This window comes from Trichomycterus rosablanca, chromosome 23 (assembly GCF_030014385.1).
Source record: "Trichomycterus rosablanca isolate fTriRos1 chromosome 23, fTriRos1.hap1, whole genome shotgun sequence".
Lineage (NCBI taxonomy): Eukaryota > Metazoa > Chordata > Actinopteri > Siluriformes > Trichomycteridae > Trichomycterus > Trichomycterus rosablanca.
In genome coordinates, this window is record NC_086010.1 from 527,011 (window position 1) to 648,906 (window position 121,896).

Below are 121,896 nucleotides of genomic sequence, written 5' to 3' on the forward strand. Positions count from 1 at the left end.
ATGATTGCGGCCAGACTGGCGAGATGAGAGGAACGCTGCGTTTCGTGATGGAGTCTCGTCTGGTCCCATCTCATCACCGCCACCTTTAATGGTTGGAAAGACGCCGTATTGAACCATAAGAGATTCTTTAAAATTGGAACGCTGTCTCTCCGGTTACTGCTATATCCCAAAAACATTTTTACAGAGTGCGTAACACTGGGTACCTCCCAATACTATTTATTTACCCATCAAATCCAGTACAAACATCACAAGGTGTTCTGTTTTATGTAGTAGGAAGACTGCAACCTTAATTACGTAATAACTAACTGACAGCTAATCAACTTGCAGCAGCATCTCTGAATAATATAAGCAAAATATAATCCTGGGTACCGATACCACATTCCCAGTTATCGCTGTACTATACAATGTGTTACAGTCATCTGTAGGACATCTAATATTCAGCTACAATATTATAATTGATCAGGAACCTATCAGTGTGTTTAAGTATTGTTACAGTGGTGTAAATAAATAAATACATCTATAAACAGAACACATTACATACAGAAGATGCATTCAGCACCCAGATTCTATCTTTTTGGGAAGCTCTCTATATCAGGGAATACAATTCAGAACTGCTTTTGTTGTTGAACTGATGCTGGAGGAGAAATCAGGCTCAGTAAAGATCTGCTCCTTTCATTTTCTGTTCATTCATTCATTCATTTATTGGTTTAGTTTTAGATGAACCAGACGGCACTTTCACACAGTCCGACACCCTGAATCTGATTTAGTAATAAATCTGACAGGAAGAGATGTAAAGTGGATAAAGTGCTGCTCAGGATCATATCACTTTGTATTAATATTGATTTTACTTTTATCTGGAACATCAAGCACTTGTGGTGCAGAAATAACCATTAAAATGATATACACTGTATGAACACAAGTGTTGGGACACCCCTTCTAACTTTAAAATTCATGTGTTTCAGCCAGAACAGTTGGTACCAATGCTATAAAGGAAATTATTTGCTTTCAACTTGGCAGCAACAGTTTAGGAAAGGTCCTTTTCTGTTCCAGCATTGACTAATTGGGCACAAATTCCCATACACAGACACACTTACTTCAAAGCCTTGTGAGAAGCTTCTCAGAAGAGGGATTGTTGTTCTAGCTAAAAAGACCACACACTTTAGATAGATAGATTAGATAGATAGATAGATAGATAGATAGATAGATAGATAGATAGATAGATAGATAGATAGATAGATAGATAGATAGATAGATTAGATGGATGGATGGATGGATGGATGGATGGATGGATGGATGGATGGATGGATGGATGGATGGATGGATGGATGGATGGATGGATAGATGGATGGATGGATGGATGGATGGATATATGGATGGATGGATGGATGGATGGATGGATGGATGGATTAGATGGATGGATGGATGGATGGATGGATGGATGGATGGATGGATAGATAGATTAGATGGATAGATGGATGGATAGATGGATGGATGGATGGATGGATTAGATGGATGGATGGATGGATGGATGGATAGATGGATGGATAGATGGATAGATGGATAGATGGATAGATGGATGGATGGATGGATGGATGGATGGATGGATGGATTAGATGGATGGATGGATGGATGGATGGATAGATGGATGGATAGATGGATAGATGGATAGATGGATAGATAGATGGATGGATGGATGGATGGATGGATGGATTAGATGGATGGATGGATGGATGGATAGATGGATGGATAGATGGATAGATGGATAGATGGATAGATAGATGGATGGATGGATGGATGGATGGATGGATGGATTAGATGGATGGATGGATGGATGGATAGATGGATGGATAGATGGATAGATGGATAGATGGATAGATAGATGGATGGATGGATGGATGGATGGATGGATGGATGGATACTTTATTGATCCCGAAGGAAATTAGAGAACATTTGTGTGTTTTTGAAATGGGACATCCAACAAGCTCACAGTCAGGTGTCCAAATACTTCTGGCAGTAGAGTGTATGTGCAAGACTGGATTCATGTGAGCCGCTTTCCTCTCTATATCACAGTTGTGTGTATGATAACTGATGTTTTCCTCTTTCTGTGTATTACGCTGTTTTTTTACCGCCGTGAGAATGCGTGAGCTCAGCAGCTTTGTAAAGTGAAAATTGGAAAGTGAAATATACAGGCCGAGAGTGGCGAGGTTCACGTAATAAACCTCTACATTCGGTGTTTTTTTCCCCTCCTCCAACACCGTTCATCTGGGTGCAGGCGGCCCGGCCTTGTAGTTCGAGACTCATTTATCATCACACAAGCGTAGGGTGGACGTGCAGTTTCAGCCGTGTTTTATCTACAACACTGTAGCTATAGGATCTATAATCTCGTTTGGTGAAAGGAAGTATAGGTAACAGTAACGCACACACACTGCCGAATGTAAACAATTCACAGTCAGCGCCACCGCCCACCTTCCTAAACTTAGGAACTAGTTGTGCCAACTTCAGCAACTGCAACTGAATGCTTTTAAGAACCTGAGGATCAGCCTGGACGCCTTTTGGTCTGTTTGTTTTTTTTAAATTCAGCCACATTTCAGCATGACCTTCCTGTTGTTTAAGGTTCTGCCTCAGCGTCTCAGTGGTGTTTCAGTCAGAACATGAATCATTTTCGGCATTTAGCGGATGCTTTTACCCAAAGCAGTTTACAGTATACAGTCTGAGCATCTAAGGGTTAAAGTTCTTGCTCAAGGGCCCAACAGTGGCAACCTGGCAGTGCTTACTAGTCCAGTACCTTAATCGCTATGACTAACTGCCCTGGATCAAGCAACTCCGAAACCTTACTTTAGTTTCTTCTGAGCCGTTCACAGTAGAAATGATGTTTTTGCTTTTCAGCGATAATCTCTTACATAATCCAGTTACGTTTAAGCTGCAAATCAAGGACCGATGGCCGACGTTCTTTAAGATTTTTTGGTAGAGAGCAGAATTTATGCATGTTTTCATGTGAGAAGTTCCTGATGCAGCAAAGCATCCAGACACTATTGCACTACCACACTGATCAACTGTTGCTTTGTTGTTCTTGTTGTGCAGTGCCGTGTCAGATAGAATGGGGCTCGTATTTTAAAAAGTTCCAGTTTAGACTCTACTTTCAAGTCCATGCAGCATTATGTGTTAAAACTCTTTAATAAATACGACCCCCGCCCCCCTCCCCCCTCCAGTCATTTTCTACTAAGAATGCTAACTTACGGTTCTTTTTGTCTTATAATGAATTGTTTGACGATCAGATCAAATTGGGTGAGACACATATGAGAAAATGGACTAAATACGACAGGGGCAAACACTTTTTCTTGGCACTGTTGGTTAATTTGTAGATTTGTCAGTAGTTAAATATTTAGTTAGCCTGGGATCTGTCACAAATCAGGCGGTGTGTTAGCACCAGCACTATGCTGTGCATCACGGCCTCGTTCCCGCTGTTGTAGATTCATGAATTCATAACTCGCTACGACGTGTGGATACGATCAGCGAGCGTAACAAAACACATCCAGCACGGGACCGTCGTTTCTCTTCTGCAGACAAACATTTCCTGCAAACGTTGTTCCTCATTTAAAGCACAGGAGCGTGAATTATTGATGCAACAAGCCAGAACGTCTCCCGAGTTCAATCAGACACGCTAGCTCGCACAGCGGAGCAGATTCGTCTCCGAGAGAAACGGCTTCATCCTGAGGTACCGAAACCCAAAGTGATACGAGCTCCGCCAAAGCTGCTCGTCTCGTCCACGCTAATTATTAATGTGCAAATGTTCTCGACTTTTAACTCCTGATGCTAAAACAATAAAGTCCAAATACTGTAGAGGTCAAAAGTTTAAGGTGCACGTCATAATGGTCTTGGAATCTCTGGTCCATCTCGAGATATAAAGCCAGACTGGTGTGTAATGCTGAGAGGAAATTTGTCTGCATGGCCACATTTAATCTACAAACCACCAAAACACATCACCTGAAATCCTGACAAAACTTTGTTGCTCATCAGATAAGCAAAGAAAAACTTGAGGATTAGATTCTTTCTGGCATTGTGAAAGCTTGTTTGACCGTGGACAGTTTCGCCCATCGTCGAGCGGCTTCCAATGTATGGAAGACCTGTTTTCTTCCCCCTACATACAGTATATGAATAAAGGTTTGACTTCACCTGCACGTGTTTTATTTTATCAGGGTTTTAAAGTGCACTATTTTGCACACATTGATGTCTTTTTTATTTAGATTTTTTATGTGAATAGTCGTACTTATGAGAAAACAGATTTTGATCTGTGCAGCCGACTGCAGATTTTACTTTTGGTCATTTTTACTCAGGGCAGTGGTAACTAGACAGTTGAGGTACTGGAGTAGTAATGAAAAGGTTGCCAGTTCAAGCCCCACCACTGACAAATTGCCACTCTTAAGGCAGCGTGGCAGTGGCCCCTAACCCTTAATTACTCCATCTGTGTTCAGTTATAACTCTAAGTTGATTTGTATAAAAGCCTCTGCGTGATAAACTCTGAGTCTGAATACAGCAGAGGGGAATTGTAATTGAGTTTGGGTGGGACTGATGGCAACCTCAGTCTCTGCGAGGGGGAATTAACCCCACTGGATGCTTCATTAGGGGGTCTGCTAATAGACTTGGAACATGATTCGATTCACAAAACCCCATCTCTCCCTCAGGACGACATTCAGGAATTGATTTGTTTCTCTCACTATCTGGAATATTTCTCAGTGACCTTTTCCCTACATCAATTCTTGCTTTAGCTGTACGCTTAAAGAGATTCTGACCAATTTGCACGTTTAGTGTATTATTGTAACCGGATTTGCATGAATTATTGCACTCACTGATTCATACAGAGACTAAAAAGTGCATTTTATTTATTTTCCTGTGGCCACAAGATCTAACATCATGTCGCTTTTCTTCTAATTGATTCACCATCTTTTCAGTACCATGATGGAGTTATGATCCAGTCCGTTAGATCCTCTTGCCCTCAAAGATGTGGTGGGTGGTAATGCCAGCGTAACTCAGTGGCTCTGTAACGCTTCACATGTTCATTCTGAACACATCAGTATTCATGATGATCACTTATGAACCTTTTAACTACTTCAACTGAGCCGGAACCTGCATTCAGTTCTGAGCTGATTAGATCATTCAAAATATTACAGAGCATAAAAAACTCAGGGGTTCACAATGGATGATCACTAATGGGTTCCTACTTTCCACCACAGCATTGAAAAAGAATGTCTGAGGTAATTTAGCCCGTTTTTATTAGTTTAAGACGCTATTTAGCTCTTCCTTCATAAATAAATAAACAACATTAAAATGTACGATCAAAAATAGAATGTAAAATAATTTGCGAATAATTTAAATCAAGCATGGTGTCCACAACAATCATGAAAATAACAAGAAGATCCTGGTGCCCACAGATTCCCAGACTGCTGAAAATAAAGTTGAATGCAGTCAAGTTCAAGTGGTGATCAGTTTAAAAATGTGAACAATGAATTTAATTCTTAAGTTTATATTGAATAAAAATACTCCGTGTGACAGCTGAAGCTAGCCCACCATCATGGAGACGTGAGCTGGAGTTTCGTTGGTGCGGCCTGGTCAGGCTCAGTAAAAACTTGGAAGCGTGAAGTCCATAAATCTAGATCATAAATGTGAAATGTGTGTGGAGATGATCTGAGAGCAACAGTCCCTCTACAGTACTATTTTGGCACAATGTTGACAGTACGAGTGTGTGCTTCTGATCCCTGAAGAGCACTCTGTAGTAGTGCTGAGCGCAGGGTTGCCAGATAAAACCAGCGGATCTGATTGGGTGGATTCGTGTTTGTTTCTCTGATCGGTTCTCTGGTGTAACTCAAACAGAATGTTAAAATACACGACTTTTGTTTCTTCTCATTTTCCTTTGTGCAGAATGTTAATTCAGATCTATGATAAAATATCCCATTAGGAACCTTCATGTAGAACTAAGATTAAAATGTATTTTTTTGAGTTATAGTGAACAATATCTCAGCGGTGGTTGGTAAACGGCAAAGAAAGCAAAGTATACGTGTTTAATGTAAACAAATTCTTTCTCTGGGAATGTAGCTTCACAAGTGACTCGGTCCTATCAGAAGAAACAGCTGACTTCAGTGTGAATCCTGATTTTCCCTCTATTGTAATACTTTCCTTGTTTCCCTCATTATTAATACAATTCCATTATATAACACCTTTATCTTATATAATAATAATAATATTTAAAATGATAAGACGCAAGTAATCCTGATCATATAACAGGTCTGAATGTAAAGTGAAACGAGCTTCAAAATCAACTACATAATAAGACGTTTGCTATGAGAACTATGTCTATTCTTAACCCTGGGTAATTAAGGTATGGGGTGGCACGGTGGTGGGTAGCACTGTCGCCTCACAGCAAGAAGGTCCTGGGTTTGATCCCCAGGTGCGGAGGTGTAATCCTTTCTGTGTGGAGTTTGCATGTTCCCTAACCCTAACCCTAACCCACAGTCCAAAGACGTGTAAGTGAGGTGAATTGGAGACACTACATTATCCATGACTGTGTTTGATATAAACTTGTGAACTGATTAATATTGTGTAACGAGTAACGACTGTTCCTGTCATGAATGGAACCAAAGTGTAAAACATGACGTTATAATCCTAATAAACAAACAAACGATACACGTATGGTGAAAAAACTGTGCTGATATAACCTATGGGATTTTAGAATCTACATGTGGTTGGACGTTTGTTGAACAGACGTTATGCGGCGGGTACCTGTCATACACACCTACATGTGGTCATGGAATAACCACCAATTATCAGTCATTCGATTAATCAGATGTTCTCTATTGAGTCTTTGTTGTTGTGGTGGAATGTATGGAACCAATCTGGCAACCGTTTAAGTAGGCATGCGTGTGTGTGTGTGTGTGTGTGTGTGTGTGTGTGTGGCTCCTCCTCCTACTGGTGCTGCTGCTGCTGCTGCTTCTGTTCAGATCTGCTCTGAGCTGCGGGGGGTTCACATCAGCAGATCAGGTGTGTGAGCATCCCAGATCCTCCTCATGTGGGAACGTGTCAGGATACACGGCGCTTCAGAGAGCAGCATGCACTGAGAGAGAGACACCCAGAGAGACAGACACACAGAGAGAGAGAGAGAGAGACTGTCAGATGAAGTGGGACATTTACTCAGAGGAGGACGAGTAATCCAGTGGATTACTGCACCTGATCGAGTGAGTTACACCTGTACTGCATGCTTTCACACTAACACACTAACACAATACCAGTGACATAATGCAGTAACAGTGCTACTATAACAACTACATAACAGTTTATAATGTGATCGTGTGCTGTTACTAATGTAATACTGAGAACATGTGCATACACACATGTACCTAAACATTAGGACCACTCACTCAGCTCGGACTCCACACACACGGACTCCACAGGATCTCTGAAGGACTCCACAGCTCCCACAGTGCGTCCTGGTTCCGTTCCCTCCATGGGCAAATGATGCAGACGTGCCGGCCGCCACCAGTGGAACTTCTTCCGTTGCTTTGATGTCCGGTTCCAAAGCCTGCGTGTCCATTTCAACAATGGACAGGAGTTAGTACGGGCGCTTTGACCCTTTGGATGCACTGTGTGTTGTGCCACATCCACCTCATCAGATCTGCCGCCTTCAACACATGAACTAAGAGGAACCACCAGATCAACATCTAATAGATCCCTCACCCTCACACGCACCATCAGATCCACGTCTAATAGATTCCTCATGGCTTTTTTTATATAGGACAGGTAGATCATAGTAGTCCGGGTGTCACTGTCTACAGTCAAGCAAGCTTCCAAGCATCTGCAAGGGATGTCTAGAAACTAGAAACAAGACTAGCACATGACCACATGCACGAAGAAGGAGCTGGAGCAGGAGCTGCTTTGTGGTACGGCAGCCCCTAAACCCACTGCAGTGTGAAGCTCACTTGACTGTGGACAGATTTAACAGTCAGTAGAAGGTGAGACGTCATTATGATACCTGATGCCGCTTGGAAGTGGATTCCTGACCACAGTTAGTGTTAGAACACAGCAGCCCAGATGTTTACTGCTCTGCAGTCGTGTGGTCACGGGGTATTTTACTCCTATATATTATTAAGCTTGTTATAACAGCTTATTTATTTAATGTTTCCATAGCAACCGCTTATTTACAGGAACTTGCAGAGAACACGCCACCCCACTAAATGAAGACATGTGGTTGTTTAACCACGCTTACTGTGGATCATTTTTTTAAAATAGATCTCTTATGTGTGCAGGTATTGTAAAATAATCCACTCAGAGGTGATAAACAGCCCCTTATTTAGTACATACACATACCGTATTTATTACAGTGCTGTGGGAAGGTAATCGCTCCCATCTGATTGCTTCTGGTTTTGCAGAGTCATCACACTGCAGTTCAGATCATTAAACAAATCATCATTAAACACAAACAGAGTATGAGATAAAAGGAGAACACAACATGCTCCCGTTTTTGGGGTCACCACAGTCTGCGTACCTGATTTGGCATGATGCAACCTTCTATATTGTATCAGGGTTCGAGAGCGCAATGACAGGGAACCTTGCAGTGTCATGTTCCTGCTGCTGGAAAGCATCTCCATAGCATGATGCTGCCACCACCATGTTTTACAGTAGGGACATTATTAACCAGGTGATGAGGATTTTTCTGCATATCGTCCGAGTCCTTCATATGCCGCTTAGCACACTCTTGTGTGTGTGTGTGTGTGTGTGTGTGTGAGAGAAACATCCTCCTCACTCGGCCAGGCTCGTATCTCCTCTCACGTCTTATAAATAACCGGTGTTTCCCTCAGGCTGAGCACCTCTGACCTCCTCCAGTCGCACATGCGCCGAACTTAACGCGCTCTGAATTCATTCCGATTTAATGAGGAACACGATGGAAACCGATGAGCAGCACGATCACATCAATCCACACGTCACTCATTCAGGTTAGAGCTGATAGAGTGACAGTGTGGATAAATGAACGAGGTTTCTCAGACCAGGCCTCCTTCTTCCATCGCTCCGTGGTCCAGTTCCGATGCTCACGTGCCCATTGTTGGCGCTTTCGGTGGTGGACGGGGGTCAGCATGGGCACCCTGACTGGTCTGCGGCTATGCAACTCCATACGCAACAAACCTTTCTATCAGAACCAGCATGAACTTCTTCAGCAGTTTGAGCTACAGGAGCTCGTCTGTTGGATGGGCCAGCCTTCGCTCCCTACGTGCATCAGTGAGCCTTGGCCGCCCGTTACCCTGTCGCCGGTTTACCACTGTTCCTTCCCTGGAGCACTTTTAATAGATACTGAGCACTGCAGACCGGGACACACCCCACAAGAGCTGCAGTTTTGGAGATGCTCTGACCCGGTCGTCTAGCCATCACAATTTGGCCCTTGTCAAATAATCAGTGTTATTCACGTCACCTGTCAGGGGTCATAATGTTTTGCCTGGTTGGTTACTTTAGTCTGTATCATGTATTCATCAATTAGGCCAAAAATATACAGACAGCAAATTACGTGATCTATCAGGTGGAGTAGAAGGTTCTGCCATTTAACTTTGCCCCGTGTCCTCTTAAGTTTGTCATTAGGGATTTGATTGAGGACAGCTGCTGATTTCTCTGTGCCCATATAAGTCAGGCTATTTTGACCTGAATGACGGTGATAAACTTGCTCGTTCCAGCAGCTCTTTAATTCCTCTCTAAAATCTCATTCCCAACCTCAGCCCGAATACGAGAGGGTTTTTATGAGGTCCTGAGGTTTTCATCCACCAGGTTCCACCTCTGATGCAGGAGAAGATCATCTAGATGTCTGTATTAGGGATGTTATTGGTATTTTGGTCAAAGAGGAAAATAGAGAGAGAAAAAAAAACCCTATTAGGTCTCTGTTTTTATTACCGGCGCTGGTGTGGTGAGACGAACAGAGCGGAATGATTTAGGTGTAAATTGTATTGCCGGCCGGCCAAAGGCGACAGGAAGGAAAACCATTTTCACACGTCTATATAGATGTGTGTGTGTGTGTGTGTGTGTGTGTGTGTGTGTGTGTTTTAATGAACCTTTTAACACCTAAATCATATAGATGTGCGCTGGAGACACGGGGGCTGGAGGGTGTGGAGCAAAATGGATTTTTAGCAGCACCACACTTGACCTCAGGAGAAACACGTCGACCCCCTGTAGACTGTAGGATCATTTCTACACTTAATCTGAATAATCGTGTTCGAACCCAGGATCAATTTTGGGCTTGTGTGGGCAGGAGGGGGGTGGGAGGGGTTCATTCCCACAGGATTGTGTCTATAGAACCTGATCCTTTCAAACCCACCTTTAATAGCGCACACTAAATGGTCAAAAGTATTAAGACGCCCCTTTCTAATCATTAAATTCATGTGTTTCAGCCACAACAATTACTAACAGGTGTAATAAATCAATGCTTCCAACTGTGCAGCAACATTCCAGCATGAGCGAACTCTATAAAGACGTGAAGAAAAGCTGCACAGAGCCCTGACCTCAGCCCCACTCAACAGCTCTGCGATGAACCGGAACATCAACTGATGTCGTACAAATGCTGCATCTTTTGACCGAATGGGCACAAATTCCCACACACAGACACACTTCAAGTCTCGTAAGAAGCCTGAATAGATCACATAACGGTCACTCTGTTGTTGGAATGGGACGTCACGGTCAGGTGTCCAAATACTTTTGGCCGTACAGATTAACTGAAGAGCCGCGGCGCCTCAAAATGATTTATAGTGCTACATAATATTATAAAAAATGAGGCACAGTTCCACCGTGTAGATCGTTTGCTTCCTCGTGCTGTCATTTGAGCTAATTAAGATCCCGAGTCACGCAGAAATCCCACAATGAGCTGAATGAGGGATGGAGGACACCACCCCGGGCTGTAATTAACGCCGGCGCTGGGACAAAAGTCCCCCAGAGACGCCGCACCATTTCTCAAGGGAAACAGAAACTTGTGAAAAGCTTGAACGAGGCCGAGACCAGTGCCAAATGAAGAGAGGAATTAACACCGTCTCTAACAACCAATTAGCAACGCTCGCTTTTTCTGCTGTGTGAAGTGTGCTTCGGTTTGTGGGTTACATTTCCCCGGTGGTTCACTGGTATAAAGCTAAAAAAATTCCACATAATATTTACATTTTAATTTACAGCATTTAGCAGCATTTTAATCCAGACTGACTTCCAGAAGCTTCTTTGTACGTTTCAAGATTCAAGAGAACTTCTGAAGATTAATGAACTTTGAAAACAGAAGGAGAGTAAGTTGTTTGGACTACCAAGAGAAGTTCATTCCTCCCGCTGAGTGCTAGTACAGATACAGATTTGATGCTTGTTTTCCTTGAGTTCTGAGAGGTAGGTGGATCAGAGCCAGGCAGGCTTGTGGCTTGGAGAATTTGAGCTACAGAACAGGGTTTGAGAAGTGCTTTCAGGTGGAAACTGCTCTAGTTTTAGTTTTGTGTGCAATTTAAATGAAAGATGATAGGATATACTATAAGCTCAAAAGTATTTGGACACATGATCAATATGTCACAATTTTAATTATTGGTTGTGATAGTAATTTGTCCATATACAGTAGTGTATCTTAGATTTTTATGCATTATGAATATTGTAAGAATTTGAGCTTATATCTAAGTTTTTAATTAGAATATTATTAACGAGCATAGCCCAGAATCAAGTGGATGGTTAGGGGTGTTGTTAAGGGGGTTGTTAACATTGGAGGGGGTTCCTAACCCGTTGATATAGGTTGTGTGGTTAGCTATTATTGAAATGAGCACCTCTGTTGTAACACAGAGGTCAGAGGAGAAGAACAAGCTACCAAAAGTTTATGGACACCTTGATATGATGATAAGATTTAATTTGCTTAAGAATGATGCTTTGATGCAGTGATGAATGATCACGCATCATAATTACTCTCTGTCTTCTCAACAATAACAAAAAGAGTTGGATGGCTCAAGGATTGCAGAGGAATGTGGGGAATTAGGTATGACTAGATTGGGAAAAACGGAATAGAAAACGCAGAAGTACAAGTAAAAAGTTGAATAGAGTGTCAATCAGAAAGAGATTCAGTCATTTAAATAAAGAGGGAGCTAATGAACTATTAACTCTGATAAATAAACCTGCTAAATCCAGCACTTTCACTTCTACTCGTCAATCTGATAAATCAAATTGGATGGAAATGCATCCATTACTGATGTAAACAGCATGTTTTTTTCTGCTGTTATTACCACTCTACTTCTACAAGCTTTTATAAAAGCTTTTTATGCTTTTATGGTTGCGTCCCAATCCATGTCATATTGTCCTTCATACATGACAGATTACAACACAGCCATTATGTTTTGAAGTATTTAATGGATATTTTGAGACACGATGTTGCTCTGATGTGGGAGTTAAAATCATTTTTACATCTAATTATCATTTTCTGACGGATGCCAAGAACGCCCATGTGAACGCAGCGTTACTTACTCGCTCCTCTGCTGTTCTGGATGAACTGGGCACTGATGTGACGCTCAGGCCTTTCAGAGACTCGAATCACAAGAGCGTTTGTGCTGATGGTCATAGGCAAAGTTCAACAGGAGACTCAGAACCCCCAGAACGTTTTGTAATGTTACACATCCACAATTCTTCACCTGGTGTGATATGAATGCAGTGTGATGAATGAAGTGCTGTAATATTTCAGTCATTGTACTACAGCAGGACTGGATTTGGGTTCGAGTGTTATGGGAATGTTGTTTGTGATTTGAAGCATCGTTAATGGTTTTCCTCCTCTGGTTTGTGCTGAAATCACTGGTGTGTTTGATGCTGTAGACGGCGTGAGCGTCCCGTGGTTCAGTAATCACAATAAAGCAGCTCCAGGAGATTTAATGATGTGATCCTGACAAAATCTGTCATTCAGAAATAGACTTTTCTCTGGCACATTTATTTTTCTGCTGCATTCTGTAATCATAAATGGAAACTGTGGCGTGCGGAACTCATGAGTTCTTATGAGCGTCCACACCAACACAATCGGCCGTGTTTGAGGGAGGGAAGGTCGGACCATGTCTCTTCCCGCCATCGCTGCGATATGCGATTTCAGGGACTGGTCCAGGCTCCTATGCAAATGTGTGTTTATGTGTGTGTGTTTATGTGTGTGTGTTGGGGGGGGGGGGGGGGGCGACACATGGAGCTTAGTGTGGCTCTCTGTATGCGATACGGCTCTGTAACGCTGGCAGGTGATAAGACGTGGCTGCAGATCGGACGTGTGTTGGAGGGGGCGTGTATTGATCTGACTCTCCTTGATCAGATCAGAGGAACTGGATATAACTAAATAGGTAGATAAAAGAGGGAGTGGATTCAGCAATTTAAGACTCATACGGCTATTTAAATAATATCCATTAGCACAGTTTTACTCCCGATTTTAGTCATTACCAGTTCCCTATTGCAGGTGCTCGGGTGGTGCTGTATTTTAATACGCCAGCCCACTTTCACACGCTGAAAACGCTGCTATCTGCAGGCCGGGCGTCTACACAGACATGATTGGCTATGTCCGAGGAGTGGGTGGGGGGACGACCAAAGCCCTGCGATGGTCTGGATATTCTCATTTTATTTGTTGGAGAGTAAAAAACGCTCTCAAGTGCTTTTTATGATCTTCCTTTTTCTTTCTCACACTTCCATTCTCTCTCTCTCTCTCTCTCTCTCTCTGTTCCTTTGTCCTCTCTGAAAGAGAAATACGATGGATAATGGAACAGACTCTTGAACACCCACCACTACCATAACCCCCTCACTCTCTCTCCTTATGCTGAAACAATGCTATCCCATAATTCACCTCACCAAAGGTCATCGTACCCGGCGGTCACACTGCTGCTTTATTTACACTTCTGGCACTTTAATGTGAGAAAATGATAGAAAGTGAAGAGCTGGACGGATACAGAGGGAGAACACAGGGATGGGATCCAGCATGGATGGAGAGGGTGTGTGTGTGTGTGTGTGTGTGTGTGCGCCTGCCTCGTGGTGATTTGGGACCAGTTGGTGACATTTTACACATTAAAATTTGCTGGTACACAATGACATCACTAGAAAGGGAAGGACGCGGACGCTGCACCGCTCACCACGTCAATATTCCACTCAAAGGTTATGACCAAGGTCCTGCCTGCCTAAGTCACGGCTGTAAAAATGGTGTCACGGACCATGTAATGAGCCGAAATTAAAAATGTAAGCGTTGTGTTTAGTGATTGAACGTTTTTCATTGGCGTGGCTTCATCAGACGGATCCAGGCGTGTGTGCAGAGTGCCTAGAATTTTAATTAGAATTGTATTTATTTACATTCTCAGCATTTAGCGGACGCTTTTATCTAACGCAGCTTACAGTACTGTGACAGTAGACAGTCTGAGCCATTGAGGGTTAAGGGCCTTGTTCAAGGGCCCAGCAGCAGCAACCTGGCAGTGGTGGGGCTTGAACCAGTGACCTTATGATTACTAGTCCAGTACATTAACCACTAGGCTACAGCTGCAGGAACCAGTCTTGAGTTATCAAGGTTAATGATTTTGAATTATTCTCAACACTCTTCTGCTCCGTTGATGTTTCCTTTCATACTGAGATCATGATGCTCCCACCAGCATACTTCGCACACGCGATCCGTCCTTCTCCAACCATGTGCGCTTGAATTATCATCAAATATTCAATCTCTGTTTCATCTGAACGTTCTTCCTCTTGGTCTGAACGCAGGGGTGCGGATTTTTGGCGTCTCCGTGTTTTCCGTGTGACTGAACTGGATTGTAGATTTTTATATATTACACCTTCATGCTTCCAGCTGAGTCAGTGTTACTCCTCTACTCACAGTGCACTGAACACACACACACACACACACACACACACACACAAAGGACAGACCTCTCAAGTGTGTGTGTTTTGTTTATTCTCCTCCATCTGTTTCTCTCCTACACAGATCAGTCATCCTTCCATCTTTCCTCCTGCTATCTATCCTTCTGTCTCTATATCCAGATGAGCTGGATTATGATGCTAATTCAGGCTGATATTTGTGCTGTGAGGACGCACTCAACTCAAAATTACGTTCAGTTTACGATACTGAGATTACAAGTCGATTGTTTCATTATTTTTGTGGGTTTTTTTGTTTTCACGTAAATGGATATATCAAAAGGAGATAAACGACAGACAACAACGAGATCTGCGAGGGCCGTATGTATATTTTTGACCCTGCAGATTGTCAAATTTTTTGGAAAACCCACAATAAACATGTAAACAAAGTGATATTTTAAAACGGTTTAGTCCCAGAATAAGAACAGCTGTAGAAATCACAACAATCTCAACGATTATTCGCTAGATTTTAATACCATTATCTAGAGCTCTGATCTATGACAGAGGGAGCCTAGGGAACAAGTGGTGGAGCTTTGGATTATCAATTAAAAGGTTGACAGTTTGAATCCCAGCTCTGCCATGCAGCCACTGTTGGTCCCTTGAGCGAGGCCCTTAACCCTCTCAATGCTCCAGGGGCGCCGTAGAATGGCTGACCTTGTGCTCTGACCCCAACTTCCAAACAAGCTGGGATATGTGAAGAAAGAATTTCATTGTACGGTACACCTGTATCTGTATATATCACAAGTAAAGCCGTTCTATGAATCCGAAGTCCTAGAACACACCTTTTTCAGCAGAGCAGTTCAGCGTGAGACGATTCAGGACGTCTACAACAGCAGCCGGCAAAATGACAGCAGACCCCTCTCATCCTGGACATCACCTTTTTCAAACTCTTCCATCTGGCAGAAGATAAAAACAAACCCATCCAGACATGCTAACAGCTTTTTCCCCAGAGCTGTAACACTTCTTAACCACAGTTGTTCTCTTGGGTAAATGTTGGTTAAATACTGGTTACCCAACTGGTTACTGGTTAGTCTGTGTGCTGTCGGGTCTGTTAAATATGTTACATGTCATACATGTATGTGTATCACCAAAGCAAATTCCTTGTATGTGTAACATACCTGGCGAAATAAAGTGATTCTGATTCTCTGTGTAACTGTTGTTCACGCTGCTTTCAGGTCGTCCAGCAGGCTGGTATTTTCTGTCTTGGCTTTCGGTTCGTTAGTCCCAGAGCATGTAGTGAAAAGCTTGTAATCTGCTCCTGTTCAGGAACCAAACCCAGTCCAGTGATCCCCCCACCTGATTATGATGGAACCAGTGTGACTGACGGGCGTTTAAGTTCACACGTGTTTGGTGTTTGATTCTGTACAGCTCTCCTCGCTGGACCTGAGGCTGCTGAGCGCGCGCGGGCGGGTGCGGTTCGAGCCCTGCAGGTCATGAGTAGTGTAAAGAGCCAGTTCGGACAGGATGTGGAGCAACAGGGCATCAGACTCCCGAAGAAATGGAACGAGACCAGCAGCAAGGTGAGTCGGATCATTTAGGAACTCACTCTGCTGCGATGAGTTGTCGCTCCGTCCAGGGTTTTCCTGCCTGCTGACCTCCTTCCTGTGTGCGGTTGCAGATCCCAACAGACCGGACCCTGGTGGTGGGCGGAGGAGGGGGCGTGGCCCGGAGCGGCAATTCCGCCGATGTGTCTAGGAAGCGTAGACAGCGCTACGTGGAGAAAGACGGGAAGTGTAACGTGCATCACGGGAACGTACGCGAGACCTACCGCTACCTGACGGACATTTTCACCACCCTGGTGGATCTGAAGTGGCGTCTCAACCTGCTGGTGTTCACGCTGGTCTACACCACCACCTGGATCTTTTTCGGTCTGTTCTGGTGGCTGATCGCGTACGCCCGCGGCGACCTGGAGCACACCGACGACGGCGAGTGGACGCCGTGCGTCGCCAACCTCAACGGCTTCGTCTCCGCCTTCCTGTTCTCCATCGAGACGGAGACCACCATCGGCTACGGCTACCGCGTGATCACGGAGAAGTGCCCCGAGGGCATCGCGCTGCTGCTGGTGCAGGCCATCCTGGGCTCCATCGTCAACGCCTTCATGGTGGGCTGCATGTTCGTCAAGATCTCGCAGCCCAAGAAGCGCGCCGAGACGCTCATGTTCTCGCAGAATGCCGTCGTCTCCATGCGCGATAACAAACTCTGCCTGATGTTCCGCGTGGGCGACCTACGCAACTCGCACATCGTGGAGGCCTCCATCCGCGCCAAGCTGATCCGCTCCAAACAGACCAAGGAGGGCGAGTTCATCCCGCTGAACCAGACCGACATCAACGTGGGCTTCGACACCGGCGACGATCGGCTCTTCCTGGTCTCGCCGCTCATTATCTGTCACGAGTTTAACGAGAGCAGCCCGTTCTGGGACATCTCTCAGGATCAGCTCGGCCGAGAGCAGTTCGAGATCGTGGTCATCCTGGAGGGCATGGTGGAGGCCACAGGTGAGTCCTACCTGTCCGCTCGTGCACGCCTGAGCGCTGAGGTTCCTTCTGCTCACGCGTGCTTTCATTTTCCACTGGGTTTCAATCCGAACGTCTCACAAATCTCACAACATTCTGAACAGCTACAAAATAAATAAAGGAATTTGTTTTTCCGTCTCTTAGAGCGCATTCACATGAGAAGCGGCAAAACCACATGATTTTTGCGCTTGCCGTGATTGATCCAGTTTGCTGCTGCCCTTTTCAAAGCTCCTCCAATGAGACGAACTGTTTGATATGATGCGGTAAAAGTGACTCAGGCCGTACGAACAAAACCTACCGTGACTTATTGTAGTAAAACAGTGAGTGAGGAATGTGATTAGTGGAGGAACTTATGAGCAGTAATAATGAAGAGAAGTTTAGTGCTCCTGTCTCCTTCTTTTACTACATTAAACCACGTTAAGCTTCATTTTCAACCAGAAGCGTTTTAGACTCTGGGAGAAGCTGATTCTGATTCTCACCATTTCTCAGAAGCTGGAGCTGTAACACAAGTTTAAAAGTGAAACAGGGAGGAGAATCCAGATAAACACAGAAACGCTTCTCATGTGAATGCGCCCTTAATCCTGAAATATAAACCAGCATGATTGGGTAAAAAACACTACATTACCCAGAGTGCACTGCTCTGAATATTAAGACGTTCTTCATTTTTCATCAGGCCACACACACACACACACGTACTAATATTTATGGAGAGCCGGATCACCACACGCCCCCTCCTACACGTGTTCAGTCTGCTGCCACTTCTTATCACCTGCCAGTGTTGAGTACGGAGAGCCACGCTAAGCTCCATGTAACTTAACACCCACCTCCTAACACTCAGGCAGCCGGTCAGACTAGTCCCGGAGATCATATATCACAATAGCAGCAGGAAGAGACGCCATCCAAGATGTCAAGGCTCCTCAAACACGCCCTGTTGTGTTTGTGTGGACACCTGACCCACGGGTTCCAACACTCTGTAGTGATGTGACCCCCACAGAGCCAGACTTAAAGCCAAAGACATAAAGCCAAAATGCTTAAAATACAAAATACAAGCACTCGCGAAGTGCCACAGACGTCCAGTTTCTACTGTGATGAATTCTTAACACACACAACAACGCTCCAAATAATCTGACCCACAATCCATCTGTTAACGAACTGTTAATATTAAAATGAACGCAGAGTCTAAAATAATTGAAACCTCCGGTCTGGAACTGACACGCCCGAGTCCACCGAGAGTTATTTTAAATCTGCAGATCTGGTTTCTAATGAGTGTTTTTATCTTTTACTTCTGCCTAAAATAACATAAATGATCCTGAACCTCAATAACCAGGACGTGAAAGAAATAATAATGAACCCCTCACAGCTGCTGAATTTCAATTAAAACAGTTTATTAACCCCCTCAGTGCTTCCATTAAGGAACCTAGATAAGAAGTGTGGAGGTGGAGGAGAGGGTGGTGATGGGTTCCATCCCTGAACCTCTGAGGCTTCTGAATCTCCCCCAGGAGCCTCTCTGGATGGGTGCTGAATTCCTTTAAACACTTAAGACAATACCTGAAGTAATTAGCGCTGTGTAATTACTCTCATTACGCCGTGTGTTCAGCGCCCGTGATGATCCTGAAGGATCCTGAAGAACTTCTACACTTAATTCTACAGTTCAGGAGAGCAGAGCTCCGAGCACCAGCCGTTACACTCACAGCTACCGTTCACACGCAGACACTCAGAAAAGCTTTACCCTACAGCAGAGACTCATCATCTCATCTCATCATGATCCTGGTCAGGGTCGCTGTGGGGCCAGTGTTCCTCAGAATCACAGGGACAGGTTGATAACACCACTGGGGATTTGAACCCTGTGGTAGTGGGTTAGCGCAATATGCCACCGCACCACCTGATTAATGCCCTGTCCAGGGTATTGCTGCCTGGTGCCTCCAGTGTTTACCGATGAAAACCTGTTGCAACCCCGACCAGAATAAAGCAGCAGATGAAAATGATTTATTAATTTAAAATTTTAATGTAATTTAATGTAAATAAACATTTATTTTAGTACATTTGGTGGAAATTTTTAAAATTAAAATTATATATTTTTTAAATTGTAAATGACAAATGTAAATACAATTTATTTAAAAAATATTTTTAGTGTTAGATCATTCAATATAAAAATTTTTAATACAATTTGTACATAAAAATTGTTTTTATTTTGTGAAATTAAAACATTAAAAAAAAGGGAATTTTTAAAATTATGTCTATTTTTAATTGTAAATGTTTTTTTTTATGTAAATAAACATTGTAAATACAGTTTATAATTGTAAAATTGTAACAATATAAAAAGCATTTGGGGGAAATTAATTTAATAATTTTTTATTGGTAAGTTTTATTGGTAACTTTTAAAACTGTAAATAAAAATACAATTAATTTTTAATAATTGTAAATAAAACTTTTTTTATTTTGTAAAATTGTAAAAATACATTTTAAAATATTTTTTATTGTGTTTTTAAAATTGTAAATGAAAAACTAAATATTTGTAATCTAAAATCATTTATTTTTAAAAATTTTATATTTTAAATTGTAAGATGTATTGAAAAACTGTAATAAAAAAAAGTGTCAAACACCAACAATCTGATATTTCAGGGTTGTTGTGAAAGTAAACAGTAAAACCTGTATATCATCCCACTCTCAATAACTGTGTGTGTGTGTGTGTGTGTGTGTGTGCAGGGATGACGTGCCAGGCTCGCAGTTCGTACCTGGACTCTGAGGTGCTCTGGGGAGAACGCTTCACGCCCGTGCTCTCTCTGGAGGAGGGGTTCTACGAGGTGGACTACGACACGTTCCACCATACGTACCCCACCCCGACCCCCACGTGTTCCGCACGGGAACTCGCCACAAAAGGAGAAGCCATTCCGCTCCCCCCCCTCACCCCTCTGGCACTGAACCAGAACCCCAATCTGGAGGGAGAGGAGGAGAGGGACGAGGAGGAGGAGGAGAGTGTTATCAACGGGGACCTTAATAAAATGGACAGTGAACATGAGTGAGTGAGTGTGTGTGTGTGTGTGAGTGAGTGTGTGAGTGTGTGTGTGAGTGAGTGTGTGTGTGAGTGAGGGAGTGTGTGTGTGTGTGTGTGAGTGAGTGTGTGAGTGTGTGTGTGAGTGTGTGTGTGAGTGAGTGTGTGTGTGAGTGAGGGAGTGTGTGTGTGTGTGTGTGTGAGTGAGTGTGTGAGTGTGTGTGTGAGTGAGTGTGTGTGTGAGTGAGTGTGTGTGTGAGTGTGAGGTTAGCGTGGTGTAGACTTTAGGACTTTATAGCAATACGACTGCACCTCATCCTCTCATCTCAATGATTAGCAATATCAACACAAACTCTGTTCCACACACACACACACACACACACACACACACACACACACACACACACACACACACACACACACACACTCACTCACACACACTCACTCACTCACTCACACACACTCACTCACTCACACACACACACACACTCACTCACTCACACACACACACACACTCACACACACACTACTCCTCCCTCGCTGAGTCCCGGGTTCGAATCTCGCCAGTGCTGGATCAGGTGGACACTGAAGGCTGGACGATGGCGACTCCTGTAGGTTTAGAGGAGCGGACGGTGGGTTCACACGTGTGCGTGAACTTTATGGTACAGAACACGACCCTCATTATACTATGGCTTAAGAAATACTCGGATCTGATTGGCTGGCAGGTAGCAGGTGGTGGAACCTCAACAGTGCTCAGTGTGTCCACATTCATTAATAATCACGTCCATGTTTATGTTGAATCATCGTAGCATTTAGTTTAAAACACTGAACTGAACTGAACTGAGTGTGTGTGATGTTTTATCAGCTATTTTAATTATTGGTTATTTATACACTGTAATAACTCCATTACTCTGGACTGAGTGAGTTACGGCTTTAACCTGTTCTGCTTTAGGTGGTGACAGCAGTTGAATCTGTAATGAGGTAAATAAAACACGTTCAGCATGAGGTTCACATCACAACATGAATAACTTCATTTCATCAGCAATAAAAGGGTTTAAAACACTACTGTAGGTGCACTGTCCTGTCCTGTCCTGTCCTGTCCTGTCCTGTCCTGTGTGTCTGTATCTTCATTCTGAAGCAGCCGCACTCACCTGAGCAGATCCCCATCCTGAGAAGATCTCCATTCAGAGCTGAGTTTTTGTCCTAAGCAGAACCTCATCCTGAGCAGATCCCTGTTCGGAGCAGATCCCTGTCCTCAGAAGATCCTCGTCCTCAGCAGATCCCTGTACTCAGAAGAACCTCGTCCTGAGCAGATCCCTGTCCTTAGAAGAACCTCGTCCTGAGCAGATCCCTGTCCTCAGAAAAAATCCTCATCCTGAGCAGATCCCTGTCCTTAGAAGATCCTTGCCCTGAGCAGATCCCTATCCTGAGAAGATCCTCGTCCTCAGAAGATCCTCGCCCTGAGCAGATCCCTATCCTCAGAAAATCCTTGCCCTGAGCAGATCCTCGTTCTCAGAAGATCCTCGCCCTGAGCAGATCCTCGTTCTCAGAAGATCCTCGCCCTGAGCAGATCCTCGTTCTCAGAAGATCCTCATCCTGAGCAGATCCCTGTCCTTAGAAGAACCTCGTCCTGAGCAGATCCCTGTCCTGACAAGATCCTCGTCCTCAGAAGATCCTCGTCCTCGGAAGATCCTCATCCTCGGAAGATCCTCACCCTGAGCAGATCCCTATCCTCAGAAGATCCTCGTCTCAGAGATCCTTGTCCTGAGCAGATCTTTATCCTCAGGAGATCCTCGTCTTGAGCAGATCCCTGTCCTGACAAGATCCTCGTCCTCAGAAGATCCTCGTCCTCGGAAGATCCTCATCCTCGGAAGATCCTCACCCTGAGCAGATCCCTATCCTCAGAAGATCCTCGACTCAGAGATCCTTGTCCTGAGCAGATCTTTATCCTCAGAAGATCCTGAGCAGATCCCTGTCCTCAGAAGATCTCACAGATTGCTACCTAAGTAAGCTGTGTGTCTCCTGATTTATTGCTGCAGGTTGTGATAAGTTGAACTTAAATAATAAAACTATACAATCACTAACTGAGTTACTGACTCTGGTTTTCTGCTCTAACCTGATTTATGCTTCTGAACGGACCTGAGGATCCTGGTCAGGGTCCAAACACCCCCTGCATTCACTCCCACTAGTTCAGTCAGAGCCAAATTTAAAATCTAAAAATGTAAAAATCCGAGTTTAGATGTTTAAGGATCCTGTAGCTGTGATCGTCTGCTACCATCAATCAACACTCCATCAGCTAGAAGTGTTTATTAACAATTATACATCTATTTATAATTATTAACAATTTATTTTTAAAAAGTTTAATATATCTGTGTAATCATGCATTTTCATTTACAGCATCTACATTAAATTATCTTTATACAATTAAGAGCAAGTAACATCATCTAAGAGTCCAGAAGAACCTGCTTTAACCTGGAGGTTCTCATGGAGCGCTTATTGTTTTACTCCTGCAGGTATCTGGCTCCATCTGTTGGACTGTATTGTGGTCACCACCATCGGCACCAGCACACGATGGTCCATCTAGTCCAGATCAAATCATTTAAAATCTTAAAATCTCTTTAAATTCACTTTGTTAAATTCTGCACCCCTCCAGACCCCCAGAGTTTATATGGTATTCAAACCTAATGATCAGGAGAACATGAAGCCTGGGGGCCACATCATCCTGAAATACTGGAACCTCATCAGGTTAACTTTTATTAATCTAATATTATAAATAATTACAATAAATATTGGATCCCCCCGTTTTAAAACCAGGATTAAAAGCAAGTCTATAAACAGTGGGAGCAGCTTTGTAATCCATTAATGATGAACATTTATCCAAAAGTAATGAAGCAGTTGATGAATGAGTGTCACTGTTCATGTTAAACACAGATTTTTGACCACTGATTATGTTCCAGATGTATAAAAGTAATTAATCATGTTATTATGATAAACAATTCAAATCTAAAACCTTTTCACTGCCACCTCGCACGTTCCTGTTTTTTGGATCGTGGATCGTGTGTTTGGCCTCGGCTACGATGCCGGCTCCGAACTCTGACCCTGTCCTCAAAGGTTTGGTCTCCGTCGTTCTCCTCCTTATCTTCATCCATCAGGTGCTTTATTAGTTCGCTCAGGTCGTCCTCCTGAGATGTTGGAGGCCTGACACCCGTCCTGGTCCTAATCCTGGTGGCCAGGTCACGGTCCAGCTCATGCTCCGATGCTGCCTGGAGTTTTTGGTAAAGCTCCACAGCATGAGGGGTTTTGGTGAGAAGAGATTCGGGTTCAACACCCCTCATCAGCTCATGAGCCACGGCGTGCACCAGTGGACCACAGTACAACCTGATCAGCAACACCACGACAAAGCAGGAGGGGATAAATAAAGGGTCACACTTAAAATGATTCAGATGTATAACTGAAACAGAATCATAAGAGTAAATCGGCCATTTAAAACATTAAATAATAATGATTTATTAACAGTTTTGATTAGATGATGGTGCTTGGCTGTAACACCTCCTAATTAAATGTTAATGACAGTGTAAAGTGGGTGTACCTTGATAATTCTGGTTCAGGTACTGGATTATTCAGTAGCTGGTTTAGGTTGTAGCCGTCCTTCAGACAGCACCGCCACTGACTGTAGGCGTGAGCTAACTCCAGATCTACAATCCTCGCACCCCTCCAGACCTTTGGGGCTCTAAGGTTTTCAAGTCTCCGAATCACTGCGCCTGCCTCAGCAAACAAGCAACCAATAGTGTTAAAAATTAACTTATAAACTCTATTTATACTCTATATATCTTCTTTTCCAGCCTGATCTTTACCATCATCAGCACGACGCTCTCTACGCAGTTCTCCGTACACCAGGCCGATCAGTAAAGCCCAGAAGATTTCTGCTCTAGGCTCGGGTTGTGCGTGGTTTAGCCAGAAGGTCGTGGTGTACACGGCGAGCTGCAGATTCTCAGGGATGCAATAAGAATCCGGGATCGAAGAAACACGCAAAGCCTCCCAAAGAACCTGCAGACGCAAACCATGTGGCGCCTGCGACAGAAAATCAACAGAACGTTAGTCGATGCACTGATGAAACCCTTTATCTTTTCTTCCATGTTTAGCAATGTGGTGCTAAATTATTCGGTCAGTCTGTTTAAGCTGGTGTCTCTTTAAGTCGCTGGACTGAAACAAAGGTCGATCTTGCAGGCTGCACCCATTCATTAAAGTAATTGTCATAGTGTTGTTCTAGTTTTTATGTATTTTGATTTCCCAAGTACTCCTGTGTACACCGTACTGGCTGTGGTGGGCCATCAGGAGGCACAAACCTCCTCTGAGGCATTAAATCACTGGCTGCTTCTTTCCACCAGCCAGCAGTGGATTCCTACAGTGAACCCTAACACACAGAGAGGACTGTGCCATGTATTCCTCTACTGCTTAAATCAGCACTGCAACCGGACTGTGGGAGACTCCCCTGCCAGTCGTGTCTGTTTAGTGTGCGTCCAGACTGGTGGTATCACCCAGACTCGGGAGAAGGTGAGCAAACCCTAGAGCATTAGACTGCTGAGCCCAATTTATGTTCATCTTAAAGGGGTTTAGTCCATTTATTCCTTATTCCATTAAATGGCAAGTTGTTTACAGACAAGTATTGGTAAATTGTGGATGTGTAAACACGCTTATGTACAGTGGCTATAAACATTTGGTATTTATTAAGCTTCATTAGTAATACTTGTGTGTTTAAGCTGTCTGTACACATTTAGAACTTTTCTATGCATATTAATAAATAAAAAGCTTTATGTCTAAATAGTTCTAAGTAAATTTTATAGTAAATATATTAAATAGTTCTGAAGCTCTTTACCTCCCACAGTGTGTCCAGGTAAAGGTGTGAAACTGCACACCTCGGTAGCTCAGCAGGAACCTGGGTCCTGGTCAGCTTCAGTTTTTGTCGGTCGTGTTCCTCCACCGTCTCTGCAGCAGACATGCTGGATTCACTACCATCCTGCCTCCTCGCACAAAGCAGTACACCATACATCACACGGCGTGGGAGCAGAGACACTTTATTACTGCTGTCCAGATCATAATTCTCCACCTGGTGTTTCAGCCTGATGCGCTTCAGTATCAGGACGTTGATGATCGGGGAGCTTAATTCTCCTTCTGCAAAAGGTTTCAGCATCCAGTCTGGTAAGCTCTGTAAGGGACCTGGAGGTCTGCTCTGAGGTTCTCCACTTATAAAGAACTGCTCTATGGAGCTGGAATCGAGTCGGTACTCCTGCATTCCCTGATAAAGCTCTGTACGAATTCTGGCTGATTTTATTTTATCTTTTTGGCTCAGAAGGGCATTGATGGCTTCTTCTGGGTTGGAGAAACGAGACAGCCATATGAGCAACCCATCAATATTGCCGGCTCCTCCAAATTTGGTTGAGAACTTGGCCCAATTTGGAAACAAACCACTCTCTAGTTTAGAGTAGTCGTTGCCCAAGATGGTGGCAACAAGTGGAAGCAGAGACTCGTTCATGTTCTTATAAACAGAACGGAGATTTGAACAACAAAACCACCTGGCAGGGATGTAACTTTGTGTAGAGTTTGTTATGTTCTTCCACTGGAAGTGATTGATGGGCAGAACACCACCTCTGATGTTAAATATGTAAAAATCACTGTCGTTGGACAGAACAGGACAGTTCCACTCGTTGGCCAAAGCAGCCAGTTCCCAATCCGCCTCTGCAAGACACTGGATGGAGGGAACACCGAGCTTCTGCAGGGTTTGCTGAAACACCTTTCCGATGAGAATTAGCACTGTTCCTGCCTGGCCTCTCGACACAACGTTGGCTTTTTTAATTCTGTCTTGGGATCTTTTAATCAAGGTTTCTAATTTTTTATCACTGCTGTCATTCCCTCCATCAAACACGACGTAAGGCTTTATATTACACTGGTCAAGGTTTTTAAAAAACTGTGTGATGACGTCCATGAACGCATCATAATCTCCACCGTGTATTTGGTCCAGCCAATTATCATGGTACAGGGCGTGGCAGAGGTTTGATCCATCGATGATGACCTTGCTGTCTCTAAACCAAAGCGGCTTCAGGAAATCACTGTTGTTCTCGATGAAGCTTTTTAGTCCCAGTACTCCCATAGCTGGCAAGTACAGACAGTTAAGCAGAGGTGTATAAAGAACATGAAAGCCAGACTTGAGTAAAAGTACAAGTATTTTACCAGAAATGTACTTTGATAAAAGTAAAAGTCACCTTTTAGAATATTACTGGAGTAAAAGTCTTAAAGTCTCTGATGTTTAATGTACTTAAGTATCAAAAGCAGAGAACGCAAGTGGTCAGAATTTTGAAAAATATTTAGATTGTTCTTTTAATCCTGCAAAGCACCTTAACAATGGAGCCGACCCCAAACCTACAGAAAAACCAGGTCTTCACATCATAAGAATTCATAGAACAAAATACATTTTCTTTCCTCTGAACATGATTTGTGCCAAATCATCATTATAATCAGCTGTTTGAATCATGTCATGATTTAGTTGTTTTTACCTCATTATTAGCCCTAAATTGCCCTGTTCCAATCCTGTGTCCATGGATTAAAAGTCATTCTGCATTATCTTTACTGTCCCTTTTTTTCCTGATTTGGGTTGTACATCCAAGTCATAGATAATCCCAATAACCCATAACCACTGAATTCATTTGAAGCAAAATTCAAGAGAGTTTAACAAAACTGTGCGGCACTTTTAGCCCTTTAATGATCCTGAGCTTAGTTTGAGTCTAAATACTTGGGTAGAAAAAGCTGTATTTAAATCATCTTGTTTGGGTCAGATCTGCTCCCTGGTTGACATGTGGAGTTCTGTTCTGAAATGCTGATATTTCTGTATCTTTGGGTAAAACATGAGAGGCACTAAATCCGATACGAACAAACTAGTTTAACTCGTTAGATCATTTTTAGAGAATGTGTTTAACCACAGATTCACCAAACCTGCAGCCTCACATCCCACTTCATTTAGCTACCAAATTTCTTGCCATTTGCAAATATATGGAAGTAAAAGTAAAAATGTTATTTAGAAAATGTAGTAAAAGTAAAAAGTAAAAGTTGCCGTTGTTGTATAAACTAGACATGAACAGAACAAATGGAAACTGGAGATTATTTTCTTAATCAGTAAATCAGGACAAATCACAAAACCAAGAAGTATCGAGTATTTAAACAGAGAAAACCAGTATATTTAAATTTAATCCTACCTGCAGCAGCGTATTTAAGATCTGAGATCTGTTCTGCTTCAGATTTGTTTTCTATTCAGATCAGTTCAGATCAGATCAGTTTCAATTCAGATCATTTTCAATTCAGATCAGTTCTGGGAAACTGAAACTTAACATGAACTGAGAGGAAACAGAAAGTTAAGCAATCGTATCACCATTTATTAATACTATAAACAATATGAACCCAGTGGTTCCAGTTTTACTGCTCTGGTCACAGGAGAACCTCCCAATTCCATTTTACAGTTTATTCTGAGAAGTGTATTATACAATATAAATATAAATTGACATTAAAAGTGTACAAAACCCATCATATTATTTATAAAGTTAAAGTAAAATAAAGTATAAACAGGATCTTCTTGCAAAATATTGTTCAGTAATATTTATTTTGTCCAAATGGAATATGAAACAGCACTCAGTGACTTCTATTCACAAATGTGGTTAATTCTTTGAAAATTCATTTATAATATGTTTGTTGCTCTTTTATCCTGCATGGGTATTCGGACACAAATCAGATTTAAATCAGATACAAATCCAGTTTTACCACAACTCAGTCGTGTTCCTGCTCAAAATTAAAATCCTGCAAAGAATAATAGCAAAGATTAACTGTTAGACCAGCGTGATTTTTAATTAACAAAACAACAATTAAAAACATCCTCAGAAGATCATCGTCCTTAGCAGAATCCTGTTCTGAGCAGATCCCTATCCTCAGAAGATCCTGAGCAGATCCCTGTCCTCAGAAGATCCTGAGCAGATCCCTGTCCTCAGAAGATCCTGAGCAGATCCCTATCCTCAGAAGATCCACTGCGGTAAAGTTGGTTTCATTTCCGGATTTCTTTCTTCAATAGCTTTTAAAAGATGCGTACTGTGGTAACCTGGCAAATTGACCTGGAGGCTACCGTGTAGAAATGTTCACCAGAACAGAGCAGAAGGTCGAGAGTTGTAAATTCTTTCTTTTTCTTCTTTCTTTTTCACAGTTTACACATATATGCATCCATTCATATGATCACACACCTACATTAAGCAGTAATTCACTCAACATACAGTGTCTCTAGTTCTGCAGTGAGACAGTCATTCCAATCAAATACTTCCTCAATTAGATAGATAGATAGATAGATAGATACTTTATTAATCCCGAAGGAAATTGAGGCCTCAGTAGCAAGTTACATAAATCAAAGTCAAAAAGTAAGTAATAGTACACACTACAGAGATTTACAATATACAAAAAAGTATCTGTATAACCACAACACACAACAAAACAGGACCTGAGGGTACATATGGTACATGTGATACATATGAAGGTGTTATTTCAGTTAACACTGCAAGGCTAGTATGGATTATAAGTCACAGTTGTAAGATATAAATAATAAAAAGAATTTAAAGTGAATTATAAAGTATAGAGTATAAAGTGAAACCACAGTGCAATATAGGAAATGTAAGAAAAAAGTACGAAAATGTGCAGATTTATGTACATAAGGTGCGGATGTGCTGTCAGTGCCTGTGCACATGAGTGCCCACAAATGTGAACACTCACGTGCTCACCCACATTCACATATTATTGTACATGTACAAGTGACACAATTCTGTTACATTCAGTCCTCAGTTCCTCCCCGTCCCCTCTGCGTAGAGTTAAAGAGCCTAATGGCTCTGGGAACAAAGGATTTCCTGAGTCTGTCTGTAGAGCAGCTCTGTGACAGTAGCCTGCCACTAAACACACTTCTTTGTTGCAGAAAAGTTGTGTACAGTGGATGGTTTTGATTGTCCATGATAGAAAGCACTTTGTTCAGAGTCCTTCTCTCTGTTACAGTTACAAGTGAGTCCAGCTCTATTCCGACCACTTTTCCAGCTTTCCTGACCAGTTTATCCAGCCGTGTTGCATCCCTCTTCTTAATGCTGCCTCCCCAGCACACCACACTATAAAAGAGAGTGCTAGCAACCACAGATTGATAAAACATCTGTAGGAGTGTCCTACCTATGCTGAAGGACCCCAGCCTTCTCAGGAAATAAAGCTGTCTGTGTGCCTTTTTGTATATAATGTCCGTGCTTTCAGACCAGTCCAATTTATCATCCAGCTGCAGTCCAAGGTACTTGTAGGTCCTTACTAACTCCACATTAGACTCCTTAATAGAGACTGGCTGAAAGGGATGCCCAGATCTACGAAAGTCCACCACCATCTCTTTAGTTTTCGAAGAATTTAACTGTAGATGGTTCAACTGGCACCAAGCAACAAAGTCATCCACCAGGTTCCTATACTCCTCTTCCTGTCCATCCCGTACACACCCAATAATCACAGTGTCGTCAGAAAACTTTTGCATGTGGCAAGTCTCTGAGTTGTAATTAAAGTCCGATGTGTATAGTGTAAACAGGAAAGGGGAAAGCACAGTCCCCTGTGGTGCTCCAGTGCTGCTAACCACAGTCTCTGAAGTACAATCCCTCAGTCTGACATACTGTGGTCGGCCAGTTAGGTAGTCCGTGATCCATGATACCAGGTATGGGTCCACTTGCATCCTGGTCAGTTTATCCCTTAGTAGGAGGGGCTGGATGGTGTTGAAGGCACTGGAGAAATCAAAAAACATGATTCTCACAGCACAGTTCCCCTTGTCCAGGTGGGAGTAAGCCCGATGAAGAAAGTAGAGGACAGCATCTTCTACACCCACCTTCTCCTGATAGGCAAACTGTAGTGGGTCCACAGCATGCTTAACCTGGAGTCTGATGAGATGTAGGAGCAGTCTTTCCATAGTCTTCATTATGTGTGACGTTAGTGCAACAGGCCTAAAGTCATTTAGCTCACTGGGACACCCTGATTTTGGCACCGGAATGATGCATGACGTCTTCCACAGTGTTGGGACCCTCCCCAGTCGCAGGCTCAGGTTGAAGATGTACTGTAAAGGTTCACCCAGTTCAGCAGCACAGGACTTGAGCATTTTAGAAGACACTTTGTCCGGGCCTGCAGCTTTCCTTGTGTGAAGTTTTTTTAGCTGACCTTTAACCTGATCCGCAGTGATGTAAGGGTGAGACGGAGGAGGGGTGCTGATGACTTGGTCTGAAGCGCTGGTGAATAGAATGTGTGAAGAGGGTATTGAAGAGGCTGTGGTGTCTGTGCAGATAGCCTGGTGGAGGTGAGTGTGGGTTTGCATATGAGAAGGTGAGGAGTTAACAGCTGGACAGGCGTGAACAGTAGAAGTAGCAGGATCCTGGTGGGGGGAGGTTATGGGTGTGATGTCGTGGCAGTCAGGAACAGTTAGTGCTGGAACAGCAGAGTCAAAACGGTTAAAGAAGATGTTGAATTCGTTCGCTCTCTCCCCGTTTCCATCTACTGTGCTGTTCTTCCTCTGCTTACAGCCTGTGATGGTCCTCATTCCATCCCATACCTCCCTAATGTTATTCTCCTGCAACTTTTGTTCAACCTTCCTCCCATACGCTCCTTTCGCCTCTCGTAAGCAGACTTTTAGTTCCCTCTGTACGTTCCTCAGCTCCTCCTGGTTATTGTATTTGAAGGCCCTCTTTTTTTTATTTAGAAGGTCCTTGACATTGCTGGTAATCCAACGCACAGTTTTCGTGGGAACATATAAGTCCATGTAATCTGTAACACAGTGTGTAATGCCCTCAATGTCCTCACCATGTGGTTCCTGCAGCACACTCCAGTCAGTGGACGCAAAACAGTCTCTGAGAGCCTCCTCTGCTTCTGCAGTCCATTTCCTGAAGGTTCGTGAAGTTGGTGGTTGTCTTTGGACGAGGGGCTTGTAATGAGGTTGTAGATAGACCAGGTTGTGATCTGATTTCCCCAGAGGGGGCAGTGGTGTGGTGGTGTATGCATCCTTAATATTACTGTAGAAGAGGTCGATTGTTCTGTTTTTCCTGGTCGGACAGTCTACATATTGATGAAAAGCAGTGAGTGTAGAGTCCAGATTAACGTGATTAAAATCACCAGATATGAAAAAGAAAGCGTCCGGATGCTGTGTTTGAAGCCTCGCGATGGTAGTGTGGATGACGTCACACGCCGTCTCTGCGTCTGCCCGTGGCGGAATGTAAACACAGACAGCAATGGCGTGGGAGAACTCCCTGGGCACATAATAGGGTCGCAGACTCACCGCTAGCAGTTCAATGTCCCGACAGCAGATCATCTCCTTCACAGTTACATGTCCAGGGTTGCACCATTTTATGTTAACAAAAAGCGCAAGTCCCCCACCTTTGCTTTGCCGCTGAGTTTGTTGTTCCTGTCCGCTCTCACGGTGGTGAAGCCGGTTATATCCACGTTGGCATCGGGAGTGTTGCCGGTTAGCCACGTTTCCGTAAAACAAAACAGACTGCATTCACGGTATATCCTCTGATTCCTCACCAAAGCCGCTAGCTCGTCCGTCTTGTTTACCAGCGAGTTCACATTTCCCATAACCACAGAAGGAACAGATGGTTTATATCTTCTGCGCTTTTCCAATCGCTTAGCTTTTAGCTTAGCACCGGCTCTGCATCCTCTGTATTTGCGCTTGAGTTCCTCCGGGATGGGGTGCGTTATGCCGAAGCGCCCCATTGTCCGAAGTTCCAGTAAGTCATCCCTCGAGTACACGAAGTTTGTACCACTAGCGTGATTTAAATTCAACTCCATATCCATAGGATACACAAAGGCACACTAAATACACGCTAAAAAGTGTAAAAACAGACAGAAAAGAAAAGTACTGTATTAAAGTACCGCTACACAGAGCTACTGAGCAGGCTGCCACTCGCTGCGGCGCCGGAAGTTAATAATTACACCTTTGGCTCACCTTAAATATCTATATTTATATCTATAGCCCCTCCCACTGGACTAAACCAATATTACCCCCGGTGCTTTCAAGGGAAACCAACATATCCTAGTCACAAACAAAGCAATAAATAGTTAGCTCTAGTACCGTCTTAAATTAATTACTTTACATGCATGTTAAATATGTTTTATCAAAGTTAAGACTTTAACATTCTTTGTTTTTCCAGGTCGACCTGTACTCCCTGTTTTTAACAGCTCATCGCTTTGAATTATGATAGAATAAATAAACAGGCTTCACACAATATTTATACCCCTCAGACTACATGTTATTAGTTTATTGTTGTGAGGTTTTTTAGGTTTTTTAAAATGAAATCGTTTCAGTATGAGGTGTAGTATGTAACGTGGTTTACACTTGATAAAATACAACTCGTTTAAAAGTTATTGAAATTATTGAATAAAAATTGAAAGGTGACAGTCAATGTAAGAGTTGTAGTTTAAAATGAGTATTTTTATAAAACACAGTTTGTTTTGGAGCAATATGAGCAGTTGTTCAAAAGCTATTCAAATAAATTCACAGAAATAAATCTACCATCAGAATTCAGCTCATGTTAAAGCGGCCAGTTGTGTAGAAGGCAGTTGTTCATATACTGCTTATTATGGAGCAACACTGTCATTTCATCAAAAGACCAAATAAAAGATAAATTAACCGATATATGTGCTGTAGCATAAGTGGTTGGAATTAAATACATCTTGTTTTGAAGCAATATATTATCAACAAGATTGGAATTTTCACAAGAGCCTTTTATTACAGGCCTGCAGATGTTAAAATCACCAGGATAAGAGGTTTAGTAAATCATATATGAGCTACACTTGTGTGTTTACTGTGTATTGTAGACAGTCGCTCAGCACTCGCTGTGCTCACGGCTGCATGTAGAACACAACATGCTGTGTGGATTTCAGAAGACAAACATTTGTGAAGTAAAGTAAAGCTGTAGCTGCTTGTCTTGGATGTCAGAAATGATCATTTGCTGTTATTAAGCCTATAGCAGCACCGTTCAACAGCTATTGAAGAAAGAAATCTCACAGATTGCTACCTAAGTAAGCTGTGCGTCTCCTGATTTATTGCTGCAGGTTGTGATTAGTTGAGTTGAAACCCTAAAACTATACAATCACTAACTGAGAGTTACGACTCTGGTTTTCTGCTCTAACCTGATCTGCACTTCTGAACAGACCTGAGGATCCTGGTCAGGGTCCAAACACCCCTTGCATTCACTCCCACTATTTTAGTCAGAGCCAAATCTTACTGTTTCAATATGAATAATATTTTACATGTTCAAATGAAATATAAATACGAGTTTAGATGTTTAAGGATCTTTTTGTTGTGATTGTCTGATACCATCAATCAACCAGAATGACGTAAAAACATTTTTATTTATTTATTTATTATGAGCACAAAACATTCCACCATATCTATATATTCCATAACATCAATGTAGTTTTAGATGTGTGATATTTGATTAGATTAAACAACAATTATTAAAAGCATATTGTTTTTTTAACAGTGATAAATCTATTCATGCATTGAATTTGTAGACAGATATAAAAAACTTTTAAAAACAAATAAGAGCAAGTAACATCTAAACATTCACAGAGCGGTCAGTTTGACCTCCTTTAACCTGGAGGTTCTCATGGAGCGCTTATTGTTTTACACCTGCAGGTATTTGGCTCCATCTGCTGGACTGTATTGTGGTCACCACCATCAGCACCAGCACACGATGGTCCGTCCATCTAGTCCAGATCAAATCATTTAAGATCTTAAAATCTCTTTAAATTCAATTTGTTAAATTCTGCACCCCTCCAGACCCCCAGAATGTTCTGTAGAGTTTTTATGGTATTCAAACCTAATGATCAGGAGAACATGAAGCCTGGGGGCCACATCATCCTGGAATACTTGAACCTCGTCAGGTTAACTTTTATTAATCTAATATTATAAATAATGGTGGAGCCAGTTAGTTTTTCACTTAATTTAAAACCATGATTAAAAGTGAGTCTATAAACAGTGGGAGCCTAGTGGGTACAGCATTGGGCTACCAATGGAAAGGTTGTGGATTCGAATTTCAATCACTGTTGGGCCCTTGAACAAGGTCCTTAATTCTTTTGGCTTCAGAGGGGCAGTACAGCTACCAAACCGGCTGGGATATGCGGAATTTTTTTTATTGTTCTCTAGACGTATATATGAGAAAAGTGTCCTATAATTTGAGATCACACGTCCTGACTTCATCTTACATCAACTAGTGAGCTAGTTAAAAAATCAATTAATTATTGACATTTCTTCCAAAAGTAATGAATCACTTGATGCATGAGTGAATCTATAGACACTGTTAATGTAAAATGCAGATTTCTGTCACTGGTTGACTGCTGATTATCGTCCAAATGCAGGATAATTAATTATAAAAGGAAGAAAAATATAAAGTATAAAAGTAATTTATCATGATATTACAGTACTAAATTAAAATCTACATTAAAATCTAAAACATTTTACTGACACCGCGGTCTCCGCCGTTTTCCTCCTTAGTTCATCAGGTGCCTCATCTGTTCGCTCAGGTCACCGTCCAGGTCACGGTCCAGCTCACGCTGCGATGCTGCCTGGAGTTTTTGGTAAAGCTCCACAGCATGAGGGGCTCCGGTGAGAAGAGATTCGGGTTCAACACCCCTCATCAGCTCATGAGCCACGGCGTGCACCAGTGGACCACAGTACAACCTGATCAGCAACACCACGACAAAGCAGGAGAGATTAAATAAAGGTTTCAGTTATACACCTGAATCATTTTATAAGAGTAAATCTGCCATTTAAAAACATCTAAATTTATATTCTATGCATATTTGTAGCTTCTTTACCAGCCTGATCTTTACCATTCTCAGTGTGACGTTCTCTACACAGTTCTCCGTACACCAAGCCTCAATAATAACTAGTTTATAACGGTTTTGATTAGACGGGGGTGTTTGGACAAAATGAACCATGATGGTTACACCTATTATGAGTCGCTACAGTGGATCATTCACTGTTTGGACAATCCTCTAACAAATAAAATGAATAAAGCCTTGCGATGGATTGGTGCTCTTTCCAGGGTTCATGCCTTGTGCTTAATCATTTTGGATGTAACAGCTGATAAAAATGAAATGAAACTTAAACAAGTTCACGGTATTCTTTATATTCCAGTTTATTTATTAGTGTTTAAACTTCTAAGAATATAAAAGCGTGGTTTTATCACCCAGAAACTAACCACTGGCTGCTTCCCTATCAGGTTCTATTTCTGGGTGTTAATGAGGGGAATTTTTAGTATCGGAGTCTCATTTTCCAATACCAAAAAGATACTAGCAATCTTCATCCCCGCCTTATCCTGCCACTGGTGAGATTTTAGTAAAGAAGACTTGGTTAACATTGTTCTATTCTGATTGATCCGAACCTGCCTTAATGTTATATAACATATAGCTGAAACCTTTCAGCAGGAATGTGTGAAGGTGCGCTGACGTGCTGTAACACCTCTTACTTATCTAAATGTTACTTAAATGTTAAAGGCAGTGTAAAAACAGGAAGTGGGTGTACCTTGATAATTCTGGTTCAGGTACTGGATTATTCAGTAGCTGGTTCAGACCGTAACCGTCCCTCAGACAGCACCGCCACTGACTGTAGGCGTGAGCTAACTCCAGATTGATCCTCGCACCCCTCCGGACCTTTAGGGCTTCAAGTTTTTCAAGTCTCTGAATCACTGCACCTGCCTCAGCAAACAAGCAACCAGATTTAGTGTTAAAAATAACCTTATAAACTCTATTTATACTTTATGCATATTTCTATCTTCTTCCTGATCTTACCCTCTCTACGCAGTTCTCCGTACACCAGGCCGATCAGTAAAGCCCAGAAGATTTCTGCTCTAGGTCGCGCCTGGTTTAGCCAAAAGGTGGTGATGTACACGGGTAGCTGCAGATTCTCAGGGATGCAGTAGGAATCCGGGATCGAAGAAACACGCAAAGCCTCCAACAGAACCTGCAGACGCAAACCATGCGGCGCCTGCGACAGAAAATCAACAGAACGTTAGTCGATGCACTGTCACAACCTTCCGTGCTTCTTTCCACCAGCCAGCAGTGGATTCCTACAATGAACCCCAACACACAGAGAGGACCGAGCTACGTATTTCTCCTCCGCTCAAACTCCGGCGTCACAACCACACTGTGGGAGACTCACTGTCCAGCCGTCCCTTCCCCTGCCAGTCATGTCTGTTTAGTGTCCGTCCAGACTGGTGGTACCAACAAGACTCATAAAAAGGTGAGCAAACGCATTAGACTGCTCCATTGATTCCATTAAATGTTTAAAAATTCAGTAAAAAAAAAAATTAAAAAATGCGAAAGCTATTAGAAATTATAGAGTAAATATATGAAATAATTCTGAAGCTCTTTACCTCCCACAGTGTGTCCAGGTAAAGGTGTGATACTGCACACCTCGGTAGCTCAGCAGGAACCCGGGTCCTGGTCAGCTTCAGTTTTTGTCGGTCGTGTTCCTCCACCGTCTCTGCAGCAGACATGCTGGCTTCACTACCGTCCTGCCTCCTCACACAAAGCAGTACACCATACATCACACGGCGTGGGAGCAGAGACACTTTATTACTGCTGTCCAGATCATAATTCTCCACCTGGTACTTCAGCCTGATGCGCTTCAGTATCAGGACGTTGACGATCGAAGAGCCTAATTTTGTCTCTGCGAAAGGTTTCAGCATCCAGTCTGGTAAGCTCTGTAAGGGACCTGGAGGTCTGCTCTGAGGTTCTCCACTCATAAAGAACTTTGCTATGGAGCTGGAATCGAGTCGGTACTCCTGCATTCCCTGATAAAGCTCTGTACGAATTCTGGCCGATTTTGTTTTATCTTTTTGGCTCAGAAGGGCATTGATGGCTTCTTCTGGGTTGGAGAAACGAGACAGCCATATGAGCAACCCATCGATATTGCCGGCTCCTCCAAATTTGGTTGAGAACTTGGCCCAATTTGGAAACAAACCCCTCTCTAGGTTAGAGTAGTCGTTGCCCAAGATGGTGGAGAAAAGAGGAAGCAGAGACTCGTTCATGTTATTATAAACAGAACGGAGGTTTGAACAACAAAACCACATGGCAGGGATGTAACTTTGTGTGGTGTTTGTTATGTTCTTCCACTGGAAGTGATTGATGGGCAGAACACCACCTCTGATGTTAAATATGTAAAAATCACTGTCGTTGGACAGAACAGGACAGTTCCACTCGTTGGCCAAAGCAGCCAGTTCCCAATCCGCCTCTGCAAGACACTGGATGGAGGGAACACCGAGCTTCTGCAGGGTTTGCTGAAACACCTCTTCCACAAGGATGGGTAGCACTGTTCCTTCCTGGCCTCTGGACACAGCGTTGGCTTTTTCGATTCTGTCTTGGGATCGTTGAATCAAGGTTTCTAATTTTTTATCACTGCTGTCATTCCCTCCATCAAATACGACATAGGGCTTTATCTTACACTGGTCAAGGTTTTTAAAAAACTGTGTGATGACGTCCATGAACGCATCATAATCTCCACCGTGTATTTGGTCGAGCCCATTATCATGGTACAGGGCGTGGCAGAAGTTTGCTCCATCGATGATGACCTTGCTGTCTCTAAACGAACGATGCTTCAACAGATCATTCTTCTCGATGAAGCTTTTCAGTCCGCGTACTCCCATAGCTGGCAAGTACAGACAGTTAAGACATCAGGTGTACTTCGTTTTAAGGAACATTTTTTAGCATGGTTAATTACTATAGTATTCTCTCCACTTTGGTATGTTTTTCGGATTTTTCCCCAGTTTTTCTCCCAAACTAGTCGTATCCACCCCCCCCCCCCCCTTCCCCCCTCCCTCCCCGACAAGATCGGAAGCACAAGATGAAGTCTTGCCTGGTTAAATAAAGGTTAAATAAATCAAATAAAATAAAATCCTGGTTAAACGATGGACACAGTTCTCTGTGTATTCAGCATCTATTCCATTAATTCTACAGTCCAAGTAATTCATCTCACCCCAAATAAGGAAAAAAGCAAAAGGAAAGTTATAAACTTATTTTTGCAATTATAAGCCTGAAACCTTTCTGTCAGGGAAGTTCTGCAGATTTCAGAAAGATGTTCAGGATTTTAAAAGTCTGACTATTGTTGTATAAAATACATGAACAAACAGAACAAACAGAAACTGGAGATTATTTTCTTAATCAGTAAATCAGATCACAAAACCAAGAAGTATCGAGTATTTAAACAGAGAAAACCAGTATATTTAAATGTAATCCTACCTGTGGTGATGAAGATGAAGATGAAGTGTTTCGTGCAGCAGCGGATCTGAGATCTGAGATCAGTTCAGCTTCAGATCAGTTTTATTTCAGATCAGTTTCGATTCAGTTCAGATCAGGTCAGTTTTCATTCAGATCAGTTCTGGGAAACTGAAACTTAACATGAACTGAGAGGAAACAGAAAGTTAAGCAATCGTATCACCATTTATTAATACTATAAAAAGAATATGAAACCAGTGGTTCCAGTTTTACTGTTCTGGTCACAGGAGAACCTCCCAATTTTCCCAAAATATTTATTTTTAAAACGTTTTTTATTTCTTATAAGTGTATTATAAGCTCTGTGTTCGCGTTGCCTATTACAATTTTTCTTTCTTTTTCTTTTATTTGTGATAGATGGCGGAAACCCGGAAGGTACTTTCGACAACGCCACCCCCGGGGGGTATAGGCCCCCGAGGGGAAAAGAGTTTATAATTACAAACGCCCCAAATTGATCACGGTTTCCAAAGTTCACAAGATACCCGCCCAATAGCAAACAAGTCCGTGCAATCAAGACAGAGACAGGGTTCTATTTCTAATCGTATACATATTTATTTACTTTCAAGCGTATTCACAATATATTCTTAAATCTTTTGTTAAAATGGTTACACCCAACCACACACACATATACTCACTTATTTACACACTACTGCGGGTATGGTTAGAGGTAAGCCCACCAGAATAACACGTCAACATACCAAACATACAGAACAAACACCAATACTAGAAAATCAAAATAATAAAAGAAGAAAGGCAAGAGAGGGCTTACCAGCAGGAGGACCGTACTTACGGAGTGGGTTGAAAGGACCACACGTGATCTACACTGCACTGTACACCCAAGTGACGCTACACTACCATAAAGGTGAACTCTGGATACCCACCACCACTGGGTTGGCCCCCACTACTGATCGTCCCCAATCCTGCCAAAGAGAAAGAGAAAAGAAAACAGAAAATATGATTAACACTATACAGTACCCGCCGGGAATAGCTGAGCCCACGGGACCAGCAGTAGAGCAATTTACAAAACAGTGACAGCACACACACACGGTAAGCTATACACCCCAAGCAAATATCACATCCCCAAGAGGGCACAGCAAGGCACCAGTACCAACCCAGCAAGTCGTGAGGAACAAAGGTGAGGCCCACACAGGCCCTGAAAACCCGACCACTGCCCCACAGAATGTATATAGAAATCAAAAAGAAAATCAACCAAAGAAATCATAACCCAGAAAATAACTAAATAAATCAATCATCAAACAAAAAAAATAAAATAAACCAAATCACAAAAACAACATACTCGATAACGAGTGGTTAATACCCACTTACCACCCCACACACCCTCACACATACACTAATTAAAGTTAACCCACACACGCTGCTGTTTGAAATGGCGGCACACGGCCCCTCCCAGTGGGATGCCGCCACAATCCAAAACAAGCAACAGCGTGGAAATATACTATAATAAAAGCACAATGAAAGCAGAACAACAGCCGGAGTGGAGCCCGACGATGCAAAGCTGGTTATAAATCCAATAGAGGAAAGATGAGAGCACCTGGCAGCCTGCAAGGAAACGAATATTTCCACATTAGCTGAGCCCATCAATAGTTACTCTTACTCATAGTAGCAGCAATATTAACAGTGGCACTACTTACCTAAAGTCCAATATTAATGTACACCAAACCCGAATACCCAGCTGGTCTCGGAGACAAAAGTCACGAGTATGGATCCTACGTGAAAGGGGGAAACATTAGCCGCGAAGCAATCCAAAACCATGCTAAACAAATACGTTGCCGGGCAACCACATACCAGAACGCGGGGAGAAAGCGAACTGAATAAACCACTGCAAAACACAGATAGAGCCCAAAGGAGCCACTTCAGAACGCAGGCCACCGAACGAAATTCCCTGAGAACAATGCAAGAAGCTAGCATTAGCAAATGGCAGCTAGCTTGCATTTCAACGCCAAAAAGAAGCAAATTAACGTACCTCCAGAGAGAAACGTGAAAATACCAACCGTTGCCTCCACAAAAGGATCGCTCGCGAACGAGCAATAACAGCAAAACCAATCCTGATGGCCAGGCGGAACTGCGTGAAACAGCCCGAGCTTGCTCCACTGGTCGTGTCCGCACCGTGAATTTAAAGACTATCGCTAACGCCGAACAACGAGCCAGCGTAATGACGTAACCAACGATGCGACACGGCTGCAGCACACTTAAAGGTACCGGAGCACCACCACAATCTACCCCCCACATCTTTTATCGTCGGCCCGACGATACCACATATACGTCCCCATATCCAAATTGAGGTAACATCAAAAATTTATAGTCGCCCCGCAAGGCAACCGATGCGGGTTGGAATGTTGCCCCGCAGTGGCCCGGGTGGTACGACGTGGCAATTGCTCACCCCGACAAGGGCTGCGACCTGGCGGCCGAATGGCCGACGGGCCCGCAGCCGAGCTACCAAAAGGGACATCCTGACTATTCTGACCCAGCCCCTCGCCTCCCCCTGGAGCACAACCTTGGGGGGCGTAAGGCCCAGCAGGAACATATGGGCCGGTGTTACCTACCGGCTCCCCAAGGAGAACGTCTTCCTCACTAGACAGCTCCCCTGAGTCAGTGGGAGTTGATTCTCCAGGTTGGGTCAACCCCAGGTGATTATCAGGGGCATGAGGCCCCACCAGTCCTTTCAGCATACTGCGATGCACGTGCTTCAGTTTTGTCGGGTCACCGACAGGGGCGATGGTATACACGGCCCCAGCTTCCAAAGGAGCACGCACAACCGTGTGTACCAAGGAGCTCCACCGGTCTTGGATTTTATTTCGACCCCGCACACTGAAGTCACGTACGTACACCAGCTGTCCTACTTTTAAAGCCGGGCTCCGCACCCGTGCATCATGCTTGTCTTTGCGGTATTCCGCCGTCGCTGCCAGACGTTCCCTAGCCCCATCGAATGCCACTTGAAGCCGAGTCTGATGTTCCTGTATCCAATCACACACTCTCCCCTGAGCCGGCGGCCGAACTCGGCCTAGCAGAAAGTCCACTGGCAGTTGCGGCTCCTGTCCAAACATTAGGAAGTGTGGCGATTCTCCTGTGGACTGATGCGGAGTGGTGTTATAACAGAATAGTACATGTGGCAAGCAAGTAGCCCAGTCGCGCTTACGAGAGACCGGCAGGGTACGCAGCAGATTGTGCAACGTACGGTTGAACCGTTCGCATTGCCCGTTCCCAGCCGGGTGGTACGGGGTTGTTCGCGACTTCTGGATCCCATACATACTACAAAGTTGTTGGATTAATATGCCCTCGAAACAGCGCCCCTGGTCGGAATGAAGCCGACCAGGGATACCAAACCTATAGAACCACTCCGTGATCAAGACCTGGGCAACGGTCGGGGCCCGCTGATCCCGTGTTGGAACTGCAATGGAGTACTTACTAAAGACGTCGGTGATTACCAAGACGTTCTCCACCCCACCCGTCGTAGGCTCCAGGACTGTAAAATCAACGGCTACTGTTTCATTAGGCCGAGATGCCAACAAATGGCCCATGAATGTGGAGGCTGGCGGAGCCGTCTCCTTAGCCACCTGGCACCTAGGGCACTCCTCACACCACTGGCGCACCTCTGCAAACATTCGTGGCCAGTAACACCGCTGCCGGACCAACTCAAGGGTCCGATTAGCCCCTTGGTGGCCATGCTGTTGATGGAGTTGTTGCAGGACCTCTGACCGCAAAACAGCTGGCAGAAGCAGCTGACGGCACTCCTCGCGACCACTGTGGTGCAGAACACGTCGATAAAGCACCCCTTCATTTTCGACTAACCGATCCCACTGGCGCAACAGGACGAGAGCCAAGGGCGAAAGGGTTTCCCTTTCTTCACGATTTGGCCGCCTACGATCCTTCCAAAAGACCAGGACCGACTGAATAATAGGGTCACTTGCCTGTAAAGCGCGCAAATCTGGGGAAGCATGGGATGGCAATACCGAGACCACCAACTGGGAAGCTGTAACGCGGTCTCCCCAAGCCGCTACCTGTTGCAGCAACCTGGGGACCGCCGTCCCTGAGGCCAGGTCACCTGCCCCCTCTCCATCAGGTTGGTATTGCCGCGAAAGCGCGTCGGCATTACGGTTGGACTTTCCTGATCGATATTTAAGTTCAAAATCGAACGAGGCTAACTGTGCAGCCCATCGATGTTCTACGGCCCCTAGCTTCGCAGAGGTGAGATGGCTCAAAGGGTTATTATCTGTGTAAACTAAGCACTTCTGCCCCAGGAGATACTCCCGGAATTTCTCTGTAATCGCCCACTTTAGGGCGAGAAACTCGAGTTTCATGGAGCTATAATTGCTCATGTTTCGCTCCGTCGGTCTCAAGGTCCTACTGGCGTACGCAACAGGCCGAACCTTGCCATCCACCTCCTGAGAAAGTACCGCACCTAAGCCCCTATAGCTTGCGTCTACTTCCAGGATGAATGGCCGGCTAAAGTCCGCATACGCCAGTACTGGTGCAGCGACGAGCTTATTTTTAAGCCCGTCGAAACTTACCTCACACTCCCCCGACCAGGCGTCCTGAAACTGCTGCCCTGAGGCCCGCCTGGATCGGCTCCCGCTTAATCCAGCTACCAACCGATGTAATGGGGCCGCCAATTTTGCAAAACCTTCGACGAAACGTCGATAATAGCTGGCAAAGCCAAGAAATGAGCGAAGCTCAGACACGTTGGTAGGTCGCCGCCATTTTAAAACTGCTTCCACCTTATCAGGGTCGGTGGAGACCCCCTGCTGGGAAATCACATGCCCCAAGTAACGAACCTCGGGTTTGAAAAACGCACACTTCCCCAGCTTGGCCTTCAGTCCCTCTGCCTGCAACCGGGTCAAAACCATCTCCAGGCGTTGTAGGTGTTGTGCTACGGTAGACGAAAAGATCACGATATCGTCAAGATACAGCAGAACAGACTGACACTGTTGGTCGCCGAACATACGTTGCATCAATCTTTGAAACGTGCCCGGCGCGTTGCAAAGCCCAAACGGCATTCTGTTCCATTCGAACAACCCGAACGGTGTACAAAATGCCGTCTTGGCCCGATCGCCCTCCGACACGGGGACTTGGTTGTACCCACTGGCCAAATCCATTGTGGAAAACCAGCGGGCACCCCCCAACATGTCCAACGTCTCCTCAATTCGAGGAAGAGGGAAGGCATCCTTCCGAGTCCTCGCATTTAACAAGCGATAATCCACGCAAAGCCGTAAGCTTCCATCCTTTTTCCTAACTAGAACCAGGGGAGAAGCAAATGGACTACTGCTCTCTCTTATGACCTTCGCCTGGAGAAGCTGGTTGATGTGAGTTTTCACAGCCTCGTAGTCGGAAGGAGCAAGGCGCCTATAGCGCTGTCGGACCGGGGTCTGATCTAACAGTGGGATATCGTGGGAAATTAAGGTAGTACACCCCAAATCTCCCTCATGGGCAGAGAAGACTGAGGAATACCTCAAAAGCAGTGCACGAACCTCTGCCTGTTCCTCGGCAGACAGGGGCGACAAATCCACAGCCCCAATTTGTTCCTCCACTGACAACGGGGCAGGCGACTGGGAACAAATAGTGGCAGTAACCGAATGAACCTCCACCACATCTCGTGGCAAACTAACAATGGACACAGTGCTCAGAAGTCCAAGCCTAGTACGGGGGTAGAGCAAAATGTCCGTACAACCAACGTTGACTACAGGGACCTGCACGGAACCACGCGTCACTTGCACAAGGGCTGGAGAAACCAGCAACCCCCCTGGCAATCCCCAATCTGCGGGCTCGAAAAGCGTGCCGAATCCAGAATGACACTCGGGACAGGTAGCCGGGATCAACTTCATAGTCCCCCCCGGAACCCGCCACGGCCTTCGACCCCCAACGTTCACAGTGCCACTGGTCCTGATCATAGGCTGGACTTCAGCCTGATGGCAGTGCTGCAACGCTCTCACCACCGGCTGTGGGGCTGTAGACACAGATGGAAGATCGAAAAGCGTGGGACCATGTTGCCCGAACAATTCCTGATAACACCTACTAATCACATTCATGCCAAGAACCCCTGGAATTTTAGCGGCCATGCCCCCCAAGGGGTCACGAACAACCAGAACACCGCAGTCACGCATACTTTTTCCACAGAGCTCGACATCTAGTTCCAAATAGCCCAAATATGGAATCTCTAGACCATTAGCGGCTCGAAGTTGTAACCAATGACATGATTGTAAACGCTCCTGCCCCAGAGGTTCAAAATGGGCCGAGAAGAAACTTTCAGTGATGGTCGACACCATAGACCCTGTGTCAATAAGACATGGAACATGAACCCCACCCATCAAGACAAGCAAATGTGGACAGTTGGAAAGTAAAGCATTAGCAACAGTAAGGGGATCAAACGCAGTGCCTGAGCCAAGAAAAGCCCCCTCCGGACTGTGACTCTTCAGTCCGGCGGGCATCAGTTTTCCGATGGCTGATTGTGATGGGGAGGCCGATGCTCAAGAGGCCTAAGGCCTCTATTAGGAGGGACTAGTGGGGGCCCCACCACTCGCTCCCCATCACAGTCCCCAGCATAGTGGCCTGATTGACGGCAGCGTCTGCAGATGATAGGTCCTTCCCGGGGAGATCGACCACGCCTCTGTGGCTCCCCCCGTGCAACCGCACCGTGAGAAAGACTCTGAAGCTGAGCCTGTTGTTGTTGCACCAACTCCATAAGCTTTGCCACGTCAGCCTGTAATTTTTCCATATCAGACCTTGTCGGGGGCCCACCGCGAGAATCACTACTCACGGAACAAGATGTACCAGGGACCCCGAAGACTCGATCGCTGGAGGGTAAAGAGCAACTACGCGGCCGTAGGGGTTCAGCCGAGCCCTCCCGTTCCCAACGAATTGCTTCCTTACGAACCTCAATCAACGTGGCCAACGGTTTAGTCCGGATGAAGCTTTTCAAGTCACGACGCAGAGCACCCTCGCTAACATGTTCCACAAACTGATCACGCAGAATAACATCTACATTAAGAATCCCCTCGGGCGCGCTCCGTCTAACCTTATCCATTAGGGTCATCAAGGCGATAGAGAACTCAAGAAGCGACTCCCCCTCTTGCTGTTTCCGAGAAAAGAATGCCTCCTGCAAGGCAACGTATGACTGTGGACAACCGTAAAGCTCCTGCAAGATGCCAAAAATAGTCTCCGGGTTTTCTTTTTCCTCCCTGGACCTATATCGAATCTCTTCCCGCGCCTCGCCCTCCAAATTATCAAAAAGAAAATAGGCTCTATCAATGGTAGACAAGCAACGAGCCCGCATACAGGCCTCCGCTTCCTCCTTCCACGCCTCGATACTTATGCCTACATTTCCCCTAAACACTGGGCACTTCTTTTCCCTAGGGATAAAGACTAAACGTTCGGTAGTGGATACCGTTGGAGCACTAGCCCTGGACGTACTCGCATCTATAGCTTGGTCAGAGCGAGCCGCCTTTAAGCGCTCATGTTCAGCTCTCAACTGGGCCAACTGGTCCCTAAGTTGTTGCGTTTCCTCCGACATGTTATACGAAGGCACCAAACAAATTTTTACGTATTCAAAAACTCACAAAAAATAACTGGGCAGAGCTCCACGGGACTACAGGCTCCCAGCACCGGCTGCTGTTCTGCTTCTAAAAGAAAACTCACGCCACTCATTCAGCGATACTCATTCATTCAACCATATAACAACTTTATATTACAAACATGAAACAACAGATAACAGAACCAATGTCTCTGCTTTCATGCATATCCTGCCGACCAACGCCAATTTGTGATAGATGGCGGAAACCCGGAAGGTACTTTCGACAACGCCACCCCCGGGGGGTATAGGCCCCCGAGGGGAAAAGAGTTTATAATTACAAACGCCCCAAATTGATCACGGTTTCCAAAGTTCACAAGATACCCGCCCAATAGCAAACAAGTCCGTGCAATCAAGACAGAGACAGGGTTCTATTTCTAATCGTATACATATTTATTTACTTTCAAGCGTATTCACAATATATTCTTAAATCTTTTGTTAAAATGGTTACACCCAACCACACACACATATACTCACTTATTTACACACTACTGCGGGTATGGTTAGAGGTAAGCCCACCAGAATAACACGTCAACATACCAAACATACAGAACAAACACCAATACTAGAAAATCAAAATAATAAAAGAAGAAAGGCAAGAGAGGGCTTACCAGCAGGAGGACCGTACTTACGGAGTGGGTTGAAAGGACCACACGTGATCTACACTGCACTGTACACCCAAGTGACGCTACACTACCATAAAGGTGAACTCTGGATACCCACCACCACTGGGTTGGCCCCCACTACTGATCGTCCCCAATCCTGCCAAAGAGAAAGAGAAAAGAAAACAGAAAATATGATTAACACTATACAGTACCCGCCGGGAATAGCTGAGCCCACGGGACCAGCAGTAGAGCAATTTACAAAACAGTGACAGCACACACACACGGTAAGCTATACACCCCAAGCAAATATCACATCCCCAAGAGGGCACAGCAAGGCACCAGTACCAACCCAGCAAGTCGTGAGGAACAAAGGTGAGGCCCACACAGGCCCTGAAAACCCGACCACTGCCCCACAGAATGTATATAGAAATCAAAAAGAAAATCAACCAAAGAAATCATAACCCAGAAAATAACTAAATAAATCAATCATCAAACAAAAAAAAATAAAATAAACCAAATCACAAAAACAACATACTCGATAACGAGTGGTTAATACCCACTTACCACCCCACACACCCTCACACATACACTAATTAAAGTTAACCCACACACGCTGCTGTTTGAAATGGCGGCACACGGCCCCTCCCAGTGGGATGCCGCCACAATCCAAAACAAGCAACAGCGTGGAAATATACTATAATAAAAGCACAATGAAAGCAGAACAACAGCCGGAGTGGAGCCCGACGATGCAAAGCTGGTTATAAATCCAATAGAGGAAAGATGAGAGCACCTGGCAGCCTGCAAGGAAACGAATATTTCCACATTAGCTGAGCCCATCAATAGTTACTCTTACTCATAGTAGCAGCAATATTAACAGTGGCACTACTTACCTAAAGTCCAATATTAATGTACACCAAACCCGAATACCCAGCTGGTCTCGGAGACAAAAGTCACGAGTATGGATCCTACGTGAAAGGGGGAAACATTAGCCGCGAAGCAATCCAAAACCATGCTAAACAAATACGTTGCCGGGCAACCACATACCAGAACGCGGGGAGAAAGCGAACTGAATAAACCACTGCAAAACACAGATAGAGCCCAAAGGAGCCACTTCAGAACGCAGGCCACCGAACGAAATTCCCTGAGAACAATGCAAGAAGCTAGCATTAGCAAATGGCAGCTAGCTTGCATTTCAACGCCAAAAAGAAGCAAATTAACGTACCTCCAGAGAGAAACGTGAAAATACCAACCGTTGCCTCCACAAAAGGATCGCTCGCGAACGAGCAATAACAGCAAAACCAATCCTGATGGCCAGGCGGAACTGCGTGAAACAGCCCGAGCTTGCTCCACTGGTCGTGTCCGCACCGTGAATTTAAAGACTATCGCTAACGCCGAACAACGAGCCAGCGTAATGACGTAACCAACGATGCGACACGGCTGCAGCACACTTAAAGGTACCGGAGCACCACCACATATATAGTGTATGTTTAGTGTGTATTTTCGTATATCCTATGGATATGGAGTCTTTTTATACCCAGGAGAGTGGCAAATACTTCGTTTATTCGAGGGACGAGCTGCTCGCTCTAAGAACAATGGGGCACACAGGTGTTACGGAGAATTCAGTTCCCCGTGTTTCCCCTTTAACGCGCATGTGCAAAAATCATGACGTTTTTTCAGTCGCTTCGTTGAGCGTCGGTTTATTTGGAATATGTATTTATAGCGGTATGTTCTTTTCACATTTCATGTTGTATGTTAAGTAGTTTGTGATTAAATACATACTTTAAAGTACTGAATGAACGACTGTCAGGGGTTTTATTGCTCCACCGCAAGTCAGAGGTTTTCACACTGCTGTCTTCAGCCTTGCTGTCAATCAACTATAATGAACGTGTCAGATTTTTTTTTAAATAAATCCTAATACAGGACATGCTCTTATTCACACACTAGTCTGTTTATTCTCGTTTTGTCGCACAAGATAAAGTTTTGGTGCAGATACAAATAAACTATATGGTACAGGACAATAAGTAGTCTGTTATTATTTAAGGTTACTAATCTCAGCTGCACTACCATTTACTTTCAAGAATAGTTTCATTCATGGTGATCTCTCGTTCATTTAAACTTCACAAACTGCATCCATGTGATTTAAAAATTAACAAACAGTATGTAGAACAAGTTTAACCTATAGATCAGTCCATTATACTAACAACACAGGGGGGAACACATTTACCTGGAGACCTGGAAAAAATGGTTCCCCACATGTATATCACTGTGTGTGTAATTATAAAACACTACAGTGATGCTGGTGATGTATTTAACTGTTGTTATTATGTAGAACAAGTTTAACCTATAGATCAGTCCATTATACTAACAACACAGGGGGGAACACATTTACCTGGAGTCTTGGGGAATATGGTTCCCCACATGTATATTACTGTGTGATGATTCTTTTTTTTTTTTTTTTTTATGCAAACTACAGGCACACACACATTTTAAAAACAAAATATCTGTATTAGAAATTAGTGTTAAACTAAATTATGCATATATTACAATTATGCAAATATATAATAAAGAAATCCACCTCAATGCAAATTAAAACTTAAATACATATTTATAGCTTAATAAAAATATATATTTTTTAAAATGAAATAAAATAAAATCTGGGATGTGCCCTGGGATTGACTAGCATCACATCCATAGTGCACTCCTGCCGTACGTCCAGTTTCCCCAGGAACAGTTCTGGATCCTCCACGGCCATGACCAGGATAAAGCAGTTACTAAACAGAAATGAATGATTAATTTACTATCTACTTTTTAAATAAACTAAAAGAGCAACATAAAATAAAATACAGCAACAAGCAAACTTTTTAGAAATAACGTCCCAGTTAACCTTGGTCTAATCTTCAGTACATACAATACACTTTCTCTACTGGTGGGTTGCCAACCAGGTCTCCAGGTAAATGTGTTCCCCCCCCTGTGTTGTTAGTATAATGGACTGATCTATAGGTTAAACTTGTTCTACATAATAACAACAGTTAAATACATCACCAGCATCACTGTAGTGTTTTATAAATACACACACAGTGATATACATGTGGGGAACCATATTCCCCAGGTCTCCAGGTAAATATGTTCCCCCCTGTGTTGTTAGTATAATGGACTGATCTATAGGTTAAACTTGTTCTACATACTGTTTGTTAATTTTTAAATCACATGGATGCAGTTTGTGAAGTTTAAATGAACGAGAGATCACCATGAATGAAACTATTCTTGAAAGTAAATGGTAGTGCAGCTGAGATTAGTAACCTTAAATAATAACAGACTACTTATTGTCCTGTACCATATAGTTTATTTGTATCTGCACCAAAACTTTATCTTGTGCGACAAAACGAGAATAAACAGACTAGTGTGTGAATAAGAGCATGTCCTGTATTAGGATTTATTTAAAAATAAATCTGACACGTTCATTATAGTTGATTGACAGCAAGGCTGAAGACAGCAGTGTGAAAACCTCTGACTTGCGGTGGAGCAATAAAACCCCTGACAGTCGTTCATTCAGTACTTTAAAGTATGTATTTAATCACAAACTACTTAACATACAACATGAAATGTGAAAAGAACATACCGCTATAAATACATATTCCAAATAAACCGACGCTCAACGAAGCGACTGAAAAAACGTCATGATTTTTGCACATGCGCGTTAAAGGGGAAACACGGGGAACTGAATTCTCCGTAACACCTGTGTGCCCCATTGTTCTTAGAGCGAGCAGCTCGTCCCTCGAATAAACGAAGTATTTGCCACTCTCCTGGGTATAAAAAGACTCCATATCCATAGGATATACGAAAATACACACTAAACATACACTATATAAAAGAAAAAGAAAGAAAAATTGTAATAGGCAACGCGAACACAGAGCTTATAATACACTTATAAGAAATAAAAAACGTTTTAAAAATAAATATTTTGGGAAAATTGGGAGGTTCTCCTGTGACCAGAACAGTAAAACTGGAACCACTGGTTTCATATTCTTTTTATAGTATTAATAAATGGTGATACGATTGCTTAACTTTCTGTTTCCTCTCAGTTCATGTTAAGTTTCAGTTTCCCAGAACTGATCTGAATGAAAACTGACCTGATCTGAACTGAATCGAAACTGATCTGAAATAAAACTGATCTGAAGCTGAACTGATCTCAGATCTCAGATCCGCTGCTGCACGAAACACTTCATCTTCATCTTCATCACCACAGGTAGGATTACATTTAAATATACTGGTTTTCTCTGTTTAAATACTCGATACTTCTTGGTTTTGTGATCTGATTTACTGATTAAGAAAATAATCTCCAGTTTCTGTTTGTTCTGTTTGTTCATGTATTTTATACAACAATAGTCAGACTTTTAAAATCCTGAACATCTTTCTGAAATCTGCAGAACTTCCCTGACAGAAAGGTTTCAGGCTTATAATTGCAAAAATAAGTTTATAACTTTCCTTTTGCTTTTTTCCTTATTTGGGGTGAGATGAATTACTTGGACTGTAGAATTAATGGAATAGATGCTGAATACACAGAGAACTGTGTCCATCGTTTAACCAGGATTTTATTTTATTTGATTTATTTAACCTTTATTTAACCAGGCAGGACTTCATCTTGTGCTTCCGATCTTGTCGGGAGGGGGGGGGGGGGGGGGGGGGGGGGGGGTTGTTTGGATACGACTAGTTTGGGAGAAAAACTGGGGACAAATCCGAAAAACATACCAAAGTGGAGAGAATACTATAGTAATTAACCATGCTAAAAAATTTTCCTTAAAACGAAGTACACCTGATGTCTTAACTGTCTGTACTTGCCAGCTATGGGAGTACGCGGACTGAAAAGCTTCATCGAGAAGAATGATCTGTTGGAGCATCGTTTGTTTAGAGACAGCAAGGTCATCATCGATGGAGCAAACTTCTGCCACGCCCTGTACCATGATAATGGGCTCGACCAAATACACGGTGGAGATTATGATGCGTTCATGGACGTCATCACACAGTTTTTTAAAAACCTTGACCAGTGTAATATAAAGCCCTATGTCGTATTTGATGGAGGGAATGACAGCAGTGATAAAAAATTAGAAACCTTGATTCAACGATCCCAAGACAGAATCGAAAAAGCCAACGCTGTGTCCAGAGGCCAGGAAGGAACAGTGCTACCCATCCTTGTGGAAGAGGTGTTTCAGCAAACCCTGCAGAAACTCGGCGTTCCCTCCATCCAGTGTCTTGCAGAGGCGGATTGGGAACTGGCTGCTTTGGCCAACGAGTGGAACTGTCCTGTTCTGTCCAACGACAGTGATTTTTACATATTTAACATCAGAGGTGGTGTTCTGCCCATCAATCACTTCCAGTGGAAGAACATAACAAACACCACACAAAGTTACATCCCTGCCATGTGGTTTTGTTGTTCAAATCTCCGTTCTGTTTATAATAACATGAACGAGTCTCTGCTTCCTCTTTTCTCCACCATCTTGGGCAACGACTACTCTAACCTAGAGAGGGGTTTGTTTCCAAATTGGGCCAAGTTCTCAACCAAATCTGGAGGAGCTGGCAATATTGATGGGTTGCTCATATGGCTGTCTCGTTTCTCCAACCCAGAAGACGCCATCAAAGCCCTTCTGAGCCAAAAAGATAAAACAAAATCGGCCAGAATTCGTACAGAGCTTTATCAGGGAATGCAGGAGTACCGACTCGATTCCAGCTCTATTAAGAAGTTCTTTATAAGTGGAGAACCTCAGAGCAGACCTCCAGGTCCCTTACAGAGCTTACCAGACTGGATGCTGAAACCTTTTGCAGATGGAAAATTAGGCTCTTCGATCGTCAACGTCCTGATACTGAAGCGCATCAGGCTGAAGTACCAGGTGGAGAATTATGATCTGGACAGCAGTAATAAAGTGTCTCTGCTCCCACGCCGTGTGATGTATGGTGTACTGCTTTGTGCGAGGAGGCAGGACGGTAGTGAAGCCAGCATGTCTGCTGCAGAGACGGTGGAGGAACACGACAGACAAAAACTGCAGCTGACCAGGACCCGGGTTCCTGCTGAGCTACCGAGGTGTGCAGTATCACACCTTTACCTGGACACACTGTGGGAGGTAAAGAGCTTCAGAGTTATTTCATATATTTACTCTATAATTTCTAATAGCTTTCGCATTAAAAAAAAATTTTTTTTACTGAATTTTTAAACATTTAATGGAATCAATGGAGCAGTCTAATGCGTTTGCTCACCTTTTTATGAGTCTTGTTGGTACCACCAGTCTGGACGGACACTAAACAGACATGACTGGCAGGGGAAGGGACGGCTGGACAGTGAGTCTCCCACAGTGTGGTTGTGGCGCCGGAGTTTGAGCGGTGGAGAAATACGTAGCTCGGTCCTCTCTGTGTGTTGGGGTTCATTGTAGGAATCCACTGCTGGCTGGTGGAAAGAAGCACGGAAGGTTGTGACAGTGCATCGACTAACGTTCTGTTGATTTTCTGTCGCAGGCGCCGCATGGTTTGCGTCTGCAGGTTCTGCTGAAGTCTTTGAATGTTTCTTCGATCACGGATTCCTACTGCATCCCTGAGAATCTGCAGCTACCCGTGTACATCACCACCTTTTGGCGAAACCAGGCGCGACCTAGAGCAGAAATCTTCTGGGCTTTACTGATCGGCCTGGTGTACGGAGAACTGCGTAGAGAGGGTAAGATCAGGAAGAAGATAGAAATGTGCATAAAGTATAAATAGAGTTTATAAGGTTATTTTTAACACTATTGGTTGCTTGTTTGCTGAGGCAGGTGCAGTGATTCAGAGACTTGAAAAACTTGAAGCCCTAAAGGTCCAGAAGAGTGCGAGGACTGTAGATCTGGAGTTAGCTCACGCCTACAGTCAGTGGCGGTGCTGTCTGAGGGACGGTTACGGTCTGAACCAGCTACTGAATAATCCAGTACCTGAACCAGAATTATCAAGGTACACCCACTTCCTGTTTTTACACTGCCTTTAACATTTAAGTAACATTTAGATAAGTAAGAGGTGTTACAGCACGTCAGCGCACCTTCACACATTCCTGCTGAAAGGTTTCAGCTATATGTTATATAACATTAAGGCAGGTTCGGATTAATCAGAATAGAACAATGTTAACCAAGTCTTCTTTACTAAAATCTCACCAGTGGCAGGATAAGGCGGGGATGAAGATTGCTAGTATCTTTTTGGTATTGGAAAATGAGACTCCGATACTAAAAATTCCCCTCATTAACACCCAGAAATAGAACCTGATAGGGAAGCAGCCAGTGGTTAGTTTCTGGGTGATAAAACCACGCTTTTATATTCTTAGAAGTTTAAACACTAATAAATAAACTGGAATATAAAGAATACCGTGAACTTGTTTAAGTTTCATTTCATTTTTATCAGCTGTTACATCCAAAATGATTAAGCACAAGGCATGAACCCTGGAAAGAGCATCAATCCATCGCAAGGCTTTATTCATTTTATTTGTTAGAGGATTGTCCAAACAGTGAATGATCCACTGTAGCGACTCATAATAGGTGTAACCATCATGGTTCATTTTGTCCAAACACCCCCGTCTAATCAAAACCGTTATAAACTAGTTATTATTGAGGCTTGGTGTACGGAGAACTGTGTAGAGAACGTCACACTGAGAATGGTAAAGATCAGGCTGGTAAAGAAGCTACAAATATGCATAGAATATAAATTTAGATGTTTTTAAATGGCAGATTTACTCTTATAAAATGATTCAGGTGTATAACTGAAACCTTTATTGAATCTCTCCTGCTTTGTCGTGGTGTTGCTGATCAGGTTGTACTGTGGTCCACTGGTGCACGGCGTGGCTCATGAGCTGATGAGGGGTGTTAAACCCAAATCTCTTCTCTCCAAAACCCCTCATGCTGTGGAGCTTTACCAAAAACTCCAGGCAGCATCGCAGCGTGAGCTGGACCGTGACCTGGACGGTGACCTGAGCGAACAGATGAGGCACCTGATGAACTAAGGAGAAAAACGGCGGAGACCGCGGTGTCAGTAAAATGTTTTAGATTTTAATGTAGATTTTAATTTAGTACTGTAATATCATGATAAATTACTTTTATACTTTATATTTTTCTTCCTTTTATAATTAATTATCCTGCATTTGGACGATAATCAGCGGTCAACCAGTGACAGAAATCTGCATTTTACATTAACAGTGTCTATAGATTCACTCATGCATCAAGTGCTTCATTACTTTTGAAAGAAATGTCAATAATTAATTGATTTTTTAACTAGCTCACTAGTTGATGTAAGATGAAGTCAGGACGTGTGATCTCAAATTATAGGACACTTTTCTCATATATACGTCTAGAGAACAATAAAAAAAAATTCCGCATATCCCAGCCGGTTTGGTAGCTGTACTGCCGCCCTGAAGCCAAAAGAATTAAGGACCTTGTTCAAGGGCCCAACAGTGATTGAAATTCGAATCCACAACCTTTCCATTGGTAGCCCAATGCTGTACCCACTAGGCTCCCACTGTTTATAGACTCACTTTTAATCATGGTTTAAAATTAAGTGAAAAACTAACTATCTCCACCATTATTTATAATATTAGATTAATAAAAGTTAACCTGACGAGGTTCCAGTATTTCAGGATGATGTGGCCCCCAGGCTTCATGTTCTCCTGATCATTAGGTTTGAATACCATAAAAACTCTACAGAACATTCTGGGGGTCTGGAGGGGTGCAGAATTTAACAAAGTGAATTTAAAGAGATTTTAAGATCTTAAATGATTTGCTCTGGACTAGATGGACCATCGTGTGCTGATGGTGGTGACCACAATACAGTCCAGCAGATGGAGCCAAATACCTGCAGGTGTAAAACAATAAGCGCTCCATGAGAACCTCCAGGTTAAAGGAGGTCAAACTGACCGCTCTGTGAATGTTTAGATGTTACTTGCTCTTATTTGTTTTTAAAAGTTTTTTATATCTGTCTACAAATTCAATGCATGAATAGATTTATCACTGTTAAAAAAACAATATGCTTTTAATAATTGTTGTTTAATCTAATCAAATATCACACATCTAAAACTACATTGATGTTATGGAATATATAGATATGGTGGAATGTTTTGTGCTCATAATAAATAAATAAATAAAAATGTTTTTATGTCATTCTGGTTGATTGATGGTATCAGACAATCACAACAAAAAGATCCTTAAACATCTAAACTCGTATTTATATTTCATTTGAACATGTAAAATATTATTCATATTGAAACAGTAAGATTTGGCTCTGACTAAAATAGTGGGAGTGAATGCAAGGGGTGTTTGGACCCTGACCAGGATCCTCAGGTCTGTTCAGAAGTGCAGATCAGGTTAGAGCAGAAAACCAGAGTCGTAACTCTCAGTTAGTGATTGTATAGTTTTAGGGTTTCAACTCAACTAATCACAACCTGCAGCAATAAATCAGGAGACGCACAGCTTACTTAGGTAGCAATCTGTGAGATTTCTTTCTTCAATAGCTGTTGAACGGTGCTGCTATAGGCTTAATAACAGCAAATGATCATTTCTGACATCCAAGACAAGCAGCTACAGCTTTACTTTACTTCACAAATGTTTGTCTTCTGAAATCCACACAGCATGTTGTGTTCTACATGCAGCCGTGAGCACAGCGAGTGCTGAGTGAACGTCTACAGATTACAATACACAGTAAAACACACAAGTGTAGCTCATATATGATTTACTAAACCTCTTATCCTGGTGATTTTAACATCTGCAGGCCTGTAATAAAAGGCTCTTGTGAAAATTCCAATCTTGTTGATAATATATTGCTTCAAAACAATATGTACTGAATTCCAACCCCTTATGCTACAGCACATATATCGGTTAATTTATCTTTTATTTGGTCTTTTGATGAAATGACAGTGTTGCTCCATAATAAGCAGTATATGAACAACTGCCTTCTACACAACTGGCCGCTTTAACATGAGCTGAATTCTGATGGTAGATTTATTTCTGTGAATTTATTTGAATAGCTTTTGAACAACTGCTCATATTGCTCCAAAACAAACTGTGTTTTATAAAAATACTCATTTTAAACTACAACTCTTACATTGACCGTCACCTTTCAATTTTTATTCAATAATTTCAATAACTTTTAAATGAGTTGTATTTTATCAAGTGTAACCCACGTTACATACTACACCTCATACTGATACTGTCACCAATTATACAACTTGTTTTGGAGCAATATGACCACTGGTTTAAAAGTTATTGAATTTATTTAATACAAATCTGTTATTACTATGAAATAAAGGGTAAAAGTATCAGTATAAGAGTTGTAGTATGTAATGTGGGTTACACTTGATAATATACAACTTGTTTTGGAGCAATATGACGAATACTTTAAAACCTATTGAAATTATTTTATAAAACTCAGTTATTACTACGTAATAAAGGATGACAGTGTCAGTATAGCAGGTGTAAGTTGTCTTCTGGCTTACAATTGATGAAGTTTAACTTGTGGAGCGTTTTGAAGAATTGTTTGGAAGTTATTGATTTTTTTATTATTAAATTCTGTCAGCTTAATAAGGCAGTAATTAAGTTGCCAGTTTAAGAGGTGATGTTTGTCATGTTGGTTCCATTTGATTAACTTATTTTTCAGAACATTTGTTCAAAAGCCACTGAAACGATTTCATTTCAAAAAACCTCAAAAACCTCACAACAATAAACTAATAACATGTAGTCTGAGAGGTATAAATATTGTGTGAAGCCTGTTTATTTATTCTATCATAATTCAAAGCGATGAGCTGTTAAAAACAGGGAGTACAGGTCGACCTGGAAAAACAAAGAATGTTAAAGTCTTAACTTTGATAAAACATATTTAACATGCATGTAAAGTAATTAATTTAAGTAAAGACGGTACTAGGGCTAACTATTTATTGCTTTGTTTGTGACTAGGATATGTTGGTTTCCCTTGAAAGCACCGGGGGTAATATTGGTTTAGTCCAGTGGGAGGGGCTATAGATATTTAAGGTGAGCTAAAGGTGTAATTGAGGAAGTATTTGATTGGAATGACCTTCTCACTAGAGAGACTGTATGTTGAGTGAATTACTGCTTAATGTAGGTGTGTGATCATATGAATGGATGCATATATGTGTAAACTGTGAAAAAGAAAGAAGAAAAAGAAAGAATTTACAACTCTCGACCTTCTGCTCTGTTCTGGTGAACATTTCTACACGGTAGCCTCCAGGTCAATTTGCCAGGTTACCACAGTACGCATCTTTTAAAAGCTATTGAAGAAAGAAATCCGGAAATGAAACCAACTTTACCGCAGTGGATCTTCTGAGGATAGGGATCTGCTCAGGATCTTCTGAGGACAGGGATCTGCTCAGGATCTTCTGAGGACAGGGATCTGCTCAGGATCTTCTGAGGACAGGGATCTGCTCAGGATCTTCTGAGGATAGGGATCTGCTCAGAACAGGATTCTGCTAAGGACGATGATCTTCTGAGGATGTTTTTAATTGTTGTTTTGTTAATTAAAAATCACGCTGGTCTAACAGTTAATCTTTGCTATTATTCTTTGCAGGATTTTAATTTTGAGCAGGAACACGACTGAGTTGTGGTAAAACTGGATTTGTATCTGATTGAAATCTTGAAATCTGATTTGTGTCCGAATACCCATGCAGGATAAGAGAGCAACAAACATATTATAAATGAATTTTCAAAGAATTAACCACATTTGTGAATAGAAGCCACTGAGTGCTGTTTCATATTCCATTTGGACAAAATAAATATTACTGAACAATATTTTGCAAGAAGATCCTGTTTAACTTTATAAATAATATGATGGGTTTTGTACACTTTTAATGTCAATTTATATTTATATTGTACAATACACTTCTCAGAATAAACTGTAAAATGGAGTTGGGAGGTTCTCCTGTGACCAGAGCAGTAAAACTGGAACCACTCGGTTCATATTGTTTTATAGTATTAATAAATGGTGATACGATTGCTTTACTTTCTGTTTCCTCTCAGTTCATGTTAAGTTTCAGTTTACCAGAAGTGATCTGAATTAAAAATGATCTGATCTGAACTGATCTGAATAGAAAACAAATCTGAAGCAGAACAGATCTCAGATCTTAAATACGCTGCTGCAGGTAGGATTAAATTTAAATATACTGGTTTTCTCTGTTTAAATACTCGATACTTCTTGGTTTTGTGATTTGTCCTGATTTACTGATTAAGAAAATAATCTCCAGTTTCCATTTGTTCTGTTCATGTCTAGTTTATACAACAATGACAACTTTTACTTTTTACTTGTACTACATTTTCTAAAGAACATTTTTACTTTTACTTCCATATATTTGCAAACGGCAAGAAATTTGGTAGCTAAATGAAGTGGGATGTGAGGCTGCAGGTTTGGTGAATCTGTGGTTAAACACATTCTCTAAAAATGATCTAACGAGTTAAACTAGTTTGTTCGTATCGGATTTAGTGCCTCTCATGTTTTACCCAAAGATACAGAAATATCAGCATTTCAGAACAGAACTCCACATGTCAACCAGGGAGCAGATCTGACCCAAACAAGATGATTTAAATACAGCTTTTTCTACCCAAGTATTTAGACTCAAACTAAGCTCAACCGAATGGTTTAACAGATCATTAAAGGGCTAAAAGTGCCGCACAGTTTTGTTAAACTCTCTTGAATTTTGCTTCAAATGAATTCAGTGGTTATGGGTTATTGGGATTATCTATGACTTGGATGTACAACCCAAATCAGGAAAAAAAAGGGACAGTAAAGATAATGCAGAATTACTTTTAATCCATGGACACAGGATAGGGCTAATAATGAGGTAAAAACAACTAAATCATGACATGATTCAAACAGCTGATTATAATGATGATTTGGCACAAATCATGTTCAGAGGAAAGAAAATGTATTTTGTTCTATGAATTCTTATGATGTGAAGACCTGGTTTTTCTGTAGGTTTGGGGTCGGCTCCATTGTTAAGGTGCTTTGCAGGATTAAAAGAACAATCTTCATATTTTTCAAAATTCTGACCACTTGCGTTCTCTGCTTTTGATACTTAAGTACATTAAACATCAGAGACTTTTACTCCAGTAATATTCTAAAAGGTGACTTTTACTTTTATCAAAGTACATTTCTGGTAAAATACTTGTACTTTTACTCAAGTCTGGCTTTCATGTTCTTTATACACCTCTGCTTAACTGTCTGTACTTGCCAGCTATGGGAGTACTGGGACTAAAAAGCTTCATCGAGAACAACAGTGATTTCCTGAAGCCGCTTTGGTTTAGAGACAGCAAGGTCATCATCGATGGATCAAACTTCTGCCACACCCTGTACCATGATAATGGGCTGGACCAAATACACGGTGGAGATTATGATGCGTTCATGGACGTCATCACACAGTTTTTTAAAAACCTTGACCAGTGTAATATAAAGCCTTACGTCGTGTTTGATGGAGGGAATGACAGCAGTGATAAAAAATTAGAAACCTTGATTAAAAGATCCCAAGACAGAATTAAAAAAGCCAACGTTGTGTCGAGAGGCCAGGCAGGAACAGTGCTACCAATTCTCGTCGAAAAGGTGTTTCAGCAAACCCTGCAGAAGCTCGGTGTTCCCTCCATCCAGTGTCTTGCAGAGGCGGATTGGGAACTGGCTGCTTTGGCCAACGAGTGGAACTGTCCAGTTCTGTCCAACGACAGTGATTTTTACATATTTAACATCAGAGGTGGTGTTCTGCCCATCAATCACTTCCAGTGGAAGAACATAACAAACTCTACACAAAGTTACATCCCTGCCAGGTGGTTTTGTTGTTCAAACCTCCGTTCTGTTTATAAGAACATGAACGAGTCTCTGCTTCCACTTGTCGCCACCATCTTGGGCAACGACTACTCTAAACTAGAGAGGGGTTTGTTTCCAAATTGGGCCAAGTTCTCAACCAAATTTGGAGGAGCCGGCAATATCGATGGGTTGCTCATATGGCTGTCTCGTTTCTCCAACCCAGAAGAAGCCATCAATGCCCTTCTGAGCCAAAAAGATAAAATAAAATCAGCCAGAATTCGTACAGAGCTTTATCAGGGAATGCAGGAGTACCGACTCGATTCCAGCTCCATAGAGCAGTTCTTTATAAGTGGAGAACCTCAGAGCAGACCTCCAGGTCCCTTACAGAGCTTACCAGACTGGATGCTGAAACCTTTTGCAGAAGGAAAATTAAGCTCCCCGATCATCGACGTCCTGATACTGAAGCGCATCAGGCTGAAACACCAGGTGGAGAATTATGATCTGGACAGCAGTAATAAAATGTCTCTGCTCCCACGCCGTGTGATGTATGGTGTACTGCTTTGTGCGAGGAGGCAGGACGGTAGTGAATCCAGCATGTCTGCTGCAGAGACGGTGGAGGAACACGACCGACAAAAACTGCAGCTGACCAGGACCCAGGTTCCTGCTGAGCTACCGAGGTGTGCAGTATCACACCTTTACCTGGACACACTGTGGGAGGTAAAGAGCTTCAGAACTATTTAATATATTTACTCTATAATTTACTTAGAACTATTTAGACATAAAGCTTTTTATTTATTAATATGCATAGAAAAGTTCTAAATGTGTACAGACAGCTTAAACACACAAGTATTACTAATGAAGCTTAATAAATACCAAATGTTTATAGCCACTGTACATAAGCGTGTTTACACATCCACAATTTACCAATACTGGTCTGTAAACAACTTGCCATTTAATGGAATAAGGAATAAATGGACTAAACCCCCTTAAGATGAACATAAATTGGGCTCAGCAGTCTAATGCTCTAGGGTTTGCTCACCTTCTCCCGAGTCTGGGTGATACCACCAGTCTGGACGCACACTAAACAGACACGACTGGCAGGGGAGTCTCCCACAGTCCGGTTGCAGTGCGGATTTAAGCAGTAGAGGAATACATGGCACAGTCCTCTCTGTGTGTTAGGGTTCACTGTAGGAATCCACTGCTGGCTGGTGGAAAGAAGCAGCCAGTGATTTAATGCCTCAGAGGAGGTTTGTGCCTCCTGATGGCCCACCACAGCCAGCACGGTGTACACAGGAGTACTTGGGAAATCAAAATACATAAAAACTAGAACAACACTATGACAATTACTTTAATGAATGGGTGCAGCCTGCAAGATCGACCTTTGTTTCAGTCCAGCGACTTAAAGAGACACCAGCTTAAACAGACTGACCGAATAATTTAGCACCACATTGCTAAACATGGAAGAAAAGATAAAGGGTTTCATCAGTGCATCGACTAACGTTCAGTGATTTTCTGTCGCAGGCGCCACATGGTTTGCATCTGCAGGTTCTGTTGGAGTCTTTGCGTGTTTCTTCGATCCCGGATTCTTATTGCATCCCTGAGAATCTGCAGCTCGCCGTGTACACCACGACCTTCTGGCTAAACCACGCACAACCCGAGCCTAGAGCAGAAATCTTCTGGGCTTTACTGATCGGCCTGGTGTACGGAGAACTGCGTAGAGAGCGTCGTGCTGATGATGGTAAAGATCAGGCTGGAAAAGAAGATATATAGAGTATAAATAGAGTTTATAAGTTAATTTTTAACACTATTGGTTGCTTGTTTGCTGAGGCAGGCGCAGTGATTCGGAGACTTGAAAACCTTAGAGCCCCGAAGGTCCGGAGGGGTGCGAGGATTGTAGATCTGGAGTTAGCTCACGCCTACAGTCAGTGGCGGTGCTGTCTGAGGGACGGCTACAACCTAAACCAGCTACTGAATAATCCAGTACCTGAACCAGAATTATCAAGGTACACCCACTTTACACTGTCATTAACATTTAATTAGGAGGTGTTACAGCCAAGCACCATCATCTAATCAAAACTGTTAATAACTCATTATTATTTAGATGTTTTAAATGGCCGATTTACTCTTATGATACTGGTTCAGTTATACATCTGAATCATTTTATAAGTGTGACCCTTTATTTATTCCCTCCTGCTTTGTCGTGGTGTTGCTGATCAGGTTGTACTGTGGTCCACTGGTGCACGCCGTGGCTCATAAGCTGATGAGGGGTGTTGAACCCGAATCTCTTCTCTCCAAAACCCCTCATGCTGTGGAGCTTTACCAAAAACTTCAGGCAGCATCGGAGCGTGAGCTGGACTGTGACCTGGCCACCAGGATTAGGACCAGGACGGGTGTCAGGCCTCCAACATCTCAGGAGGACGACCTGAGCGAACTGATAAAGCACCTGATGGATGAAGATAAGGAGGAGAACGACGGAGACCAAACCTTTGAGGACAGGGTCAGAGTTCGGAGCCGGCATCGTAGCCGAGACCAAACACACGATCCACGATCCAAAAAACAGGAACGTGCGAGGTGGCAGTGAAAAGGTTTTAGATTTGAATTTTGTACCATAATAACATGATTAATTACTTTTATACATCTGGACGATAATCAGTGGTCAAACATCTGTGTTTAACATGAACAGTGACACTCATTCATCAAATGCTTCATTACTTTTGGAAGGATGTTCATCATTAATGGATTACAAAGCTGCTCCCACTGTTTATAGACTTGCTTTTAATCCTGGTTTTAAAACGGGGGGATCCAATATTTATTGTAATTATTTATAATAGTAGATTAATAAAAGTTAACCTGACGAGATTCCAGTATTCCAGGATGATGTGGCCCCCAGGCTTCATGTTCTCCTGATCATTAGGTTTGAATACCACTAACACTCTACAGAACATTCTGGGGGTCTGGAGGGGTGCAGAACTTAACAAAGTGAATTTAAAGAGATTTTTAGATCTTAAATGATTTGCTCTGGACTAGATGGACCATCGTGTGCTGGTGCTGGTGACCACAATACAGTCCAGCAGATGAAGCCAAATACCTGCAGGTGTAAAACAATAAGCGCTCCATGAGAACCTCCAGGTTAAAGTTCCTCTGGACGCTTAGATGATGTTACTTGCTCTTAATTGTATAAAGATAATTTTATGTAAATGCTGTAAATAAAAATGCATGAAAGGTTTACACAGATATATTAAACTTTTTAAAAATAAATTGTTAATAATTATAAATAGATGTATAATTGTTAATAAACACTTCTAGCTGATCGAGTGTTGATTGATGGTATCAGACAATCACAGCTACAGGATCCTTAAACATCTAAACTCAGATTTTTTAAAATTTGGCTCTGACTGAATTAGTGGGAGTGAATGCAGGGGGTGTTTGGACCCTGACCAGGATCCTCAGGTCCGTTCAGAAACATAAATCAGGTTAGAGCAGAAAACCAGAGTCAGTAACTCAGTTAGTGATTGTATAGTTTTATTATTTCAGTTCAACTTATCACAACCTGCAGCAATAAATCAGGAGACACACAGCTTACTTAGGTAGCAATCTGTGAGATCTTCTGAGGACAGGGATCTGCTCAGGACGAGGATCTTTTGAGGACAAGAATCTGATCAGGATCTTCTAAGGATAGGGATCTGCTCAGAACGAGGATCTTCTGAGGTCAGGGATCTGCTCAGGACGAGGATCTTCTGAGGTCATGGATCTGTTCAGGATGAGGTTCTTCTGAGGTCAGGGATCTGCTTAGGACGTGGTTCTTCCAAGGACAGGGATCTGCTCAGGACGATGATCTGCTCCGAACAGGGATCTGCTCAGGATGAGGTTCTGCTTAGGACAAAAACTCAGCTCTGAATGGAGATCTTCTCAGGATGGGGATCTGCTCAGGTGAGTGCGGCTGCTTCAGAATGAAGATACAGACACACAGGACAGGACAGGACAGGACAGGACAGGACAGGACAGGACAGTGCACCTACAGTGGTGTGATAAACCCTTTTATTGCTGATGAAATGAAGTTATTCATGTTGTGATGTGAACCTCATGCTGAACGTGTTTTATTTACCTCATTACAGATTCAACTGCTGTCACCACCTAAAGCAGAACAGGTTAAAGCCGTAACTCACTCAGTCCAGAGTAATGGAGTTATTACAGTGTATAAATAACCAATAATTAAAATAGCTGATAAAACATCACACACACTCAGTTCAGTTCAGTGTTTTAAACTAAATGCTACGATGATTCAACATAAACATGGACGTGATTATTAATGAATGTGGACACACTGAGCACTGTTGAGGTTCCACCACCTGCTACCTGCCAGCCAATCAGATACGAGTATTTCTTAAGCCATAGTATAATGAGGGTCGTGTTCTGTACCATAAAGTTCACGCACACGTGTGAACCCACCGTCCGCTCCTCTAAACCTACAGGAGTCGCCATCGTCCAGCCTTCAGTGTCCACCTGATCCAGCACTGGTGAGATTCAAACCCGGGACTCAACTCAACTCAACTCAAACGAAGCTTTATTGGCATGACAAATAAGGACATTCGTATTGCCAAAGCAAGTTACAGGGAAATATAAACAATAAAAATAAGAAAGAACAAAAATATACAGAACAGTTACATGTGCAAAAAATATAGAATAGAATAAAATATTAATAAAAACAGTGCAAAATAATAACAATAAAAAGTATAATATTTACAATAATGAGGTAGTAAAACAATCAGTTTGTGCGTGTGTGTGTGTGTGTGCTTGTGTGTGCGTGTGTGTGTGTGTGTGTGTGTGTGTGTGTGTGCGTGTGTGTGTGTGTGTGTGTGTGTGTGTGTATGGGACATGGTCACCCACTGTCCCTCACCTGGTGACAGGTGTGTGTATAGAGTGCTGCTAGTGTGCAGCTCTCTCTGTGCTCCCCCAGTAGGTGGGGCAGTTTGTCGAGGTCTGGGAGGGAGGTGAAGTTGGGAAATTTAGGGAAGAATTGGGAGTGGACGTGGTGGTACTTGGTACACCGGGTGAGGAAGTGCAGCTCCGTCTCTACTGTACTGAGAGTGCAGTGCTGACACAACCTCTCCTCCCGGGGCAGCCAGGACCGGGTGTGTCGCCCCGTCTCCACGGCCAGGTCGTGTGTGCTCAGTCTGTACCTCGTCAGGGTGTTTCTTAATTTATGGTCGGATACTGTGCTCAGATAATCTGCTGCACTGTAGTGTCTGTTTAGGGTCAAATAACAAATAACTGCATTTTACTTTGAGTTTTAGTTTCAGTTTCCCAATAATTCAGATATTTAGTTCTGAGTTTTTGTGTAATTTGGTTTATTTTAATTAATTAAAATAGTTAATTAGTGGTGTATCTGTGTGTGTTAGTGGTGTATCGGTGTGTGTTACTGGTGTATCTGTGTGTGTTAGTGGTGTATGGGTGCAGTGACTCAGGACCAGTTGGATGAGGGGACTGGTATGTTTGCTCAGCTCTTGGTGTTTCAGGGCTTTATAATGATAAGTTTGGGGGTCGCTCTCATTTAGATGGTTCCAGAAGTTGATTGCTCTTCTCTGTATGTTTATAATTAGTGGAAATCGGCCTAATTCTGCCCTGCACGCATTGTTCGTGGTGTGTCTGTGCACCTTTAGGATGCTTTTACAGAACTCTGTGTGCAGGGTCTCTAATGGATGTTTGTCCCAATTATGGAATTGATGGTGTGTAAGCGAACCCCAAACTTCACTGCCATATAGAGCAATCGGTTCAATTATTGATTCAAAAATTTTAAGCCAGATTCGAACTGGAATTTCCACGAATGTTTGACGTTTTATGGCGTCGACGCCCTGCGAGCTTTTTCTCTCAGTTCATTTACTGCCGGGTTAAAGTTTCCTGTGGAACTGATGTTTAGTCCGAGGTAAGTATAATCTTTAGTGTGCTCAATTTCATGCTGTCCTAATTTATATGTGTGTTTGGTTCCCTGAGATCTGGCTCTTTTCTGGAAGGTCATAATTTTGGTCTTTTTGAGGTTGACTGTCAGGGCCCAGGTCTGACAGTACTGCTGCAGCAGGTCCAGTTTGTGCTGGAGACCCTGGGCGCTGGGGGACAGCAGGACCAGATCATCTGCATATAGCAGGAGTTTAATCTCTGAGTCGTGTAGAGTGATACCGGGCGTGGCTGAGTGCTCTAACATGGAGGCCAATTCATTAATATAGATGTTAAATAGAGTTGGACTTAAACAGCAGCCCTGTCTCACTCCACGCTCCTGAGAGATGAGATGTTTCTCTTACTGTCGATTCTTATTCCACACTGGTTTTCTGTGTACATGGATTTAATAAGATCGTATGTTTTACCCCCTACACCACTCTCCAACATTTTATAAAACAATCCTTCGTGCCAAATGGAATCAAAAGCTTTTTTTAAATCAATAAAACATGCAAATATTTGAGAGTTATTCTGAACTACATATTTTTCGATCAGGGTGTGTAGGGTGTAAATATGATCGGTAGTGCGGTAATTTGGTAGAAAACCAATCTGACTTTTACTCAGGACGTTGTGTTGGGTAAGGAAGTGTAATAATCGTGAGTTAATGATACTACAGAATAACTTCCCCAGGTTACTGCTCACACAGATGCCCCGGTAATTATTAGGGTCGAATTTATCTCCACTTTTGTAGATGGGTGTTATGAGACCTTGATTCCAGATTTCAGGGAAGGAACCGACACTCAGAACCAGGTTAAAGACTTTTAACATCGCCAGGTGAAATTTGGAGCTGCCGTGTTTGATCATTTCATTCAGGATCTTGTCAGGTCCTGATGATTTCTTTGTTTTTAGTTTTTTAATGTTGTCTTTAAGTTCCTGCTCAGTAATGAGAGAGTCTAGAGGATTCTGGTGGTTTTTAACAGCCCGTTCCAGTTCCTCTAACTTACTAATAATTTGAATTTGTTCAGGATTTGAATTTAATTCTATATTTTTAAAGAGTGATTGGAAATGGGTTGTCCAGATATCCCCATCCTGAATGGCCAATTCCTCCTGTTCTCTATGTTTTAATTTATTCCAATTGTCCCAGAATTGATGTGTGTTGATTGATTGTTCAATAATTGTTAGTTGTTTTTGGGTGTACTGAGCTTTTTTGGTTCTGAGTGTACGTTTATATTGTTTGAGGGTTTCACAGTAAAGAAGTCGTGTGTTACTGTTGTTTGGGTCTCTGTGTTTTTGGTTTGATATTTTACGGAGTTCTGTTCTTAACATTTGACAGTCTTTGTCGAACCAACTGTCATCTTTTGTAGATTTAGGTTTGGATTTAGATTTAATTTTTAATTGAGCTTTATTTGCTGTATTTTTAAAGATCTGATTAATATTTTTAACTGCCTGATTTACTCCTTCTTTACTGTGAATGTACGCAGTGTCCAGAAAGTTGTCTAAGCTAATTTGGATTTCTGTGCTGCTAATTGCTTTCTGGAACTCCTCTGCGCTGTTCTCGGCCCATCTGTAGGATCTGGAGATGTTGTACAGCTTACTGGGCCGTGTGTGTGTGGTGGGGTTAGTTTCTGTCTTTTTGATGAACACAGTAATTTGGCTGTGATCAGACAGAGGGGTTAGAGGTTTAACAGTAAATGCACTGAGAGAGAAAGGGTCTAAATCTGTTATTGCATAATCTACTGTACTATTACCAAGAGGTGAGCAGAACGTGAACCTTCCTAATGAGTCCCCTCGAGTTCTACCGTTGACGATGTACAGACTTAAAGTTCGACAGAGCTGCAGGAGGTCTTTACCATTTTTGTTAGTAACATGATCATAATTGTTTCTGTGGTTTAGGGTGGAATTGGTATTATGAATTTGGTTGTTATTGATGAATCTGTTTCCCTGTTCATTTATAATATCAGGTTGGGTTCCTGTTCTGGCGTTCAGGTCTCCACAGATGAGCACGTTTCCCTGGGCTTGGAAATGGCAGGTCTCTCTCTCCAGCTCTGAGAACATGTCTTCAGAGTAGTATGGAGATTCTGACGGAGGGATATAGATGGCACAGAGAAACAGATCCTTCTGTGATGATAGTATAGTTTTGTTTATTTTCAGCCAAATGTGGAATTTTCCAATTTTCATGGTGTTTATTAGCGTGTGTAGGTGTGATTTGTACCAGATTATCAGACCTCCTGAATCTCTGCCTTGGCGCACTGTGCTAAGTTTTTGGGAGGGTAGTATAATTTCTCTGTAGTCACGGGGACAGTAAGTGACCATGTCGGCCTTGCACCATGTTTCCTGTAGGATGATGATGTCAAGGTTTTTAATGTGTGTGTGGAAGTAAGTGTGTATGCTTTTTAATCCGAAGGCAGAGGAGCTCAGGCCTTGGATATTCCAATTGCTAACGGTAAGTGACATTGTGAAGATTTAAGTGTGTAGTGTTTAAGATGAGATAAACTTTGTAAAAATGTTTTTTTTTTTTTTTTTTTTTTTTTTTTTGTGTGTTTATACATATGTATATACTTATGTTTATCTTTAAATATAAATATTTATATAACTGTATATATGCATATACATTTTGTTACATGTGGTTATTATTATTGTCCATTGTTTTACTTTAGATTAGTCTATTGCAGATGTACTGTAATAATTGTCTGATCTCACCCATGTCGTTTTGTTGCGCTGGTCCTCTGAGGGCCTCAGCGTAGCTGCGCTGCGTTTCTGAGGTGTGGGTGAGGCGTTGCAGGGTTGCTGCTGGGGTTCTCTGTGGTTGGTGATTCGTTGGTGTTGGCAGAACTGGAGGGTTAACCCTAACCCTAACCCTAACCCTAACCCTAGGACTCAGCGAGGGACGAGTAGTGTGTGTGTGTGTGTGCGTGTGCGTGTGCGTGTGCGTGTGTGTGTGTGGAACAGTTTGTGTTGATATTGCTAATCGTTGAGATGAGAGGATGAGGTGCAGTCGTATTGCTATAAAGTCCTAAAGTCTACACCACGCTAACCTCACTCACTCACTCACTCACTCTCACTCACTCCCTCACTCACTCCCTCACTCACTCACTCCCTCACTCACACACTCACACACTCACTCACACACTCACTCAAAAACTTTTTGTGCCCAAAAAGAGGTGTCCAAATGTGCTAAATGACTTTAGACCAATTCCGCTCACCTCGCACATCAGTAAGACCATGGAGCGTCTGCTACTCTGCCTCCTCAGACCCCAAGTACAACACACTGTAGATCCACTACAGTTTGCCTACCTGGAAAAGGTGGGGGTTGAGGATGCCATCGCATACCTTCTTTACAGAACCCACTCTCATCTGGACAAGGGATGCAGCGCTGTAAGAATCATGTTTTTTTACTTTTCCAGCGCCTTTAACACCATACAGCCTCTCTTACTCAAAGACAAGCTGACTGGAATGCAAGTGGACCCACACCTTGTAATCTGGATCACTGACTACCTCACTAACAGACCACAATATGTTAGACTGAAGGACTGTACATCAGAGTCAGTGGTCAGCAGCACAGGAGTACCACAGGGGACTGTACTTTCCCCCATCCTCTTCACACTCTACACATCGGACTTCAGCTACAACTGAGACCTGCCACATGCAGAAGTTTTCAGACGACACAGCTATTGTGGGATGTGTCAGAGGGATGGCCAGGAAGAGGAGTACAGGAACCTGGTGAAAGACTTTGCTGTGTGGTGCAGGGTGAACCATTTGCAGCTAAATGCATCCAAGACAAAGGAGATGGTAGTGGACTTTCGTAGGTCAGGGCAACCCTCACAGCCAATGTCAATCGAGTATGAGAGGCCGTGTAGGCCATAATTCTGAGATGAATTCTCTCACACACACTATCATACTCTCTCACACACACTATCATACTCTCTCACACACACCATCATACTCTCTCACACACACCATCATACTCTCTCACACACACCATCATACTCTCTCACACACACCATCATACTCTCTCACACACACCATCATACTCTCTCACACACACCATCATACTCTCTCACACACACTATCATACTCTCTCACACACCATCATACTCTCTCACACACACCATCATACTCTCTCACACACACTATCATACTCTCTCACACACCATCAAGGTGTTAAAAGGAGGCCAGGAAGGAGGCCAGGAAGTCAGATTGGCTTACAGCTGTAAGAACAGAGCCTGCACATAAATTGGTCTACAAAAACATTTAAATCTGGCAGCAGACCTTTTAACAATGACTACACTTTTGTTGAGCTTTGTTGAACTAGCCATGATATTTCTACTTTCTACCTTTTTTACAAGGTCACTTTGGTTTGTGGAAATAAATGGTAATGAGGAGGACATGTTTTACTATTTTTGTCCATCACAATGAGATGCATTTAGAACATTGAAAGGAAAACTGACAGCATGGGACATACCAGCATGATTCTGGAAATATTATTTTGTGAGCTTAATGGATAAACACTGACAACTTTTTACTTTCTTTTAATTAGCCCGCAGTTAGAAGGAGGTGACAGTCAATGAAGTTTGGGTGCACTGGAGGCACATTATGCATGTTTTTGTTCCCTAAAAAATTTATAGGAAAACTCAAGATCAGTAGAAATTAGACATAGGGATATATTTTCTCCAAGATTACCTCCAACAATCAGAACTGGTCATCCTACATAAACAAATTACCTTCGGTTTGTCTCTTGAAATTCGTTGCTAAAGAATAGCTGTATGCTTTGGAATCATCAGGAGGAAATTATACAGGCACAAATAGCAACTTCAAATTGGTTAACTGACGTGTGTGTGTGTGTGTGAGAGAGAGCATACAGCAATGTCTGCGACTTTGGCTGACATTGTTAATAAGATTCTTCAAATCACCCCAAATGCAGATGAAAGGTACGTGCTAGGAGGACAACAGTCTTGCAACATCAGAAAACAGCGCTGGCATGCGCTGCAGGTGCTGGACCCAAATGGACATGCCTTCCATCACGGGTGTGCAACTGGCCAAAGAATTTACAATGTTCAAATTCCAAATTAGTTATGGTTATTAGAGTTATTTGTGATAGTAATTAAAACGTCATAATGTATTTCTGATAAATGAAACAATGCAGTAATGTATAAAAAAAAAAAAAAATAAAAAAAAATAAAAAAAAATAAAAAAAAAAAAACGAGGACACCCCATATAATATTTAGATATTTATTATCAAGTTATGGACAGGTCAGGAAATCACTATTATACTGGTTAACAAAGATCTTGTCCCAAGCAAACAAATGTTTCTTATTTATTGTTGCATGCAGAAACCAAATATTTCAGAACAGTCTCAACAGCAAATAATCTGTCACTCAGGTGGATTAAGGTATCCTTAGTCCTTGTAGTCATACAATGACTGGTGTGGTACTTCTGTGGTCACTAGATGCTGTTGTCGTGTCAACCTCCACACCACTGTCCTCTAAATCTGTGGTGACAAACTAAAAACAAACAAAACAAACACACACACAATGCATTTAGAAAATGTTGGGGGTTAGCCTATTGCCAAACCATGAAATCTAAATGCTACAAATTACTTATTATTATTAATAATATGCAATATAAACATACTGCTTACATTATTTTTAAATAACTTACCGTAAATGTGTCATTGTCTAATGTACACTGCCTTTGATGTAAATGTATTGTCAATCATGAAGCCATTTAGTTTCTGGCCCTCGTGCAACTTTGGTGAAACCAGTTTGTTTCCTCATGCCATCAAAAGTTCAATACTGAAATCACAAAAATTGAATTTAGTTTCAAAACCAGTCTATAGCAATTCACCCAATACAATCAAATATTTAGAGAACAGTTACTCAAGAGAGCTTGGTCTCAATCTATAATGAATTACATTTTCTGTAATAAAAGAAATATAACAAACTTTAATAGTACAAGTGACTAAGTTAGAATGAGCACTGAGACAGATTTTGAAATGTTAGACTGTAAGTCTGTAGCTTTCCATGTGCAGCAGCTTGTTTATGATTGTGTATACAAAATGAATCTATATTTTATTTTACTTATTAAGACCTACATAGGGAAGAGTCCAAAAGTTCCATGTAATTCGACTCGAATGTAGTGACACATTAATGTGGAGCAACTATAGCCATTAAAACGATAAAGTAATTTTATTTATTGTTCTTTAAGAAAGCTTCCAAAACAAAGTTTCTTATAAATGTGCTTTATGAGAACTCACTTACTTAGTTTGGCATTACTAGAACGTTTAAAACGTGTAATTTGCAGACGGTCCCTTACAAAGACGAATATTTATAAAATATCTCAATCTAAACCTGAATCTATCAGAAGCTAAATGAAGAGGTGAATGATGTAGTGAACTCACCTGTCCCCTGACTCTGGAGCCGCTGCTCTCTGTGGTTGAGGCTGATATGGAGCTCGCAGCACTCGGCTGATGGTTCGGATATAAAGCTTCACCGCATCTCTTCCTCCGCGGCTGCGTTTAGATTCCTGTCGGGCTGTCGGGTTTAAATCCACATTTCTGACATGGATGTGGCAGCGGTGGAAAAGTTTAAAATGTTAACAGGCCGATGCTCCATTGATTCTCTCTCGGTCCACTATCCTCTCCTATCAGTAATAATGAGGAAGGCGGGACATGTCTGTGAAATCCCGCGTCTTCCACCAATCAGGTACTGAGAATTTAATATTACTTCCGTTTCAATCAAACTCGTTTCCGTATCAATCAAACTCTCTCACACACACTATCATACTCTCACACACACACCATCAAACTCTCTCACACATACAACTATTCTTATTCACATGCACTATCATTCTGTCTTACATTCACTATCATTCTGTTCCATAAACATGATTATTTGCATTCACATACACTATTTATTATGCTTACATATAATAATATTCTCTTACACATACAGTAGATCTTTGTTTTACATACAGTGTTAACGTCCCTTACACAGACTACCAAACTTACATACATATACTAATATTCTCTTTTACACAGATTATCATGAAAGCACATAATAATAAATAATAAATAATAATAAATAATAATAAAGCACATAGGGGGCTGTGGTAGCCTAGTGGGTAGGGCTTTGGGCTATCAACCGGAAGATTGGCGGTTCAAATCCAGGCTCTGCTATGTAGCCACTGTTGGGTCCTTGAGCAAGGCCCTTAACCCTGTCTGCTCCAGGGGCGCCGTAAGTTGGCTGACCCTGCGCTCTGACCCCAGCTTCCAACACCAGCTGGGATATGCGAAGAAAGAATTTCATTGTACTGTACATCTGTATATGTATATATGACAAATAAAGGATATCTATAATGCATGTTTAAGTAGCTATAGTTATATGTGCAAGAGAGAATAGTGCTGTGTGTATGAGAGTATAATAGTAAATAAAAGAAAGTGTGATTATAGTTGTAAGAGGGTATAGTAGTATATGTGAAAGAGTATAGTAAACCATGTATGAGAGTATGATGGTGTGTGTGAGAGAGTATGATGGTGTGTGTGTGAGAGTATGATGGTGTGTGTGTGTGAGAGTATGATGGTGTGTGTGTGAGAGTATGATGGTGTGTGTGAGAGAGTATGATGGTGTGTGTGTGAGAGTATGATGGTGTGTGTGTGAGAGTATGATGGTGTGTGTGAGAGAGTATGATGGTGTGTGTGTGAGAGTATGATGGTGTGTGTGAGAGAGTATGATGGTGTGTGTGTGAGAGTATGATGGTGTGTGTGAGAGAATTCAACTTAGAATTATGGCCTACACGGCCTCTCATAATCGAGGGGAGTGATGTGGAGGTGGTCAAGACCTACAAATTCCTAGGGGTGCATCTGGATGACAAACTGGACTGGTCAGCTAACACAGACATCCTGTACAGGAAAGGACAGAGCCGGCTCTACTTCCTAGGAAGGCTGAGGTCCTTTAACATTTGCAGGAAACTTCTCCACATGTTTTATCAGTCTGTGGTCGCCAGTGTCCTTTTCTATGCTGTGCTGGGGTGGCAGTATTAAGAAGATGGATGAAGCACGGCTGGACAAACTGATCAGCCATGCTGGGGCAGTGGTCGGCATTGAACTGGAAACTCTGGTGACTGTGGCTGAAAGAAGGACCCTAAGCAAACTTCACTCCATCATGGACAATGTGAACCACCCCCTGCACACTGTTGTTGTAAAACAGAGGAGTATGTTCAGTGACAGACTGCTGTCACTGAGCTGCTCCACGGACAGATTAAAAAGGTCATTCGTCCCCAGAGCCATTAGGCTCTATAACTCCAGCATTCGAGGACAACGGTGATGACTAAGGACTGAGCGTATATACATGTATATACAGTATGTGTACTTAAGTATATTCGTACACATGCATATGTATGCTAATGTATATATAGTTATGGCTATATTGGCCCAATCCAATGTGCAATACTTGTCACTTATCACTTTATATTTAATATTTAATCTACAGTATATTTAATCTGGACCGTGTACTGTATACTTGGAACCGCACCTTCCTGCACTTTCAATTCCATTCGGTTATGTTATTTTGTTTATTACACTCAATCCATTCTCATCATTAATAACTGCTCTGTAGCTATGCAGTATATGTAAAACTCAGGTTACATTCAATCTGTCAAAGTGTTTGTACTTTCTCGAATTTATATTGTTGTAATTCTTTTCTTTATAGTGTGTATTTGATTTGATTTGATGTACAATGCTACTGGGACTCTTAATTTCCTTCGGGATCAATAATCTATCTATCTATCTATCTATCTATCTATCTATCTATCTATCTATCTATCTATCTATCTATCTATCTATCTATCTATCTATCTATCTAATCATACAATATACACGTCATGGTGCGTTCAAGAGCTCTGTAAATGATGGTACTCCAGAGTTCTAGGACTGTACATAAACATAAAAAGAAAAACATCATATTACTTTTAAAGTTAAACAGGAACTTATCTTCTTTTATGCAAAAAAGTAATATATATTTTGTCCAAATAGAAAATAAAACAGCACTCAGTGATTTCTATTCATCAATGTGGTATATTTTTTGAATTTTAATTGATAATTTGTTGGTCCAAAAGCCCATGATAATGGTCCTGTTCTCAGTTCGTCCCCCAGATTGGACAGAATGCTGTTAGGCTGGAGTAGATGGTTGTCCCCCTTTTATCCAAAACCAAGCTATAAGACTGGCTGCCAGCTGAAACCAGCTTTTTGGCACAGTTCTTATCAGCCTGGTCATGACAAAACATTAAAGATGAGAACAAATACATGAACCAGGGGTTGAGGTTCACTTCTCTGTAGCTTTTCTCTCTTATCCTGCTTGGGTATTTGGACACATATTTAAATCAGATCCATTCCCACCCAGTTTTACCCTAACTCAGGCGTGTTCCTGCTAAAAATAAAAATTAATTAACAAAATCAACCATCAAAAATGATTTTTTTTCTTTTATTGTCATCCAGTCAAACTGCAACAGCAAATCAAAGATGATACAAATCAAGTCCTTTTACATCAGTATCTGTCCTCATCAAGTCCAAACACTTCCTCAAATACTCTGAGACGCTCTGACGCTCTGTGTCGCTGTTCGATGTGCTGTGTTTGTGGTGTGATCGTATCATTTTTGTGTTCTTGGGTGTATCTGAACATGTTGAATGCACCGATCGTTCCATTGTCATTCTCAGGAGGGATTTTGAGGTACAGGCTTTGTGGTGTGGTGGTTCCAGGCTCACTCGCTGTAGAAACGATTCCATGCTGAACTGCAGGAGTGGCTGTTACGTGCTTGCTCTCGGTCATGATCGTTCCGGTTTCATGAGTGGTTATGGTTTGTTCAGTCTCAGCAGGGATCTAGTCAGGGACACGTCCTGGAGAGGTCGATCCATGTTCAGTCTCTGATCTGATCTGTTCTTTAGGTTTGTCCACTACTGACCACGACTCGCTGGTCACCGATTGGTCCAGCACTGGAAATAAATTTGGCACATTAATAATTTAGCATTAAAAATGAAATAAGCACAAAGAACTTCAAACACAATAGAGATCATGTTCATTTTTTTTTTGTAAGAGCACAAACGCATGAAAACACGACATCTAGATCCTGCAGACGCAATAAAATAACAACAGTGTGTCTACGGCTAATTTCTCTACTATTATATTTATTATTTATTTATTTAAGTTTTCCGCCACTATATAAACGTTATTTATGTTGCGATCGGTGTTATGTTTAGTTTTTATTGTATTATTTCTGGTTTCTGTTCATTTTTATTCATATTTTTTCCCACGAAGTTTAGGATTACATTTACATTTTAGGCATTTAGCAGACACTTTTATCCAAAGTGACTTACAGTATACAGTCTAAGCAATTGAGGGTTAAGGGCCTTGCTCAAGGGCCCAACAGTTGCAATCTGGCAGTGGTGGGGTTTCAACCAGCAACCTTCTGCGTAGTTGTCCAGTACTTTAACCGCTAGGCTACACCTGCCTTTCTGTTGTTTTGGGTCAATGTTTTTTTTTTTTTTTTTAACAGTTCACTATAATAATTATACTTATAATATTAAAGTTATTTATTGACAATTTCTAAAAAAAAGATCTTTTGTAAATAATATCTATTTAAAAAATATAAAAAAAATGCTGCAGTCCGTTTGCTTCTGTTAATAATTGTGTTCCTCTTTACACATTGCTGACCATGTATTATTATTATAAAGTTTTAATGACCATAATTGACCAATAGGAGAGCGGCTTCACTTCACTTTGCTGCTCTGGAGAAGTGCTGCACTTTTTCTGTTCTGCATTAAATGTTTTGCATTTTATTAACCTTATTTCTATTAAGTTTCTCCCTCTTTCAGCAGTTTAGTGACTCTTCATGGTTTATTATAGTTCCTCTCTGCTAAACACCCTCACGCTGCCGGTCAGGGTCTCACTCTTGATTATGTGTGATATTTAATTTCACCTTCTGGTGTTTCAGACAGACAGGACGAATCACAGCATGAACAAACTGAGTCAGAACCATAAAGTTCCTCCCATCTGATAATAATGTTAGACATTTACTCAGAATCCGGGTTACAGCTCCATCATTAATCCGGGTCAGTGAGCTGGTCTGTACCTGAGATCCTGCTGGTTATAAGTGCAGAACTTGGACGTCGGTGTTGCAGTCGCATCTCGAACCGACATTTCACAGTGCAAGAACAAGTGCTGTTATTCAAAATATACTTCAGATTAGATTCCCAACATCATCAAGTATGTAGTACATGGAACAGTGGTCTCACTGTCCAGCTGGAAAAAATACTGAACAGCTTTATGGTGCTGATGTTTTTTACCTGGAGCATCTACACCCATGGTGAGGTTAAGCTCACTTGACTGTGGACACTTGTGCTCACACAGCTTCTATTTCATTTTTGTTTTTGTGATTCTTGGTTTACATCTGAGCATCCAGATTTTCTCATAAATAATATAAAAATGTTAGTTTTCCTCCCAACCTTGGCCAAGAGACAAGTGTTCCATGTATTTTGTATTTGTACAGAAGATCTTTTAATTGAAATGATTGTGGCCCAAACTTATATACGTATAACTTGTGCAGACAAACTTATATGGACACAGAGAATTTATCAGCAGTGAGCAGTCAGGAAAACCTTCTACACCACCTCATAATTTAATCATTAATGTCGTATATACAAGTATATATTTAAAAGTTATTTGTTTAAAAGTTATAGTATATTAAAAGTTATTTGTGCATAATTTTAAGGTAATTAGTAAATTTTAGTACATTTATGGATAAATTTATTTGCTTATTAATGATTCTTTTCATTGTCTTGTCATTACAGTATAATTCTATAGATTTATGATATATACAGGCTATTTTCTAATACATATTTACTTATATATTGTAGAAACCAGACTAAACTCTACAAACATTTATGTATACAAATATTATTTCTAAGCGAAAGTTTCCACATTAATATACACACATTAAAAGCATGTTTAAAATTGAATTGTTTTTATTTGTTTGTATTATAAAGAAAAAAAGTCACAAAAATTAATTCGACTATTTTTATGTTTATTATAAATAATATACAGAGCTGGGAAGGTGATATATTGACTGTGGTATTAATATAAAAAATAAATAAAACAAGAATTAATTGAATCATGTACAATTATTTTAAATACTTGCAGTAGATCCAACATGTGATTTACCTTCTCATGTTCCTTCTCATGTTCCTGAAGTGTAAAAGCATCGATAGAGAACCTGACCACGTTCCTCCTGTCACTTTTCATGAATCTCCACTGGCTGCCGTTACTGTAAATCATACAGCTGAGAGAAAATAAAAGAATTAATCTTATTAAACCTGTCCAGTCAGGCCTAAAGAAAACTAAACTATAACCTCTCACCCGTAGTTGTGGATGATGTCGAGTCGTGGGAGGGAGAGACGAGAACTTTTAGTGGTTATGTGACAGAAATCAGAGTGTAACCTTTCACCTTCAGAGACGAGGGGAACTTCAGCCTCGAGGAACACTGGGTGTCCGATCACGAAACCCTGGAGGGGGGGAAGTTTGTTCCAGTTCTCTGAAAAAGAGCGAGCGCGACCTGAAGAAGAACGACCTGCAGAATTATGGATATATAAGAAACTGCTTCTGCATGTTCAGATGATTTTATTCATAGGCTAAAATATTTAATACATTATAATATTATAAATAAGCATTTTACTCCGTCTTTTCACCCAGTCCAGTCTGGCCAATTGGAAATTCTCTCTCTCTCGTAGCTGTTGCCACTCCCAACCCTAATCGAGGAGGGTTAAGGCTGTCACACACCCTCCCGGACATCCACTGATCGCTTCTTTTCACCTACCAGGGGCGGATCCTCATAGATCACAGTATTACGTGTGGAGAGTCATGCCCTGCCATCCATGATCAGCCACTCCGTCATGTAGGCGCCTCGACCGTCCAGCAGATATCGTAACTGACCAGCGTCAAGAAACCTTGTTTTAGCCATGGTCCCGCCCCTACAGACCCACAGCCAATCGTGTGTCTGTTAGTTCAGAGGCGCCCAGTTGGCTGAGAGCAGAGCTGAGATTTGAATTTGAGAGATCAAGAGATCAGTAATGGTACTGGTGTTTATTTTAAATTTATTATATAATTCATTAAAGCCTCAGTTAAACATCACTGTTCGATTAGAAAGTTTTCGTTCACTTCAGCTTTTTAACTGGGATTAAAATCTTTGTTACCATCACAGACGCTCAGTGAGACGCTGCCTTTAGTTCTGATGGGCTTGAAGAACCTCACTGTTTCAACATGGGGGACAAAACCGATCTTATAGGAGTAGTGGAACCTGTTTAAAGACACAGATGAGATAGGAGGGATAAAGTTTTTGTGAGCAGGTACAGGAGTGTTGGGAGTAAAAAGCTAGAAAAGCAGGACTAAGGTGAACAGAGATGTGATGGAGATGATGTGATGGATCTCGTACCTGTTGAAGTGACACTGTACAGGTATGGAGAAGAAGTCAGAGCTGCTCTCGTCAGGGACGTAGTGAAGAGTGTTTGAATAAGTGACGGTGCCGTTTATCACCTGTACTTAAATAAAAACTAACTCAGTATTATTATTATTGTTTGTTCCTTCAACCAAACTAAAAGTGTAAGCTTAATGCCCCTGTTCATTTAGAAGAACTCATTTTTAAATATACATTTACATGCCTGCATACCAGACTTGGCACGTTTTTTACACTGGATGCCCTTCCTGATGTGACCCTCGTATTTGTATCCGAGCTTGAGACCTGCACTGACAGTAAAGCATTTACCACTTTGTAACGTCGTCGTTCCTTTTCACCACTTAAAAGAGGTTTTGGTACCGAGGAGAGCGAGTGATTTAGTGTTTCTGCTTTTATTTTGTCTCGTTCTTCCTGCAAACACGTCTTAAGATGTGCAGCAGTACGGGGGGTCGTCATCACATTTCAGCTAGTGTTGAGTAAAATAGAATTAAAAACACCTTTATTTGTCATATATACATATACAGGTGTTCAGTACAACAAAATTCTTTCTTCGTGTATCCCAGCTTGTTTGGAAGTTGGGGGTCGGAGCGCAGGGTCAGCCATTGTACGGCGCCCCTGGAGCAGACAGGGTTAAGGGCCTTGCTCAAGGGCCCCAACAGTGGCTGCATGGCAGAGCTAGGATTCAAACTCTCCACCCACTAGGATCCCACTGTCCCAGTGGAGTGGAGGTTCTTGATGCCGTCTGAGGGATGGAAGATCACGAGCGTTCAGATTAAGCTGCACCCTCCACCTTTACACACTGAAATTCCTCCTGATTCCTTGAATGGTTTAATGATATTCTGCACTGTAGAGGGAGAACATGCAAATCCCTTCCAATCTTTCTTTGAGGTTCATTGTTTTCATCATTTGTGGACAAACTGGATCCTCTGATCATCTTTACTCATCAGAGACTCTCAGCCTTTCCTGGATGCTGCTTTTGTACCGAACCATGATCACAATCACCTGTTCACATCACCTGTTTAACATCACATCATTATTTAGTGTTTTCACCTCATTACTAGCACTAAATCACCCCCGTCCCAACTTTTTTCGAAACGTGTTGCAGGTCTGAAATGCAGGAATGGATGTTTATTAATAAATGAAATGAAGTTGAGCAGATAAAAGATGAAATATCTCAGCTTCATCCTGTCTGACATCAAATAAAAGTCAATATAAGAAACTCTGTGTTTATATTATTATTTACATTTTCCATCCTGTCCCAATTTTTTCTGATGTGGGGCTGCTCACCTGTCTGTGGGTGCCGCACTGCTGCAGATCGTACTGAAACATCACGAACTGCTCCGTAGAAGCGCTCGCGCCGCACGTGCCCAGCTTCACCCGCGCGCTCTCCGTCTGGATCCGCACGCGCATCTCCTTCGGGCTGCACGCGACCCGCACGGCGCCTCTCACGCGCCGGGACTTCTGAGGTCGCCGCGGCGCGGGCAAGAGCAGCTGCCGCACGCGCTCCGGTACCTGCACGCGCTGGAGACGAGCCCTCGCGTGCGCCAGAGAGAAGCGCTGCTTCGGCACGAGCGGGGATCTGGAGTGCAGGTACACCGGGAGCGTCAGGTACGGAGGCTCGAGCCGCTCCTCCTCCCCAGGTGAGCTCCGGCTGGGGTCGAGCGCGAGAGGAAATGCGCCGCTCGTGCTCTCTGTGGCGCGCGCAGCCGGAGAAAGCAGAGCCACGAGCGCACAGAGTGAATGCAGGATCAAACCCATGATAGTAAAGCAGAACCGTTCAGCAACACTACAACCGCGTGTTTCTGTTGGTAATAGGAAATATCCCACAATGCAACACGACCTCGCAGCTTATCATCACACGTGGACATTCTACAGCGTGCCTGTGGGAACTTGTGCTCATTCAGCCAAACTGATGGTGCATGAGAAGTTCCTCCACACCAAACTTTATCGTAGGGCAGTTTGTAGTCTAGTGGTGAAGGTACTGGTCCAGTAATCAGAAGGTTGCCGGTTCAAGCCCCACCCCTGCCAGGTTGCCACTTTTGGGCCCTTGAGCGAGGCCCTTAATCCTCAATTGCTTAGACTGTATACTGTCACAGTACTGTAAGTCGTTTTGGATAAAAGTGTCCGCTTAATGCTGAAAATGTAAACGTCTTTACTTGGTGCACAACCATGCTGGAACAGGAAAGGGCCTTCCCCAAACTGTTGCCCCAAATTTTTCATTATGTATTAATTTAACATAATTGTATGCACCTGATAGCAGTGGGCGTGGATGACACACCTGAGCTCAATAAATAGGGATGCATACTTCACATACTTTTGACCAATAACGTAAATATGCTGACGACAGAATCGGCTTCAACAAAATTACTCTGATCATGTATTCTGGTCAGGATCGTGGAGGTTCCGGAGCTTATTTATAATACACTAATAGTTTTTTTTATTACTAACCCAAACAGGATTAACAAATTTTTTTTAAAGACAGGAACAAACTAAAATATCCAGACACAAAAACTTTAACTTCGGACCAGGGTCGCGGGACCGTGCGGCACTGAAATGATTCACACGGGAATCAGGTTTGATCGGCGCTTTTGCTTTGCTCTTGGCGACACCTGCTGGTCATTTGGTGTTACTGCATCAGAAACAGTCAATAAAAACACAAAACCAACTCTGAGCAGATGATGTTTGGTGGAACATTCTCAGCTCTACACTCACACTGACATGGTGATGACATGGTGGTGTGTGTTTATTGTTCTGGTATGAGAGTAGCAGGATTTTTTCTTAGGAACTCAGACCCTGTCAGCGCTGGCTGTAGATTTGCTTTTCAGGGCAGCAATCTGTTGTTGTACAAACCTAAAATATTCTATAATACTAACCAGATAGTGTTAGTCAGTTATCCTAAAACGTATTTTAAATGGTTAATGTCTAAGTAGTGGTGCCCAGTGTTGTAGGTCCAGAATACAGAATTAAATATACGTGTAAAAAACAGAATCACGTTATATCTCCTGAGTAATTAATTTTATACTCACCTCTGATTCAAAGGTACCGAGAAGTCAGATTTCCTAAGGTATTTTTGTAAAAATTTTAACTTTGCAAACTAAAAAGTGAATGGTACATCACTGCTTTATAACATGTTCGAGAGCAGACTGTGACGTAGATAGAACTTTATTAATCCCGAGGGAAATTGAATAGATCTCTTCCTCCTTTATTTCACCACAAATCATTTACCTTAACACTGGGTTATTCCCTTAAAATGAATACATGGTTTTGTTTATTATCACACACACTCACTAATGTACAGGTAAATAAACCTTTAGCACCGTGTACAGGGGTGTGACAGAATTAACCTGGAATGAATTTCTATAATGGATAAATAAGCTTTTGCATCGATTTTAAATCCTGGTATCAGTATTAACACTCCAACAGTTTTCTTATCACAAAGTTTTATTATGAGACTTTTGTTCTTTTTTTCCCTCTATTAAAACAATGTTGTGAAGCACCAAGAAGATCCTAAAGAATTAAGAGAAAAAAAGAGAGAGAAAAAAAAAAAAAAAAAGACAGTCAGACCAAGAAACTTACACATTTCATCACATCATTCTTACAGTAACTATTAGACTATTAGCCATGATGTGTCCGATCAGCTCTTCAACATTCGAACTTCTGAACTACAGCCACAACACACCTACAGCACTGTGCAAAGGTCCAGACCTACATATTAAAGACAGTATGGGATCACCTGGACAAAGAAAGAAATAAGAGAGCCCAAATCTAAACCAGAACTCTGGGAAGTGTTGAAAGAAGTCTGGTATAATATCTGAAGATAAATTCAGAAAACTTCAGGACAGACTGTTCAAAAGAACTCAAGATGTGTCATTTTGTTCTGAAAATAACTGCTTATTAATGATGTGTATATATTTTATTTATTTTCTGTTTGTAACTTAACAAAAACTAACAAAGCTGGCTGGTGGTGGCCCAAGACTTTTGCACTGTACTGTATATGTAACAAATATGCACAAATTCCCACAGACCTTGTGAAAAGACTTAAGTGCAATAGCTGTTATGTCTGCAATAAAAACAAAATTTGGTTTTGGAATGGAGGGTCCAACGTGCTCAAGATCTGGTTTCCACAAACTTTTGGCAACACAGTTTTAGGTTTTGGTTACAGGAGCTTTTCCACAAGCTGTTTTTTTATTAAATGAATTGGTTTTTAAAAGAATTGTTTGTTGTTTTTTAAGGTGGTATTGTTTAGTTTTGCACTTCAGAATCACAGTAACTAAAATCCAGAAGATTTGGTGGAGTCTACAGATGTTAGTAGAGAAATACCTGGAATAAGACGTCTCATCAGCTGATCTCAGTGTGGATCCTCATTCTGCAGGTTCATGCTCAGATTGTAGAAATAGTTCCTCTTTTATAAACACTGGATCAGTTGTCTCCTGCTCAGGGATTGTGGTGGACATGTTTTCCTGCAGGAACACATTACCACGACCTCTCATTTCCAAAAACCTTTCAACAACGGTCACATTTCTCTGCTCAACTGCATCCCCATTCATGCCAAGTTCTTTCTTCTCCTCAGAGTCCTTCACCAGCTCCTTGTTTATCCTTACTGCATCTTCATTCATCTTGACGGTCACCTTGTTCTCCTCCTGCTCCTGTTTCACTCCTCCCGTCTCATTAACTGCATCTTCATCCTTCATGATTTCAAGCACTTGCTCGTTCTCCTCTTGTTTTGTCTTTTCCATGTTCTCCAGTTCCAGTGTTACTGGCTCTTCATTCTTCATCTCAACAACAAGAACCTCAAGTTGCTGCTCTTGTTCTGCATTTCCCACCATCATGTTTTCCTCCTCTTGTTGCTTCATGTTTCCTTCATCATCTTCATCATCTTCAGCCTGCTGGTCCTCAATCATTGTATTGTTTTCAAAGTCCTCCTTACCAATCAGAACTTCCTCCAGTTCATAATCTTCTACCATCTCTTCCTCCTCATCATCATTATTAATGTCATGGAGGTGATGCACCACCATCTCATCTTCTGGTTCAGTGTCCACTTCAGACTCTTGAAGAAATTTGTGCAGGTTTAAACTACAGGCATCACTGGTCACCACCGCCCGCTGAGTGCTGGACACAGAAGCTGCAAAAATAAATACATTTAAACATGGTGTATAGATATTTATTGATGAATATACAATCTTATGTTTACATTTATTTATAAACAACATTTTATTTTGGTATCCAAATCTTACACAGTTTTAAGGCTGAATGGTTAAACATGAGTGTTTTGTAAATAAACTCACTCAGTCCTGCAGGTTTGACACAACTGGAATCACAGCAGTTACAGATGTTGGCATCACCGTCCAACTCCACCCACCTGATCACATTCAACCCCAAATTACTGACTGAAATCAAACCCTCATCAGTGATCTACAATAATAAACAGGCGTGCGTGTGTGCGTGCGTGTGTAATGTAGAACACACATATGAAGAGAGATCCAGTGGATTAAATGAGTTGATCACCTGCTCTGTTCTTTACTGTATGTGCAGGATTTAGTTGTGGAGCTCACAGCAGAGTTTCCAACAAACAGAGAGCAGTGCAAATAAAAAATCTGCTTAAACACAAAATCATACCTGTGTTAACAAAAACATGTATAAATAAGTCAACAAAGCATTTAAAGGATGCAGACAAAGAGGGACCAAATTCACCACCAACAAAACAGCAAGCAAAACCAAAAACTTGAAACATAAGATGTGGGTTTTACCACATTTATTTATTCATTACTTTAACCTTTTCCTCCTAATTTAGTCCAATTTCTTCTAACTGCAGACAGAGACTCTACATGATTCCAGTCAAGTCCCAAAAATGATCCCACCTGAGCTTCTCCAACCCCCAGTTTTATTCACTGTGTTAAATAAATTACTACAAAATAACTTCACATATAAAATAAATCATTACACACAAACGGAAAATAGAATATGAGTGTTTTTATAAGTATAAATTAAATGAATGAACCTCAGAAGTTGATTGTGGGAATAAAAACGCATCGATTGAGAATCGGAGGATGTTCTTCTGTCGTAGGACGAATCGGGACTGACTTCCGGTCATCTTACTGTCTATCAGGCACCTAAAATTCATTTAAAATTAAATTTGTTTGTTGTTTAACGCCATGTTTACACATTGGTCATTCTCATAGCAGGATAGGTACCTAAAAGTTGCACAGTTTATTTATTCATGTTCTTTGTCTAGTGTTCTTTCTGTGTTTAGTTCTAGATGTGTATTATCAGTTCTGAATTTTTCAAATAATTGATCAGAGTTTCGGTTTCGTTAAAAGTAAAATTAATTCTCTGTTAGGTTGATGATAAACACAATAATTAAGAGAATAGATTGTTTTAGTAAAACATTTGAATGAATGTTTTAAGCTGTAAAGAGCAGCAGACCAGTCAGCTGGTTCATCTCCTGTATGATTCTAATAAAAAACAGCAATCTAAATCAGAATTATTTACCCAAAGTTGGTGATGAGATCGTAACGAGGGCTGGAGTTTGGATCGTTACTCTCAGTTGCGTGACAAGCTTCAACAAAAATACTCTGGTCCTTCCAGGTAAAATCTACTGAAGCTTCAAAGTTCATCTGCTGCCCAAGAGTAAAACTTTCATTCACTGATGATTTCTCCCACATCTCTGTAATCACACACACATCACACACACATCACACATCACACACATCACACACACCACACCAACACATCACACACACATCACACACACACACATCACACACATCACACACATCACACACACATCACACACCCAACACACATCACCAACACACCACACACACACACATCACACACACACACATCACACACATCACACACATCACGCACACCACACACATCACATCACATCACACACCACCAACACACATCACCAACACATCACACACACACACCACACATCACACATCACACATCACACATCACACATCACACACACCACACACACACCACCAACACCACCACCAACACACACCACCACCAACACACATCACCACCAACACACATCACCACCACCAACACACATCAACACACACACACACATCACACACACATCACACACACACACACACACATCACACACACACACATCACACACACCACATCACACACACCACATCACACACACATCACACATCAACACACACAAATCACACACCACCAACACACATCAACACATCACACACATCACACACCACCAACACACATCAACACACACAAATCACACACCACCAACACACATCAACACATCACACACACACATCACACACCACCACACATCAACACGCACACAAATCAAATCAGCACACACATCACACACCACCAACACACATCAACACATCACACACACACATCGCACACACACATCACACACATCGCACACACATCAACACGCACACACATCAACACGCACACACATCAACACGCACACGGCACACACCACCGGCACACACCACCGACACACACCACCGACACACACCACCGACACACACCACCGACACACACCGCCAGCACATCACACCCACCGACGCACACCACGACACACACCACCGACACCCACCACCGACACACACCACCGACACCCACCGCCAGCACATCACACCCACCCACGCACACCACCCACGCACACCACCCACGCACACCACCCACGCACACCACCCACGCACACCACCCACGCACACCACCAACGCACACCACCAACGCACACCACCAACACACACCACCAACACACACCACCAACACACACCACATCCATATCACACACATATCACACACATATCACACACATATCACACACACCACCACACACCAACTCGTTCAGTTAGAATCTATTAGAAACCAGTGAAACCATTAAAGCGGTGAAGCTTCATCTCACCATTATACACAGACAGACTGAACACCCCTTTGGTGCCAAGCCTCTTCCGAAATGTGTGTTCACCAACATCAGGAATATATCCGATTTTATATGAATAATGAAATCTAAAGAGGAAAGAACATGGATCATGACTCGAGGTCTCACACTTACAGAAAAAGTTCCCAGTGACATTACTGGACCAGTTTTCTTTATCTATTGCTATTACAAACAGCCAAATGTGAAGAGCACCCAGAGAAGTGAGATATTAAATGTTGTAGAAAGTGATTGGACTCACCGGTTGTAAACACACTGGATGTTTAAAATGAGTGGTAGAGATCTGATCACAAAACCGTGAGGATCTGGCTTATACACTAAATTATTAGAATAAATCAGCTGTTCATTCACTATCTAAACAACAAGAAACAAACATTCGAATTAATTTAATAGCATGTCACTTAACTAAAGACACATCGAATATTATTTAAAAAAATCCAATAATAAACAATTAAAAAAACTCAAAATATTCAGGTTTATTTTTTATTAATGAACAAATGAGAGTGTTCTGTTTACACAGTTACAACACCCACAAACTAAATCTTTTACCATTCTAAAATTCATCCACAAACGCTTTTTAAACTATGGATTAATTAAACAAAAAAAAATTCGCTTTATTCTATTGGCTCCAGAACAAAATAACCTTTAACGTAAAACTCAATTCTAAAATTAAATTGTTCCAAACACTCAGACGGATCTTCACTGCATCAAACATCCACTGTTACTGTTTTATCTGCAAATATGTATAAGATTGTTTATATTTTATATTAATAATGATAGAAATGTTAGTATTGATTCTAAATGAAGCACAGTGGTGTAACATGAATAAACAGTTTATTAGCTTTATTTTTAAATGCAGTTTTTGGAAATGAATGTTCTTCACTGTTGGATAATTAATGTGTTTCTGTCTGAAGTCATTTTTTTAGGATGTGCTAAAACTTTATTTACAAACGTTTTAATATTATTAGATTTTTAAATATATTAGATTTCATGTTTTGTTTCTTGTGTAATTGCATTGTTTTTATTTTATAGAAACTATAAGCTTTCCACTTTTATTCTTTCATGAACTCGTAAAGCTTTTGTCATTAACTAGAATAATCATTTAATAAAAGTGTTTAATGTTAAAGCTTTAACTCAGTCATCATTAATGAATAAATTAATGCTTAGAAATAAAAGTGAACTTTATGAGGATTTTAAATCTTCTCTTTATTTCTCTAACAGTCAGTAAAGTGTTCTGTTAGAAGAAAATAATAATGAAGACGCAGGTAAAGATGATAAATAGATGAAATAAAGAAAATATATTTTTATCATAAACAAGGCAACTCGCAAAGATTAATTAAATAAATTATTTACCTTTAATATATAATATTTTGTTTTTATTTTATTATTTTCTGTTTGATTTATCGGTCAATAATAAATAAATAATGTACATTAAAATTTGTGTGGTTCCAATTTCATAATGACTAGAATACATTGTGCATATGGAGCATTTCTGACACATTTAAAAACGTTTATAATGTTTAATAGGTTAAATTATAGCTTAAAACAAGTCATTATATATGGACACTAGTGTTTTATTCTAATGTTTATGCTTTGAGCAAATATTTAGTGGTAGTTTGATGTAGCTTTTATATTTTTGTACTGTAAAACTATATTTATACAGAAATACAAAAATATATATAAAACGATTTAAATTTACTTTCCTTATTACTGTTTTATCGGAGGTGAAAACCCCAAACTCACAAAGTGAAATGTTTAATCTTTCTTTACATTTTCTTTACAATGAGGAAAAATCTATGAGCGCTCATGTGATTATTAATGTGCTTTTTTACGTGACTAAACGTCCTTCAGTTTGTAGACAGTAGTTTTTATATTGCAGCATTAATTGTGAAATACGGATTTGTGACCAAAGCAAAAATAATATACAGGGTGTCCCTAAAGTCTGGACACCTAAATATCACTATAACTAATTATATGTTTACTTAAATACACATGCATACAGATTACATCACAAATAGAAGAAACATTGAAGATGTTATTGATTAATATTCTAATGAGATAAAATATATTAAAAAAAATATTGAAAATATGCATCTTGCCTATGTGTCCAGACTTTATGGACACCCTGTATATTTATATTTACTAAAGTACTGCCACCTGGCAGTAGAACAAACCACAGTCATACTGGTTCAGAGCAAAATGTGAATTTATTGGCGACTCTAATCCTCAGTTTCTCTCAGGATTGATCAGGTTTTGGTTAGATGTGATACTTACCGAAAATAAGCCTCCACAGTCGTTCAGATCATAATGAAAGTAGATGAATGAACCGTCAGATCGAGACACCTCACAGGTTCCGAACCTGAACTGATGAGCTGAACTCCTGAACCCCAGCAGAGCCAGATTGACTCGGACCGAGACCTTACTGTACCCACACCAGACCTCCACCCCCCGGTCATTACTGACAGGAAGAGCCCGGGTCTGGTCCTCCTGCAGATTCTGGGGGATTAGAATGTTCTCCAGGGTGCTTGGTAAAACCCTCCTCCCAACAGAAGGTCTGAACAGGAGTTTGGATGTGAATGGTGCGGGCTGCTGGCGGAACATGGGCAGGAGAAGATAGGGGGGCAGGATGGGGTGTGGGGAGAATTCGGTGCCCCTGGTGCCCGGCCCACTGTACAGCTCCTGCAGCTCCTGCTCTGTGGAAGTGAGGGGGGTAAATCTGTACCGGTACCAATCTATACCACTGCTCCCTACTGCTGTAATACACACCAATACACCGAGCACACACGGTAACAGACAGGAGGGCAGAAAGGTGCGAGCCATGGTCCTCACCCACCCCAAAAAATAACCGGGTGTAGAACAAGCAAACGCTCAAAGGTAAAGCGCATGCGCAGGGCAATTTAGTAAACTCTCATTAAAGCCTCCCGATGAGAAGCACCTGAGGGGGTGTTGATGACGTCACACTTGAATTAGGACAGGTTGTTTTTGTTTAGGGTGTAAAAACGAACCCCTAGAATAGAGCTATAGGTTCAGTTTTTATTAAGCTCCAATAAAAATGCACAAATTCTGTTTCTCTGAATGATCAGTACTATAATAAAGATAATTTAATGCTGCAGTGAGTAACTGTATTATAACGTAAATCACATGATGACGTCATGTAATGCCCTACAACACATTAGCATCCTGTCCAGTTGGTGCTGGACCCACTGCAACCCTGACAAGAATGAAGCTGTTCATGCATTAAATGAATAAATAAATAAATAAAGCTCAATTATATTACAGAACAGAGTCACAATGGCCTGAATTACTGCTGGATAAACTGGTCAGTGCTGGTTTTATGTGGAACTTTGCAGGGTGACCATGGTCCAGCGTCGGCGTGTCTTTAATAACAAAAAAACATTTTAACTTCAATCAGACAACCTGCAAACCAAGAACAGCAGACTGGACGATCTTAGTGGTGACCTACCTGTACGGTGTTATGGGCTCATTTGTGCTGGGTCAACTATCAGTATGTGTTGTGTTTTGAACACAAAATCAGCACCGACCATCTTAAACCAGCAGGACATCAGAATTTCATGATGAGTTCTCACGGGTCAGTGAGCTTTGGGATAAAAAGAACGTTTGCTGTGTTCCATTTATGGCTGGAATGTTCCTCAATCCTTTATAATGCGAAAGTCAAACGTTTACATACACTCCTGAGGAACATTTTTGCGTTTCATGGCTGTCCTGGCATCTTCAGGATCTTCGGTAGCGATCGACTAGTGCTAGTGACTTCTGCTTGTCCATATAAACAGGGCTAGTTTGACTGCACCCAGTGAAGTCACGGAACCTCAATCTAAGGTCAAGAGAACACTTCCATGGTTTAGAAAATATATGAAAACAGGCATCAGTGTTCCCAATCAAGCAAGCTTTACAGGAGCAGGGATTCCTTCTTAGTTGTGCAGCAGTTTCTAAACCTCTAGTGATTTAAAGTGCATTCACATGAGAAAAGTCATCAGCGTGTGAATCTGATCTGAATCTGCATCAGTGTGGAATAAGCGTCAGATCCAGGGTTACAGCTCCACATGTTTCTGTGTTTATCTGGATTTTCCTCCCTGTTTCACTTTTAAACTTGTGTTACAGCTCCAGCTTCTGAGAAACGCTGAGAATCAGAATCAGCTTCTCCCAGAGTCTAAAACGCTTCTGGTTGAAAATAAAGCTTAACGTGGTTTAATGTAGTAAAAGAAGGAGACAGGAGCACTAAACTTCTCTTCATTATTACTGCTCATAAGTTCCTCCACTAATCACATTTCTCACTCGCTGTTTTACATTTACATTTTCAGCATTAAGCAGATGCTTTTATCCAAAGCGACTTACACAGTGAGCAATTGAGGGTTAAGGGCCTTGCTCAGGGACCCAACAGTGGCAACTTGGTGGTGTCGGGGCTTGAACCGGCAACCTTCTGTTTACTAGTCCAGCACCTTAACCACTGAGCTATCACTGGCTATTTTACTACAATAAGTCTCAGTACAGCATCAGTCGCTTTTACCGCCTCATATCAAACAGTTTATCCATTGGAGGAGCTTTGAAAAGGTCAGCGAACAGCAAAACGGTCAAACTTTCTGATGTGAATGCGCCCTAATGCTGCTTGAATGTGCACGGTGGCACCAGTGTTCCATCAGCATCACGTCCAGACAAAGATCACTAACAAGGAACCAGGACCAGGACCACGTTAACAAGTTAAGTGATGCTGTAGGACGTTCTACACCAGCAAACTAATCATCTACAATCCCAGGACCGCCATGACACGCAGGTCTCCCGCGAGTGTACGTAAACCTTTTACCCCGTCTGTATCCTGGGACTCGTGTGTTTGGTGAAGTGCATTGTGGGTGAGATGAAAAGCATCCACGTGAGATTAGAGGCAACTTTCTCTTTAATAGAGAAACCAAAAAACCCATGATGTGATAATACTTCAGACATGATGTTTCTCATGAAGAATGGCGTTGAGAAAATACAAAGTAAAGCGGCCGTGTCGACCGATTACAAGTTTTAACCGCAACAAAAAGGACAGCAGTCATCGTTACTGACGTGAGCCAACGTGAGAGAGTTAAGGTAGTTTTGCAGGTCCTGTTGCCTTCAAGGTCGCAGGTTCCAATCCCAGTCGCCAGAAGCAGCCTTGAGAAGAAAAAATATATAGATATATATATATATATATATATATAACGACATTTTTCACCCTACCATTGCTTAACCGTTAACTGAATGAAGCATGAGTGCTATGTACACAAATTACAATGGATGATGTCATCAGTTAATTAAAGATCCGGGATTGGTCAGTCATACTGAGGCTCGCTTCAAATGGGGGAATCCGATTGGTGGACGAGGATCTGAACTGTAGTGAATTTTCTTCTCTACACAATAACATGAGGCTTGAAAATTTGTTTGTTTGTTTGTTTTTTTTAAGCTATACATTTCGTCTGACCCCTGCTCAAACTCGCCCCCGTCCCGTTCCACTCTGTCCGGCGGCTGACCGAGAAATCGAGGCACTTGTTTAATACCATGTTTCCGTTACAGAATAGAAATGTCAAGCTTTCACCTGTACCAAGAAAAACAAAACAACCGAAAGAAAGAATCAAACCCCCCAAACAAACCAAAGCAAACAAAATAAAAAATATACCAGCAGAAAACAGCTTCGTTTTTTTCTCTTTTTTTCTTAAATAGTAATAAATACATGAGATGCAGTGGTTTCATTTCTTTTTTTCTCATTTCTCTGAAGCAGGAGGGTTAAATTTTCTTAAAATCATTTATTTATTTCATTTATTTATTTCTTTATTTGTGGTTTTTCTGTAGCAGCAATCCGAACATGGTTTAGAGTGGAGATAGCAGCCGAGAGAAAAGTAGTTCACTTTCTTCTATTCTCTTATTTTTTTGTTTTTGTTTTTTTGTTGTTTTTGTGTTTTTATTGGATGGTGGCAGACGGCACTCACAGAGCGCCGCAGAGAGGGAATGAGGGGAGACGGGGAGGACAGACCAAACCGAAAATAAAGAGAGAGAGAGAAAGAGAGAGAATCAGAGAGAGAATCAGAGAGAGAAAGTGCATTCTGATGGGTATCAAAATATGAAGCCAAGAGAAAAGTGTGTTTACATGCACAGAACAATTTGTGTATAATTATTTTCGCATTTCCCCTTATTAGTCGTATCCAATTCCCCATTATAACTCCTCCGCAGCTCACACCACCCCCACCCCGACCAAGGACAGGCGCAGGCTAGCACACACCCCCTTCGAGACCCAAATCCCTTATGGAAAGTCACGCTATGCTTTTTGCCAATCGGCCACCGCTCGTGCAGGAGCGTCAAACAGCCAGCAGAGGTCGCAATTGCAGCATCGTTAAGGAACCCTGTCAACCTTCCTCCCTCAGACACGCCCGACTGTGCCTGTCTGACGCCCCGCCAGGTCGATAGCACCGCAGAGATCTGAACTGGAGAATTTTGGTGCGAGTACAAATCTGTTTCAAATTTCTTATATTAAATTAGTGATTATTAGTGTGCATGTACAACACTCTGAGAGAGACAGAGAGAGAGAGAGCGAGACAGTGAGAGAGAGACAGAGAGAGAGAGAGAGAGAGAGCGAGACAGTGAGAGAGAGACAGAGAGAGAGAATGTATGAAAGATGATGAAGGCAGAATATAGTTTAAAACAAAAGAAAACAGGGAAGCATTTTGGTTTTTCCGTCTGGCCGAGCGCTTTGTTGTGTGTTTAGTTGTTTGTTGCTGTATCACTTCCTCCTGTGTGTGTGTGTGTGTGTGTTTCACTACGGTTTTACTCATTTGCTTCATTTTATTTGTTTCATAGTAATGAGATCAGATAAGCCGGTGTGTCAATCGAGCGAGATCAGATCCTAAAAAAATAATCGAATAAAAAAACTGAGTGTGTGTGTGTGAGTGTTGGTGTGTGTGATGCGTACGTGTTGCCTGTCTGTCAAAATAATAAATAACACGTCGAATAAATTAAAACGAAACGGAAACGAAACCCCCAAACCCCCTCCGTCTCAGTCGGCCTCGCCCCCTCTCTCTCTTCCTGTAGTGATTCCCAATAAATTAAAGAATGTACAATCAGCGCTCGACTTCTTCATCATCATCATCAAACAGGATCCTTCACTCTCTCAAAACTTCACCACCCACCCCTGACACGGTGCCACCACTAGGAGAAGGGCAGGGTATATGACGTGAAATAACGATGCCAAACCGAGCTACTGTGTGAGCTGAACACGCTCTGAGGAGGCACCAACTACCCCAAAGGTCCAGAGATACTCTGCACCATAAGACCCGGAGTGGATGGTTAATCTTCGCTTCTGTACGTGGGCACTGCCATCCTGGGTCCCAGAGACGTTATTAAAAGAGTTTAGGCAACCTGGCAGTGGTTGGGTTTAAACCAGTTACCAGTCCAGTACCTTAACCGCTGACGTACCACTGTTCCATTTAGTTCAGTCATGAATTCAATAAAGAACCCCGACTGGTGCTGAGCTACCTGCTGAAGTTTTATTCACATTCATGAGAGGGTTTTTTGGGTGGGGGTAAAGTTATGCCCCCAGAATGCCAGGTCAGTACTAGATACAAACCAGCGCCCAGCCGTCAGGAACAGAATGGACCGAGTTACTGTGAGGATTTTGGAGTCAGATCAGCATCATCTGATACCTCAAGCTTGTTTTTATTCACGTTTATGAGAGGGTGGGGGTACAGTTACGCCCCCAGAATGCCCGGTCAGGACTGGACCTGGATACGGGACAGGTGAACCAAAGATTCTAAACACAAACCAGTGTCCAGCCTTTGATGTTGCAGGAACAGAATGGACTGGATTACTGTGAGGAATTTGGAATCAGATCAGCATCGTCTCATACCTGAAGCTCTGATGTTTGTATTGGGTTAAAAAAAGAGGGGAACACCGTATTTTGGATAGATAATGATGGACCAGGCATGAATATGCACGCAGGTTATGATGAGGCGTCCGAGCACCTACAAGCAACAGGATCCAAAACCCTGGTGCAGATATTCTAACATGATAATTAACCGACAGAACAGGAGCTACGTGCAGAAACGTTCAGGTTTGCATCAATGTCGTTAAATCACGTAACCATTCAGATCCCGAATCGGTGAAACCCTGGGACGCTTTGGTGGCACCGTGTCAGAGAAAACAGTGAAGAATCGGTCCTGCTGCTCCCTCAAACGTTCCACACTTTCATCTGCGCCTCGGAACAAAAACACCACAAGCAGAACGAAAATCTCTCGCTGCAAACGCACATAAAATCCTCTAATAATAATAATATTAATAATAATCATAAAAATAAAAACAAACCTTCTGAAACCCTCTGCTCACGTCCTCCAGGATCGACTAACCGAAACACAAACGAGAAAATAAAAATGCTCTCCGTCGTCTCCCTGTCCTCCTCCCCATGCAAACCAAATAAACCCAAAACAAAAGAATTATTTCACAAGTTTTTCTGAGTGTGTGTGTGTATGTGTGTGTGTGTGTACTACATGTCTGTGTGTGTGTGTGTTCTGTTTTTAAATCATTTATGTTAAAACTTTTTAGATTTTTTTGTATTTTTCCTGTATGGCTTTGCGTAATTTGTTCAAGATTTATCAAGAGTTGGCCGCGCTCTGGCTGCCTCCGCCCCCCCCGCCCCCCATCATGATGGACTCCTCCGACGAGTCGGGTCTGACCCCGCCTCGGGGCGGGGCCCCGGTGATGACCCCGCCTCCCTGTGTGGGGTTGTTATTGTTGTTCCCGGGGTAACAGGGCGGGACGTAGCCCATGCTGTCCTGAGTGGGCGGGGCTTGTGCGATCTGCTGCGTCTGAGAGGCCGTTCTAGTCCGAAAGGCGGAGATCCCCAGGTGGAGGTTGGAGGAGCCGTACTGGCTGGAGTCCAGGCTCGACGGAGGAAGAGAAAGGGGCGGAGCCATGGAAGACGGAGCCAACTGGTGATGGTGGTGATGCTGATGGTGGCTGCTGAGGCTCAGCTCGATGCTGTCCTGCGACGACGACTGCGGCGACGACATCATCGCTTGGCCCTGCAGCCCTTGGCCCTGCGAGCCCGGGCCCTGGGGCCCTTGACCCTGGGCCGGGCCCTGCTGCCGGAGCTGTCGGCCGTAGACCGGGTGCGGGTGCAGAGTCTCCATCATGGCCGCGCCGCCCAGGAAGTGGCGCTGCTGCGTGGCGGCGGGTTTGTGCAGCAGGAGCTGCGGGTACGAGGACTCGCTGCTGTCGCTGCCCGGCCAAATCCGCAGCTGCTGCTGAGACGGAGCCTGAGAGACCGAAACCAAAACAGTGAGTGACCCTCTGTGTGACAGAGAAGCTTCTCACAAGACTTTGAAGTATATCTGTGGGAATCTGTGCCCGTTCAGACAATAGGGCGGCTCACCTGTGGGCTCTGCATCTCGTAGTCCGAGTGTGTGACGGCGCTGTTGTAGTATCGGTTGCTGTACCGATAGTTTCGGTTGTCATTGGAAGAACCGCTAGATCCACCTGGGGGGGGAAACAGAGGAGAGAAGGGTTTAGATCAGATGCCCGTCTGAGTGCTGACGTCAGCGGTGGGCGATACGATTAAATATATCACAATATTTCAGTCCTGCTCACACTACAGCACAGCCACGCTGATCTAATGACGATCCAAAGACGTGTCCAGATTTTTCTGACTAATTTCGAGTGGTTTTATTGTCAGATCTTCTGACGGGTCTGGAGATCTTATTAACGAATCCTTTTATTAACCAGTCAAAATGATCAAACTGGTCGAAGGATCTGTTTAGTGAGCCGCACTGTTCACAGTCAAGTGAGCTATAGACTGTCATAACTAGAGGACGCTGTGAAAGGAAGGAACCTCTGACATTTTACCACCAACACATTTCAATCAAGCTTTAATGTGCTCGTTTTGCTCGTTTTGAAGCAGGAGAGTCATTTTACGCTTTCTAGCCTCCTTGGTTACTGTGATGTAGAGCTCGCTTGACTGTGGACAGTGACACTTGTGTTCCAGCTTCTTCTCAATCATGACAGACCTGATTACTTGATTTTTGGTGCTTCATGAATTACAACTGACCACTCGGACAATTTTCCTCTCAGTATAAAATTATATTTTAGGTTTTTTTTCACAAAGCTGGGTGGAGGGGGCGTGGTTAAGGGCATTCCGATAGCCAATAGGAGTCGAGATTAATTATGTAATGACAGGAGAGGATAATTAGAGGCAGTAATCAAACCCAGGTCCTCAGAACCTTTGTTACTTCCCTTTTAAACATCATTTACTGATTTAGAGGGGCGCACACGTGCTTCCTCCTGCACATGTAGCAAACTGCTACCTCTGGACCAAGAGAGGTGCACCATTTAGCTCTCTCGGACTCCTGGCCATAGCTATTTTGTGTGAAATCTAGCGGGCGTACCCGAGCTGGACACGGAGCTGGTGGTGGAGGTGGAGTGGCTGTGGTCCATGGCCGGGCTGGTGGAGGTGGAGCTGCTGGTGTTCGTTCCCTCGTCCGTGGTCTTCTTGAAGAAGTTGTGCTGCAGCGCGTAGAAGGGCGTGATGCGCGTCTTCGGGTCGTAGTCCAGCATGCGCAGGATGAGGTCCTTGAACTTCAGGTAATCGCACGGGGCGTGGCCCTGCTCTCCCGCTCGCCTGCCCCCGGGGCCGCCGGTTTCCACCCCCAAAATCTCATGGAGACGCCGAGTGGCGGGAGGTTTGTACTCCTGCGAGAGAGAGAGAGAGAGAGAGAGAGAGAGAGAGAGAGAGGTTAGGAACACACGGCACTCACATGAGGATCATCTGTAGATCTGTAGATCATCATCAGTGCTGATCTTCACATCATCCACTCATCAGTTCATCCTTTTATAAACCCGCAGGTCAACGTTAGCGCTCCTATTGAAACATTACGTATGTTAAGGCTGCGTCCCAAACGCCAATCGATCGGTGCAGTTCAGTTTGCTAGAATCTGCTCTGGTACGTCGCCCCCTACAGGGCAGGAGCTTCACGCTGATCCACATTAAAAGCAGCAGCGACTTTTCTGATACCAGTTGGCAAGTCGAACGCTGCATTAAGATCTGATTTCTGACCAGAATAAACCAAGTAACTATGGGAATTTGTGTCACACTGTGTGGATGAGACTGTCTGATAATTCTGGATCAGTAAAATGATAATATTATAATATAAATATACATAATTATAACTTATAAATAGAGGGCAGTGGTTAAGGTACTGGACTAGTGATCAGACTGAGCAGGGCCCTCAACCCTCAATTGATTTGGGACACAGCCCAAGCAAATATCTTTAAATAAATTAAAAATAAAAGAATGAAACATGATAATTAAAATATGTTTCTGTATTACTGTTAAGTCAATAACAATATCAATAAAATCTAGGAGACGGTGAGACAGGTGACCCAGGTGAGACGGGTGAGGGCGTGGCGATTATGGAGGAGAATGGGACAGGCAGCTTAATGACTGAGTGATCACATGATCTATGTGTGCAAAAGTATAAGGACACCTCACACTCCAACATCCAATTCCAAACCCGCATGGAATAATACACAGCTTCTGAAAAGCTTTCCACTAGATGCTGGAACATGACTGCAGGGATTCAGTTCCATTCAGGCCCACATTGAGGTCAAGCATTGCTGTTCTTCCACACCACACCCACCAAACTCTTCTGTATGAAGCTCGATGTGTGGTGAAGGGTTCCAGAGAAGAAGATCGAGGTTCCTAAAATGACGCCCACTGTAGTTCCTCATCCAGGATGGCACCGGGGTAGAGCATCCATCCACCACACCCACGCTCATCTGCAGGATGTGCTTCCACTGTTCCAGAGTCATGTCTGGTGTGTGTGTGTGTGTGTGTGATGGGATGGACAGGGTTGATGGGCGGGGTTTAATGGCAGGAAATGGTTTATTAGAAGCAGAGTGTTACTCACGGAGGCTGAAGGATAAAGTACCTTCTTTATATCCTTGTTCTTCTTGACGGTCCACAGGCCGTCTGAGAGCTTATCGAAATACTTTCGCGCTTTAGGAGCCTGATCCAGCATGTGGTTGGGAGGAACGCCCAGCACCTCCACGATCTTGTTCATCTGATCCACCTGAACATCAAACAACAACAATGATTATTATTTTGTTAATGGCTTAAGGATTGACAGCGTGATTTAATACGAAGTTATCAAGTATCTGACGTTACATGCTACCTGTTCCCCGATAGAACTCAAGTCATATTTTTTACTGTCATACTCAGTTCCCCTGTGCACTCTGGTGACCCCTGCTGGCCGGATTACTCCTCATGGACTAGCACACATCTCCCACTGCACGGCGGTGTGCATTGAGAGCAAACCCTATCCAACCTCGCCTCCCTTATACTCAGGAGTTTGAATCCTCTGTGGTGATGGGCTTGTGTATCAGACCTCTGTGCCACTTGTTGATATTTAATGCAATATTATAGTTCAGGGGCATAGCATCCATGATCAGCCACCCCACCGTGCAGCAGAGGCCACACTTGCACCAGCAACCCTGCAATGTAGGGTGTCCTGTCCTGTCTGGGGTGTTTTTACATTGTGTCCAGTAATTCCGGTGAAACCGGACCCACCGTGGCCCTGACCGGGATAAAGTGGCAGTAAAACATGGAAATGAAATGAACTACGCTGATCTGAAAAGCTTCAGCACTTCTAAAATCACAGGGGTGCAGAAGGCTAGACTTATTAAGTCCCTAAATTGGAACGAGCGTACGTGACCAAAGGCTGTAATTTGCCGACCCGTGTGTGTTTGGTGTGTGTGGTGTGTGTGGTGTAAGTGTACCTCATTGGAGCCGCTGAACAGGGGCTCCCCCGTGTGCATCTCCACCAGGATACAGCCAAGACTCCACATGTCAATGGCCAGATCATACGGCATCCCTAACAGAACCTCGGGTGAGCGATAGAACCGGCTCTGTATGTACTGATAAATCTACAACACACAACACACACACAAGAGACCACGTTTAATAAAAGAAGATTTACATAAAGGCTGGTTAAAGAGCAGAAACTGAGCGGTGCTGCTGGTTAACTTGGTCATCAGTGCAGGTTTAGGCTTAATCTGAACCAGTGTGAGTTTAGAGACACACCAGTCTGCACTTAATTCTTTCTGGGGTTAAAAATAACTGCAGAACAATGTGAGTGTGTGATTAAAGCATCCAGTGCCTGGCTGGTTCGTTTACATCCTTCCTGCCAATCAGAAGTCTGACCTTTCGGTCCATCAGTACTGCTAACAAACACAAACATGGCAGATGTGATAGTGAGATGGATGTGAAAGTGTTCAGTGTGGTTGAGGTCAGGGCTATGTGCAGGCCACTGATGTTCCTCTAGTCCAAACTCGTAAAACCAAAACAAGTCTTTATGTCTTTATAAACCTTCCCCAAATTGTTGGTACAAAGTTGCCACTTAAAAGTTGGTTTTATACACGTGTTAGCAGTGGGTGAGGCTGGAACACCAGCTTGTACATGTACATTACAATGGACACTTGTAGTGATGTGTTTGGTCCACGAGGGGGCACTAGAGTATCAGACAGATTAAAGCAGAACGCTCTGGTGCAGTGATTTTTTCCTCCAGTAGGGGGCAGCAGAACCTGAGTGTCTACCAGCGTGTTGAAGCAGGGGCTGATGGGAATTCAGTTAAGTCCACTTCTGCAGCTTGGCCTGTGTGGTGAGCACTGATTGCTCTTATATATTGTTGAAAGAAGAGAACATGGTTCACCCCCTACCATTTAAAGTGTGTGTGTGTGTGTGACCCAAACTGTAGGACTTCTAATTGTGGTGCACCAGAGGAATTATGATAAGGACTGTAGCAAAAGCACGACAGCACTGAATTCCATTGACAGCTTGAGTATTGTACTGAACAGTAAGGGTAAGTGGGGATGATTTCGGTATGGGGGGGGACGCCTCACCCTCTGTCCGAGCTGACAGGAGCTGCCGAAGTCGACGATCTTGATGGCGCTGCGTTTGGGGTTGCACAGCAGGATGTTCTCGGGCTTCAGGTCGCAGTGAATGATGCTGAGCTCGGGCGTGGCCAGGAAGAGCAGCGCCGTGCACAGCTGCTGAGCAAACTTCCGCGTCAGGTTGAGGGAGACACCCCGAAAGTTAGTGTTACGCAGCAGGTCGTACAGGTTATAGGAGAGCAGCTCGAACACCAAGCACAGGTGATTCCGGAACATGAAGTGTCTCTTCAGATGGACTGAGAGAGAGACAGAGAGAGAGAGACAGAGACAGAGACACAGAGAGAGAGAGAGAGAGACGGGTGTCACCTTTTACTTAATCAACTATACTGAGGAGTACATTGTTGTACATTGTCATTGTTGGTCTAATATTAAAAGGTGTGTGTGTGTGTGTGTGTGTGTGCGCTCACCTATGTAGTACTTCATTTCCGTGTCGTGTTTGTTCATAAGCTCGAGGAGCCGGAGCTCGATCTGCGCCTGGTTCAGAAAGGCTTTCTTGTTTTTGATGATCTTGATGGCCACCCACTCCTGCTCATGGTGATCATACGCTTTCACCACCTGTGGGCAAAGGGACAAGGTACAAGGGTTAAAGTTCACTGAGTCAGAGCTTTTCCCCTGTGTGCCCGTCGGTCAGTCTGACGTGGGCCGGCGTGCTCACCTGTCCGAAGGAGCCCTTGCCGATGAGCGAGTCGATCTCGTAACGGTCGAGCCACTTCTCCCCGTTTTTCACGATGTAGTCGTAGTTGTCGTCGTCGTAGCCGTCGTTGTAAACTTTCCGCTCTTTTTTGGTGCTGGAGTCCTCTGGCGGGACCTGCTGCGCCCGTCGCTTCTTCTTCGTGTAGTACACCTGCAGAACCAGGTAATACTCTGAGTATTACTATCATCACTCTGTGTACGCAGTGTACCCCCCACCCACACAAGGATGTCCCCTCACCCCACATACACACCAAATACAGGTGCAGTAACACATTTCACATTCCTAAATTACTCTGTGTGTGTGTGTGTGTGTGTTACCTCATTGATGTGCTTGTAAGTCTTGATGAGATCGACGGAGAGTTTTCTAAGCGGTGCACTCGCTGGATCTCGAAAACTCGGGGGGATCCTCCGTTGCAGAATGGTCATATCGGACAGCACCTGCACAGGTCAGAGGTCAACAGGTAAGCACAGTCAATTTTACCCCCAAACTAAAAGTAGAGTAAAGTATTATTAACGTCTGTAGACATTATTGGTCATCTCTTTGGAAGGGAATGACCATATTGCTGCTGCAACAGCGACTCCTGCTGTTCGGTCGACACATTTTTTTACAATTGTGTGTGTGTGTGTGTGTGTGTGTGTGTGTGTTTACCTGCTGCTGTTCTGCCATGGACTGGATGTTGCCTAATCCAGGATGAGTGTGCTGGCTCGACATGTTTCGCTCAGCGGGGGAGAAACACAGGGACGAGGAGGGGGGCATACATCCTGAACCTGGGACAGAGACAGAACCAGCGTTACTGATACAGTTCCATCATGCAGTCGGATTTCAGCTCCCTGTCTGGTGGCACAATATCAGTATTTAACATGTCGTTAGAAACCTCGTATAATATCACCGCACTTTTCGGGCAGAAATTACGTCTGGTCAGTTTTACAGGCAGCGTTCGAACAGCTTACTTAGAGAGGTCGCTGAAAATTCTTATATGGTTCTAATCGAATGAACAGTAAATGTAAGTGTGAACGTTTGTTAAATGTGAAGAACAAAAAGCACCCTATCATGCACAGATCACAAGTTCAATCCCCACTGAGACCACAGCCACCCATGGCCAAGAGTTAAAGAGAGTACAATCACTTGTTCTACACAACACTGTCGGTCTTGTCAAATAAATCAATATTATCCCATTTCGGGCATTTCTGAGTCCTGGAGGATGCATGTTCAAGCCCCCAGGAGTGCAGACTGGTAACTATCACGTGATATAGAGAATACTGAATGCAGAATCATCAATCACCTAAACTATGGAAAACAATCTATATTCTTAGAGTTACAATTCTTAAAGACCTTGCAGACAGCTTTCATCAGGATTGAGTTTATCTTGATTAATTTGGTTTGATTAGTTGATCGTTAGTTTATCCTGATGTCCAGAAATTCTGCCCACCTATGGATCACAATACCCTAAATATAAAATAATGACATTTCATGTTGAATACCTGTATATACTCAACAGTAAAGGTCAGGAGTAATGCAAATCTACTTTTACACATATAAAACCCTTAAACTACAAAATGTGATGTGCAACAGGCCCCAATATTAAAGATAATGCAAATAATGCGCATATTTCACTGCACATACCAGACACAGACATAAAAAGCATCAGACAGACATAAAGAAGCAAGAACACATAAGAATGAGTGCATAATTAAAGCTGCACAACTAATCTTGTGTTGCAATATTGCATTTAAGTACCAACCCCACTCAAATATATTTTAAAAATGGGACGAACATTTAAAGTATCACAGCATCACCATCCACAATAAGAACACTGTGAAAATGTTGACCTGAGCATGCCAGCCCAATGGGTGGTGCTCATGAACCATCATACAGGACATGAACACCTACACATTATGATCGTGTTCACTGTAAAACCTCTGAATCTCTAGATGGACTCAGGGGTCCAGTGTAAAGCCTCTGCCTGATGGTGGACATGTACTATAAAGAAGTGTGACCAGAAATACTTCATCCCTAAATTGGCTGAATCCATCTCTATTTGTAGCCTCTCACTGGAGCACCAGGCATAAGGGCATCACAAACTCACCCACTCACTAACTCATACCTAACAGGTCATTTGGAGTAGACAATCCAACTACAGGCATGTTTGTAGGTGTAGGTTAACTAAAGTACCTGGAGTGTACCCAGAAAAACTGTACAAACAGCAACCGAAGACTGGGACCAAACCTAAGTCACCGAGGCAGTACACTTCATTATGGCACATGATTAGCTTAATGTTACAGCTCTAAATTATTACACACACTTGTAAAAGACGTGTTTTTATGCCAGTCTTGGCATTTCAGTGATTTCTGTAACTAAACAGACTCAAGTCTGAGTTCCTTTAAAGGTTTTTTACCTTTGTGCTGATGTAAAAAGTCCTGTACGGCTTCACAATTCCTTGTCTGTGATCGATTGACTACAGCTGGTGACTTCTCTGTGCCCAAATAAACAGGGCTAGTTCACCGCACCCTTGACAAAATACATGGAGCAGTATTTATGTATCATGATCTGTCGGCTTGTGTGGAGAGGGAATCAGTCTGGCTGGTCTGATGTTCTGATGTTCCTTCTTCTGTGGCAGCCTGTAAGCCCATGTAAAGCTGGCTTGACTGTGGATAGTGACGCTACGAAGATCTGCATTTTGGTGGTTCTTGGATTATATCTCACAATGCTGATAAATATGTTTTAATACGAGGTTTATTTACTTAAAGAAGGATGTTTCAATCATTTAGTCACAAAGTACAGTCACCAAAGTTGTAGCTTAGTGGTTAAGGTACTGGGCTAGTAATCAAAAGGTTGCTGGTTCAAGCCCCACCACTGCCAGGTTGCCACTGTTGGGCCCTTAAGCAAGGCCCTGACCCTTCAATTGCTCAGATAATATACTGTCACAGTACTGTAAGTTGCTTTGGATAAAAGCGTCCGCTAAATGCTGAAAATGTAAAATGTAAATGTGTTTGAAATCCTGAACCACCTTGATGTACGTGTCTGTTATAAACATGTATATAAACATGTATGATGTATGATGTATGTTGAAGTAAATTCTCTGTTAATACTCAGTTGTTGAGGACGTGGCCGGATGGGAAGTTTTATTATTATTATTATTATTTATTTATTTCGCAGCTTCTTCCCTCACTGTTACACAACCAGTTTTACTCAGCAACAGTGATGCTGACAGCATGAGTAAGATCTCCTCCGACTGCTTCATTTATTCATTCATTTTCATTAAAACCAGCATTTTTTTTTTCATTTTTATTACGTCTTTTATAATAAACTTATTCCTCTCCTGAACACGGGCCTAATTTTAGCCAGATATGACGACCGTTCAAACAAAAATGTCACGCCGGCCCTTTAAATGCTCAGAACTTCCTGAGTGTGACGCCCGACTTTCTGCTCCGCGATTGGCCGGGGCCCCCCTCCCCCTGCGCTCTGATTGGCTGTTGGTATCCAAGGGCTGGCCGGCGAGGTCTCTATAAATAAACCTGAGGAGCTTGTGCTGTATCAGCAAGCCTACCCATAATGCCGTTCTCTCCCTCTCACAGCTCTGCTTCAGGAATCCGCTTCATGCTAGCGCCATGTGTGTGTGTTACATTCACACACACACACACACACTACAGTCGTATTGATTAACACAACCATCACACACACACACACACACACGAACACCCCACAGCTGATCAAATACAGCTGCCAGCTGTCAATCAGATATTCACCATGGCAACAGCTTCAGCCCACTCCCTGTCTCCAAGGCCCAGGAAGAGGCAGGTGGCTGGTGTGTGTGTGTGTGTGTGTGTGTGTGTGTTGAAACAGCTGAACTGCCCCCACCAGCGCCCCCCGACCCCGATCTTATTCCTTGTTAGGGTAACTGAAGCCGAGAGCCAAACTTAGCGATGGCGGCTACATGACAACGTGTGCAAAGAATAGACGCTTATACATCACACGCCGTAAACATTCTGGACACGTCACACAGCGATTAATGCTTATATCGCTCATGCATTCGTTTATATTCACCATTACAAGCTGGTAGGGGTCCAGATGAGTCCGGTGTGTGTGTATTGAGAAGACGGCGTGAGTACAGCAGTCTGTGATGTCTTGAATTGTCACCAAAGAACCAATACAACGTTTGAAAGGTAAAAAGATGAATTCTGTGTTTCTGAGGTAACGTGGTACTTTACTGACTGACTACAAGTGAAAAACCTCCTCCACTGAGTCTGTAGTTTCCATTTTTTAAGTCTCATTTTACATTTTCGGCATTTAGCGGACGCTTTTTATCCAAAGTGACTTACAGTACTGTGATAGTCTACAATCTAAGCCAGGGGTGTCCAACTCATTTTCACCGAGGGTCACATCTGCATCATGGTGTCCCTCAAAGAGCCGACTGTAACGTATCCTACTGTGGATTGCAGTCGCCTGTGGACAATTTGCTGTTTTTCTTGGAGGCTAAATTCTGTGTTTGGTGTCAAAATGTCAAATTTATTCTGTATATTTATAACGTATATCTACATTTATATTGTTCTCCTTTACCACAGACACGCCTCATAACACAAGAGACGCACCGCTTTCTCTTCCGCTTCACATCTTTCATTAAATTTCCTCCTTCTGCTTCAGTTTTCTCTTCTTGTACATTTCTGGATTATTTGTAAATATTTCTCAGCATCACTTGTTGGAAAAGCGCCTCAGTTAAACGCTGATGTGTAAACGCTGACATCTAGTGGCGGGATGCGTCACTTTGCGGGTCACAAAATGGGCATGCATTGTGGGAGGATTTTACAGGGTATTTTAGGACAATGATACGTCTCTTTAAGCTCTCGACCTTTAGTTTGACACGTGGTCTAAGCAATTGAGGGTTAAGGGCCTTGCACTAGACCCCAACAGTGGCAACCTGGCAGTGAAGGGGCTTGAACCAGCGACCTTTTAATTACTAGTCCAGTACCTTAAAACTAGGCTACAAGTGGCCTCTGTTCTTGGGTGTTACGTCTATGACAGTTTAAAGATCCTAAGTCACTACCATGATGCACTTGTACTAGCAATACTCAACACCATAAACCACTCATATCAGCACCACACACCACACTCAGTGTATAAAACCAAAACCACCACAATTAAAGGTTGTCAAGCAACTAAATTTAATGAGAATTTAATGAGAACGCACAGTGAGGAGTCATACTTAAAGAAAATGTATCAGACTAAAAAAGACTGCACTGATCATACTTTCATCACTCAATATGATGCTCATTTTGGACGCCCCCCTCATACTGCCCTGATATTGAGCATCTAACCTATCAGGTATGGTAGCAATGTGAGCTGTGATTTAACAGAGATTTCAAATCTGGTCCCTTGTGTGAAGTTGTGTGAAGTAGAGGCTTTTGGAACACAGGGGCACTGTTCACAGTCAAGCAAGCTTTGGATGTGGCTGCTTTTCCTTTGACCGTTAGAAGTTGTCCTGGTTTTTGAGCAGGCAACAATGTAAAGCTTGTTTGACTGTGCACACACAGTCATTCGGCTTCCAACAGCTTCCAGTTCAGCTGTTGGAGAACGATTCCAGACTGGACATTATGAGCACGACTTCAGCTGTAGGTTCTAACTGGTTCCTACACATAATAAGTGATGTTAGCATTTCTGAGGAACAGTATCTTCCTTGTTATATGCTTTTTTTGTCAGCGTTCTCTCATTTATTTCCTTTTAGACGCCAACACGCCTCCCACCAAACTCGTCTGGGCATTTAGACGTGTGTAAGAGACAAAACCTGATGCTACGAGCACCAAGTCTTAAAGTTCAACTCAAATGTAGAGGAAAAATAAGATTATTTATAAAAACCTGATCAAGGACAGATCTAAGTTTAGCTTTTCTATTTCTAACGCCACTTTAGCTTCAGTGCTCACTAAAGTCCCGACAGTCACGCCTCACAACTTCTGTTTTAATTCTCATCTTTTACTAAAACTTATTTTATAGGAACCAAACCGATCTAAAAGTTAGAAAAGGATAAAACTGCACAATATAATTCATCTGACAGGTTTACAGACACGAATAACTTAAATAATAATATTATTAAAAGTGGATAAGACACAATAGCTGAAGTTAGATGTCTGCATTTCTCTTGAATCAATTTTTTATAAATAATAAATTCTGATTCTGTTTTGATCCTCTGTAATGAATCCGTCTTTCCTTTATTAATCAAACCCAAACATAACGTTCCACTTAAATAAATACTAACAGTGACGGCTATAACGCTCAGTCACCTTAAATATTTGGACCCTTGAGAGAAAAACCCAAACTTAATCGATCCGTCAGCATCAGCTCAAGTGAAACTGTGTCAAATAAAAATCACTTCATTAATCCCTCAATCTGAACTTTAAATTTCATCTGGAGCGTCGAGTCAAATTCAAGACTTTTAATAGAGGGTCAGACGGTGAGGCTGGTAAACGGGGAACTCACACAGGACTTTGGGATTAAAAATAAAGGTAAACTCTGTCACCCCTGCATACACACCGAGGCGTATTACTGACACTGTCGGACGCTGACTTAACTTTACTGAAGTATTTATTTCATCTAATACTTTTACTATCGTTTAATGTTCACTCAATACTTAGACTTAAGTTTAGAATTAAAACAGCCACTTTAGTGTAAGAGTTTATCATCTTTAAGTACCAATTTCAGTTCATCCTCCTCCGTTCAGGTAAACATGAAGGTAAAAAGTAATAGTAGTCTTATAAAACTTTAAATCTTTAAGGTTATTTGAACATAAGCCTGTGATCAAAACCAAGATAAACTCAGACGTCAACCAAGTATCATCAATCAGACATCAACTACCATCAACTTAAGACGTGAGCATTGTTGATTTGTGTACCAGATGAAGAATTTATGCTTTTATTTTAAATAGAAACGTATATTAACGTCACAAAATGTTTATTTCATGTCACTTCTACTGTAAACAATAAAATATCTGGTGTAAAATCATGTAATTATTCTTCTTTATCAAAATAAAGTTTTATTTCAGAAGTGAAATAAAACCAAAGAATATTTCTTCATCCTTTTTAATTGGAGAGTAGATTTGTCTGCACTTTTCCAGTTTTGTTTGAGTAAATTGTGTTTCTTCTGGACTTCTGGCTACATCTAACCAATCAAAACCAAACCTGAACCTCCATAACATGAAGAAAAACATTAAACTCTATAAGTTTATTAACCAAAAGCACTTTTCTTTACTTGTGTGTTCACAAGGTTAAAACTGTCGTGTTTTCCGACGGTCGCGGGTACATCCAGTCCCCGCCGGAGCCGAAAGCATTCCCACCTATACAGAGCTTTAAAAATACATCATGATCTATAGACGTGTGACGACCACCTCGCTGTGACTAAACACACCTACTCACCCCATTAGCACTTCTCATTCCTGCTGCATTGTATCACTGTCCATTATTTTCCCGATAGCACCCACACGGGGCTTGATTTTACACGTTCGTTTTAGAGGTAAAGCTCCTTTAGCCGTCCATCACCTTAACGAGGCTATCTGAGACCGACCGGCGCTAATTACACTCCAATTCAGCGGGAATGACGTCCTTAAACACACCAAATACCAGCTAAACAGAGGCTGTGGTGGCTCATCAATGATGGTACTGCGATACTAATCAAGAACTCTCAAGCTGTCAATGTGTGGCCCTTAAACATGTCCAAAAGTCTGAAGTCTGAGAGGCAAAAACAGACCAAAAATAAGTGCTGCATATCCAACAAACCATAAATTAACCAAAAATGCTAAATGGCAACAGGCTAGAGAAACCCAGAGAGTGAAAAGCCAACCACAAACCAAGTTTAAACCAAAAAACCCACAAACCCAGAAGCTTAAGCTACCCACTGCACCTTAATTTAATTCATCTACGATAATTCATTCATTTAAAACTGCATTTTCATTTACAATCACTGTGTGGATAAATGAACTGATTGTTGTTGAAGTGATTGTCAGCAAGTTCCAACAATGGCTCTCTGATCATGGTGGGATTTAATCTCACAACCTCCAGATCACCAGTGCAGCATCTGAAGCACTGAAGTGAGATCTGTAAAGCTGAGAATTCATCTGAACACGCCGGAGAAACTCGGGCTGCAGGTTTGACGTCAATGTGAGCTGATGCAACGTGCAGAAAAAGATGTCATTGATATTTTTACATCCAGCACCGATAACAAGCAGGCAGAGACACACGTGGTTAAAACCCACCTACTGAGAGCGTCCACGCCAAACATCTAAGATATTTTAATCTCCCTGATCAATCAGAATAAAACCGATCGGTCCCAAACCTCTGCAGACGAGCACGTCCTCCAAACTAAAGAACAGAAGTGGCCTCGGGTGTGCTGGAGGAAGCCCAACACACAACCAATAGGGATAAATGAGCACAGAGAAGAGGGCGGGGTCAAAATGGAGGAAAGTACCTGGCAGTCCAGGTAACCGAAGGCAGCAAGACATGAATTTTGCTCTGAACCACTTGGTGAACCAAAGTGAAATGAAGTGTTTCTGATATTAAAAGCACAGAACCAGTATCAAAAAATTATCATTTCTATTTCCCTCCTGCAAGGACCCTGTTACACCAACCAACCATGAACAAACAACCTCAAGCCATTTAGCAGACGCTTTTATCCAAAGTGACTTACAGTACTGGGACAGTATACTGTCTAAGCAAATGAGGGTTAAGGGCCTTGCTCAAGAGCCCAACTGTGGCACCCTGGCAGTGGTGGGTCTTGAACCACCAACTTTTCGATTACTGGTCCAGTACTAGTCCAGTACCTTACCTGCTAGACAACAACTGCCTTGCAACCTTTGCATTTTCTATCTCCAGTTCACCTCACTTGCACGTCTTTGGACTGTGGGAGGAAACCGGAGCTCCTGGAGGAAACCCACAATGACACAGAAAGGACCTGGTCCTCTCCTCCTGGGAGTCGAACCCAGGACCCACCGAGCCACCGTACCACCCATCAGCACCTTAATAAGAGCATTAAAGAATCTAGTCTCACCAAGTCACTACCACACATTTCACGGTTGTATCGGAACTGACCATCGAACACAGCATCCACATCTGGTTTATCTCATCCATGTTTAGCATGTTAGCATGTGTAGCACAGAACACTGACTGGTCTAAACTAATTTCATAGTGGGAGGTTAGTACTGGGAGCAGCACTCACTAGTAACCGGTGCTGGATGGTCAGGTGTAGCTTCAGATATTAACATCTAATAAATAAATGATATAAAGAAACAGCTCTGTAACTGGGTTTGATTAGCACATTAGCAGCTAATTAGCTTCACCGCACCAGTTTTGTGTGTGTTACACTGTGTGTGTGGTTCCTAGTGTGTGTGTGTGTGTGTGTGTGTATGTGTGTGTGTGTGTGTATGTGTGGTTCCTGGTGTGTGTGTGTGTGTGTATGTGTGGTTCCTAGTGTGTGTGTGTGTATGTGTGGTTCCTAGTGTGTATGTGTGTGTGTGTGTGTGTGTGTGTGTGTGTGTGTGTATGTGTGGTTCCTAGTGTGTGTGTATGTGTGTGTGTATGTGTGTGTGTGTGTATATGTGTGTGTGTGTGTATGTGTGGTTCCTAGTATGTGTGTGTCTGTGTGTGTGGTTCCTAGTGTGTGTGTGTATGTGTATGTGTGTGTGTTTCCTAGTGTGTGTATGTGTGTGTGTGTGTGTGTGGTTCCTAGTGTGTGTGTGTGTGTGTATGTGTATGTGTGTGTGAGTGTGTGTGGTTCCTAGTGTGTGTGTGTGTATGTGTGGTTCCTAGTGTGTATGTGTGTGTGTGTGTGTGTGTATGTGTGTGTGTGTGTATGTGTGGTTCCTAGTGTGTGTGTATGTGTGGTTCCTAGTGTGTGTGTATGTGTGTGTGTATGTGTGTGTGTGTGTATGTGTGGTTCCTGGTGTGTGTGTGTGTGTGTGTGTGTGTGTATGTGTGTATGTGTGGTTCCTAGTGTGTGTGTGTGTGTGTATGTGTGGTTCCTAGTGTGTGTGTGTGTGTGTGTGTGTGTGTGTGTGGTTCCTAGTGTGTGTGTGTGTGTGTGTGTATGTGTGTGTGTGTGTGTGTATGTGTGGTTCCTAGTGTGTGTGTATGTGTGTGTGTATGTGTGTGTGTGTGTATATGTGTGTGTGTGTGTATGTGTGGTTCCTAGTATGTGTGTGTCTGTGTGTGTGGTTCCTAGTGTGTGTGTGTATGTGTATGTGTGTGTGTTTCCTAGTGTGTGTATGTGTGTGTGTGTGTGTGTGGTTCCTAGTGTGTGTGTGTATGTGTATGTGTGTGTGAGTGTGTGTGGTTCCTAGTGTGTGTGTGTGTGTGTGTGTGTGTGTTTCCTAGTGTGTGTGTATGTGTATGTGTGTGTGAGTGTGTGTGGTTCCTAGTGTGTGTGTGTGTGTGTGTATGTGTATGTGTGAGTGTGTGTGTGTGTGGTTCCTAGTGTGTGTGTGTGTGTGTGTGTGTGTGTGTGTGTGTTGAGGGCACAGTGCCTCAATAACATGTTTTTATTCTCCACTACAAAAACACGTGAAAAACAAGTAAAACTGACCAATCAGATCAAAGGATAACGGGATCAACACCAGTGAGTGACATCACTTCCTGTAGTGTCACATCAAAGAGGTTTAATTCCTCTACAGAGATCAAAGACTAACACACGAGTGATTAATGAGTGATTCATGTATCATTGTAATCACTATAATGATTTTAATATCATAACTATCAGCAGCTGATTCTGGATTCCTCGTTACTGATTATGACTACAGCCTGCTGACTTCTCTGTGCCCATATAATTCAGGCTAGTTTGACTGCACACTGTTACACTGAAGCAGTGGGTGTCCCACTGAAACAGAAGTAATAAGACTGTCCAAGGTCAAGCAAGCTTCATACTGACATGAGGTGTGAAGCTGCTGCAGAAGGAAGGAGCCACGTTTGCACAGTTCGCTCGGTCACTAGCTAAAAGTCATGCCAAACTCACTTAGAAACTCCCACAATGCACTGCAAAACACCAGTGTCCAAACAATAAAGTACAAAAGAGTCATGATGCACTTTTGAGAAGCATAGCCGTCACACTTACTGTTTATTTATCTGCTTTATTCAGTATTTTAAACCATATTTGAGCTCTTTATAATCATTTATTTTGGTGGAGGGCTGCAGGTAAGCAGCAGTTAAATATATAGCGCTTTAAAACTCTTTAATAACGGGTTGGTGGTGGTTGGGATGGAGGTTGAGGTCTCACTGAGTCCTGTATGTGGTTCTCCCGCTTTCTTATACATGCAGAAGGTGGACTGGCTGATCTGAATTGTACCTGGGTGTAAGCACGCATGTGTGTGAGTGAATATTTTAGCATTGAACTGGCACCTTATTAAGGGGTGTATTCCCACGCCAGATCAACCACAAGAGGTGGCAGAATGGTGGAAATTGTGCCTGGGGGAGGAGGTGATCAACATTTACCAACAATAACAAAAAAAAGGAGCGGGAGCGAGAGTGGTCCTCATCCAGACTTTTATGCCGTGTACCATGATGCCCTGCTCCCAAATCAGACTGTGGGAGTTACAGTAGAATCAATAATAACAATAGTCGGCGTGGTTCTGAACCAGTATGAACGTGGCATTGGGGGCACGAAGCGCCCTGTTTTACCTCTGAAGTAAAAATGGGAGCAAAGGTCACTCCTATACACACACCACCAGTAAAGTGGACATGCCCTCTTACAGCTTTCAACAAACGTATCTGTACTGCACACGACGTACCACAGGGCACAAGCGACCCCACTGCCACCTCCAGTGCATGCTGGTGGGTGGAGTAGATACAGCACATCAATACAGGACCTGAGAACCTGGGTTCAGTTCTTGCCTGAAGTCACCGTCTGTGGACTTTGGCATCTTATTCCAGGCCACGTGTGGGTTTCCTGTGTGGATTTCCTTCCACCTCCAAAAATCATGCAGTAAGGAAGTTTGATGGACCGACACCCTGTCCAAAGGGTTCCTGCCATGCGCCCAGCGTTTCCACGTAGCGCCAGACCCATCAGAACCCGGACCAGGATTACGAGGAGAGTGTAAATACTTAAAACTTCTGACACACCAGGATAACTAAAGGCTGTTGGAAGGGAGTGATGATTATAAAAACTGATTAGGATACGATATTAAACAAAAAACATTTCCTCTACATTTCAGACCCCAAACAATAGAAATAAATAAAAAACTCTACGATTTAAAGTGCTTTAATATTATCTGCAGACACCACAGACACTAATCTCATGTTTACATTTGCTCTAGATCAGGGCTCTTTAAACGCTGGGTCACAAGCCGAAAAAGTTGGGTCACTGAGAAAAACAATAATAATTAAACAAACTTGTAAGCAAACCCCCTTGTGGAGGCTTTATGTTACATCTTGTAAACCACAGTGGGACCAGATTGTACAGAGCGAGTAAGATGCATCGTTTGTGTTTCCTGGGTACAGTAAGATAGACTGTCCATCATGTGTACTACTCTGTCATCATAAACATAAGCACGACCAGGTCAATCATCACAGATCTGACAACAGACTTAAATATGGCTCAGTCTACCCCAGTACTCGTCTAACCAGGACGTTCTGAGAAGACGGTCGTACTTAAAAACACACAAACGCTGTGTTGAAAAGTACGTTCACATCTTCAATCAACTCAAAGAGTTCATGAGAAGTATTTAAACACACCACCAGCAGTGTTTAGGATGTGGATAAGACACCAGTAAAACACACAGATAAAAGCGAAACCCGAATCCATTGAGCTCCGGCTGCAGGGGGTCACAGGGTCTGTGGTTCACTTACAGCAGGGTCTATCTTTAATATAGTTACTCATGACACTGAAACTCAGTTATGCTCACACACACGAGGCGAGACCCCCGAAATAGATGACAGGAGAGAAGTCGCTGGATACACCGATATAAATAACCAACACAATAAGTGTGCGCTGATAAGCACAGGTCTCATGGGTTGCCAGCCCCTTTAGTGCAAATCCTCTAAACCAGAGGGACACAAATCACCGTCCTAAGGTCTAAATCCTTAAAAATATCAGCTGTGATTAGAAATTGGCCAATTAATTACATTACCAGTTTAAATAACCACCAACGAGTGGAAAGTCCAGTGGATCTAAAACATAACTATGCAAGAAGGCATAGTCAAGAAGGCGTCAATCTGGTTTTCAAGCTTGAAGGTGCTGATTTTGAAGCAGGGGCTCATGGTGATGATAATGATGATGTTAAAGCTTGTATGACTGTGGACAGTAGCACCCGTGTTCCAGGGGCTTCTGGGTAAAGAGAAATCATCAAATCATAGAAATAATCCTAATCAGTAATGAGGAATTCAGGTTCATCTTTGTACTAAAGATCAGAAAGTGTTCTAATCATTTATACACATCGAAAGAACCTGAACAGAAAATCATACATTTTGGGTAGAAAAGTGCATGTAAACATTTGACTTTAACTCTATTTGGGATGGCAGGAACCTAGTGGGTGGATATTTGGGCTATCAATTGGAAAACTGTGGGTTTGAATCCTGGCTTTGCCATGCAGCCACTGTTGGACACTTGAGCAAGGCTAGAGATGCCGTACAAAGGGATGTGCCTTAACCCCAAAACAAGCTGGGATACATAGGAAAAGGACTTTCATCGTACTGTAGATGTATATACGACCAATAATGGTGTCCTTCTTAACGAAGAGAGGCGTATTGGCTTGAGTGTTTTGCAGAACTTTACTGCAGTAAGATGGTTTGGTTCATATGAAGACATCAGTATTGGATCAGTATCGTATCGGTCCACACTTCCATAAGTTCGCTAGACTAAAACTTACTAAGACTAGAAAAGACTGAACTAAGTCAGTGTGAAAGTCTTAAAGTTCTCAAGTTCTCAATCGAGCCTAAACTGCTGAGTGCACCACAATGTTTCAGTCCAAACCCATTTTACAGAGTGTGACCACAAATATTGTAGAGATGAACAGAAAGAGATCTGCGGTTCCACAGAGTAGAACTGGTGATAGATCTGAAGATGGCACATAACCTCCATCAGAAACACCCTCACTGTTACCAGTTCACCATGAGCGAACATTTAACCAATCAGCAGGACATTTATGATACTTTGCATTGAAACAATTGAGTTACGGCCCCTGCTCAGGTGGTGGGGATCAAACCAGCAAGCTTCTGATCAAAAGTCCAGTACCTTAACCACCGAGCTACCCACTGCCCTGGACTGCTTTCCTTCTGTAGGTATTCTTGAAATGCTTCATGGCTCTCATAAGTGATTTAGAGATTCTCCTTGATAAATAAAGCACTATTAAGTGATGAAGGTTTCCTTCAGGTGGACACCAAGGCTCAGGTGTTCCATGTGCACCACAAGTGTCTTTAACTGCCATTTCCGTACCAATACTGTTACCTACCATGTCACAAATTGATGAACACCAGTTTGCTTTGACAGTTTCATGGATTTCTGTGTAAATTGTCAGTCGGGGTGAATTTTTAACAGAGGGCTACTCCGAAAAGAGAGTATTGCATTCTGTATCAACAGTGTTTTGGATTGTGGGCTCAGTATCGTAGTATCACAATAATTTTATGACAATTCTACATCTTGAGATCAGAAGGTCATTGGATCAAACGCCACCACCATGTTTCCACTGTTGGGCTCCTAAGTACAGTCATTAACTCTCAATTGCAAGTCGTTTGGGCCAAACTAGCATCTTCCAAATGTCATGAATGTAAACGTTCTCCTCACGGTTTCTTAAGTTCTGAAGCTAACAGTAACGCCACACTCAGGCTGGATAGTTGAATTCATGTGTGTGTTCAAAATTCACTTCCGTATGGTCCTAATTTAAAGATCCAGGAGAACTGAATCCTGTTTTTACCTCACATTCCTTCACACTTCTGAATCTGTGCTGCAGGTGCCCAGCCCGTGTGATGTTCCTATAATGCACTTCTGAGTCGCCAGGGAAAGTCAACGAGGCTTTGTTATAAACCGTACTGGAATGCACAGGTACTCCGCTACAGGACTGACCAAACAGGACCTATTAGCATGAGCAATAACACCCAAGCAAACGGTCAGATCCAGATCAACCGTCCTTATTTGTGACGGTAAGTTGGGCTGCTCTAGCACCCGCGCTCCTTCTTCTGCTCTAACATTCCCAGCAACAGGATGATCATCACTGAGCTCACAGTACAGCGCAGTGCAGTGCGCATCCAGCCTGCGCAACACACACACACACATACACACACACTCATTAAAACACACAGCATCCAAGTGAAGATTGTGCATTTCTGCAGTGCTCAGTCAAACATTCCCATCATTGTTTCAACCAGATTATAAAACAATGACAGGAAGAGGAACACACGTCCACGGGGGGCTTTAAAGCGTGTGAAAGAATTAACCAATACACATCTGAGACCGCTCCAAAAAAAGAGCCAAGGAAAGAAGGAATACTCCAAACCAGGAGTGCTGTGTTGTGTTATAAGTTAGTTATTATAAAGAATATGTGTTAAGGAATTGCAGAATAAATGTCCTGGCCTTAAAGACACAGTTTCCCATGTTTACACAGATCAAGAATGATTTAAATCCCATCTGAAAAACGTAATAATAAATTGACTCTTTAATTGTTTAACCAAGCTAAACCACTCAGCTTTAGTCAGTTGCACTAGCTGCAAGATTCCAAACTACTCCGAAAGACCAACCCAAACAATTCTGTTGCCAGCCAAACATGTTCCAGTACTCAAGATCTGGCCACACTGGACTTCCTCTTACACTCTTTATAGAATATTAACACATAATTTAATAATTAACAAACATATCAGTGGCCGAGGTATGAAACATGTGCAATCTGACGTGGTATAAGAGAAGAAGCTGCTGTTCAATACAACTAATGACAAATCTAATCACCAGATCACAATCATAACAGTTTCAACATTCAGAGTCAACATTCAGTACTTCAGAATTGTTGTAAACCAGAACTAACACAAAACAGTACAAAACAGATAAACCAGGAGTCCAGGGGCTCATGTTCACACAACCGTGTTCACATTTTGGCAGCAGATGCGTGACTCCCTAGGCTGTTGACATGCCGATTACCAACGTCGATTACCAACGGCACCAAAAGAAAACAAGCATTACCGGTCATGAATCATTTTTATTTGGCTACACCGGCAACTAAAACATTAAACCAAAATGCCTAGTTTCACATCAAACAAGCTCATATTTCTTTATTTCTTCATATCACCCAACAGCAACCAATCTGGAGAGGTATTGGCTAGCACGTGCTTCCTCCGAGATACATCAAGCCAGCGAACGCCAACTGAGCTCACAGATTCCATGATTTGCCAGCGTAGCTTCGATTGATAAGGGAGATCAGAATGCCAGTGTACCACCTCAGAGAGCCGAAACGTACTCTTCCGGACGACACGACATTGTCCAGGAATCGAATCTGTGAGCTCCTAATGAATCCAGCTAACTAATCTGATAGCAAATCAACGCCAAAAAGGCGACTAAACGTTGACCAAACCTTAAGTCCAAATGTCCCAAGGCATTTTCTTTGTTGTAAATGTCTAAACCAACCACTGGGAGCTGCAGGTTGGGATTCTGCTCCATCACATGTACTTTTTTATAGTGTACTATACATGTGTCATTTGTTTTCTTAAAATCTGCCACTATCTTTCAAGCTAAAATGCTAAAGCATAGCTAAAGTTACGTCTTGTAGTAAGACTAAGAGCCCTATAAACAATAAACTAGCTATCTGACCCATGGTAGCTATCAAGCTACGTACGCTACCTGTGAGCAACTTCTGGTGATCAAAGACAACCACAGTCACAGGGACAATAAAAACTAGTTTTCTTGCTAACAGCAATGGCCGGGGTTTACAGGATAAAACAACCAGACAAACGTCAGCAGCGGGTGGAGAAACGGAGGTCGTACTAACTTTTTGACGGCTTTCTGAGCAGGTGCGACGGCGGTACAAATCGATTCTGATCCGAACTGCCGACCCAGGAGTCGGTCGACAGATTGGCGACCATTCTGTTCGAAGACTGCGGCTTCTCCTCCACGGATGAAGTGATCACCATCGGAAAGGCTGTTGTGTGGTTCTCCTTCAAAGAATTACATTAATTTCATGGAGTTTCTCAGGGGCTGCAGGTGAACTGGTTCAGGGTCAGTATAGTAATCCGTTCCACATGCTTTGGGAGATCAATACATCCAACGGCAAATCAAATCGAATGTCAGGACTTAAAGTCAGTGACGAAAAAGAAAATTCCTCGACTGCAAGCAAATTCCTGAAGTGACACAAAACTTCTAAACAAAAAAGGCACCAATCATTTCTCCGAGCGGTTTCGTGCTGTTCGTGCTATTCCTTTATTACTGTAAATCTAAGGCAAAAGATCTGGTTTCAGGCAACAACGCTCATAAAAATATAATATACATAATAAACTACAACTCTGTAATATATATTTATCTGTATTATATATACTCTGTTACATATATAGTGCTATATTTATTTATATATATATATATATTTCTCTGCTAATAATGGATATAATTATTTGGTTACTAAAGTTAGCTTTGCTTGCATTGTAGCTAGATTCATCGTCCTCCAGTACTCCAGTTAAAGAACAAGATCTGAAACACGTCAGTTGTCCTCCGGCCTGGAGATTGGGGCAGCTGAAGTGGGGGGTGCTGGTGTGCTCAGGGTGGGGGTAGGGGTGGATGTCTTCATTTCCAATTACCCCATCACTAACACTAAAAATAGCAAGGGCTTCTTAGGATCCGTGTTGCACCCTGCAGCGAGTTAAGGAGTCCAAAGGGCAGCTGGATGGCCTCTTTTCTTCAGATTAATCCTGATAGATTAGAAGTGTCTGTGGTGTCTACCAAAGTCCAAACTAGACGTCCAAAGGAGACTTCAACCACAACTTGTGCACAATAGAGAACATGCAATGTGCATGCAGACAACCAAACAAAGTGTCCGAGTGCAAGTACGGCCAGGCACAATGTAAAACCAATGAAGTGGAGGAATGAAGATGATCTGTTTCTCTTTGTAGATGGATTAGATTTTGAAAGATGAGCGGTCCAAAACAGATTCCTAAAAAGAGCTTTCCAAGCACAGCTCCTCACTTGAGTAAGGTCAGGTTTCACCTCGCCAGTGTGTCTTTACATGGATTAAAAAGACACTCCAGAGATCCAAAATTTCTGTGCCACTTGATCAGACTCCACCACGAGATGTGCAGAAGTTCAGGTCAGGCTATCAACACTTCCATCCAGAGCTGCGGCTGTTATTCCCTGTATTGTCCCGAGCTTCAGTTCACTTTCCCCAGCAGTTCACAAGACCTCCCAGCCGTGTGTCCTCTAATTCCACCATCCTCCAAACCTCTTCTCGGCTTCGTACGTCCAAGTTTGTGCAGAGATGCTCTGAGTGGGGTCTGGTTTCCACCACAGCTGATCTTAATGCTCTTATTGTTGTTCCTTGTTGTCGCTGAGCTCCGAGCTCTACCCACACCCAGTGTTCATGGACTGTACCATTACAGACTCAAACTAGGGGGGGTCACACAGAAGGGTCGACTTCAGCTCTGTGCTGTGAGCTCGGGTTTGACGCAGCAACTCACACGCATTCAGGATCTGAACTCCGAGAGAAGAAAAAAGCACGAACACCTCATGCTTCATGCATTTTTAAAAATAAATAAATAAAAAACACCCGCATGGCTCAAAACCCCCCGTTCTGACGCTGGAGGTACAGCTTAACTGTTCCTGTCCATTTATAGTAACCCTGCAATAAGGTGCATTCACACAACAGTGTATATATATATATATATATATATATATATATATATACAGTGTATCACAAAAGTGAGTACACCCCTCACATTTCTGCAGATATTTAAGTATATCTTTTCATGGGACAACACTGACAAAATGACACTTTGACACAATGAAAAGTAGTCTGTGTGCAGCTTATATAACAGTGTAAATTTATTCTTCCCTCAAAATAACTCAATATACAGCCATTAATGTCTAAACCACCGGCAACAAAAGTGAGTACACCCCTTAGTGAAAGTTCCTGAAGTGTCAATATTTTGTGTGGCCACCATTATTTCCCAGAACTGCCTTAACTCTCCTGGGCATGGAGTTTACCAGAGCTTCACAGGTTGCCA

At 42.5% G+C, this 121,896-nt stretch overlaps 7 protein-coding genes and 1 long non-coding RNA gene across 9 annotated transcripts; 3 read left to right on the forward strand and 5 right to left on the reverse strand.

Moving 5' to 3' along the window:
- The first annotated feature begins 16,313 nt into the window (after positions 1–16,313).
- Positions 16,314–20,443, forward strand: kcnj21 (potassium inwardly rectifying channel subfamily J member 21). Its single transcript, XM_062986080.1, has 3 exons — positions 16,314–16,400; positions 16,499–17,372; positions 20,097–20,443. Exons 1-3 carry the CDS (start codon positions 16,314–16,316, stop codon positions 20,411–20,413), a joined length of 1,278 nt encoding a protein of 425 aa, XP_062842150.1. The 3' UTR covers positions 20,414–20,443.
- Positions 20,444–23,296: 2,853 nt separating this feature from the next.
- LOC134301372 (protein asteroid homolog 1-like) lies at positions 23,297–26,530 on the reverse strand. Its single transcript, XM_062986054.1, has 4 exons — positions 25,259–26,530; positions 24,237–24,453; positions 23,972–24,143; positions 23,297–23,760 (listed from the first exon to the last, which is right to left on the reverse strand). Exons 1-4 carry the CDS (start codon positions 26,528–26,530, stop codon positions 23,397–23,399), a joined length of 2,025 nt encoding a protein of 674 aa, XP_062842124.1. The 3' UTR covers positions 23,297–23,396.
- A 24,139-nt stretch (positions 26,531–50,669) lies between these two features.
- LOC134301377 (protein asteroid homolog 1-like) lies at positions 50,670–56,064 on the forward strand. Its single transcript, XM_062986061.1, has 5 exons — positions 50,670–51,169; positions 51,766–53,039; positions 53,428–53,623; positions 53,718–53,889; positions 54,736–56,064. Exons 2-5 carry the CDS (start codon positions 51,768–51,770, stop codon positions 54,923–54,925), a joined length of 1,830 nt encoding a protein of 609 aa, XP_062842131.1. The 5' UTR covers positions 50,670–51,169; positions 51,766–51,767; the 3' UTR covers positions 54,926–56,064.
- Positions 56,065–60,153: 4,089 nt separating this feature from the next.
- On the forward strand, positions 60,154–63,292 carry LOC134301374 (protein asteroid homolog 1-like). The gene is made up of 4 exons (XM_062986058.1): positions 60,154–61,428; positions 62,233–62,449; positions 62,543–62,714; positions 62,929–63,292. Exons 1-4 carry the CDS (start codon positions 60,154–60,156, stop codon positions 63,290–63,292), a joined length of 2,028 nt encoding a protein of 675 aa, XP_062842128.1.
- An 8,565-nt stretch (positions 63,293–71,857) lies between these two features.
- Positions 71,858–73,144, reverse strand: LOC134301403 (uncharacterized). The gene is made up of 3 exons (XR_010007445.1): positions 73,040–73,144; positions 72,301–72,434; positions 71,858–72,143 (listed from the first exon to the last, which is right to left on the reverse strand). It is a non-coding gene; the product is annotated as an uncharacterized LOC134301403 (long non-coding RNA).
- A 4,443-nt stretch (positions 73,145–77,587) lies between these two features.
- zp3d.2 (zona pellucida glycoprotein 3d tandem duplicate 2) lies at positions 77,588–81,897 on the reverse strand. The gene is made up of 8 exons (XM_062985151.1): positions 81,427–81,897; positions 80,119–80,219; positions 79,880–79,983; positions 79,047–79,221; positions 78,875–78,969; positions 78,137–78,150; positions 77,764–77,852; positions 77,588–77,684 (listed from the first exon to the last, which is right to left on the reverse strand). Exons 1-8 carry the CDS (start codon positions 81,895–81,897, stop codon positions 77,588–77,590), a joined length of 1,146 nt encoding a protein of 381 aa, XP_062841221.1.
- A 2,893-nt stretch (positions 81,898–84,790) lies between these two features.
- On the reverse strand, positions 84,791–90,996 carry zp3d.1 (zona pellucida glycoprotein 3d tandem duplicate 1). Its single transcript, XM_062985152.1, has 8 exons — positions 90,358–90,996; positions 88,329–88,437; positions 88,055–88,158; positions 86,629–86,803; positions 86,138–86,249; positions 85,645–85,733; positions 84,897–85,248; positions 84,791–84,811 (listed from the first exon to the last, which is right to left on the reverse strand). The coding sequence occupies exons 1-8, from the start codon at positions 90,905–90,907 to the stop codon at positions 84,791–84,793; spliced, it is 1,512 nt and encodes a 503-aa protein (XP_062841222.1). The 5' UTR covers positions 90,908–90,996.
- A 1,982-nt stretch (positions 90,997–92,978) lies between these two features.
- Positions 92,979–120,175, reverse strand: dyrk1b (dual-specificity tyrosine-(Y)-phosphorylation regulated kinase 1B). 2 transcript variants are annotated; one of them, XM_062986049.1, is made up of 11 exons: positions 119,679–120,175; positions 103,394–103,512; positions 103,063–103,182; positions 102,707–102,895; positions 102,459–102,606; positions 102,001–102,287; positions 100,879–101,025; positions 100,032–100,172; positions 98,491–98,794; positions 97,482–97,585; positions 92,979–97,365 (listed from the first exon to the last, which is right to left on the reverse strand). In XM_062986049.1, exons 1-11 carry the CDS (start codon positions 119,818–119,820, stop codon positions 96,703–96,705), a joined length of 2,364 nt encoding a protein of 787 aa, XP_062842119.1. In that variant the 5' UTR covers positions 119,821–120,175; the 3' UTR covers positions 92,979–96,702. The 2 variants fall into 2 exon arrangements, with proteins under 2 accessions (XP_062842119.1, XP_062842117.1); XM_062986047.1 differs by having other exon boundaries at positions 100,011–100,172.
- Positions 120,176–121,896: the final 1,721 nt, after the last annotated feature.

Bases quoted from the DNA above. Each gene is read 5' to 3' on its own strand.
- zp3d.1 (XM_062985152.1), bottom strand. From the start codon at position 90,907: ATGGCTCGCACCTTTCTGCCCTCCTGTCTGTTACCGTGTGTGCTCGGT. The intron at 86,250-86,628 runs GTAAATAATTCT...AATGAATTTTAG, and splicing joins GATCTCATCACCAACTTTGG to GTGCCTGATAGACAGTAAGA. The intron at 84,812-84,896 runs GTAACACTGGAA...ATGAAGATGCAG, and splicing joins AGATGAAGAATGAAGAGCCA to TTAATGAGACGGGAGGAGTG.
- dyrk1b (XM_062986047.1), bottom strand. From the start codon at position 119,820: ATGGTGATCACTTCATCCGTGGAGGAGAAGCCGCAGTCTTCGAACAGA. The intron at 102,288-102,458 runs GTGAGCGCACAC...TCTCTCTCTCAG, and splicing joins GGAAATGAAGTACTACATAG to TCCATCTGAAGAGACACTTC. The intron at 98,795-100,010 runs GTGAGTAACACT...TCTCTCTCGCAG, and splicing joins TACTTTATCCTTCAGCCTCC to GAGTACAAACCTCCCGCCAC.
- kcnj21 (XM_062986080.1), top strand. From the start codon at position 16,314: ATGAGTAGTGTAAAGAGCCAGTTCGGACAGGATGTGGAGCAACAGGGC. The intron at 16,401-16,498 runs GTGAGTCGGATC...GTGCGGTTGCAG, and splicing joins GGAACGAGACCAGCAGCAAG to ATCCCAACAGACCGGACCCT. The intron at 17,373-20,096 runs GTGAGTCCTACC...GTGTGTGTGCAG, and splicing joins GGGCATGGTGGAGGCCACAG to GGATGACGTGCCAGGCTCGC.
- zp3d.2 (XM_062985151.1), bottom strand. From the start codon at position 81,897: ATGGGTTTGATCCTGCATTCACTCTGTGCGCTCGTGGCTCTGCTTTCT. The intron at 79,984-80,118 runs GTACGAGATCCA...GTCTTTAAACAG, and splicing joins GTACAGTGTCACTTCAACAG to GTTCCACTACTCCTATAAGA. The intron at 77,685-77,763 runs GTACAGACCAGC...CATTATTATCAG, and splicing joins TATAACCAGCAGGATCTCAG to ATGGGAGGAACTTTATGGTT.
- LOC134301374 (XM_062986058.1), top strand. From the start codon at position 60,154: ATGGGAGTACTGGGACTAAAAAGCTTCATCGAGAACAACAGTGATTTC. The intron at 61,429-62,232 runs GTAAAGAGCTTC...TTTCTGTCGCAG, and splicing joins ACCTGGACACACTGTGGGAG to GCGCCACATGGTTTGCATCT. The intron at 62,715-62,928 runs GTACACCCACTT...GTTGCTGATCAG, and splicing joins CCTGAACCAGAATTATCAAG to GTTGTACTGTGGTCCACTGG.
- LOC134301372 (XM_062986054.1), bottom strand. From the start codon at position 26,530: ATGGGAGTACTGGGACTAAAAAGCTTCATCGAGAACAACAGTGATTTC. The intron at 24,454-25,258 runs GTAAAGAGCTTC...TTTCTGTCGCAG, and splicing joins ACCTGGACACACTGTGGGAG to GCGCCACATGGTTTGCGTCT. The intron at 23,761-23,971 runs GTACACCCACTT...GTTGCTGATCAG, and splicing joins CCTGAACCAGAATTATCAAG to GTTGTACTGTGGTCCACTGG.
- LOC134301377 (XM_062986061.1), top strand. From the start codon at position 51,768: ATGGGAGTACGCGGACTGAAAAGCTTCATCGAGAAGAATGATCTGTTG. The intron at 53,040-53,427 runs GTAAAGAGCTTC...TTTCTGTCGCAG, and splicing joins ACCTGGACACACTGTGGGAG to GCGCCGCATGGTTTGCGTCT. The intron at 53,624-53,717 runs GTAAGATCAGGA...TTGCTGAGGCAG, and splicing joins CGGAGAACTGCGTAGAGAGG to GTGCAGTGATTCAGAGACTT.